This window comes from Puccinia triticina, chromosome 8A (assembly GCF_026914185.1).
Source record: "Puccinia triticina chromosome 8A, complete sequence".
Taxonomy (NCBI): domain Eukaryota; kingdom Fungi; phylum Basidiomycota; class Pucciniomycetes; order Pucciniales; family Pucciniaceae; genus Puccinia; species Puccinia triticina.
In genome coordinates, this window is record NC_070565.1 from 1776638 (window position 1) to 1917585 (window position 140948).

The 140948-nt window shown below is 47.4% G+C and overlaps 21 protein-coding genes across 21 annotated transcripts; 12 read left to right on the forward strand and 9 right to left on the reverse strand.

Annotated features, from left to right (window-relative positions):
- Positions 1-9274: 9274 nt before the first annotated feature.
- Positions 9275-10111, forward strand: PtA15_8A171 (uncharacterized protein; the record flags this gene model as incomplete). The annotated part of the gene is made up of 3 exons (XM_053171572.1): positions 9275-9360; positions 9423-9820; positions 9885-10111. The coding sequence occupies 3 exons, from the start codon at positions 9275-9277 to the stop codon at positions 10109-10111; spliced, it is 711 nt and encodes a 236-aa protein (XP_053022822.1).
- A 6264-nt stretch (positions 10112-16375) lies between these two features.
- Positions 16376-19166, forward strand: PtA15_8A172 (uncharacterized protein; the record flags this gene model as incomplete). Its single annotated transcript, XM_053171573.1, has 17 exons — positions 16376-16552; positions 16611-16635; positions 16692-16778; positions 16837-16872; positions 16935-17008; positions 17075-17108; positions 17168-17291; positions 17348-17371; positions 17426-17484; positions 17547-17661; positions 17722-17988; positions 18050-18285; positions 18344-18465; positions 18525-18596; positions 18654-18791; positions 18856-18886; positions 19009-19166. The coding sequence occupies 17 exons, from the start codon at positions 16376-16378 to the stop codon at positions 19164-19166; spliced, it is 1779 nt and encodes a 592-aa protein (XP_053022823.1).
- Positions 19167-27035: 7869 nt separating this feature from the next.
- PtA15_8A173 (uncharacterized protein) lies at positions 27036-27383 on the forward strand (the record flags this gene model as incomplete). The annotated part of the gene is made up of 1 exon (XM_053171574.1): positions 27036-27383. The coding sequence occupies one exon, from the start codon at positions 27036-27038 to the stop codon at positions 27381-27383; it is 348 nt and encodes a 115-aa protein (XP_053022824.1).
- Positions 27384-29156: 1773 nt separating this feature from the next.
- Positions 29157-29816, reverse strand: PtA15_8A174 (uncharacterized protein; the record flags this gene model as incomplete). Its single annotated transcript, XM_053171575.1, has 1 exon — positions 29157-29816. The coding sequence occupies one exon, from the start codon at positions 29814-29816 to the stop codon at positions 29157-29159; it is 660 nt and encodes a 219-aa protein (XP_053022825.1).
- Positions 29817-37067: 7251 nt separating this feature from the next.
- PtA15_8A175 (uncharacterized protein) lies at positions 37068-38997 on the reverse strand (the record flags this gene model as incomplete). Its single annotated transcript, XM_053171576.1, has 4 exons — positions 37068-37184; positions 37826-37935; positions 38015-38743; positions 38919-38997. The coding sequence occupies 4 exons, from the start codon at positions 38995-38997 to the stop codon at positions 37068-37070; spliced, it is 1035 nt and encodes a 344-aa protein (XP_053022826.1).
- An 8441-nt stretch (positions 38998-47438) lies between these two features.
- On the forward strand, positions 47439-48044 carry PtA15_8A176 (uncharacterized protein; the record flags this gene model as incomplete). Its single annotated transcript, XM_053171577.1, has 3 exons — positions 47439-47446; positions 47599-47701; positions 47904-48044. 3 exons carry the CDS (start codon positions 47439-47441, stop codon positions 48042-48044), a joined length of 252 nt encoding a protein of 83 aa, XP_053022827.1.
- A 5256-nt stretch (positions 48045-53300) lies between these two features.
- On the forward strand, positions 53301-54606 carry PtA15_8A177 (uncharacterized protein; the record flags this gene model as incomplete). Its single annotated transcript, XM_053171578.1, has 3 exons — positions 53301-53571; positions 53644-53866; positions 53946-54606. 3 exons carry the CDS (start codon positions 53301-53303, stop codon positions 54604-54606), a joined length of 1155 nt encoding a protein of 384 aa, XP_053022828.1.
- Positions 54607-58622: 4016 nt separating this feature from the next.
- Positions 58623-59942, reverse strand: PtA15_8A178 (uncharacterized protein; the record flags this gene model as incomplete). Its single annotated transcript, XM_053171579.1, has 1 exon — positions 58623-59942. One exon carries the CDS (start codon positions 59940-59942, stop codon positions 58623-58625), a length of 1320 nt encoding a protein of 439 aa, XP_053022829.1.
- Positions 59943-60280: 338 nt separating this feature from the next.
- PtA15_8A179 (uncharacterized protein) lies at positions 60281-61812 on the forward strand (the record flags this gene model as incomplete). Its single annotated transcript, XM_053171580.1, has 2 exons — positions 60281-60383; positions 60449-61812. The coding sequence occupies 2 exons, from the start codon at positions 60281-60283 to the stop codon at positions 61810-61812; spliced, it is 1467 nt and encodes a 488-aa protein (XP_053022830.1).
- A 1068-nt stretch (positions 61813-62880) lies between these two features.
- On the reverse strand, positions 62881-63438 carry PtA15_8A180 (uncharacterized protein; the record flags this gene model as incomplete). The annotated part of the gene is made up of 1 exon (XM_053171582.1): positions 62881-63438. The coding sequence occupies one exon, from the start codon at positions 63436-63438 to the stop codon at positions 62881-62883; it is 558 nt and encodes a 185-aa protein (XP_053022831.1).
- Positions 63439-77409: 13971 nt separating this feature from the next.
- On the forward strand, positions 77410-79070 carry PtA15_8A181 (uncharacterized protein; the record flags this gene model as incomplete). The annotated part of the gene is made up of 8 exons (XM_053171583.1): positions 77410-77665; positions 77792-77803; positions 77918-77962; positions 78084-78104; positions 78189-78575; positions 78654-78689; positions 78778-78973; positions 79058-79070. The coding sequence occupies 8 exons, from the start codon at positions 77410-77412 to the stop codon at positions 79068-79070; spliced, it is 966 nt and encodes a 321-aa protein (XP_053022832.1).
- A 926-nt stretch (positions 79071-79996) lies between these two features.
- PtA15_8A182 (uncharacterized protein) lies at positions 79997-81979 on the reverse strand (the record flags this gene model as incomplete). Its single annotated transcript, XM_053171584.1, has 6 exons — positions 79997-80092; positions 80398-80531; positions 80610-81064; positions 81154-81475; positions 81557-81743; positions 81932-81979. 6 exons carry the CDS (start codon positions 81977-81979, stop codon positions 79997-79999), a joined length of 1242 nt encoding a protein of 413 aa, XP_053022833.1.
- Positions 81980-83284: 1305 nt separating this feature from the next.
- On the forward strand, positions 83285-85007 carry PtA15_8A183 (uncharacterized protein; the record flags this gene model as incomplete). The annotated part of the gene is made up of 5 exons (XM_053171585.1): positions 83285-83725; positions 83804-84001; positions 84156-84758; positions 84850-84917; positions 84989-85007. The coding sequence occupies 5 exons, from the start codon at positions 83285-83287 to the stop codon at positions 85005-85007; spliced, it is 1329 nt and encodes a 442-aa protein (XP_053022834.1).
- A 783-nt stretch (positions 85008-85790) lies between these two features.
- PtA15_8A184 (uncharacterized protein) lies at positions 85791-90268 on the reverse strand (the record flags this gene model as incomplete). Its single annotated transcript, XM_053171586.1, has 12 exons — positions 85791-85847; positions 85960-86018; positions 86100-86166; positions 86270-86303; positions 86401-86495; positions 86585-86675; positions 87046-87625; positions 87708-88118; positions 88205-88736; positions 88799-88904; positions 89027-89154; positions 89255-90268. The coding sequence occupies 12 exons, from the start codon at positions 90266-90268 to the stop codon at positions 85791-85793; spliced, it is 3174 nt and encodes a 1057-aa protein (XP_053022835.1).
- Positions 90269-90451: 183 nt separating this feature from the next.
- On the forward strand, positions 90452-91707 carry PtA15_8A185 (uncharacterized protein; the record flags this gene model as incomplete). Its single annotated transcript, XM_053171587.1, has 6 exons — positions 90452-90518; positions 90591-90638; positions 90730-90849; positions 90924-91329; positions 91409-91491; positions 91580-91707. 6 exons carry the CDS (start codon positions 90452-90454, stop codon positions 91705-91707), a joined length of 852 nt encoding a protein of 283 aa, XP_053022836.1.
- Positions 91708-97929: 6222 nt separating this feature from the next.
- PtA15_8A186 (uncharacterized protein) lies at positions 97930-98292 on the forward strand (the record flags this gene model as incomplete). Its single annotated transcript, XM_053171588.1, has 3 exons — positions 97930-97981; positions 98055-98126; positions 98201-98292. The coding sequence occupies 3 exons, from the start codon at positions 97930-97932 to the stop codon at positions 98290-98292; spliced, it is 216 nt and encodes a 71-aa protein (XP_053022837.1).
- Positions 98293-107414: 9122 nt separating this feature from the next.
- Positions 107415-108801, reverse strand: PtA15_8A187 (uncharacterized protein; the record flags this gene model as incomplete). Its single annotated transcript, XM_053171589.1, has 4 exons — positions 107415-107683; positions 107755-108262; positions 108338-108690; positions 108762-108801. 4 exons carry the CDS (start codon positions 108799-108801, stop codon positions 107415-107417), a joined length of 1170 nt encoding a protein of 389 aa, XP_053022838.1.
- A 1807-nt stretch (positions 108802-110608) lies between these two features.
- Positions 110609-111532, forward strand: PtA15_8A188 (uncharacterized protein; the record flags this gene model as incomplete). Its single annotated transcript, XM_053171590.1, has 2 exons — positions 110609-111155; positions 111432-111532. The coding sequence occupies 2 exons, from the start codon at positions 110609-110611 to the stop codon at positions 111530-111532; spliced, it is 648 nt and encodes a 215-aa protein (XP_053022839.1).
- A 4686-nt stretch (positions 111533-116218) lies between these two features.
- On the reverse strand, positions 116219-119004 carry PtA15_8A189 (uncharacterized protein; the record flags this gene model as incomplete). Its single annotated transcript, XM_053171591.1, has 5 exons — positions 116219-116844; positions 116918-117538; positions 117621-117703; positions 118481-118595; positions 118827-119004. 5 exons carry the CDS (start codon positions 119002-119004, stop codon positions 116219-116221), a joined length of 1623 nt encoding a protein of 540 aa, XP_053022840.1.
- An 8063-nt stretch (positions 119005-127067) lies between these two features.
- PtA15_8A190 (uncharacterized protein) lies at positions 127068-127616 on the reverse strand (the record flags this gene model as incomplete). Its single annotated transcript, XM_053171593.1, has 2 exons — positions 127068-127424; positions 127572-127616. 2 exons carry the CDS (start codon positions 127614-127616, stop codon positions 127068-127070), a joined length of 402 nt encoding a protein of 133 aa, XP_053022841.1.
- Positions 127617-130476: 2860 nt separating this feature from the next.
- PtA15_8A191 (uncharacterized protein) lies at positions 130477-132538 on the forward strand (the record flags this gene model as incomplete). Its single annotated transcript, XM_053171594.1, has 3 exons — positions 130477-130558; positions 130641-131000; positions 132525-132538. 3 exons carry the CDS (start codon positions 130477-130479, stop codon positions 132536-132538), a joined length of 456 nt encoding a protein of 151 aa, XP_053022842.1.
- Between the last annotated feature and the right edge of the window lie 8410 nt (positions 132539-140948).

Sequence of the window (140948 nt, forward strand, 5' to 3'; positions counted from 1 at the left end):
TGGGCGAAGCTCCAAAAATATCTGGTTGTCTTAGCTCAGGTAATTATACTTTTCCAACTCTATTCAATCAAGTCATCATCATCCATAAGCTCATTGGACACATTTTGTGTGAAATTCTAGAGAGATTCTATTTTTAAAAAACCTCAGGATCATGCACGCAAGTACCAGCTGTGAAGAAAATCCATCCAATGGGCCCTCTGCAGGTGCACAGACTGCAGCACCCACCACCAATTTGGTTAAAAAGCATATCTGTATTCACAAAGCTGCTCAACACCTCACTGGAATTTATGAGGTTGGTGTTTTCATCAATCCTAAAAACCCCAACAATTTCTTGCAAATGACTCCAAAAAAAGTGGCTATTTGGGCCAATGTTATTAGTAGTAGCATGGGCTCTGTAGTGTGGCCTCTCATGTACATAGCTAACATATACATGTAAGCAACCACACGTTCATGGTTCAAGAGGCTGGACTAGATCCAGTACTCTTCCTTATCCTGAGATCTACCATACTAGGATCCTGAACCACTGATCCCCTGACCCTTGAACATCTCTTCCTCTCCATTGACTAGTTCATAACATATTTCAGGATCTACATTATGGAGACAAAGATATTGAACTAAGAAGAGCACCAGAAACCAAATCACTCTGCCTCCAAAAGCCTGAAAATCCCAACTCCAAAACCTTGTGCATCCCCATTCCATACACATGTAATTCCCAGTTAAGGTGTTCAAAGTTGAAATCATAAAATTTTCATTACATAAATCATGAAATCATAAAACTTTCAAATGACGATTTTATATGTACCATTTTAGAAATGTTGCTCTAATTTGAGTGTTTGGGTGTACATATTTTTTTTACCTCAGAATCTCAAGATTTTATGGTGTTATGATTTTATGCAAGTCAACTTTGAACAGCCTAAGTGACTACAGATAAACCTACCCTCTTTGGACTTGTGGCGGATACATTCAGGGGCCAATGTTTTCAGAACACATCCTGGTTGAGGACATCATCCTCTGACAAAATGGTTCTGTGCTGCCACTGGTAAGAATGCAAACACAGGATGATCCACCACATGTGAATTGTTGGTGCCTTACACACCCCTTCTTTAGTATTGAAACAGTCTCTATTGCATGATGCTAAAGGATACATATTATAGATGAGCTGAGCTGATGAGAATGAAGTAGTAAAGAGAAAACATGTGATCTAAAAGTCAAGTGTAGAGACGACTAAAAGTAAAAATGTGACTTGAAAAACCTCTAGTCGAAAAGATAATGAAGGGATGATTAGGAAGCGGCGTCAATGTGTCTACAGCATCTATTGGCGCCACATTATACCATTGATACGGGTTGATCGTGGGCTCTTCATTCACCAAGTTGAAAACAGTTCAATATTACGCAATTTATCCTGCTAGAGATGGCCGTTTTACATCCGGATACCCGAACGTGTGCGGGTATCCGAGGCACTTTTCCCCCAATTCTTCATGACATCCGCATCCGCTGGCGGATACATAATTGTGTACGCGGATACCCGCGCGGGTATTTGCGGATACCCGCCCACTGCTAAGCACATAACAGGTCTTGTATAATATTTGTAACTATTTAAATCATACCTGTGGTGACAGAAGATCACTCAACTTTCACCACACTATCTACAGCAGACGTCTTTTGCTTGGTCTTGGTCTTGGTCTTATCTTTGCGGTTTTCAAGGTATCCGTGGAGAGCAAGAGGTTTGATCTTGTCGTTCTTTGAATAGAACGACAAGGCCATACCACGACTTCCCGATTTCAGATCAAGTTTGTGTCTCCTGGTGGAGACATAGTCCCGGCCAAAGCTAAAAGTACGCTCAACATCAACGGTGGTGGCTATGTGTAAACAGGGGTCAGCAATGAAGAAAGAAAAAGCATGGATAATTCACTTAATCTCACCTGGGCAGCACATCACGTCGAGGGCCATCTGTAAGAGCCCATGGTGATTATTTCCGTTCCTCTTCTGCTCAGTCCACCACACAAGTCCATTTATCAGCGCGCCTTCATCCAAAAACAGGCCGCCGGAGAGCCATGCATCCAACGGGTCCGATAAAGTTTTGGCTGATCTGGCTACAGCTGCCGCGCCGAGCCCTGCTAAAACACCAGTTGGCTGGAGGGAAGTAAATCAGCCAACTTGGTCAGTGATTATAACAACAGGCTTCATCTTACTTTTGCTGGCGCTTTTTTTGCTGGTTTTACGGCTGAGGTTGCTTCTCTAGGCTTATACCAAGTGTTGTACATCTCGCGGGTGAGATCAATTGCCTCAGTGATCCACTCCTGTGGCCGTTTGGCCAGCTTAAAATACTCATCTTTAAAAGATGGATGGAGCACTAGAAGTTGAAGGAAATTTTTTGATTAGTTTAAATTCTAATGCTAAGTTTTCAAGTTGCTAAAGAAACTCACCCATCGTGATTCTATAAATTGGAGAACAGTCAGTCAATGAGTAGTACTTGTTTGTGATCCCAAGCCCCGCACATCACGCGTTCCGTAAAGCAGGTGGGTAATCTCCATCTTCATTTGCAATCACATTTGAAAGAACGGCCGTGATTTGGTTGATCATGACAACGACTTCGGCAACGCAAGCCGAGGCACCTGTCAATACTTGAAGGGTGAGATTTTGAAAGGGCTTCAGGACCTGCACAAGGTCAGCCGCCAAGTCGAAGTCCTCGTGCTTTAGATGAGTGTTGCGATGGGTTCCGAATTGCTTGTCACACTGCCACAAGAGACTGGGGGGGAATTTTAGTCAAAGTGGTCTTCCCCCAAAAAAGGGAGAACAATATGAAACTTACACTGCCTCCTGGCATCTGACAATGCTCTTGATTTGAATGTATGTGGAGTTCCAGCGAGTTGGGATGTCACGTTCAATGTTGTACGGCTTCCTGCAATTAGTTTCTTGGCAAATCTCGATGAACTTGGCCTTAGAGTTTGGCGACTTCTTCAGTTTAGTCGCAATTGCACGGAACTGAGAAAAAAAATCAGTTTTTCATTTCTTGAAACAAGATCAAGGGATAGTGGTCTCACACCGACCTTTGCAAGGGTTTGACGGCACATATCAGAAGTATATTTATTGTGCTCATCTTCGTCCTCGATGTCTTTGAGTTCAGACAACGTAAGCACATCTTCATCTGCAAGTTCGCCATTGATATTGCCGACGATTTCCTCCTCCTCCTCCTCGTCTGATACCGCTAATGAACACTCATTATCTTCAAAGCTTTCAACAGGATCACCTGGTTCATACTCTTCGTCTGATTTGTCTGAATCGGAAGCCTTGGGGGTGGCCTTGTGGGCGGGCGCAAAAGGCCGGAGTATAGCCTTGACAATAAGATTAAGGATATGTGCGAAGCACCGTATCCACTGTCCCTCACCTTTAAATCGCTTCCACTTGAGTTTTTCTAACTCGTCAATCATTTTACCGTTATTGGCCGCGTTGTCGGAGACAATACCGCAGATCTAAGTACAGCAGCGGTCGTTTTTTAGTTGAATTAAAGAATTCATACCCGGTTTGTCAAGTCAAAATTCTCCACAATTAAGTGCACAATTCTAGCCAAGTATGTACCGGTATGTCGTTTGTGAAGTACAACATTTGCAATTGGTCCGACATTACCGGCTTCATCGTCTGAGAGTCAATATATCACGGCCCCCATGACGTCAAATCCATTAGGAGTCTGCCACGCGTCAACCCCCAAGTACAGCACCCCCTCGTGAGTCTGAAATGAGATGAGGCAAGGCTTCAGTATTTTATTGAAACAGAATTCAAATGAATAAGGATGAAAAAAGGCACACCTTTAATTCTCGGCAGATCTGTTCCTGAATGGACACATATAACATGTGAATTGCGTTTGATACCATCTTGCAATTAGGGAGATGTTTGAGGATGGTTGGATGGAGGAGTTTCTTGAAGCTGAGGGATTCCAAGGCTGAAAATGGCTTGGCTTCCTCGACACACCAAATCACACACCTTTGCAAAACCTAAGGAGAGACAACCGAGAGACAACCGATCAGATGAGTGAGAAAAAATATTAAGAAAAGGGAAAAACACCTGCCTCCCGCGGGTCAATATCTCCTGTGCCAGATACACCCACCTCTGCGAGTGACTTGTTAGCCAAGTTGTTTTGTTGCTTCCTCATACATCGGCCGGCATGAGCAAGCAGATTACTGCATGATGACTCATAAGCAGGTCGCTTGACTGTCTTGCCACATCTGATTTCTTCGCTTGAATAGCTATGACTTCCGTTTGGTGATTGAAAAAAGAAACACTTACGTCTTACATCTCCAGGCGATCATCCGGCGCCTGAATTTATCAAGCTGTGCGGAAATCTCTGGTGGATCATACAAAGAGTATGCTGAACTGACTTGATTCCAAGAAAGTCTCTTCACATGTTCTAGTACAAGTGGAGATCAAAATAATCAATATGATGATCAATTAATCGCTGTAAAGAATACATAAAAAACTTACCGAGATGTTGCTCATCGGTCAGTTCAGATCCCCCGGTGTGGCGCTTTGGGTTGTTGAGTTTCCATCATCCCGGTGGTTGTTCAAATCCTCATTTGGCTTATTGTTTTCGTCTTCTGAGCGGTGTTTTCGGAGGCTCTTTTGGTGGTTCATGATTCTGGATATTGGTTGGTTGGCTGTTGGGGATATGCTGTTGTTGCGGATATGTGGCTCAAGGATACAAGTGCCTGTCGTGGGAGCCCGTTGGGGGATATGGGGTGGGTGGAGATTGCGTGCTGCGCAGCCGCGGGTCACAGGAACCTACATACATGGGCGGATGTCGGTGAGGAATATCCAAATACCTGCTGGATTCTCCCAGAAATCCAGACATCCGCATCCGCATCCGCTAACTGCCGGCAGATACCCGCAGGTATGGGGCGGATAGCGGATGCAAAATGGCCATCCTGCCATATGTTATCCGGGTGTCAAGGTATAGATTGTCTTTGAAATCTTGTACCAACAAATATGGCCATTGGTCTTGGGCCATCGGAATTTGACAATAATCTTTTCCAAGTCAAACAGGGCAAGCAAGCATGGTGTTGTTCTTCCCCTGAAATTTTTTTTAACTTGGTTAAAATTGTCCCAAGTTGTGGGAACGTTGCCTGCGTCAACAAAGTAGTACACGGATGGTACAATCGTTTTGTTCGGTGGAAATAAGAGATTGTTATAAATTGGTCTTAGGGACCCATCCCCGTTGATGATTACCCCTAGAGGGTTGGACTGAAAGAATGAGAAATGCTTGTGGACTTCCTTGTGAGTGAATGGTCCATACATTCTGTTTGCCGCTACCTCTTTGCGGATTGATTCTTTTATGTATCTTGTCTCTGGCTAAAAGCGCGGATGCGTGATTTGGGGGGGGGGGGGGGGGAGGTGAAGTGTTTCATCCCTTTTATTGTATGATGGGGGATTTGTCAGCCTTAGATTCAACACAGTTGACCTAAAACTGCCTTTTATCTCCATTTTATACCTAAATGTGTTCATATCTTTTTAACCTTAATACATAATGTTGTTTTGACTTCATATTCTGATTTCTCATACAATTTTGACCCTGGTGTTCACTGATCACTTTCCAATATCTCTACTCCTTCATAGAGTTTGTGGTTTGTGACACACATGCGCAGCGGCGCCGTGTAGTCACACCTGAGCGCTCCAAACCACATGTGCATGTGTGATTATGTCATCCAACTTTGAAAATTTTTGAAGTCAGAATTCCCCATGCAGCTGGAGGATCTACAGACTTCAGCACACCAGAACCACAGCCCAGATAACCCCAGGATCACCACCAAAGAGATTACCACGTTCCCATTATACCTACCACCACAGGCGCCTAGGAAATTGACAGTAAGTAAACTCTTTCACTGAACCTTGTTTATCTCAGAGGTACAACTCTGTGTCTGCTTGATTGCTCTTCTTTTGCTTGTGTTGGAATTCTGTCAGATTCCTTTTACTTTCACCTTTGAAACTTGTTTTATATCATTCTCAAGCATTGTCAGAATCACTGTTAGTACAGAAGTTATCACACCATGCAGTCTAAGAACCGTGAGTAGTAGATAAAATTTTGTCATACGTGTATCAAACATAGTCTCTGAGATAGAATACTTGGAACTTGTCTCATAGTCACCTTCCTTTTGTTTTTTCTTCTAACCACATTTTGGCCACTTGTTGTTAGTCTATTTAAACCTAGCATACAACAAGCAATTTAAAAATCATTGGTTCTCCTCATTCTTTCCCCACGCCCCGCTGAGCCTCATCCGGTGAGAGAGTCATACTCACTGCCCCAATTCTTGAGTTTTTATCAATACTCATTTTAGCCCTCTTATTTCTTGTGCCTGAAAGCTATAAATTCTCTCAGCTTGCTTTTGCCCAATCTTTGATCACAGGTCTGCACCTGAATTGATACCATCAACCAAAGGATTCTGCTGCTTAATATCCTTCTTTTTCTGTGGTTTTTCTAAGAAACAAACCACATAGGTTTCCCTTTAAAGAATCTTGACTATCCAGAAGGAAGCTAAAAAATTGTGGCTGGATTAAACTTGTCTAATCCAGGATCCCACCACGTTTCTTTGGTGAGAGGAGGATGTTGCACTCTCTAGCACAGCTGGGCAGCACTCCCTTAAGGAGGTAGCATTGCCAGTGGAAGTTAGTACCCACCAGAATATCATTGAAACTCTGAATATATTGAATCTGCTTCTCTTCTCTCTCTCTCTTTCTATCTCTCTCTCTTATATTTGTATTTTCTTTATCCAAAGAAATCCAAATATTGCCCCCATTTTCTTGTTTCCTGTTGTCACTATAGAGACTCAGGCTCACAGGATTCCTTGTGGAAACCCATGCTCAAAACCGTTGAGCACATCCTGGAATTCAGGTAGTAGTCCGGCGTTGGAAAGCGCTGTCTCCCATTCTTGGATGTTCATCTCACATGTGACTGTCTCTGGCCCTGGCTATTAGATAAGACTTTACTTGTTGCCCGATAGGGTTGGGAGGTTGTATTGTTGGCACAGATGAGAGAGGAATGGAGTGGTGTGCTGTCTTGGCCCTTTGTGGGGTTACCTCCTCCTCCATTACTGGCGGCCGCTTTTTGCTCTTTGTACTTGGGGTTGAAGTTCTTCCCCTTGTAGCAGCCTGTGATTTGGTTTTTTGTTCCAGATTGGCTCAGTTGATCACCGCTGTTGGATTGTTGAGTGAATCCTTGTTTCTGGATGTTGGCCTTTTGCGGTTTTTGGGCCCCCGTCAAAGGATCCCAGCCCGCTCTGGTTCCGTTTTTGGCGTAGGGGTTATTGGTCATTTGCCAAAATTTCTTGCGTCCAAATAGTTTTCTTCCGCAATGTCTTGTCTGTAGACCAATATGTCTGCTACAGATATGGTCGGCCATTTGCCATTAATCGGTGCAAGAACACCATTTATCTGATGTTGACGCCGTATTGTAACACCGCCATGAAGCCATGGCGAGATATTGCAGTGGCTTTTGTGAATCAAGACCCAGCCTGTGAACGTGCGGAAATGGTATATGTCTCTCAAGGTGATATAAAAACCTTGGTGATTGGTAGTACACTTGCTAAAGGTCTGGGTCCACTCGAAAGGGTATGGAAGGCCCGTACAACATCACAGTCACACACACAAAACTGATCATAGAACCACAGATCGGACAATCACAACCGCTACACGGGCCTTCCATACCCTTCAGAGTGGACCCAGACCTTCAGCAAGTGGACTACCAATCACCAAGGTTTTTACATCACCTTGAGAGACGTATACCGTTTCCGCACGTTCACAGGCTGGGTCTTGATTCACAAAAGCCACTGCAATAAGATTTTAGCTTGGCATGGCTTCATGGTGGCGTTACAATATGACATCAACGTCAGATCAACAGTGTTTGTGCACCGAGTAATGGTAAATGGCCGACCATCTGCAGCAGACATATCGGTCTACAGACAGGGCATTGCGGAGAAACCTATTTGGATGCATGAAACTTCGGCGAAATCGGTATGACCGTAAACGGACCCAGAGCGGGCTGGGATCCTTTGACGGGGGCCATAACATGGTGGCCTTCTCAAAGAAAAAGGAGTAGGAAACGTGCAGTGATTGGGAGAGACAAAGCTGAGAGCTGGTGCGCCAGAAAAGGCAAGGAGAAGCTCTGGCCCTTTTATTTCCATCAGCTCCTTTCTCCTTGGGGCCCATCCTTGCTCCCCTATCCACGTGTCTCAGAGGCGTAAACGCCCCCCACTGCTACCGTGTCAACGGCTGTTTAGGTGGTGAGAAGAAGCTTGGGGCGCTTCTCCTTGCCAACTGAGGCTTCCTTCCTAGGGGCAACTAGGAAGGCATTGGAGGCGCGTCTCAAGGATTGTTGCAATGCAAGGCTTGCCTTGTGAGCTTCCTGAAGGCTTGAGGGACATGGTTAAGTTCCTAACTTAACTAAGTCCCTCCTCGGGGGAGCAAAGCAAACTCCAAAGGAGGGACTTATGACTTATGTCACACTTCTTGCCTGAGAGATTGGGACTTTTGTGGCTTTTTATGCCATTTTTTCCTTTCTCCCTTCACACCAAAAAAACTAGGCAGCCTCTGCTGGAGCCCTGAAGGGTCAAGATAGCTGAACATCTTGGCTTTGTGTCCCTGTCCTCATGATGAGGATTGGATGCAGGGGCTGCAGTGGCCAAGGCCTCTTAACCAGACCATGGAGAGCTTGGTTCCTGTGTAATTGAATTGAGAAACCATACTGTTTTCCGTGGTCAGTTCAATCTGCACAGCATACAGCTCAAGGAACCTTGAAAATACATAACTTTGAAGGGTCATGGAGCAACAATGGTTGGACTTCCAAGAACATGTGTAGCGGCAAAAGACAGGGAAGAGGGAGACGAGTTTGATGATCCAAAGCGCATGCCTGGGGCCCTTTGGGAACAGGGTCAAAAATTGAAAGGCACAAAATTGCCTGCAAAAACATTTGGAAGATCGGAATCTCTCAGGCCAAAATGTGGACATTAGTCCCAAGTCCCTCCTTCGGAGGTCGCGCTTCGCGCCAGCCCCGGCTGTACCAGGGCCCTCCGAAGTGGGGGACTTGTGTTAAGTTAGGTTAAGTTCGGGTGGGCACTATCGCACGGGGGTGGAGGCTGGCATCCCCGGTCCCCGACCCTACCGGGGGCCTGTGGGGCAGAAAGAGAATCGTCTCATGACACTTGTCCGCAAGACACCCCCATTCCCACTCACCCTCTCCGACCGCATCTCCGAGTGCAGCTGGGAGCACCGAAACACGGCCGAAAGAACGATGCAACTGCTGGTGTACTCGGGCAGTTTACTAGTGACGATCCTGAGCCTGATCCTGTCGCTGTACTCGCTGCAAGCGCCGACATGGTCAGCCCCCGCCTCCCCTTCGTCCCCCTGTGACTGGAGCTGATGTTTCTGGGCGGGTGCAGGATCCGGTTCGACACGCCGGCGGGCTCGCCGCTCGCGTTCTCGTCGACATACGGGCTGACGCAGAAATGCGACCGGTCGAACCTGCACCCGGCGTTCGAGTGTCGGCGGTTCCCGGACCTCGGCCGCGACTGTTCGCCACCGCCGGCGCAGCTGCATCCGTCGAACGGAACGAGCCACGGACACATGGCGCCGCTGGGCGGAGGCACGGTGCGGGTCGATGAGGACGGCCGGGCCGGGTTCGGGTTCTGCGAGCAATGGAACACCGCAGCGTATACCGCCCAGCTCAGCGTCGTGGTCGGCGTCCTCAACATCTTCTCGACCTTCGTGATCCTGCTCGGGAACAGCTATCGGCACGCGCACGGCTGGAAGATCTGTGCCGGCCTGCTCGCCATCCACGGTACATCTCTCTCTCTCCCCCTTCCACCCCACTCCCGATCCTGATCCCTGTGTGTGTGTGCCAGCGTTTTTCCAGTCCGTGGCCTGGATCTTGATTGTCAATGTCTTCAACCAAGACGGCCGGTTCTACTTCGGCTCCCGGCTGTCCACCGCCACCTACGTCTCCATCGCCACCACGATCGTCGACCTGCTGCTCCTCACCGCCCTCGTCGCCGCCGGGTTCACCGGCATCTTCGCTTCCTCCTCCTCCACTGCCGCCCAGGACCGCAGCGACTACGAACGCATCCAGTAAACCCTGCTTCTCAACCGTTTTTTTTATTCTGTTGTGTCTCTTTTTTCTCTTCCTCTCGCGAGAAGATGTACAGTGTATGAGCGTGTAATAGTATCGTCCCAGTACTCCTGATCGGTCTGTGAGGTAACTAGCCCTCATCGATGCCAAGCACGTGCGCCCCCCAGTGCGACGCAGGCAGGCCTGCAAGCCCGCTGCTCTGCTCGGCCCAGTCTCAAGATGATAATTTGGCGGCGGCCGGGCGCGGACACCAGTTTTGTGAAACTTCCAGACTTCAGCCCGCCCCGTCACAGGTGCCAAACGGCGCGGGCTGGCGCGGGCTGTCCAGCGGGCGCCCGTGGGCTTTTACTATCCGATCCGAAGGGTCGGATAGTTCCGGATTGGCGTATAGTACCTCTGCCCTGGGTGAGGGTTTTGCCGACGGCAAAAATGTTTGAATGGTGCTGGGTGGTACAAAATTCTGCCCAACTCCCAGGAACTCTGAGAATCACAAAGTTCACCCATTATCCATGTGCATTGTGAGAGATTGAGAGCTTAGAAAGTTAGATGTAGATTAATACCATGCTAGATTTTCATAATCACACTTCAACAGTGCTCGACAACAGAAGGCAAGCTGTATTGCGGAACAGGAGCTCATAAAAGAAGCCTGTCTTCCAGCTTTGAGCGTATCAAATCATCACCAAATTACCTATTCGCCCAAAATCATCAACATTGTTCACACTTAGGCCCCGTTTGGAGCCGATATAATTGCGCGATATAATCTGGAAACTTGTGACATCTGACCAAGTTTTGGCGGACCTGATCAGATGTCACATAGGATGTCATGCAAAAAAACTCATATATCGCCTGGATTATATCGGCTCCAAACGGGGCCTTAGCTTCTGCCCAAAAATCATCACCAAAAGCCAATTCCCATCATGTCTTCTTTGAGAATCAGTAGTGCCCTAACCACTACCAGTGCCAGTCCAAATCCCAACATCCTCTCAAAAGACAGCAGAACCAAAATCCAGGAGAAATTACTGCCACTCCGAGAGAATCCTCCAACACAAGTGTGACTGATTCACCCGGCTTTGAGACTGATGAAAGTCAATCAAAGAAACACAAGCTCACAAGTAAGGTCTGGGATCATTTCTCAAGAGTTGTTGAGGGTAAGCTTGGAATTTCACCTCATCCCTTAATCCAAGAAATTCCTGACTCAATGTTAACTCCATGCTGATTGTTTTTCTCCAAACCCCATGTCCACCAGATGGTAATAAAGTCAAGGCAATTTGTAATTATTGCATGTAATCAATCTTGTAGTGAAATATGGTCTAAAGAAAATCAGTGGAAAAGTTGAGCATCTTTGAGAAAGCATCAAATATATACATGGGTCCTCAGCCAGAATGGAGGCATTTGAGAGAGCAATGGTGGCATCCAACATCAATCCCAAGGAGAAAAATCCTTCAAAGGGTGTCCCAACTTGCTGGAATTCAACTTATCTGATGATCAAGTCGGTGGTGCCTTTGAAGTTAGCCTTCCAACAGCTTGAGATGGACAATGACAAGTTTGAAGTCAGCCCCTTGGCTGTTGACTGGGATGAGCTGGTGGTGATGATGGAGTTTTTGGAACCATTCTACAAAGATGAGCTTTCATTATTATTCTCTGGTTCTTCTGCTAGGCAAAACTGAAATCATATTCTTTTTCTTAAATTTAAGCCACAGTTGAATTGAGCGGCACTCAGTATCCAACGATGAATCGCACCTACTGGGCCATGAAGGTGATTGAGAATCAACTCGCACGGAGCTCCCATCTTAGCAACAGCCACCTCACCAGTATCAAAAATGGGCTTTTACTATACAGATATTGGTATAGTATAGTTATCATATTTCTTTTGGTCCAATAACAGCACTGTTATTTCCATTTTCCGTAATGAAATTTTAATACTATATCCAATTGCATGCGGATTTTTTTTATAAAAAAAACTATATCCAAATGAAGGAAGAAACAAAAAGAAATATCAATACTATACTGGCCAGATGTGGCCAGTACCACTACTCAGTAGGGATGAAAATCTATCTATTTCTTGGGCTTGGGGATCAGAGCACCCAAAGCCTTTCAGGCCCCAGCAAAGTCCCCTGAGAGGGAAAAATCCTAACAAAGCCACATAAGGTTGCTTAAGGATTTTGAAGTAGTTGAAGGGAAAAGACAGCCAAGTCTGGAGCCACAGAGAACAATCTCTCAACAGAACCAACAAAGGGTAGTTACGTTACTTTGCGTTATCCGCGCAATTTTGGTAACATAACAACCCCTGTTATCCGGGGTCCCCCGTTACTTTACTAGTAACGGGGTCATTTCAGGCCCCGCACGTAACGCAACGGGCCTCATATTTGAGGCCCGTGAGCGCGTTCTCCCCCGGATAACGCATTAACGGACCATTTAAGGCTTTTTTAGCCTCATTTTTTGCCCGTTCTCAAGGGCTCCGCGCGCCCGGATAACGCAACAAGCATAGGAAAAATGGCTTGCTGTGGTGTGATAACATAATTGCACCGCCGTTACGCGTAACGCATAGAAAACGACAAAAATTCCGTTACGCTACCGTTATCTACGCGTTATGCGTACCCTTTGTTGACAGAACAAGACCTACCCGGTGTTTGTAAATAAGCCTTTGCTATTGCCGCAAGGACCTGCAGGTAAGTGGCATAGTTCACCTGTACAATCATCTGGAGCGCACATGTCATTGCCTTATGTTTACACCTGGTTAAGTGTGTTGTTGTGGTAACCAGGGGCAAACAAAGTTACTATACCTGTTTTTTTTTTTCAGAGAAAAACCACAGAATACTATACGGGCAAATACTATTACAGCTATTAGTATAGGGTGGTACAACCACAATAACAGAAAGGCCTGGTTAGAGTAGAGTATAATATAGGCCCATTGTTGCCAGTAACATTCAGCCAATGAAAGAGAAGTTCACCAAATACTGGGACTCAATGAAAGAAATTGCCGCTGTAGGGCTTGTCCTCAATCCTTGTTACAAGATTTGATACCTACACTTCAGCCTTGAGGAAACCCACAATTCCAAACAAACCTCCGACTTCCTTGGTAATGTGTGGGGGGCAATCTTGAAATCTCTGGGCCTTGTGTGTTCCTTCCCGCACCCCTACAGACTCTCTGGCCCAGACTGCGCCTAGCCCACCGCAAAAGCTTGATGGAGATACCACCCAATTCCTGAAGTACATGAATGGATCAACCAATGGCTTCCAGTCCGACGCACCAGGCGCCAAACTGGACTTATACCTCAAGGAAAAAAAACATCACCATTACAGGTGATGCTCATTTCAACATACTTGGCTGGTGTAAGATGAATGAATCACGTTTTCCTGCTTGTTCAAAGCTTGCAAAGATTTTTCAAATGGCCCCAGAAACCTCTGTGGCATCAAAATCAGCTTTCTCCACCGGGGGCCGTGTCCTAAACAACTACGGCTTCTGCCTCAATGAAGAGACAGTTGAGGCACTCTTGTGCTCTCAAGACTGGATGAAGGATCACTAGCATTTTATTTCTTTGCTCTTCTGCTTATCCCGTTCCTTTCTCCATTATCTTTGCATCATACATGTTGCTCCAGTTTTCTTTCTCTTTTTTACCATGTCATGATTTTATGCCTGTCTAGAATGTCAATGGATTACTCAAGTTGTGTATTTCAAGCCAAAAAAACCTCCTTGAAAAATGATCACCACCAAGTGCCTTTCAAATCATGCCTGTGCCTGTGAGCTGACCTAGCCCATGGGCTGCCCGCCTGGCCCGCTGCGCTGAAAGCCCGCCCGCGCCGCCTGTGTCTGCCTCCTTGCAGACACGGGTTTGGGCAAGACACAAGAATGGAGTGTTTTGACCCGGCCCAGCCTGTCCGGAATTGACGCGGGTTGAGCCAGGCTGGCCCACGGGCAGCCCAAACCCTATCATCCTTAGCCCAGTCGCCATCCTGACTTACAAACTCAACAAAGCCCCTCCTCTGCGGGGCTGAGTCAAACTTAACACAAGCGTACCCTCCACAGGAGAGCATAGTGATCTCCATGAAAGGAGGGACTTGCTTCTAAAGTTGCATGGCTGGCCCTACAGGATTGAGACAAATGGCAGGGAGGATGCCAAACTCCCCCATTTTCCTTGCCTTTGGTACCATCACAGTCACCAGCTTCTTAGCTTATTTTCCCCCACTTCAAACTCCCCCGTATCCATCCCCCTGGTAAGAAACATCCTGTATATGTTGTGACATGGTGGATTTCTGTACCCAATCCCCCCCTTTGAGCCCGCCCGGGCTCAGGGAATTTCAAACTTTGAGCCCAACAACCGCTGGATCACCTCTCCAGAACCACTTCACAGTACACCACGGGCGCAACAAAATATTTTGAAAACCAGTTCAATTGGTTTTCAGAATATTTTTTTTCAATTGGGTCCGGATGTCCTGAAGAACGAGTTGGACTAACCATTTTCAGATATTTTTAAAATATTTCTGGAACCAGCTGAGGTGGTTTTGAAAAATATTTTGGGAAAAAATTTGGTTTGAAAGATATTTCCAGAACAATTTGAAATGGTTTTGGAAACCATGTGGATGCTCCTTCTCTCAGGGCACGGTTTGTGGGACCTTTTTGGCAACAGAATTTGTCGACAACCCAGATCCAGACCAATTTGGTTCTGACAACCACTATCCGATCAATCTGGTTTTGACACCCATCCCAAAAACGTTTGGTGCACCCGTGGTGTGGGTGGAGTGGGATAGTCATTATGTGTGTCAGCTGGGTAAAAAACTGTGAAATGGAGGCTGAGATTGCAGGCTACAAGTCTGTCTACTCAGATTATTTTTAACCTAAAACCCACGTTTTGGAGACGCTTTGCGCCTCCTCGGCGGGGCTTTGTCACGCTCGGGGCTGAGTAGTGGGGAGCAGAGTCGGGCGAAAGCCTTACAGTCCAACCCCGGGAACCTGCAGCACGCCCGTTCTGCGAGCTATGTGCGTGCATGGATGGAGGCGCTCACACCGCCGCCATCCTTCTGCCGGCTGAAGCACACAGCGTCTGCGAAGAGGGCATGGCCTTGACAGTCCGGGTGCCAAACCCTATCCAAGAAAAGGCTGAAGCTCTGTGGTTGATGGAGGGATGAGCTTATCCAGCGCGTCTGGGGCCTGTGAGTGCTGATGAGATGTCCCAGCGCTGGAGCGGCCGAGCGTGCACGTCCCTCCTCGGGAAGCTTTGGTGCTATGTACCGCGCTGACGCTCTCCTTGGGAGACGCAGGCTATAATAGCTTAGTTGAGCGTGGGTGGTCCAGCCAGGACCACTTGGAGCTTCCCCTGCCCCAGCGCTCCCCGGCCCCGCCGTGCGCCCGCGCAGGCAGGCCTCTGGTGCTCGTGGCTGGGATCTCCCGTGGGCGATGGGCGGCACCCAGCAGCTGGCACTGCAGCGGGCGCACAGCTGCACATCCATGCGGATCGTGTGTCAGCGGGGGGGGCCATGAATATAGGCGGATGGGTGCCACGTCGGGCCTCTCGGCGCCCAGCGTGTGGCCACGTGGGGCTGTCCAGATGGCGCATGCATCCACGCACGCAGTATGTGGCCCGATAAGGATATACGAAGCGCGCTGCCGATGCAGCGACGGTCGGACGCCGGCGCCCGGGCCAGCGTGTGTGTGTGGGGGCACTGAATGGGTTGCCCAGGCTGGCCATATAACCCAGCCCCCGTCGCTCTCTCCAGCGCTGCAGCCATCCATTAATCCCTGCCTGCCCGACGCCCACGCGCGCTCCTCGCGACTTGTTTAATTTGCTGGTGTGCGGTTGCCAGTCTGTGTTTCGGCCCTCTTCGGCCTCCGTCGCACTCGGCCCCGGTGTCTGCCCAGCCCGGCTCCATTATACCCTAAACACATACCCGCTGCTGCAAGTCCAAGTGTGCTCCTTATCTCACCCAGCCCAGCCTACATAGCACATACATAACATTCACGCCTAATCCTCGCCGTGCGACTCCTCCAACACTGTTCATCCGAGCCCACGTAATAACCCACCATTGCAAATGTATGTATGTATGCCCTCTCTCTGCTCTTAAAACCCCCCAGCCCACCGGCTCCAGGAAGCCCTGCCCCGTCTTCCTGCGACTCGTCGGAGACAAGACCCCCCTGAGCCGCATCCGGCCATCCGAAACAGCCGCTCGCTAGCCAGGCTTTAGCCGAGCATCGCTCACTATACCCCCCCCCTCCCTTACCCTGCTCGAACACACACACTCACACCACATTCTCCGCTCTAGACACACAAAATGGCCGCACCCAATGCCGACTACGCCGAGAAGGCCTTCCCGCTCGACCACGAGCACAAGCAGGCCGCCGTCGAGGCCCAGACCTACGACCTCGAGGACCCGCGCCGCACCGAGGGCCCCGACGAAGCCGCCGGCGCCGCCGCCCTCCACCGCACCATGAAGTCCCGCCACATCCAGGTCTGTCCCCTTACCCCCCTCTATTCGTCCCCGCTGACTGCGTGTGTGTGGCCCGCAGATGATCTCGATCGGCGGCGTCATCGGTGAGTCGTTCCCTCCTTCCTCATCCCTCTCGGGCACTCACGCCGTCGTCGTAAAGGCACCGGGCTGTTCCTCGGCACCGCCGGCTCGCTGGCCAAGGGCGGCCCGCTGGGTCTCATGATGGGCTTCCTGGTCATGGGCACCGGTGAGTCTCTCTCCCCGTCGCTCGCCTGGCGCCGCTCGCTGACCGCTCGTCTGTGCAGTGGTCTGGAACGTGATGGCCTCGCTTGGAGAAATGGGTCCGTCCTCCCTCCCCCCCTCCCCCCCCCCGCCATACCTTGCTAACCCGTGCCCCCGCCAGTCTCGCATCTGCCGATCGCCGGCGGCCACGTCACGCTCGCGAAGCGCTTCGTGGACTCCAGCCTGTCCCTCACCGTACGTCCCCTCGTGCCCCCCCTCCCCCGCCGGCCCCCTGTCTAACCTCATGACCATCTTCCGCAGATGGGGTACAACTACTTCTACAACTGGGCCATCGGTGCGCGTTTCGTTCCCCTGAACAGCACCCCGTCCGTGTCCGCTGACCCTGCGCAACAGTCCTGCCCACGGAGATCTCCGCCTCTGCCATCCTCGTCAACTACTGGACCAAGGCCGTCAACAACGCCGTCTGGATCACCCTGTTCCTCGTCATCGTCGGGCTCATCAACCTCGGCGGCGCCAGGTGCGTCCCCTCTCCCTCTTCCCCGCTGCAGCTCGCCACTGACGCTCCCCTTGCAGGTTCTACGCCGAGTTCGAGTTCTGGTGCGTTGTTTCTTAGCCGCGCGACGGGCCCCGTGCTGACGGCTGCTGTCCCAGGTTCGCATCCATTAAGGTGGTCACCATCGTCGGGCTCATCATCCTCGGCATCATCCTCGGTCAGTCCACCGCACACACCCGCGCCTCCGAGCCGCGCAGCGCTGACCAGTGTTCCACGTAGATGCCGGCGGGGGGCCCGACCGGGACGTGATCGGGTTCCGCAACTGGCGCGAGCCGGGCCCGTTTGTCCAGCACCTGGGCATCGAGGGTCCTCTGGGCCGCTTCCTGGGCTTCTGGTCCGTCCTTCCCCCTCCCTTCCCCACATAGCAGCGAGATTGACGGTTAGACGGGCATAGGTCGGTGCTCATCCAAGCCGGGTTCTCGTACATCGGCACCGAGATCACGGCGATCACCGCCGGCGAGGCCAAGAATCCCAAGAAGTCCCTCCCCAGCGCCATTAAGGGCGTCGCCGTCCGCATCTGCATCTTCTACATCCTCGGCACCTTCATCATCGGCCTCCTCGTCCCCAGCAACGACCCCCGCCTCAACCTCGACTCCCACGACGCCGCCTCCTCGCCCTTCGTCATCGCCATCGAGAAGTCCGGCATCCACACCCTGCCCTCGTAAGCGTCCCCCCCCCCCCCCCCCCCTCTTTCGCGGGACACCAGCTGACACTGCCCTCAGGATCATCAATGCGGCGTTGCTCTCGTCCGCCTGGTCCGCCGCCTCGAGCGACATGTACACCTCCTCGCGCGCCCTCTACGGACTCGCGCTGTCCGGGAACGCGCCCGCCGTGTTCCGGAGGACGACGTCGTGGGGCCTGCCGTGGGTGTGTCTGCTGGTGTCGTTCGCGATCGGCTTCCTGGCGTTCATGTCCGTCGGCGCCGGCGGCGCGGGCAAGGTCTTCGAGTGGCTCTCCAGTCCGTCCCCCTCCCCCCTTCCTGTCGCTACTCCAGACTGACTACGTTTCCGCCGCAGCCATGTCGAGCGTCACCGGCCTGCTCACCTGGGTCGGCATCCTCATCACCTACCTCCGCTTCGACGCCGGCGTCAAGGCCCAGAACATCAACCGCGACCAGTTCCCCTACAAGTCCTACCTCGTCCGTCCCCCCCCCTCCCCCCCTTTGTCTGCCGGGCTGACGCGTGTGTGCTTCTGTAGCGGACCGGCGGCGCGATCTATAGTCTGGCCATGTGCTGTCTGATCCTGCTCTTCAACTCCTACTCCGTCTTCGTAAGTCCCCCCTCCCCCCCTGTGGCGAGAGAAGAGCGCTGACGGGAGGGACTACAGATCAAGGGCCACTGGAACACCGCCACCTTCATCACCGGATACCTGCCCATCCTCGTCGCCGTCGCCATGTACTTCGGCAGCAGACTCTACCGCCATCGGACCGGCGCCCGCACGGCCATCGTCGGCCTCCACGAGATGGTCCGTCTCTTCCCCCTCTTCCCCCTGTTGCCCTCCTGCTGACGCGCTGTGGATGTGTGTGCAGGACTTCTACACCGACTCGCGCGACGAGGCCCGTGATGGCCCCGACGACGACGACGACGACGCCGTCAAGAAGACGTTCGCCGAGAAGTTCAGGGCCGTTAGTCCCCTTCCCTCTCTCCCTCCCCCGCCGCTTGCTGACTCGTCCTTTCTGCAGTGGCTGTGAGCCGCGTCTGCAGGACCCCGACGCCCCTCCTCCTTCGTTTCTTTCGCTTCTTCGCACGCAGCACGCTCTTGCCTACTTATCCTCCCGCACAACTTGCCGCACAGATCTCCTCGTCCTCGCCTTTGTGTCTATTCGCTTGTAGTCAATGATGTACCACCACCCGCGGAGCAGTCTCTTTCCCTCCATCCGTCCAGCCCGGCTGTATATATACATACACTCTTCCTCTTGCCTTGTCTCCCTCATACGCTATCTCCCTCATACTTCATCTCCCTCATACGCCATCTTCGTCATACGCCATCTCCCTCATACTTCATCTTACTCATACTTCATCTTACTCATACATTATTTCCCTCATACATTATCTCCTTCTGCCCTTCTTATTTCCCTTCTTACTTCCCTTCTTATTTCCTCTTCCCTTCTTCTCCTTAATTCTCTCTCCCCCTTGGTAGCCCGGCGCCCAGGAACGGCGCCCGGACGCACGCTTCCCCGCTTGTTTGCTTGTCTCTCCCCCCGGCCCGTGCTCGTAATGCATCCGTGACGTGACGTACTGTTTTGGGCCCGGTTCGTGTGCACTGGGCCGCTGTGGGATGGCTCGGCGGGCTTTGTGGCCGGTCTCATGGAGGCCGCAGCGTCTGTGTGTCCAGGTGAGGCGGCGTCAATGAGCGCGGCCTATCTTGCCCAGCCTCGTCCCAGTATCTCTCGGCTGTGAGTCCCCCGAACTTCGCACAAGTCCCTCGCCTGCCGGGGGGCGCGGCGCGAAGCGCCTCGCACGAAGTGCGACCTCCGGTCAGGGAGGGACTTGCATGGAATCCCTGATTCCTGGCGTGAGAGCCCCGCGTACAGCTCTTGGTTTTTGCAGGTTCAACTTTGTGCCCCCAAAAACACCACTTCCCAAAAGAACTGAATCCCGCCCCGACTATCAAAGAAAGGCCTGCTTCTCCTCTTTAATTTGGCAGCAGTCACAGGCTGATAGCACTTGGTTCATGGCCTGGAGAGCAGTTTGAAAAGGGCCTCTTTTTGAGACGCATTCCTGCTGATGTAAGCAAGATTGCAGTATTCAACTGCCTTTCAATAGATTGAAACAGATTTTGATACAAAGCCACATGTATTTACAAAAAAAAGTCCTCTCAATATGGTCCGCTTTTCTCGGTGTTTGAAAACTTCAAACGCAAGGATCAGGCCTTATATTGGCAGCTACGAGGCCTAAATTGCATCAGAAGAAGCGCACTCCCGAGCTCTTCTTAAGTCCTGAGGGGCAGCCTCAGCGGGCTGACGGTTGAGTTACAAAAAAGGAAAAAGTGAAAAAAAGCCTGATACAGGCTGATATTCCTGGGGCTCTCAGGCCAGATACAGGTTTTTGCAGCTAAGCCTCTCTGTGAGACAGAGACCCTACGGGGCTGCCTCACTGGGAGGCTTTGTTAAGCTCGTGAGTCCCCAGGCCTCAGAGCTGAAGCACCCCGAAACACCTGGCTGGCGGCGCAGATCTGGAGCGGCGCGCTCACGTCTCCAACGCGGCTGTGCACGCCGCTTCTCTCCTGAAGCCATGCGGGAGCTGCGCTGGGCGCACAGAGAGACATCTGCTTGTCCTTCTCGACACTTCGCCACGCTGCGCGGGGGTCCATCGGCTGGAACCGCGGGAAGGTCGACCACAGACTTAGCTAAGTCCCTCGATCGGCCTCCGAAGGAGGGACTCACGCCCTACCTCGCAAAAGAGTAGCCCATTTGGCTGGGGAAAACTTCCAAAATTTCCAACTCTTGACTCAGCTACAGACTGTCGAGATTCTGGGTAGACAGGCTTGTCTGCCTGCATCAGCACTTGGACCTGCCGCCTCCCCGAGCGTGGGCCCCTCCACCGCCCCTCTTGGATCCCGAATGAAACAAGGAGGCCATGGGTTCTGGGAGGGCCCAGACAGGCCCGGGCCGAAGCCACACTTCCGACGCCTGTCATAAGCTCGCAGCTCTCCATTTTTTTTGTGAAAAAATCAAGTCCAACTGTTACGGATAAAAGGAAAAGACCAGCACAGAGCGACGCTTCTGGGCTATCTCTTGAGGCAGCTGGCTTGGCCCCAGCTGTCCGTGCGTGGCTTCAACGGAGGGCCAAGCAAAAAAGGCTGAAAACAGACGTCTGCTGCCTATTGTCTTGCAAGGTGGGGCCCTTCAGAGGGTTGCTTCGCAACAGCGCTCCCGCGCCTCCAATCAAGGGACTGAGGGGCCAATTACAAACAGTTATCCACTTTGGCTGTTGCTTTCCACCTGGTACTTGCTGAGGGATGCTGCGGCGCGGCTTCCCGCAGCAAGTGTGGGAGGAGAGGTAGTAAAGGGTGAATCCCTTTACCAACCTCGACCAGGGAAGAGAAAAAGGGACGCTAGCTTGTTTCTATTCCCGGCAAACACCAGAAAGTGGGGGTTCAGGCGCAAGCCTGTCAACCCTTTCTGCCGGGTGGGTGGGAGGAGTTTGAAAAAGGATGGAACTGTTTGCAACTCTGAAGTGAGAGGCTTTGGTGATCATCTGGGGAGAAGTCTGCGGCGGTATGCTTGCAGCTCCTCCTCTGCCATGGGGGGTCATATATGAACCCCGCTGTGGTATGCTTTATGGTATCCCATATGCCAAAATCAAAATTTTCTGCTTTTCTTTCTTATTTCTATTAGTTTTACTCTTAATCTCCCTTTTCCTCTTATCAATCACTTAATATTCCTCAAGATTCAGTTTCTAGGGAAAAATTCACCCCTAGTCCTGCCTTACAGAACACTCATAAGGGCACTCACTCAGAAGTTACATACTCTTACACACTCACAATACCCCTTACAACCTCAAACAGTTACACAATCCACATTTACAACACTTAGTTACACACCAGTTACATACATAGCTACATACATATTTACACATAGCTGCATCATCACTTACATACATACAGTGTACACATGCAGGCACTCATGCAGGTGCTAGCTGCATGTGATAGCTGCATGCACTAAGCTGCATGCGCTAGTGGATCTTTGTTGCATAACAACAGCAGGTGACCGGGTTACAGCATGACTACACTAACATACAGTCCTGAACAATCACACCTCCTGATTCAGCCTGCATGTCATAACCCATAATCACCTGTACAGTCCTGACCAATCACATTCACCCATTCAACATATGTACTAGCCAAAAACCCTCATGTACCTAGCTAAAATTTCTCATGTGGAGCTCCTCTGGAGCTAAAATTCCTCACTGCTGTCTATAAAAAGAGGCTCTCCTCCCCTGTTGTAACTTTCCCCCAGCAGACTACTAGCAGACTACCTGCACTCAGTTTCCCCTATAACAAAGTACACAACTGCTCACTCCTCAATATATTAGTCACCCTCACCAGGAAAATAAAATAGTCAGTTGATGACAAGTGACATTACACCAGCTCCAGCCAGCTACCCACCATCTATCCAATATCTATCCAATATCTACCCCAATCTCCCAACCATCTCCTCAACTTCCAAAATTTACCAAGGAGGTCCTGTTAACAGTTTTTGATGAGCCCAACTGATCATCAGTTCTGTTCAGCTGATACTCAGCTTTGGCACCCAGTTCATACTCAGCTTTTCTGCCCAGCTCATACTCAGCTTTTTCACGCAGCTTACTCTCAGAATTGGAATAAAGCCTTTTGACCAGTCATTGCCCAGGTGATGCTCAGCTTTGTACTAGTCCTGGCGCAGCTGATGCTCAGCTTTGTACCAGTCCTTGCTGAGCCTTCTCCTAGTCCTGTCCCAGCTGATGCTCAGCTTTGGCCCAGTCCTGGGCTTGCTGGCCAGCTGATGCTGAGCGTGCTGAGTATCAGCTGAGCCAGGCCAGGGAAAAATATGGGAATCAGCTTGGACAGGTCCAGAGCTGAAAATCAGCTAGGCTAGGGCCAAAGCTGAGCATCAGCTGAGCCATGGACAAGGCTGAGCATCAGCTGTGCCAGGGCCAAAGATGATCATCAGGTGGCCAGTTCCAAAGCTGAGCATCAGCTGGGCCAGGGGAAAAACTGAGCATCAGCTGAGCCAGGGTAAAAGCTGAGCATCAGCTGGGCCAGGGCAAAAGCTGAGCATCATCTGGTTTTTTCACATTGAGTGCTTTGATCCTGACACCTATCATGTGAGCCCTAGATGTGCTGGTGGAGACGAGCAACATTGGAGCAGTGTTGGAGCTGAAAACAAAGCTGTGTCATGTCACTTGCCATCAAGTGACTACTTTTTTTTCCTGGTGCCTATATTTTGGTTTTACACACATTACAAAACACTTACACACAAAATAACAACTCTACACAACACTCACATTACATAACACAAACCTCTGAGGGGTCCTCTTTGACCAACTATCATCTGGTTGAAGTCCAGACTCCTCACTCATAACACATTTTAGAAACTTCATCGCACCCACTTTATAACAACAGTTATCTTTTGATAACACTCCACTATCACTACATTAAACCTGCCAATCTGAGATTGGTGGCTTGTTTTAGTGTCTAGTGAACCAGGAAAGGCAGAGGTTTCCTCATACATCCCTTTCCGCACTCAGCAAAAGGTTCTCAGGAACACTTTTGAGCTTGACACCGCTGTGAGGCTGACGAAGTCTGCGCATGACGCGGAGCTTCGTCCCGATCATCCAGGCGCTGTGGTGGCCCCTCTCGTGGCCAGCTATTCAGGAGCATCACCGCCGCCAGCAGGATCATCAAGACTCAAGTTTATTTTCACTTCCCAAGACTCAATTTCCACGCTGGGGTGGACAGAAATCCGTCATTGGGTCCCGCGACTCAATGAAAGTTGATTAGGTAATCCAACATTGGGTCCCGCGACTCAATGAAAGTTGATTAGGTAATCCAACATTGGGTCTTGCGACTCAATGAAAGTTATGGTGCAGTCCCGACTCCCCAGGCCTCAAGATCTCTTCTCATCACATTTCCACCTTCAACTGGCTCCCCTATCTCTCCTTTTCCTTCTGTCCATTTTCCCATCTCCCTTCCTTCTCAGTTACCCATGCCTCTTCAGCTTTCTTGGTCCTAACACAGCGCCTGATGTGGGTTTATTTCCTTGTTTGTTTCTGATTTCTTTCTCTTCTGTTTGTTCTGCCTGTCTTGAGTGTTTTCTGTTTTCTCTTTCCTCTTTTTATTTTCCTCCCTCTGGTTCTTTTCTTCCTGACTCATCACGCTGTGTTTTCCTTAATTTTCCCTTGTGTTGTTTCCTTTCTTCTTTTTTATCTTGTTTGTTGTGAGTGTGTGCGCGTGTAGCGCGCGGAGGATGTGATGAAATGTATGTGACATGTCGCCCGGAGTCCAAGTTCAGCTTGAACTTGGATGATGGGTGGCCATGGCATTCTGATCCCCGGAATACGGACCATCACTGAGCTTATAGATCCTATCTTCAGAGTTTCAACTTACGGGCTCCGCCCGCCGATCATCCTTCATCAGAGTTTTCCGGATCTTTTTCCTTCCTCTTCCTTAAGATCACATCTCCCTCCCCCTCAAACAAAACAACCGCCGCCGAGGATCCAAACCCCCGGCGAACTTCTCAAAACCACCCAAAACCCAATAGCTATCCCTGATCCCCCCCATTTTCAGCGCTCATCACCACGGACCACCCAGCCACGAGGGCAGCCTAAACAGCACCCATCCCCTCACACGACTGCCTCCGCTTGTACGGACAGGAGTCCCTCAGCGCCTCTTGCTTAGTCGCCTCCATGGACAGGGGCGTTCCTTCCTTGATCCCCTGCAATCAAAGTTTTATTGTAATATATTCCAAACTTGATTCAAATCAAAATCTCTTAACTTTTTGTGGCAAATACAGGCCCAAATATGTTTCAAAAAAGCCTTGATAATTATGTACAATTATAAACCTGCAGGCCGCACAACAGGAATTCCAAATTCCTGGCCAACACCACCCTACACCACCTGTTCCGCCCGCCCCAGCCAGCCTGTGCGATAACCACGACCGCACGGCCTCACTGGGCCACACACATGCCGCCAGCTGCGACTCTAGCTAGTCCAGTGAGTGTGTCCGAAGCCAATACCCCCACTTCTGATATACCCCCAAGCCAGTCTGCCTCGCAAGGTTGGGTCAAAGCACCTAGAATCCTAAGCCTAGTAGTGCACCAGATCATGGCTAGCACAGACTATGTTGGGCCTAAGATCCAGGTCGGGAACACTCCGTTGACAGGGGCGGAGAGCGCTAGGCCTCATCCCTTGGCTGTAAGTGTCATAGAAAAAGGGACCAGGGGGGGCGGCGAGGTATGGGCCGGAGGGCTGCTTGGGGGTTGGGGGAACGTATCCGCAAGCCAGCTGGTATTGATAGTCAGCTAGGGTTGTTCCGGGGGGTGGGCCGTTTGAAACGTTCATTGCCGTCGGCCCGTCGCGTGAGTTTTGGGAGAGCTGAGATTGGATCGGGTTGGTTGGATTCTGGTTGGGAACGCTTCCGGCGGCTGGGCTGTTGCCAAATCTCAACTGCCTGCGGCCGTGTATTGCTGACCAAGGGTACAACTAAGTTCTACCGTTGGATTAGTGCAGTACAGTCTTGCATACATGTACTGTATGCCTGTAATTTGTTTTGATAACAAAAATTTGAAAATTTTTGATCCCTAATGACCTCCTCGAGGTCATAATGGTCATTTGGGCTATTTTTGAATCTGTACATAGAAAAAATCCAGACAAAAAAAGTTTTGGATGAATTTGGATTTTTTTTGAATGAAATTCCAATAACTGTTTATAATTGGGCCCTTAGGGCCCAATTGTAAACCAGTTTTGGGATAATATTGGGATTGTTTTCAAATAAGTTTGAAATCAAAAAAAGTTATCTTGGTGGTGCAGATACAGGGGCCAAAACTGTTTCAAACCAAGTGTAAATCACAAACCCACCACCATGCTGGATGAGTTTCTGGCGCAACTGAATATGAGCCTCCAATACCAAAGGTTGCTCTATTGACAGTTGTCCGTCTTGCATGCACCAAGACAATGGCAGCGACGGCAGAAGCCTTCTCAGGGACAACCTGGGTGGGGACAACTGGCCGCCAATGTCTGCCAACTCTCCCAAGCCAATAGATACCCGTGGATCAGCCTTGAAGGCTGATTCTTGCGCGCAACATCCTGGTTCAACGGCAAGAGCCTGTAGCTTGCTCATTCTGCAAGCTACATATGAGGTCCCAGGCATTGATAGATGCGCTTGCATCCTGGCTATCCATTCATGGTGTCCGTTTTGCAATTACCCACAAATCAGCCTTGATGGCTGTATCTTGCGCGAGTACATATGCTGTGGCCTTTGGGGGGGGGGGGGGGGAGTACTTGTCAGGTGTATGGCGGGCATCTGCATGCAGAGCTGTAATCACATTCAAAACAGTATTGGTAATCCAGTTTTCCCCAAACTACCTCCCCAAGGTGGTTTGGGTTGTTTTGAGACTTTCAATTCCGAAAAAGTTCACAAAAAGATCTTTCAAACTTATTTGAAAACAATCCCAATATCATCCCAAAACTTGTTTTTAATTGGGCCCTTAGCTAAGGGCCCAATTATAAACAGTTATTGGAATTTTATTCAACAAAAATCCAAATTCATTCAAAACTTTTTTTATCTGGATTTTTTTTATGTACAGATTCAAAAATAGCCCAAATGACCTCAAGGAGGTCATTTGAGATCAAAAAATTTCAAATTTTTGTTATCAAAACAAATTACAGGCATACAGGACTGTACCGCACTAATCCAACAGTAGAACTCAGTTCTACCATTGGTCAGCAATACACAGCCGCAGGCAGTTGAGATTTGGCAACAGCCCAGCCGCCGGAAGCGTTTCCAACCAGTATCCAACCAACCCGATCCAATCTCAGCTCTCCCAAAAATAACTCGACTGCGATGAACGCTTCAAACGGCCCACCTCCTGGAACAACCCTAGCTGACTATCAATACCAGCTGGCTTGCGGATATGTTCCCCCAACCCCCAAGCAGCCCTCCGGCCCATACCTCGCGGCTCCACCACCAGCCTCAATCATGTCGGGCCCGGCCCCGGGACAAACTACATGGCGAGTCATCCTCAACCGTCCGGCACCCCGCAAGCCCCGGTATGTCTGGAAGTGTTGAGCACCGCTAAACTCAATCAGGAGGCGGCCATTGCAATTGCAGAGAGCAAAGAACGGGCTCGCGAGGCAGATTGCAAGGCGGATCAAGAGGTCGCCCTGGCAATTGCCAAGGGAAACGAGCGTCAACGCAAGGCCGACCGGAAGGCGGAGCGTGAAGAGGCCAGGCTTGAGTGTGCAGAGGACGCCCGTCGGCACGCGGCGGATCAGGCCTACCAGGAGCAATCCCGCCAGGTCTTTCAAACGGCCATGCTTGCGTTTATGGCGAACTTGGGGGCAAGACCCACTTAGGAGAAATTCTATCGCGCGCGCATACTTTTGTATCTATTTCTCTATGTTTGATTGCAAAGATATTTTAGCAAGCAGGTCTCATCCGAGTCGCTGAAATTACCCATAGTATAGCAGCCGGCGGGATCACTCCACTTCCGGACTTGTGAGGAACAACTGAGTCATGATTATCACCTGAGCTCCTGAGCTCTGATTCACACCCGCTGACCCAGGGGGACTTTTGTCTGATCGGGTCAGACTCAATGAATGATTAGGGTCATGAAGTACCAACGGCCATCCCGGCGACCATCCATTCCCTGACACAAGGAAAAAACCCGGGCAAAACGTGCGGCTAATATAGACTGGAACTGTATGACCGCACCCACATTTTGGCCGGGTGTCCAAATAAGCCTTAAAGCGCACTTGTCCAGCGGCGGGCCCTCCGCAACCACTCATCTTCACATGACGAACACCACGAAGATGGCCAACCCAGGACCCACCCCGCGAAGCACAAGCAGGGCCAATAGAACAGCCAATGATCCCACTGTTCTGGGATTTGCTGGAGTTGCTGCCATTGCTACATGGCATACATATGAATAGGTGTGGGGTCAAGGGGAGGGGGGATCATTTGCAGCAATTGATTGTGTATGGTTGGGTGAGGCCGTGCGGTCGTGGTTATCACACAGATTGGGCGGGGCGGGCGGAACAGGTGGTGTTGGCCAGGAATTTGGAATTCCTGTTGTGTGGCCCGCAGGTTTATAATTGTACATAATTATCAAGGCTTTTTTGAAACATATTTGGGCCTGTATTTGTCACAAAAAGTTAGGAGATTTTGTTTTGAATCAAGTTTGGAATATATTACAATAAAACTTCGATAACTGTTTATAATTGGGCCCTAAGTTTGGGTTGACCAGAGCCTCTGAGGCGACAAATATTATCGGGCTCTGCAACCAATCCCTGGTCGGCGGCGCCCACCCATCCATTCTACCTTCAAGGCGCCAGTGAGTACCCTAGCCCTTTGTTTGTCACTGTCACTCATCACTCAGGAAAAATTAGACGAAAAAAATACTCCAAAAAAACACATCTATGGAGTATTGTTTTCGTCTAATTTTTCCTATCATTGTTGATTCGTTTCTTCCTCAGTTGATCTCATCCTCTTGCAGCGGCAAAGGGCGCATTTTCGCCTTTCAATTTTCTCATATTACCACGCTTATCCTGGTTTGGTGGAGTGCGCATGGCTCGCTACAGACAAAAGAACACCAACAAAAAAAGAGCACCGGCCGTTGAAGAGATAACCATAAATTTATATGTATCTGAGCCCCAAATTAGGAAAGATAACTAGAAGAAAGCCGATGCAAGAGTTGGATACTAAAGCAAAGTATGAGCCTGGCTACGGTTCGCAAGGAGAGCTTGAGTAATTGACGAGTTTTTTTTCATATGCTTGTGTGTGTTGTTTTCTCTTCAGTTGAAAGTTCTGTGTTTGGCACATTGTAATCCACGAAAATACCGGGAGGCGTCCTCCTCAGAACACGGGGTTTGCAGGGGATTTCATTCAACATAAGGAAGAAGAGCTTTCCAGACCTTTGCGAGAGCCCTGCGAAGGTGCCAGGTGTACAGCAGGTGATCGATGGAGCCGGGTTTGTTCGCCCAATCCACCCAGGCTTCAACAGGCTCTTTTAGCGCAAGTGCGTCGGCGCGCTCTTGCTCGCTCGCAACACCTCCATGTGCATCTATCTGATTCATAATCTCGACCATTTTTTCAAGAATATTTGCCCCGTCCATGGAGCTGAAACCGGCTTACATCCCCTTGAGGTCCGCAAGAATCTCGCGTGGCGCGGTGTCGGGGAGGCCTGTTGATGGACGTAGGATCGTGCGCAGACTTCGAGCCAACATGCCACGCGCACTATCAACGTACATAATGTAATGCGTGCGCTCCGGTGAGTACTCTCGGTTAGGTCTTGCACGTTTCCAGGTCGAGCGGATATGCCAATGGTGGTACAAGATTAAGTTGAGGATGTCTTTCGTCCTGGCAACGCCGTTCTGCTTCTCGATTTTATGGTGAGCTCCGATTATCGATCTTAGGAGTTTTAAACTTTTCTTGTAGCTGAACTGATCAAATTGCTGTTTGAGTGTCGCAAGAGTCTTGTTTGGGATACTTTCGGGATCTGGCTTTAACTGTGAGGTGCTTTTGCTAACCGCTTGATACGGTCGTAGAACTTTACGCAGATTGAAATCCAGTTCGTTAATTAGGGCCCAGGTGTCGTCTTCAGACGCCCGTCGGATCGCCCACTTGGTAAGTCCCTCGTAGTGATTTATCAACATGACAATGTCTTCTGGTTCGGCGACACCTTCCTGGTTGTATATTTTACCGAGCAGGCTGATAATTTCTTCCATCGAAACTAGACCTTCCTGGTCGATTTTCGTTTCATATTTGCTCTTGAAGTACTCAAGCAGCATGGGGTGGAATCTATGGTCCTCTGGTCTTTGGAGGCCCTGTGATTCTAGGATGTTGCTGATAGCTGCTTAATACATGAATGGCTAATCAGTAGGATGTTTGAGTTCTCTCAAGGGAAAACAACATATGCTAATATTTACCTTGGCCCGTCGAGCGACTATCTTCGGTACCCTGCCTCTCACCTACGGCAGACGGAATGCGCCCTGCACCGTTGAAAAAGTTCCCGGCTGAGTGCCTACCACTTGGCGCTCCTATCTGTACTTCTGTGATGAGCAAGTCAGTCGAAGTGAAAATATAGCGAGAGATGTACGCAGATATCTCACTCAATTCCTCCATAGGAGCACATAGTAACAGCCGAGTGGCCCCTAGCGCATGGAGAGCAATGTAAAATAAAAATTTGGTGTCCATGATCATGATCTTGTCTCGGTTGGGATTGAGAGGAATTATGGATTGGACGAGGGGCCTTGACTGAACCTCAAGTTTTACTTGAGCTAGTACGAGTGGGCAGGACGCGCTCTGGTGTTTTGAATGTCAAACTGAGCATACCATGTCCATTCATGTATGTACACCACGGCCCTCTTGCGACTGAAGTGAAAGGTTTTGGGTGGAGGGGAAATTGTAACGTTTTCAGTTTTGTACTGACTTAGTTACATTATTATGCGAGATTCTATAGCAGACCATCAATGAGTTTTTAATAATCTTTTGTGTTTTATTATTATTCGCTTGTTTTGTCGTGGAGGTCTGATCACATTGTTAACTACCTCTGGGTCTTGTCGTTTCTCTTCCTCTTTCCTTTTCTCTCATCGCGATATTCTTGTTCATTATCATCATCATCCTGAAGCCCTTATAAATAAAATCCTATTCCTATAAATCCCTTTCAAGAGTTTATCTTCGTTGAAGATAAACTACCTTTACTACATCTGAACATTGGTGATATTCTCTCTTGAGTTTATTCAAAACCGTTTAAGAAGTAAGAGTAGTAGGGGGTCCCTCACAATTATATCGCGATCTTTTTCAAATATTTGGCGAATTCGGATCTTCAAATCAAATCAATCATCATCCTTAGAATTTAGAAAAAAATTTTACCCTCGGAACAATTATCGTTCATCAATCACTTCGTTTATTAAATATACTTTATCGTCGTTCTCATAAAGTTGTTCTCATCAAATCCCATATTCTTTCCGGAATCATTGTCATCAAACTATCAATCTTCATACTCATCATCCCTCATCATCCAACCTTCAATTTTTCGTTCTCAACTTCGTCATCAAATTTTCAACTTTTGACCTCAAACTTCTCGTCATCAACCTTTCATTTTCATCCTTAATTTCGTCGTCAAACTTTCAAACTCCATCCTCAGTTTTACACGTTTTCGGCGGTTTTCACTTCTCCATCTTCTTCCTCAAACCTTCACAAAATGTCCGATAACTCCTCTCCAGTTCTTCCGTTGCGCATGTCGTTTCCTCCTTCTCCTAATCCACAATCTTCACGACCGGATTCTTCTTCTCCCAACCCACATACTTTTTTTCACCAGAGTACTCAACAATTTATTACTCCCTTTCAAAGCCCGTTACCGAACGTCATGATCTCAGATACAGCTCAACGATCTCTCCCCCCTCTTGGTCCAGTTCCAGCGGATTTCGAACCTCGACCAATTGAATCTCTTCCGCTTTCCAACTCGCCCACTCCTCTTCACACGGGCGATCACACTTTCACAGGTAGTCGTTCTTTGCCTAGAGGACAAGAGGATACGGTCTCGGGACTCATTGCGGGACTCGATGTCAACAGTTTGCCGGATCGTGATCAAACTATTTTGGCGAATTCTCAAGCCATCGCTTCTCTTCAGCTTCAGGCAAGACGAAATGAAGAAACCATTCGACGGAACGATGCAACCATCAAGGATTTGTCTCAATTATTGGTTTTCGCTAATGATTTCACCCAAATGAAGTCTCATTATGCGCAGGAATTTCTTCAAGTTCGAAATACTATCAATACAGCTTCAAATTCAACTAATTCACGACTTACAAATTTGGAAGAAGCGACATCTCGACAGACGTCAGGTTTTCATCCCCAACCTCCTCATTTTGCGCATATCTATTTTTCAGGAAATATAAAAGAGACTTACCGGTTTTGTTCTAAGATGAGAGACACTTTTGCGCAGTTCCATGATCATTTTTCTTCGGAACGACAAAAGATTCTCTGGATCACTTCTTATTTTCGCGCTCCGTCGGGGAATTTGGGGGACGACTGTCCTTCTTACAACTAGTGGCGTGGATTATTGAAGAAGAATGCAGAGGCGTTGGGGTTGCCGACGATTCGTGCTTCTTCCTTGGCCGAATTTGTTGTCAAGGATCTTGACTCTGCGGAATCTTTTCTTCAATGTTTGGAATCCGTTTTTTCGAATCATCGAGAAAAAGAAGAAGCACAAGAAAAGCTGGCCGCCCTCCGTCAAGGATCTAAGTCGATCACTGACTTCAACATTGAGTTTAATTCGTATTTGCATCTGGTAGATTATTCTGACTCAACCTTGGTAGCTCTTTATCAATCTGCGGTTAATCCCAAGATTCATGAGTGTGGTGTTATTCGTGGCGGCTGGTCGACCATCAAGACTTTGGAAGACAAGCAAGAACGTGCTGTGGAATTGGCCCCGGATGCGGGAGAAGTGGCATCATTGAATCACCGACGATCGGCTCCTGCACCACCAATTGAATACCAAGTCGCAGTCCCGCCGGCGTCGTCTGCTGCCGTGGCTCCTCCACCGAAGAGTAATCAACAGGTTCCGATGGACATCGATGTCATGTCGGCGGAAGCGGGATTCACTTATCCCCTTTGGAGGGAAGAGGCTCGCAGGCGTGGGATTTGCATTCGTTGCGCGAATACTTTTGATGAAGAACATTACAGAAAACGGGGTTGCCCTATTCAGGAGGACGATTGGTTAAAGAAGGACGCTATTTTGGCTGTTTGGAAGAGTTGGGGAGGCTCTTTGCGTGAAGACAGAAATTGTTTGGACTCGAGCCGACCCCGTTATTCCGACAGAGGGAAGAAACGCGAATCTAATCTAGAAGTCATTGATGAACCGGTTTTGAAGAAGCGAAATCAATCGGTTCCTAACGAGTCCATTTCTGCGCCTTCGATTTCGTTGAGTCAATCTCCGGGGGCGGAGTATGGGGGCGTTTGATATGTGGATGCAATCTCAAATGAAACTCTCACAGTGGCTGAATTGTTATTCAACCGCGAATTAAGTAAGGAGGAACATGACGAATGTAAGCCATTTCATCATGTTAAGGTTTCTCCATTAAGTAATCGCCCTACTTATGATGGGAAAATGATAGTCGAGAATAATTCTACAGTTGATGTTTCAGTTTTGGTAGATTCTGGAGCGTCTAATTCTTTTATTGATCAATCTTTCGCGCTTTCACAGAGTTTAGAAGTTCATCGACTGCATCAGCCATTATCAATACGATCGTTCGATGGTTCGACTGCAGTTTCAGGCGATGTAACTTCATACGTGGAGGTTTTTCTTTTGGTACCGATTGTGGACGGAAAGTTTTTAGAATCGCGGGTTTGATTGAATATAACTTGTTTATCTTCTTTGCGTGTTATCTTGGGGAGCACTTGGCTCAGAGATACAAATACATTTATCGGGGGGAAGGATAATGACATTGTGATAAATGGTTGTCTTTCTTTTAATTCTACGATTGATGAAGCGCCTGGTAGTTGCTTATTGAAAGATTTCTCTGATGTGTTTGTTACGGATAGTTTAGCTTCCCTACCTCCTCATCGTTTAGTTTTTGATTGCGAAGTGAATCTTAAAGACAATGCTATTCCACCATTCGGCAAGATGTACAACCTGAGCAAGAGTGAGAGAGACGCTTTAAAGGATTACATTGATGATAATTTGAAGAAAGGATTCATTAAGGTTTCCTCATCTCCGGCTGCAGCGCCTATTTTCTATGTGAAGGTGGAGGGTAAGGCTGACCGTCCTTGCGTGGATTATAGGTTACTGAATAGTATGACGGTTAGGGATTCATATCCTCTTCCGGTGATTTCGCATTTGCTGAACAATTTGCACGGGTGTAAGTTTTTATCAAAGATAGATCTGAAAGCGGCCTTTAATCTTCTGAGGGTGGCGCCGGGACATGAGTGGAAAACAGTGTTTCGGACTCCTTGGGGCCTATATGAGTATCAGGTCATGCCTTTTGGTTTGGCAAACGCGCCTGCCACCTTTCAGAGATTCATACAACATGTGTTGCGTGAGTACTTAGAGGTGTGTTGTTTTGTTTATATTGATGATATTTTAATTTTTTCTCGAGATGCAGTTTCACATTTAGCCGATCTCAGGAATATTTTGTCGAAGCTAAGAGAATATTCTTTGAAGGCGTCGTTACATAAGTGTGAGTTTTTTTGTGACAAGGTCACTTTTCTAGGTTTTGATATTACTCAAGAAGGATTGAAGATGAATTCTAAGAAGTTGGATACGATAAATCAGTGGCCCTACCCGTCAAATCTGAAAGAACTTCGAAAGTTTCTAGGATTTACGAACTTTTATAGGAAATTCATTCCGGGTTTTTCGGATGTTGCGGGCCCGTTGACGTCTTTGACAAAGGGTGATGTAGGTAATACGGTGGGTTGGAAAACTGAATTGTCTGTGAAAGCTTTTGTGAAATTGAAGTCTTTGTTTGTTAACGAGCCGTTGCTAGTTCATTTCGATTTTGATAAACCTCGTTATGTACATGTGGATAGCTCAGGATTTGCGATTGCAGCGGTCTTAAGCCAACCAGATGGTCAAGGCAGGCTTTTACCGGTAAGTTATTTTTCGAGGAAGTTGACAGACAGAGAGCGTTCTTGGATGATTTTCGATTTAGAATTGTTGGCGATTGTTGAGGCTTGCGAAGAATGGCGAGCATGGCTAATGGGGACGGTGGAACCAGTTAAGGTTTTTTCGGATCATTCTAATCTATTGTATTTTAAAACCGCTAAATATTTGTCTCCTAAACAAGCTCGTTGGGCTTTGACGTTAGATAATTTTAATATGTTAATCTATCATATTGCAGGAAAGTTAAATCCCGCGGACGGCCCTAGTAGGCGGGAGGATTTTGTGGGTTTGCGGTTGGATATTCCAGAAGCTAAGTCCATTGTTGATAAGATGGTACCGATGGAGCAGTTAGAGGAGATAGTTCCCTCGGAGTCGGTAGGGTTTCATGGTATTCATGATTTAGCTTTTCAAAGACCAAATCAATTATTATTGAATTATTTTGCGCAGCATTATACTGATAAAGATTTGACAGGGAAAGACGTAAAATGTATTGACGGTTTAAATTTTCACAGAGACAGACTTTTAGTGCCTAGTACGTTGAGGATTAAATTGATTAGAATGTATCATGATGCCCCAACGGTGGAGCACCCCGGCGTTGCTCATACTCTTTCGACTCTAATGCGCACCTTTTCTTGGCCGGGGGTTGGACGAATGGTGTCGGATTACGTAAAGTCTTGTGATTCTTGTCAGCGAGTAAAGGCGCGCAGGCAAGCTAAATCAGGCGAATTGGTTTCTTTGGTTCCGGGACCCAAGCCGTGGAGCTTGATTGGGATGGATATGATTACGAAGTTACCTAGTTCAGCTGGGTTTGATTCCATTTTGGTAGTTATTGATTTGTTGAGCAAATTAACGCACTTTATCCCTTGTAAAGAAGCTTCTTCTTTGTTGGTTTTGGCAGGTTTGTTTAGGAAGCATATATTCAAACTGCATGGGTTACCCAATAAGATCATTTCGGATCGGGGCACTACTTTTGTAAGTGAATTTTGGAAAGCTTTGATGAATTCTTTGAATATACAGTCGGGTTTGTCAACCGCTTATCATCCGCAGACAGACGGTCAAACAGAACGGATGAATCAAGTATTGGAAGATTACTTGCGACATTTTTGTTCTTATTACCAAGATAATTGGGATAAATGTTTGGACATGGCTGAATTTTCAATAAATAATTTAGATTCGGGAAGTCTTGGGGTTTCTCCTTTTTTCTTTTCTTACGGGCATCATCCAAAATTCAACATTATGACTGAATCTGTGGGTTGTAAGGATTTAGATGAATTCATTTTAGATTTGCAATTGACCCAGGAAAAGGCGATGGAATGTTTGGCGCTGGCGCGGAAGAAACAATCCTTGTATTACAATGTAGGTAAAAAGCCGGCGCCGGTGTTTGTAGAAGGTGAGTATGTTTTACTTTTGCGTAAATTTATACAATCAAGGAGATTAAATTCGAAATTAGATTATCGCTACATCGGTCCGTTTCGTGTGAAGAAGATGGTAGCTGGTTTGAATGCGGTGGAATTAGATTTAGGAAGGGAATATCCGAAATTACACCCTGTGTTTAATGTTTTGTTGATTGTTAGATATGTTTCACCCAACAGTATTCTGGATCGTGGGGTATTGGATGGGATAAAAGAAAAGTATTACAGCGATGCAGAGGTAGTCGATTGGTTGGTACTGAGGGCTATTTTGGACGTTCGTTCTCCTAAGAAGGGTAAGTTTGAGTATTTAATTTCTTGGAAGGGTTCCACGGTAGCAAACGACACGTGGGTGGCGGAGGAGCACATTCCGGAATCGGTGAGAGGTTCGTTAAGTTCTTTTAAAGAGATTCATGAGAAGATATTTGGTACAAAGAAAAGGAAGAAAGGTAAGGCGGCGAGTAAGTCTACCGGAGTGTTGCAGGTACATGGTTAGGCTAATTTGTAACGTTTTCAGTTTTGTACTGACTTAGTTACATTATTATGCGAGATTCTATAGCAGACCATCAATGAGTTTTTAATAATCTTTTGTGTTTTATTATTATTCGCTTGTTTTGTCGTGGAGGTCTGATCAAATTGTTAACTACCTCTGGGTCTTGTCGTTTCTCTTCCTCTTTCCTTTTCTCTCATCGCGATATTCTTGTTCATTATCATCATCATCCTGAAGCCCTTATAAATAAAATCCTATTCCTATAAATCCCTTTCAAGAGTTTATCTTCGTTGAAGATAAACTACCTTTACTACATCTGAACATTGGTGATATTCTCTCTTGAGTTTATTCAAAACCGTTTAAGAAGTAAGAGTAGTAGGGGGTCCCTCACAGAAATGCTTCCAGCCATCGTGGCACAGCAAAACACTTATTTACAGTTTAGGAATGCTGGAAAAAAATGTTTCCAGTCATGAAACAGTTTTTGAAAAATGTACGGAAGCCCAGGTATGACCGTACATGAACAGCATCCTGCCACTTCCTAAACATCGAATTCCCTAGTGGGGGCGGCGAGCGTGGAGATCGGGGGGAGGAGCTGGTGCTGGGTGTCGTTGATGGTGTGTCCGAGAGAGGCGTCGATGTGGGTCTCGTGGGCGGTCTTGCGGTGGAGAGACGCAGGCCGTGCACCGAACGGTCGACTGGATCATGCGTAAAATCCGGTCCGATCCCGGCTGAACTTGTCCGAGTTCGTCGGCGGAATGTGGATTACATAAATATGTATGTGAACATGTGCGACCATTTGGACCGGAGTCCTTGGGAAATCCGGGCCATGGTGATAGAAGCCCAAGTTGCCGATAGGCGCATATGTACATACATATTTGCTTTAATCATGTGCAAAAATATTTATCTATAATGTATTTACATTTTTTTGGGTGTTTTGTTTGGGTATATATTTATATAAGATGCCTTTCAATTGGGAGGTCGGTATTTGATACGGATGCCAGGTTTGGAAGACCAACTGGCACCTTTGGATACAAAATGCAAAACCCAATGTCCAAAACAAAAATAGAAATCAAAAACCGGTGGGGCAATTCGCGTCCGCCCAGGGCTTCCGTAGATGAGCTTTTGGGGTGAGGGGAAGCGTATAAATAGAGCACGTCGGAGAGAAGAGGGGATTCAAGGCGCCCGAGTTTCGGTGGAGGAAATGCTGGATTTTTTTTTCAAGAAGTGGGGAATCTCTGTAGGAGATGAGGAAGGTGATTCGAACTTTCTTTGTCGCACTTGTTCGGCGCGACGCACACTTTCTTCAACCGAAACATCCTTCGAGCCAGAACACGCTTTAACAATCAGATGGCGTTTGAGAGCGTCCTTCCTAGAGAAACCTTTCTCGCACCATCCGCAGGGGAATGCTATAGACAAAAAAAAAGAAACTGATCAACCATCGGTTCTCGAGAGACTTAACGAAGGATAGGCTTAGGATTTACGAACGTTTCACTTCCAAATGGATCCGGGTATGTCGCTTGAGGTCGTGATTTCTGTTGAACCTGGCTCCACATTTTTCACAAATGAAAGGTTTTTCGGGCGGTAGGGTCGAATGAGGCACTAGACAGCCGTAAGGAGATGTGGCAGCCCCGGGGTAAACGGCTTGAGGGTACAAGGTTCGGTGTGCATTTGAGCGGCATTCGTTGTAGCTGAACTCATCGAGTGGGTGATAATCTGACACTGCCGCATAGCAATACTCTGGATGGTAAGTGGCGTACGGTCCAGGAAGACGATAAGGGTGCGAGGCTGATCGGTGGTTGAGACGGAGGCAGTGGGAGAGATCACCACGCTCACGCCCATACATGACTTCCGTAGTAGGGCTACGACTTTGGTCGTACTCGTAGGTGGGCTGAGACAGCCAGGTCGATTGCGGATGCTCATGCCGTGAATTCAAAAGAGGAGGTAATTGCACTTGTGAAGGTACTGGGCAGGGAAATGATTCGGAAGATGGAGTGACAAGGGTCTCATGTGGTAGATGAGGAGGTGCACATTGAACGGGTGGGGAGCTTGGTGCAGCTGTTATGCTTGAGGTGGCGAAAGCTAGGAAGGGATAGTTATCATAGTGCTCATATTTAACTGGAGATTCGTATTTGACTATGGAATCTTCGTGCTTAGGTTGGACGGCTTCGTACTCGGCCGGCGAGGGTTCGGGTTCACATTGAGCCGGAGACACAGCTGGGTACGAATGGTACAAAAAGCTTTCGGGGTTGGAATCTGTCCCTGAAAGATGTTTACAAGTCAGGTTACAATTTATCTCGCGTCACAGCCATGAAACCACGCCTCCCCAGGGCTGAAACTCCAAGCCACAGTTTGCCCCAAGCCATGGCCATATAGATAGGAGGTCACTTACGTTGCAGTGTTGGTTTGATGTCATCTGCATACTGGAGGTTTTCCCCAGCAAAACTGGCTTGACGTGCAGCGGATGTCATGGAATCTGGTGCAAGGGATGATACACAGAGGCGTCCAAGGCGTTGAAAAGTTTGTTCTTGGATCGGGGATAGCAAGGTATAATATATACGGTGATGTCAGGAAACTTGTTAGGGTGTTTTGCGCTGGTAACGCGAAAGGACCGAAGAGGTAGGTGTGAATGAGTATCTTAGTAAGGCGCCAGGGCACGTAGCAGCGTGTTACCAGGAGATTTGAAAGGGAAATTGAGAGATGCTTTGTAGACAACTCAAAGGAGTCTTGACTTTAAATTTTGATCAGGTCTGATTGACACGAGTTCGGACTCGTTAAGCGTGACCAAACAATTCTTTTGAATGCCTCCTGTTTAGTTGACTTGTCTGCTTCTTACAGTATGCAGACACCTAGATGAGGTCTGGGGATGGAAAAAGGGTGCACTATGACGCTCGCCCGTGGTGGACGGATCTTCTCATTCTTCTGGCTTGTTGCATGTATGACAAAAATTTGAACAACTTGTTCAAGTTAACTTTTTTCCGAACCAAAATGTACGTATACACACATGCACTTTTGCACTGCCATTGGATGGAAGTGCTTTCCAATTAATACCGATAGAGAAGGAATCGGGAAGAAATTGAATGACGCTACAGTCGAATGATGAATCGGACAGTATGTAGAATCTGTTGCCCATTGGAATTTGAATCGTACCGAAAGTTCCGCAGATACTGATACATACAGCAGAAGCGAGAATGCTTGCGGGCTCGTGTGGCTGAAAATGATTTCTCAGGCCTTCACTGTACAGGCAGTCATGAAAACACCTTTGGACGGTTGGGTTGGGTGCCGGGCCGGCCATGGAGGGGCAGCAGGGTGGGCGTGAGCGGGCCGGAGAGTGAAGAAGTCACTCTAAGATTCCAATGGTGCAACCCTGGAGACCTCAAAGTTAAAAACAAAGAAACTGGGGTTTTTCTAGTGATTGCATTCCTGACATACAGGAGACATACAGGCTTTGAGGCTGAAATCAGCAGCCAAAAATTTGGGCCTACACGCAATGGTAACCATGAAGCACATAAATATTTATTCAAAAGCGTGAGCCTAGCGTGAGCTGTAATGTGATGAGTATACCTTCAACAGTCTCTCCTCATTAACCATCACATTGATATGTACATAGGAGGTGGCCATGAACCATTCTTCCAATCCTCCCGGGCCGATGCAATCGGTTGGCCCCAAAGGGAGGAGGAAACCCGCAACATCACATGATTCCGTCTGGGACCAATTTAGCGATGCGAATCGAGCAAAACTGAGCTGACAGCCTGCTGTTTGAGTTGTGTGAGTGGGTTGCCTTTGAATGCTGTTTTGAACCAGGAGACCGGGACGCGCTCGCGCGCTATAGCTGATCGACATGCTGCATATGACTCGGCGCGTACTGGGAGGTCCTGAGCTCGGAGTTGCTGGAGCGCCACCCGTACCGATGGCAGCTTTTCAACGCCAATGGGCCCTTGTAGATCCAACAAACGGCAACATTTTTCAGCGCCGCCTCAAGACCCAAAAATGAACGGTAGCAGCCCCGCAGCCATCGTGATGGAGGAATATCCCTTGGGAGTTGAAAAATCGACTCCCAAGAATTAATAAATCAACTCCCAAAAGTCGTTTACGTCGCGCGGACCGCCTCTGGACGTCCGTCCCCGGTCCGTGGGACCAAAGTTTGACCCGCACGCATTTTGGGAGTCGGAAAATTAATTCTACTCTCCAGAATGGGAGTCGGAATTTTAATTTCACAAAAAATGACAGAAAATAAAGAAAAATTTATACCTCTGCACTGGGGCATCTAAAGCCCCCCAAAATTTTACAGCGGCCACAAAGCACTCTGAATAACACCTGATGAGCCTCATGGCATTGGCGCACCCCAGGAAAGGGGTGTGCTACTGTGTCTAATTTGGCGGATTTCTTTAGTAGGAAATCCGCCAAAGCCTTAGCTCCAGTGCCCCAAAGCCCCCCAAAATTTTACAGTGGGCATAATAGCCTCTGAATGGCACATGGTGAAATTCTTGGCAGTCTTAAACCCCAGGAAAGGGGTGTGCTACTGTGGGTCTAATTTGGCGGATTTCCTACTAAGGAAATCCGCCAAAGCCTTTGCCACAGTGCCCCAAAGTGCACCAAACTTTTGGATCATGAAATAAAATACTCTGTAACCAAATGGTTAGCTGCAAGAAAGTAACAAACCAGCATAAAATAATTTTGAGGCAGCAGGGGCTTTTGGTTATATCTGTTACTAATTGCCTCCGCAACAGATAATAGTGCCTCTGCAACAGTTGATAGCGCCTCCGCAAGAGTTAATAGTGCCCCCGCCACAGCTAATAGTGCCTCCGCCACAGTTAATAGTGCCTCCACCACAGTTAATAGTGCCTCCGCCACAGTTAATAGTGCCTCTGCCACTGTTAATAGTGCCTCCACCACAGTTATGTTGCGGAAGGATTATTAACTGTGGCGGATGGGGCACAAACTTTGAAAGAGGCACTATTAACTGTAGCGGATGCACTATTAACTATGGAGGAGGAACTATTAACTGTGGCGGAGGCACTATTAACTGTGGCGGAGGCACTATTAACTGTGTTGGAGGCACTATTAACTGTGGCGGAGGCACTATTAACTGTGGCGGAGGCACTATTAACTGTGGCGGAGGCACTATTAACTGTGGCGGAGGCACTATTAACTGTGGCAGAGGCACTATTAAATGTGTCCGGGCACTATTAACTCTTGCAGAGGCGCTATCAACTGTTGCGGAGGCACTATTATCTGTTGTGGAGGCAATTAGTAGCAGATATAACCAAAAGCCCCTGCTGCCTCAAAATTATTTTATGCTGGTGTGTTACTGTCTTGCAGCTAGCCATTTGGTTACAGAGTATTTTATTTCATGATCCAAAAGTTTGGTGCACTTTGGGGCACTGTGGCAAAGGCTTTGGCGGATTTCCTTAGTAGGAAATCCGCCAAATTAGACCCACAGTAGCACACCCCTTTCCTGGGGTTTAAGACTGCCAAGAATTTCACCATGTGCCATTCAGAGGCTATTATGCCCACTGTAAAATTTTGGGGGGCTTTGGGGCACTGGAGCTAAGGCTTTGTCGGATTTCCTACTAAAGAAATCCGCCAAATTAGAGACAGTAGCACTGCAAAAATAACTTGGTCAACTGCTTGCAGTTGACATGCAGGATACTCAAGCCAAGCTGCCATTGTAACTCCACATGAATGCAGAAGTGCCTTTGTTGGCACAGTCACTGTGCAAGGTGCACAGTGACTGTGCATTGAAGCTTGGGTCGAGTCAAACCTTGAGTAAGGCTGGTGTAACACCACCAGCTTCCTCAGAGTTGCCGCATGTCAACTGCTCACATTTGACGCAGTTATTTTTGAAGTGTAGCACACCCCTTTCCTGGGGTGCGCCAATGCCGTGAGGCTCATCAGGTGTTATTCAGAGTGCTTTGTGGCCGCTGTAAAATTTTGGGGGGCTTTAGATGCCCCAGTGCAGAGGTATAAATTTTTCTTTATTTTCTGTCATTTTTTGTGAAATTAAAATTCCGACTCCCATTCTGGAGAGTAGAATTAATTTTCCGACTCCCAAAATGCGCGCGGGTCGAACTTTGGTCCCGCGGACCGGGGACAGACGTCCAGAGGCTGTCCGCGCGACGTAAACAACTTTTGGGAGTCAATTAATTACTTCATGGGAGTCAATTTTTCAACTCCCTATCCCTTATATCAACGGATTATGCTTCAGTGGCATTATTTTTACTAGAGTCCTGTTCCAATGTCCATTAGAATATACTTGTTACAAAAATATCTATTCTTTACTACTGCCTAAATACAAACTTTTTTACAACATTTACTTCTTCTTCATCATTTTTTTCTGCTAATTGTACTACTAATAGATTTGATACATCCTGCACACGGGAAAGCCTCACATACAATTGACCATGACTAAAAACCTGATTCCTGACAACAATGGGCCTTTACTATACAGATATTGGTATAGTATAGTTATTGCATTTTTTTTTGTCCAATAACGGTACTGTTATTTCCATTTTCTGTAATGAATTTTCAATGCTAGGGGTGTTCAAAGTTGACTGCACAAAATCATAACACCATAAATTCATAAAATTTTAATCTGAAAAAAATGTGTAACTCCCAATCACTCAAAAAAGAGCAACAATTCTAAAATGGTACATAAAAAATGATCACTCAAAAGTGTTATGATTTTATGATCTTATGATTTGAAAAAAATATGATTTCAACTTTGAACACCCTTACTATATCTATGGTATTCAAAATTGCATAAGATTTTTTTACATAAAATCATAAACTGCAATTTTGGCTGGGAGATGTCATTTTAAGTTTTATGCACGCTGACATCTCCCAGCCAAAAATGGCTTTATGATTTTATATAAACAGTGACATATGCAATTTTGAATACCATAATCCAATTACATGTTTTTTTTTTTTTTGGAAAATAATATATCCAAATGAAGGAAGAAAAAAAATCTCAATACTATACTGGCCAGATGTGGCCAGTGCCAATAATTAGTAGGGATGAAAATCTATCTATTTCTTGGGCTTGGGGATCAGAGCACCCAAAGCCTTTCCAGCCTCAGAAAAGTCCCCTGAGAGGGGAAAATCCTCACAAAGCCACATAAGGCTGCTGACATATTGTGAAATAGTTGAAGGGAAAACCATGTCTGGAGCTACACACTTCTGCAACCGCAGAGAACTATCTCTCAATGGAACAAGCGCTACCCGGTGTTCCTAAGTACCAGGTAGGTGGCATGGTTTGCCTGTACAATCATCAGGAGCCCACATTTCATTGCCCTATGTTTACACCTGGTTAAGTGCGTTATCATGGTAACCAGGGGCCAAAAAATTCACTATACCTGTATTTTTGGTTTCAGAAGAAAAAAAATAGAATACTATACGGGCCACTTGCGGCAAGGTCCAATACTAGTACAGTTATTAGTATAGGGTGGTACAGCCAGACCTATACTATACCAGAAAGGCCCGGTTATTGTAGAGTATAGTATAGGCCCCTTGTTGTTCCTGAGGACCAACACCACCCGTCTCACACTTTGACCCTGACATTTATTTATTGTCATAGCAAAGGCCAGCGCAACAGAAAATTTGTCTATAAAATGATACTTTCACATAAGAATCATCTTCATGCAAAAGGGTTATTTTTGTAATTGCTACCTCTTTACCTTTATGAGGTCATGTGACAATCCGCGCGCATATAGTATTTTTTGTCACCTTCAGCAGCACCAACCTTGTGCCATTGCAAAGGCCATCATCAATGCTTAAACTCCTCAAAAACACCACTGGGATTCCTGCCTTGAGCTTTAATATGTGAACCGGGAACCCAGGGAAGTTGATTTTGCTCAACACCTCTGGTTGCAATGTTGTCTCCATTGCTTCATTGTTTGGTTTTTCAATCGAGATTGATTCCAACTCTTCCACAGGGATTGCCTTCAGGATTTGAGCATTGAGAAAATTTAAGTACAAATTTAATGGGGTTAGAATACAGCGTTTGGATAAGTAATTTGCATATGTGGCAATATCACTCTTGCGTTTTGAGTTGATCTCCTGAAAAACCCATTCCATCGCCCTCTGTTCACATGCCGCGGAAGAAATAAAGTTTTCTAACTTGATGCCAGTTAAACGTATTCAAGCAGAATCAGAATTTTGCAATAATCCTTCCCCTATGCGCAGGAGTTCATTGGCAAATCTTTTATTCTCTTCTGAATCCTTTCCAGACCCAAGCCCTAACCTGACATTTTCTTTCAATGAAAAGATTTCAATCATATTCCATAAAATTGAGCTCTTGAGTGTTGCAAATTCAGACCTAGGAAAAACTCCCTCCTTGACCACGGGCAAAGTCTGCCTAAAATTGGCAGCAAAGACCATGAATTTTCTACCAAATGGCCGTTGGATTCCAGTAAGGTCTTGAATTGAGTGATCTACAGTCTTGATTGCTTATATTGTTGGCGCATTGCAACGGCCTTGTCCCAAACAATCACTTTTGCTCCCAGCAACCTCTTGCCAATGCTATCCTTTGACGTAAAGTTACACATACTGACCTCCATGAATTTGAGAGGGATCTTAAAACTGGAATGTGCAGTTTGACCCTCAGTTAATAACAATGCTGCGACCACAACTGGTTCCAAGCCCTGCATCAAAAAATAGTTGATGAGAGCAACACTGGGTCGCTACGCTATTTCAGCTCTACGCGTTAGCGTAGCGGCAAAAAGCACCCATCTATCTTGCATAGCGTTAGCGCGCTGTTAGCGCCGCTACGCTGCGCTAATTTTCAGCGGCGCTAACAGCGCGCCAATTCTTTGTTAGCGTTAGCGCGCCGCTACAGTCGCTACGCTACGCTGCGCTGCGCTACAGCGCTTTTAGCGGAAAAAAAGCCCTTTTTTCCCGCTAAAGGCGCTGTAGCGCAGCGTAGCGCGCGCTCTTTTGCGCCCTACATGTTTAGCGTTAGCGCAATTGCGCGCATCTGCGCTAACGCTACGCTATCAGCTAAAATAGCTGCGCACCGCGTGCGCGTAGCGTTAGCGCATATGCGTGCAATTGCGCTAACGCTACGCTAAAAAATAGCGCATTTGCGCTGCGCTACGCTACGCTAACCGCTATGGTTAGCGTAGCGACCCAGTGTTGATGAGAGTATTTAACACAAACATTTTGCCAGTACCCCCAGGACCGTCAAGATAGAACAATTTGCCTTCATTGCCGGCTTCAATAAAACTTGTGACACTATTATAAAAAAACGTCCGAGCTGGATTTAGAAGTTCAACATTGAGCAGCCAACAATCTACAATGTTGATGCTTGTTACAATATTGACACCCCTGGATTGTAGCTGAGACAAAAATTGATGCTGATTCAAATCCACTCTCAGTCCCATGGCCACAAGCAATGATACCATTGATGTAAGCGTCCGTTCTAAGGGGTAAAGAGTAAAGGCCTTAAGTTCCTCTTCAGTTGGATTGTCCACTCCGTAGTCGTTGTTCAGCTTGTATTTTAAGTCATTGCTGAGAGCTATAAGATGCCTGTTACAGAGAGAAATCGGTCCTGCGGGCGGACTGTGGATTAAAATGATACAAAACATCAACCACAGTTGATATCCAGTCTTGAACAAAGCTGCTTGAACCATAGCATTGTTGTATTGCTTATCATTGAGCAAGAGTCCCATCATATCCGCAGCTTCACAAAATGTGTCACAGAAAACCCCATGAACAGTTGGGAGGTGTTCAAAGGAGTGAATATTCTTCTTATGCAATAGTAATAGTCAGATATAATACCTCTCTCCTTGATGAACCGAAGCAAAGTAGATCCAACTGATTGTTTCCATTGCTTTCTTTTGTGGTTTCCAATCATTGATTGTACGGTCCCACCAGAAGTGATTTGGGATTTCGTGATGAAAGCAATCTCTAGCATTTTTCATTAACCCTTGGACTTCCTTGCAATTCAGCTTGAAAAATTGTGTCATCATTGTCTGTGCCGCTCTTCCTGAATCTATGTGATTACGGGCCTCTTCAGATGACCTGAACACTACGGCTTGAGCATCTTCTTCATGGAGAGAAAGACATTGAACTGCAGGATGAAAATCAGACAGTTCAAACTGGAATAACCGCCAAGCCGCTGAATTAAACATACATTATTAGTAAGAATTTCCTATATCATGATCTCAACAAAACTCACCCTCCACAGGACCAATATACCGCGCATCCAAGTAAGCAGCTGTTTCATCATTATCTTCAAAGGCCATGTAGGATCTATTGTGGCCTTTACAGATGTATCCAAGTTTCTTAAATCCACACAAACGTGGAAACCTAGATCTAAGTTTTGGCGTATTTCTAATTTAAAAAGAACACAACAGAAGAGCACCAATTTCTACAATACAGGCAGCCGTTGAAAATATCCCCAAAGACCTAAAAGGCCCTATGGATGACCCTCCAACTGTGCCAAAGCAACAAGCAAAAAAGGGCCGGTTGTGAAAGACTCTGTGAAAGAGCTGTCAAGGAGGGGCCTAATCAAGCAATGTAGGGGGCCTCCAGGGAGGGGGTGGGACAAAACCAGAACCCCTGGGAAGACAAATTGACACCCTCCCCTCCTCCTTAAATACCCAAACTTGGCTCATCCATAGCGGGAAAGTCATGACTCTCGACTCTATGCGCATCCGGCGCCACGACCACCGTATCCTTGTCAATGCCACGCCACCCAATGTAAACCCTCCGCTGGACAGGGCCCTATCACCTTCATTACTGTGAAAGCCGTATCGCTGGACCTATCATCATCGGCCGTGGGGCAGGCCAAAGACGTCGTCGCAAGGATCTTTGACCTTCAGCTTAGCTGGACCCGTCGGGTGCACATACGCGTTGAAGCAGCTGCTCAAACAAGCCTTGTTGTTTGATGCAAAGCAACCTTTGATACACAATGGCCTTGTACAGTCACAATCCCAAGCACGCCAACTAGACCGCGAACAGCCAAAGTGAGCTGTTGCCCGTTGCCCATCCTTCCATCCTCATCCCGTTGCTGTCCACCGAGTTTGCCGCAGCTCTCTCGCGCTGATTGCAATTGATCATTCACACCAAAGACCACCAAAGATCCTCCCACAAGCATCAGTCAGCGTCACCCTTGCTCTGAGCAGTCCCTGTGTTCTTCAGCTCCTAGGCGGCCAAGCTCCTCAAATGGCAGCTGTATGTTGACTTTGGCTCTTCCAACCCAACACATTGCACTCGTCCAGCTTCTCCACTTTCAAGGTTCCAAGACTCTGAGAGTTTGGCTCGCTTTCTTCCTTTGGGTCAACTACTGAAAACAACTGCTTCTTCCAACTTGGCGGGTTCTTTATGGAGGTGAGATTGACACAGTATGGGCTCTTGATCCCAAAGCACCTCGCAGCAAACAATCTCCAAGGCCACCGGCGGACGTGTGATCTCATCTCAATCAACATCGCTGTGTTTCTGTTCTCCCAGAGCTTCCACCTCCCCTTCTTCGACCATCTCAGCCTCATCACCCCCACTGAGTACTGGTCCCACTTAGCAGTCTCGTCGACCACAAGTAGTAATACTCTCCAAACAGGAGCCGAAGCAGGACCAAGCTCGGAACTCGACCACGCAGTCAAGAATGCTCGAGAAAGCACGCGAAGCATGCCCAGGCGGGCATCAGCCCCAACGGGGTCTTCTGCTTGATTTTCCAGTGCCAGAAACCGCCGGCCCCCAGGCCAACGCAGCCGAAGCCAGCCGCGGCGGGCTTCACGACCAACTGCTGCTCAAGACAGTGATCTCGATCTCGTTGGGCCCACGCCCGACGACACCAATGATCATTTTGGCGCCATCGACCAGCTCCCAGCGAAGTTTGTTCCTCAACGAGTGCTGCTATTGGCCAGGGGCACCGCCTTCTCTCCCAACATCCCTCTTTCAAGCTCTAGCGCAGGCTGGCCAGCGAGCACGCCGGGGGGATCAATAGAATCTAGAATAAGCTTCTCAGTGCTCATGGAACGCGACCGGGATATCTTGCCCACCCTCTTTGGTGTTCTGTGCCCACCCCTCTCTTTGACCATCTCTCACAACTCCTTGACTTTTTTGCCCACCTTCTGAGACGTTCCCAATCCCCGCCCTCTCCATCCCCCAATCTGTCCCCTCCATCCTATCATTTCCGTAAATTGGCCGCCAGACTGGGCCCTTAGTGTTCATCTTAATTAGCCTGAGCAATGAAGGATCTTATATGATGTCATGTGCTAATTTGGATGGAATTTGTGGCTGTCAGACCCTGACTAGGCTATGAGATCCCCAGCTGGTATCAAGTGTGAGTGGCAGGAGTACATTTGATCACCCGGTAGTAATGAAAGTCAGCAAAATCCATTTTCAGGGTTATATATATATGAATGATTGCCATATAATCAGTTGAGTGGTGAAAGTAGGGAAATCTTATTCTTTGTGATTTCTGGTTGACACCAAATTTTGTTGGTTGTACCTGTTGGCTGGTTGGGCTCCTGTTTCTTTCTCATTAATTCAATTCTTATTGGAAATGTTGGGGAAAATTAGACTGAAATACAACAAAATGTAATGCCATGGAAAAGGCCATCAAATGTGTGAAATTATATATCTTTTCTGGGTCAGCCTTTATGCATACCAAAGAAAGACCATAGGCACACCATTTTTGGTGTGAATTAGTGTGCACTCCAAAAAGTGGTGTGCATTAGTGTGCACTCCAAAATTTGGAGTGCACACCCATGTACTCCACAAAATTGAAGTACACACTCATGCACACAAAATTTGGAGTGTACACCCATGTACTCCACAACATTGGAGTGCACACCCATGTAATCCACAACATTGGAGACTTGGAGTGCACACTCATGCACCCAAAAGTTGGAGTGCACACTCATGCACAAAAATTGGAGTGCAGACCCATGCACTCCAAATAAAATTGGAGTGCACACCCATGCACTCCAAAGAAAATTGGAGTGTGCACCTATGCACCACAAAAAATTGGAGTACACACTCATGCACTCCATAAACAACCTGAATTTGGATTCCATGTGTTTGCACTCTAACAAGAGTGCCCACCCCAAAACTACCATTATTTTTCAGCCCGGTGTGGATGTTTGTTGACTACTTGATTGTTTAAAGACAGAGAAATGCACTACCCAATCAGGTAGTGCATGAGTGTGCACACTATGGTTTTTGGAATGCACACCCATGTACTCCAAAGCCAGGTTGGTTTTGGAGAGGATGAGTGTGCACTAAGTTTTGGAGTGCACCCCAATGCACACCACTTTTTGGAGTGAACAATAATACACACCAAAAATGGTGTGCATGTGGTATTTCTTTGGTGTGCATAAAGGTTGACCCGCATCAGTGCGCCTTTTGGCACTGCATTCACACTGATCCCCGGTGAGATTCAGAGGTAGTACACTGATTCAGCTTAAGTGCAAAGGTCAAAGTGCTGCACTGACGCTGATTGGGCTGGAGTATCAGCAGTCTACAGCTGTGCGGCACTGAAAATGCCTCTGATATCAGCACAGTGAAGATGTTTCACTGTTGGTTCCTACTGATCAGTTCATTGTGATATGGGTAAGAACTTATCTTAGAGAGATTCTTTTTCATTTTAGACACCTGGCATTGCAGCTCCCCCCCTTCAGCGGCGAAGCCGCCTTGGCCTCTAGTGAAAAATAAACGGATGGATAAATGGCGCTGGGCACTTGAAAGTGCGGCGGCGTAGCCGCCTTAAACTCTAGTTTATATAAGTATTTCACAGCTTAAATTCCAACTGCAACCTCCACGTTAACGTGAGAATCTAACCGCAGAGAAAGGAATTTATTAGGGGTTTTCAAAGTTGACCAGATGCAACTTGCATGCACTTTTGCAAGTCGGCCTTCAAGTTCATTCTTGAACACCAAGTTGCAAAAGTGCATGCAAGCCACACTGTACTACACCCCCTAAGCCTGCTTGAATGTTTTTTTGGATTTTGGTGTTCAATAAAAGCCTTGAACACCAACTTGCAAAAGTGCATGCAAGTTGTGATTATATGGGACAACAGCAGTATTATCAAACAAATTTGACCCCTTCTTGATGGTACGATCATCATCACGACGCCTGTAAGTGGGATATGCGCCTTTGACTAACGTTGTTTCCTGGGCAAAAGGCTTTGGAAAATGAAAGCGGCACCTGCCCTTCCAGATGCATGTTTGACCTTCACATGGACCGTGCAGCATGCATCTTGCAACAATTCAATGTAAGTTGGTGTAAGAGCCCGCTACAGAGGGGCGGGGCTCTTCACCGGGACAGGACTCAGGGACACAGAGGCAGGACCTCGGGCGGTTTCTAGAACTGTGGCGGGATGAATTGCTGACTCGGGAGAGATGTCAAGACGATCTCTGCGTTAGTCTAGATACATGATATAAGGGGAGGGGGAAGAAGAGGTAGAAGGGATTGAGCTTACCTGACTTGGGAGAGATGTCAAGACAATCTCTGCCAAGTCAGGAGGGGCGGGGGAAGAGCAAGACTATAAGCGGGATCAATATTTGGGATCTTGTGATCCTGCTTGTGACACCTCCAAAGGGGGGGGTTACAGTTGGGCTCTTCCTTTTCATCTGGAATTTCGGCAGTAACAACACTAATGATTTTTGCTGGTGTTGTAGGCTTGTCCGCATTGTTGACTATAACCATGAGGTGCATATTTTTGGAAAGCAGCACAGAATTTCAGAGCAATGTGGTACAAAATTTTTTATTGATATGAATGCAAGTGCAGACAACCTTTTTTGTGGGAGCAACACAACATTTCAGAGCTTTACAAACATAAAAGGAAAATAATTTTTGGTTGTTGTATGATGATGGCAGGTGGGGATCACCTCTTTTGTGAGAGCAACACTGCATTTTGGAGCTTTGCGGTACAAATCTAGCAAGGGAATTTCCAGCCGGTATGCCCGCTCCTTGGCAAATGCCTAGCTTAACTAAGCCTCTCAAATGGAGGGTCCGGGGGACCCCGCCTGGAGGGCTCTCCACAGGAGAGGCTTACACCTAATGTCAGAAGTCTGGCAGGGAAAGGAAGGATATTCAACCCCAAAATCACTAAATAATTATTTAATAATCAGCAAAATATGTACAAAAAAAACTGAATAGACAGTTTCATTGGGAGTGCTGATGCGCACCCTCACCCAGAATCTTGAGCAAAAATCTGTAAAACTGATTGAAGGAATCCTTTTTGAAGGTCAAAGGAATCCTGGAGGATATTACATTGCTCTGAAGATCCATTTTTGGATTTTCTGATAATATGCACAATTGAATTTCCTATCTGCAACAAAGTGCAACACTACACCACGGGCGAAGCTCAACAAAATGATTTCAATTGCCAGCCAATATCATTTCGGTTGGTCTGCCTGCAAGGGGGGACCGTCGCCAGATGGTCGGCGTTTTCACTGGAAAATTCCAGGAACCCTACTGGAAGGCAATCCAAAATTATTTTGGATCCCCAACGCACTTCCGAAGTGCTTTCGTGTGCAATTCGGAATGGTTACGGGCCGTCGCAGGTTTTGGAGGGCTCAAAACAAGGTTTTGGCAAGGTGGGTGGACAAAAGGGAGGCTTGAACATGCAACATGCTTCTGATCCACCCCAACCAAGCTCCTTGCCAACTGCCCCAGACACACTGTGGTATGGCGGCGCTGTTTTATATATAGGAACATGCTTCTGTGAGGTGTGGTCAGCCATATTTGGAAACATTCCGGGGAAAATCCAGGAAAAAAACCAGAATGGTCTGTTTCCTGGAATGAAGTCGAATCAATTTTGACTTCATTCCATTTTGGACGCTACCCAAATTGCGATCGGAATGGTTCCGGTACTTTGACCATACCGGAAGCATTCCGATCGGTTTTTGGTCCTTCAACCATACCGGAACGATTCCGATTGGTTTTTGGGTTTTCCTACCATCCAGTAAATTTTCTGGATGGAAACTTTGAATCTTCACCCGTGGTGTACATGTGTAGGATCTGCAGATATCTGCGGGTTTGCGGATCCAGGATCCACCAGGCATGATGGTTGTGCATCTTTAGTTTACATTTCCTCATGTTTTTTTTTATTTTTAAAACATTAGTACAGTGCAAATGGTTTGGATTGAGGAGATGAGACCAGTGCCAAATGAAAGCTGAGGTCCAGAAGTATCTTTTGGCTCGGGGGCAGGTCCACAGGACCTGAGGGGGAGGCTGGCTGAGGCTTAATATTTTCCCTCCAGCCATTTGTGATTTCTTTCCCAGCCAAAATTTTGACATTACGCGCAAGTCCCTCCCTGCGGGAGGGGCCGAGCCTCCCACCAGGGGGGACTTGTGTTAAGTTAGGGCAAATGCGGACGGTACAGTTCGGGCTAAAGGCATAAACAGGACGCTAGGTTTGCATCCGGGGGTGGTGTAGATTGCTGGCAGATCCAGTGAGGACCAATGGGCCTCACGTAGTGGTCTTGCTTTTCCGGTGCGGCAGATTTTGTCGTTTAATATTGAGAGGAGAATGAACACCGGTAAAAGTCGCCCAGCCCTTTTTCCATTCGACATCAAAAAGCAGTAACTTTCCATATATCTCTCTCCACCCGCTCATCTCATCTAGAAAGCACTCTTGCCTGAGCATATCAGCAGCTCATCCAAAATGGTTCAAAAGGCGCCCTCCATCCTTCCTTCGCCCACCCTCTCTGCAGCAGACAATCTTTCCATCTCTTCAAAGTCTCAATCTGGACGAAACCTCCAGAACTTTCTAACCCCCATAGATTGAACCTTAGTTTTTATCAACAGTTTCAAAACAAAATTCAAGATGGTTAAACCGCTCTCAGTTTTCCCCGTCTTTTCCGTATTTCTTCCACAGGTCTTTTCGCATTCGTTCATTATCGCCCTTGATGGAGCGAACGGTGTGCAATCTTCCGGCTTCGGGACCCGGCTCACTACAAGGGGTCAGGTCCATCAATACACCGGTATCATCACTGACAAGGAAATTAAGGCGGGCACCGTGGGCCCCTGTGGAAGGATTTTCGGTGGTGACAACTTTCCGCCGTTTGTAATTGATCCTCATGCTGAGTTGGCCCGAGGTAAGTCTGAAAGTGTGGAAGGTCTCCTCTTTTTTCTATTCAGCAATCAGCTGACAGTCTGCATTCCAACAGCCGAAGCCAGCGGTGTATCCGCAGTACATAAAGACGGTTCCATTGTCATGGGCGTGTTTGTCCACAACCCGGACGGCTCTGGTCCATTCAATTGTGACTACTCCCGAGACGGCTCGCTGTCCACTTTCAAGCCTATGAACATTACTGTTCAAGTTGAAGGCGTTGATGGTGTTAACCCAGCGGCACACAACTACGTCTATCCCTTAACCGCGGCCTTTTACCCGTAAGCGCTACATTGAGTCTCAGCGGTAAATCATAACTGACTACAAATTAACCTGCCCTCCGAAATCTTCACACAACAGGAACGCAACCTGCACTGGTGGTAAGGGTAAGGATACCTGCATCGTCAGATGCCGGAATCAACTTGGCTTTGGTTCGTGTGCCGCACTCAAGTTAGGTGACGCCGCCAAGCGAGCCAAGCCCTCGCCGCCGTCCAACGCAACCAGCACCAACCACACCATCGCCGTTCAGCGAGCTAGTGCCAATGACACAGCCCCCCAGAACTCGACAACTTTTCCTCTGCACGCGCACGATCCAGTCAACCGAACTAATGTTACGGCTCCTGCTGTTGCTCCCGCAGCCAACAACACAGTGTCAGTGCCAGTTTCACCTCCGCCCGCTGCTTCCTCTCCTAAGAACGCAGCGGTAGTCCCGAGCAGCCCCCCTGCCCCTCAGCCGGCTGTGAACCAGGAAGCAGGCCCAAAATCGAGCCAGACGACAGTCGGGCCCAATCCGGATGCATTCAGAATCTACAACTCTGGGGCGCAAGTGGAACCGCCAGCTGTCTTACCAGCAAACCAAGGCAGCAACCCCAACGTAAAGTCAAGTGTTCCACCGCCCCATGATCCCAACTACAACCCGTTGACTGCTGATATCTCTCCGTCTCCCGCCGGTGTCGAACGAAGATCATTACCCAAGACTAAGCGCGTTTTCTTGCACAAAAGACCAAGAAGGCATTTCTAAAGTGTTGTATCCAAACATCTCTGAGGAGGATGCCTCGAATCTTAGCGCGTTCGTGTCTGCACTTTAACGCTGTTCACCCACTTTAGAGTTATGATCAGCTCTATTTGCTTTGTTTCGAGGTTTCCTGGCATACACTGTTAAATTTCATTTTTTTTCCTGCAAACTCTTTAAATGCTGTGCATTAAACTCTTCCACTTCCCAAATTCTATGTCCTAATTGTTTACCTTGCCCAGCTATTTCTATCATCCTTCTAATTTTTGTTTCGCTCAAACTTGAAATTGCTCCCGCGCGGCTTTCGGTCTAACTTGACACAAGTCCCGTCGTTTCAGAGGGCAAGCGGCTAGGCCTAAAGCGCCCGGGCAGCGCGGGCGCCCTCTGAAACAGGGGTGAGCGTCCCGCGGGGACGTGGGGTCCCTTCGGGACCCTCCGCTCGAGAGGTAGTTAAGCTAGGCTTTCGGTGGCGTGCCTGATGCTCATTTCCTGTTGCTCTGCTAGTTCTGTTCAGGCGTGCCTACCCCCGCGCAATTCCCTTTCAATGAAAGATGTTAAACCCCCAACACCATTTCCCCAGACGAAGCCAGTAATTGTGTTGCCCAAAATTGCTTCTTGGACTCGGAGTCCACTCCCCAATGATGGCACAAACTGACGACGTAAGATTTCGGCTGGGAGTCGCAACTTTCCTTTAAGTTTTATGTAGGGGCACGCATTCCCGCCAAGATTTTGTTTGTTTGCATAGTTGATGTTTAGAATGGAATTAGGATGTTAAAAGACAGATAGAAGGCAGAAGCAGGAGCAAGGACGACACTTTTTGCCTTGATAATTATATCCGGATCAAGACTTGAAGTCGATGGAAACTTTTGAGATGATCTATATACAACATCACGACTGGGGGACCAAATCACAGGTTCTCGACTTAGACAAAAGATTTCAGACAAAGACACGACTCGAGATTCTCCACCTACACCCGAAGCTGAGGCAATGTAAATCGAGGTCATAACTTCAGTCCGCAAGAGGAAGGAATGGCTCGGCTGGAAGATTGGTATGCCACCGCCAGGAGACATTCATTCCGCCGGGGTAGGGAACTGTGGGACAATCAACGCCGCGTTCTAAGCGACAGAGGATTCCACAAAAGAGAACTCTTTGCGTGTGGGGAGCATTCGCCTTTGTAAAACTTATGCCACATTGCGCAGCTTTTGGATGGAAGAAAAGGACAGGCCTCAAACTTAAGTCTTCATTGTTTGTTGTATCCTCAACGCAAGAGCGACTTAAGTCTTTATTGTTTTTTGTATCCTCAACGCAAGAGCGGTGCACCTTTTTTCGGAAAGCAGCACAGCATTTCGGAGCAATGCGGTACAAAAGTTTTTATATCATGAATGCAAGTGCAGACAACCTCTTTTGTGGGAGCAACACAGCATTTCAGAGCTTTACAAACATAAAAGTAAAATAATTTTTGATTGTTGTATGATGATGGCAGATGGGGATCACCTCCTTTGTGAGAGCAACACTGCATTTTGGAGCTTTGCGGTACAAATCTAGCGAGGGAATGTCCAGCCGGTATGCCCGCTCCTTGGCAAATGCGGACGGTATAGTTCGGGCTAAAGGATGTGAAGTCTCGCAGGTTTCTGGATAGCGGAGAATGCGAGAGAACTAAGTTGGGGAATACATTGCACGGCTCGGAGCCTCCTTTTATAGGCGAGGGGTTGGTAGCGAAGCATAGCAAAGAGTAGGGAGGACTCGAGAGGAAAGGGATATGTCCCATGGGATGGGATGATACAAGATATTGGGTAAAGGACGGATAAAGGTAAAGGGGATGGCCGGACTTGGAGAAGTCCGGTCGCGGCTTAGGTCACTAATATACATGCTTCGGCGAAATAAGCTATAACAAGGCGAGAGCGCCGTTTATAGAGATATAAGATGTATAGGAATATAGAGCCGAGGACGGCTGAAGATACAGTATGAGTCAGAGAATCCGGTCTTGGATAAGACCGATAAGAAGACCAAGAAGAGAGCAGCCGAGAGCGGCTGAGAACAAGAGGAGAGCCCGAGAGCGGGCAGAAGAGATGCCTATAATAGGCATAAGGTAGCATACCGGGAAAGGGAAGACCGGTGAGTCTTCACAAGGACGCCAGGTTTGCATCCGAGGGTGGTGTAGATTGCTGGCAGATCCAGTGAGGACCAATGAGCCTCACGTGGTGGTCTTGCTTTTCCGGGGCGGCAGATTTTGTCGTCTAATGTTGAGAGGAGAATGTGCTATCCCCAGGCTTTCGAGTAGCTTGGTCAAGGTGTGAAGCACTAAGCCTCTCTCTCCTGAAGACCGCAGGGAGAAGGACAGATCGCCCTTGGTGTAGAGCATCAGGCTTAGCTAAACTTCAGCTAAGCTTAATGCCCACCTGGCGCATGGTTAGCGCAACACAAGCCCCTCGATTTAGTCTGCATAGTATTATTGCCTGGCTGGTGCAAAGCACCCGTTAAAATGTAAGTCGCCAATGAGGGACTTGCTAGTTGTCACCACATTTTGGGTTGAGCATCCGGGATGCTTTGGTGAGGAGTCTTTACCTTCACATTTTTCACTACTTTGCTGACGGGCAATCTGGATACAAGCTAACCAAACCTCTCCGCAGGAGCCTTAAAGCATCTTCCGCTTTTCCAACGTGTTTCTCCTGAAGCACAAAAAAAAAAAACTCAATACTTTGGAAGCCTTGAAAAATAAATGAGAGAATGGTGAGTCTCTGAACGGTTTCTTAGCTCTACTACTATCTTCAGGCGCTTGATTTGCGGACCTTTAGGAATAGAGATTTGGAAATTGGAGCGGAGTTATTGGGGAAGGTTGTGAGTTGTCGGACATAACAGGGGTTTTTTTTCTATTGTTGTTGACATCCGAAAACCAATTTTGATAAAGTTACATAAATTCGAAAAAAGAAGGATTAAAAGAACCTCGAAATGATGACCGCGTCCCTGGCTACCATTCAGTTTGCTGGTAGCTATGAAGCTTCGCCTATGCTTGAAAGTCGCAGGATTTAGAGCTCCATGCAAGCCGCAATGGGAGTCTAACGAGAAGGGAAAAGTCCAAACAAGAATGAATTTCTCGGATTAGATTTATATTGAACCGAAGCTTCCACACGCTGTTGGCTTAAGTTGAGTTCTTTGAAACTTGGGCTCCTGCCAATGCATAATTGGACTCCTATGTACGCGCGCGATGGTACCGACTACCGCCGTCCGGTCGGGTGTCTGGATCAAGTGATCAAGTTATAGACCATTGGAAAAGACGGATCAAGGCATGGTTCTCATTGATCAGACATGAGGAGACCACTGAGAGCAGAGGACCCAGCTGCAGAGTGGTGATTCATCCTGGCATTACATAGGCTGGAACGGGCTGGAACAGACAAACAGCTCAGTTAGATCACGCTGTGATGCCCCCCAATGAAATACCTCTTTGCACTACAGATCGCCTACAATGGTGTCCGTGGTTTCTTGTTTGACGGGCATCAAGTTTGTTTTTCTTGGGGTGAACGCTGTTTGACCGACACAAGTAAAAGTGCATAACTAGAGCTCACCAGAGGTACTCACTCCCTTGAAAGGTAAAGGATGAAATCTCGGAAGATTTGCCGTTCAAACTAGCCGTGTACTTGGAATCATGAGGGCACGGCTGTATTTATTCGAACCGACTGGAAGAGTATACAAAAATTTTGCGATAAAAAAAACACGGGGGCACAGCTACGTAGGTAACCAGAGACGCTTTCTACGATGGGCCAGAGTTGGCATTAATTTGCAAGATATTTGAATTCGTCATACTGATATTGTAAACAGGAAATATTCGAGCATGGAGCATAAGACAAGCGAAAAGAATTGTTCGGAGGGCTTGATCGACAAAAAAGAAATCATGATAGTAGTAGAAACAAAGATGGCCGCGAGTGAATCATAGAATCAAAAAGAAAATCAGTAGTTAAGATATGAAAAACTACAGATCTACTCGTGCTTGATGCATGCTTTTCAAAAGTCTCTCTTTTTCTGTTGTTCTAGATTATATTTGTTTGAGCTCGACAAGTCTCCCACTGGCGCCTAATCTCCAGCAGTTCTTGTTGTACGCTAGCTCTTTGGGCCTGCAACTGGCGATCGAGCTCCTCCCTATCCGCCTGCATCCGGCGGTCGAGCTCCCTCCTCCTGCGTTCAGACTCCTCCCTGTCGGCCTTCAATTTGCGCTCGAACTTCTCGCTCTCCCAGTCGCTGCGACGGTCGAGAAGAGCCTGCTGGCGCCGGAACTTCTCGGCCTCCCATGCCGAATGGCGGCTGTAGAACTCGCCCTTTTGGTCGACGTAGGACTGGAACGCTTCTGCAAATGTCCATGGCCCCTCCTCCTCCTCGTCGTCCCGATCCATTCGAGAGCGGGTCTGCGTGCCACTGTGGATGGCCAGACGTCGTCCGTCGGCGAAGGTCGGCCCGGCCGGCTCAGGAGGGTCATCGAGAAGGACTGCCGATACCACATTCCTACGCTTGCGCCTTGAGACCCGACCCCAGCTTTCTTTGGATCGCAGGAGCGGAGCGATATCGGGGGTGAACGTCGATCTTGACATGAGGCGCCGGAATCCCCAACACATAAGTTGGAAGCTCGCTGGAAGACGCTGCTCGGCAGCCAACACCCGATCCAACCGCCATCGTCTGTCCTGCTCATACGTCTCCCGGTCTCTCTCATAGCGCTCTTTCCTCCGCTCAAATCGGCGCTGGTCGGCATTCAACCGTCGTTCGAGGGCCTCTTTCTCTCTTTCGTACTGGGGGTTGCCGAGATGCAACTGGCGGTCATACATCTGCTTCTCCCATTCAAGCCGTCGGCTGTCGATCTCGAACTGGCGGTTGAACGTCTCCCGATCCCATTCCAGATGACGGTGGAGGAACTGGATTTTTTGATCGATGTGAGCTCGGAATTCCGCCACGAGGGCAGCGTCCCAATTCTTAGCCTGCTCCTCTGGAGTACACCTGGCCATCATGTCGGGTTGGGGCTCCAAAACGTCACGGCGAGCGTTCGCAACATCTAACTGAGGCCTGTCAACAGGAACGGGGGCTGGAGCATTCACGGCTACTTGAGCCTGCTTTGTCGACGGCCCCTGGATCGACCTTCTTTTGGATACCAGGGGCGAGCCAGGCATCAATTGCGCGCTCGATTTACGCTTGGCCCCGTGTGTTCTGGTGGCTATTGAAGTAGATTGCTGCATCTGACTCTGTGTGGCTGCCCTCGCTGGGGTTCCACGAGCGGGACGGATGGTATCGACCTGCTGGCCAGCGTCCCGACCACGAGTGGCACAAGTGCGTTGGTTTGCTAGCCTCGGATCCAAGTGCTTCATAGTTTAGATCAGCCCTGGTGCAGAGGAGAGTGAGAGCGAGTGTGAGCGAGCACTTTTCTTCCTGGCAATAGTACATATCCCAACATAAGCCCTGCTAGTGGAAGACTCACGTGTGCCCTCGTTGAACATCGGTTGGGCCAGCCGAATCTCGACGAGGATCGCTGTGGGGCTTTTCGGAAGATTCGAGAAGATGTCGACACGCAGGTGCCCACACGTGACATCTGGTGCCGGCGACGGCGACTGTCACAGGGTGTGACAGGGGATGGTGATATGTGCCTGTGAACCTCATCCGCTGGAAAGTCACCTCGGCCATCGATGAGGTGCTTCCTGGACTGGTGATGCCCCTCTCCGAGGAACCTATCCACTCCCTCCACGTCGCCTCGCCTGTCATATCCCAGCTCGCCGATTTCCCGGCCAGGTACTCAGAGAGACTCCAGCGAGGTCAGTGGCCTGGACAATTGGGCTTCTTGCAACCGTACGACTGACTCAGCTTGTTTCGTTTGAAGCCGGCTTCACAGCAGCATCAGAAATCATCCTCATCAGCCCAGAGAGTCTCAAGAGCCAGACCGGCCTAAGCAGCGAAGAGGTCCAAGATGTGTATCGCAGGTTATCCGCAATATGTTCGCCCCAGGTCACCACGGTTTCCGCGCGACTATCAGCTGGGGAGGATGGGTTCATCACGCTCGGATCGGCCGATCTCGACCGGGTATTCGGCACTATTCAGCGCGGGATCCCGGCCGGACTGCTGACAGAAATCGCCGGGGAGTCCGCCTGCGGAAAGACCTGTCTGTCGCTCCAGCTTTCCTTGAACGTCCAACTCCCCCACGCCCTCGGGGGCCTCCTTGGCGGATGCATCTATCTGTGCACTGAAAGCGCTTTCCCCACTGTGAGATTGCATCAAATGGCCTCCGGATTACGCGCCCGATTGGACGCGATCATCTTGGCTTCCTTGCCCCCCGAAACGCAGGAGACCATCCAGCAATTGACGGTCGAAAGCATGATGGAAAACGTGCATCTGACGCGTGTTCATAACCCGCAAACGTTAATCCACACGATCCACTACTGTCTGCCCATATTCCTGGGCAGACATAGCATGCCGAAGGAAGGATCTCCGGCGCGGCCGATCAGATTGATAGTATTGGACTCGATCGGGGCGATCTTCCGGGCGGATCTGGAGCAGTCGAAGCAGAGCAGTGCGAAGTTCAGGATGACGGAGCGAGCGGCGGAGATGAACCAAGTGGCGGATGGGCTGAAGGTGCTTGCGGACCGATACCGGCTGGCCGTCGTGGTCGTCAACCAAGTCTCAGACGTCATGGCCCCTCCCTCTTCCTCCTCTGAGCTCGCCCTTCCCCGTCCACACAATACGATTGTCGGTCGTCCTAGCCAGCCGGGCAGCTCGGGAAGCGCTGCAACAGCCGAGAACGACCGCAAAGGCTCGCCCAACAACTCGCCCGCCTCGCTCCCCCTGCCTGTCTCCACGCCCCTCTCGACCCCCGGCTCCACTCCCCTCCCCTCCCTCGCCCCGATCCCGCTGCTCTATCACCAACAGGCGCGCCATTTCACCGGCCAGAAAGTGACCCAGAACCGCAAAGAAGCCGCCCTGGGAATCCACTGGACAAACGCCATCAACCTGCGCATCATGCTCAACAAACTCCACTCCTCCCTCGACCCCACCACCCTCCTCCCTCAACCCCTCACCCATCCTCAGCACGACCCCCAATCTCATCGCGTTAAGCTCTCTAACCTGGGCCTCAGGGAGGCCGTGCTCGTCTTCTCCCCCCTTGGCAAAACTGCCCTTAATCCGAATCAAAGAGGCGTCCAGTTCGTCATTCACTCGCGTGGAATCGTGTCTGTGAACGAGTTCTTGTGAACCTCTCTTCCTCACTTATCCTCTTAGGCTGCTTTCTTGTTGGGATTTTTTCATGTTTCAAATCCAACAGAAAGCATGTCACTCACATGCCAGCGAATTCCATTCATTTGTTGTTGTAATATTCCTCAACCTTCATCAAGCACCACGAACCTTTTTTTTTTGGAACATATGTAATCTGATGTGTGTGCGTCATATACAATCCTGGAAACATGATTGATAAGACAAATCCCCCAGCAAAACAGTCACGATCGATTGCATATTCCAGCTCGCATGTGCGGCGTGGACGACTGAGGGAAGGCCAAAAGTGAGAATAAGGTCAAAAAAAAGGTAGGATCATGGTGTGGTTTTCGCCCACACAGCCGGCCTGGGACTTTTGGCAGGATTAAGAAGACGAAGGTTTTGATGAGAGTGGCCAGCGCTGTTACTCTCGGAGGGTATCCACTTGAAAGTCCTAAGTGCGGGTTCAATTTGACACCTCTCTGTCTTTTGGATCAATCTCTTCAGTTGGCGTTGTTGGTTGATGGACTACCAGGGTGACTCCTCTCCGCCGAGCCTTCCCTCACAGAGGAGTCCGATCCGAGCGCATGGACTATATCTGGGTCGCAAAGGTTTCGACATCCGTCACTCTTCAATATCGCTCCTAATCAAAAGCTTCTGGTTTTGTCTCGAGCCGGCAAAGGCAAACAATGGCTATGGAGAAGTCCTTGATGCTCCGCGGACATCGGCGACCTTCGCACAAGCTTCTCCGCTTGCCTGCCATTCACTTTCTTCAGGATACATGCATATCAGAGAGTGTCTTGAACGTTGAGGGACACTCAGAAGTAATCAAACGCAAATGCTAGGAGAGAGTGAGTTACTTGTATGTCTCAGTACTTTATCTTCAGCTTACAAAATTCACTTGTTTTGATTTTATCTGAGTGGGTAGAATCACCAGTTTTCCGTTTATCATGTATGTTGGCGCTTGAAAAAATAGAAAAGAAAAGATAGATGAAAACTATTTAGGAGATCCACTCCAGGCTTGACGCATATTTTTCCAAGAATTCTGAAAGCCTTTCGTCCTCTCTTGCTTTAACTTGAATTTTTTGGTTCTCGTCGAGCCCGCCTGGTCTCCTCCAGTCTAAGTTGAAAGTCGGCTCGGCGGGCCTCCATCTGGCGATTCCTCTCCCGTTCACGCTCCACCCTCTGTCGTTCACGCTCCTCCCTCTGTCGTTCACGCTCCTCCCTCTGTCGTTCACGCTCCACCCTCTGCCGTTCGCGCTCCTCCCTGCTCGCCTTGATCCGATTGTCCAGCTCCTCCCTGCTCGCCTTGATCCGATTGTCCAGCTCCTCCCTGTTTGCCTTTTTCCAGAGGTCAAGCTCCTCCCTCCTGCGTGCACCCTCCTCTCTGATGGCCTTCCTTCTTTGCTCGGAGTCCTCCTGGTTCCAATTGCTGAGGTGGTCGCGAAAGCCCCGCTCGCACTCGAGCTTCCACTCTTCCCCCGCCGAATGCCGACTGTAGAAATTGCCCTCTGCATCGACGTAAGACTGATACACTTCGCCAAACATCCAGTCATTGGCTGGATCCGTAAAAAACCGATCGGCAGCGGTTGGCTCGTCCGGTTGAGGTGAGTCATCGGGATGGACCATCGAAAACACGCTTCTAAGCTTGCGCCGTGAGATTCGTTCCCAGCTATCTTTCGATCGGACAAGTGGAGTAGTATCTGGGGTGAACCAAAGAAATAAGAATATGTGAGCGGGCGTTTTGCCTGGACCATTCATATCAGAATATTCATACAAGCCCTGCTGGAAAACTCACTTGTGCCCTGCTTATAACATCAGTTGCACCAGTTTGGAGACTTCGAAGAAAGGCTGTAGGTGTTGTAAGATTCCAGAGGGGGTGGTTTCCACATGTGACATCTGGCCCACACATATGATATGTATGAGCGACTTCGACTGTCAGTCAGAGGGTGTGTGACAGGGCGATACGATATGACCCACCGCTGCGACCGGCGGCGACATGCACAGGGCCGGCTGGAGTCGCGGACCGATTACCCTTATCCAACTAAGCATGGGTCCACCGCCCGACTGCGCCCGGCCCCACGACGGGGCACATTGTCTGGGCAGATGTGCCCGACGGTTGCTCCAACCGAGGCATGAGCTGGCATTAGGTTCCACTCCAGGCCGGACAAAACCGAACTTGGTCAGTCCTCCCTTCGGAGGTGGCAGGCAGGCGCCCCTCGCGCGAAGCGCGATCCCTGTGAGACAGAGACCCTGCGGGGCTCTCCTGCAGAGAGGCTGTCTTAAGCTCGGGGCAAACCCCGCCTGAAGCGGTCACCAGATATGTGTCCGGTCCTTTTTTGCTGTTTATTGACATTGCGCAATCGCATGATCCATTTGGACAGTAGCTCTTTCACAAAACCTTTCAGATTATCATTATTAGTATTTTTACAGTAAGAAAAAAACAGCAAGCAATTGTGGAAATCAGTTACACTTCTTTCTTTTCTTGAATTTGCCATCCTATCGGGAAAAGTGGAGGACTCCCCGTCAATCTGGGAACCAAGATTTTTCCAGATTTTGCGGAGAAATGGGTGACTTCCCTTCGAGATCTGAGGGCCTCCCAGAAGTGATCTGAAGCTCAAAAAGCTAGATTTCTCTGCAAAAATCTAAACTTTTTGGGTCTATATCATCAACTGGAAGGGTCTCAGAAATGACGGGAAGTCATCCAATCTGGGATTGATCTTCCCAAATCCTAGATCTTCCCAGATTTCCCTGCGAAATCTGGGAAAATCTGGGTTTCCAGATCGGCGGGAAGTCCTCCAGTGGAGGACTTCCCGTCGCAATCTGGGAGCAATCTGAGAGCCTCCCAGAGTCTCAAAGCCTAAATTTCCCTGCGAAATTTGGCTCAGATCTGGGTCTGGAAGGGGTTCCCAGATTGACGGGAAGTCCTCCAGTAGATGGAATGACAGGTAGTTGATGGACCAAATGTGTGTTGGATAATGAGGAAATTGAATGATGAAAAGCCACAATATTGTTCAGATTGATGAAGTCCCTAAAAATGAGCATCACTGCCAGAAAAAAAAAATGCAGCAAACTTAATCACAGTGTGTAATGGAGTAGGGACCTGGTCTAGGTAGGCCTCGAGATTATTTGACACCTCCAGTACTCTAATCCAGACACATCATGGGTTGTCAGGAACACTACTGATTCTCATGTTTTCGCGCGCGATGTCTCTCTGTCTATGTAGAATTAGAAACCAAAAAAGAACCAGAGAATGCAGATCTGGAGACGCGTGAGTACTGATCCATTCCTTCAAATCTGCACATGCATTAAGTGAGATTAGGCAACAATTGCTGAGATCTTTCCGCCGCTCTGTTCTCCCCAAATTTCCTTGTTGGCCCATTTGGCTCTTGTTCCCCGGCAGTCATTGATTACTACGGCAGAGGTACATAAGTGAACTCCACCATACATGTTGGGGCTATCATAGTCTATCATAGTCCCCATCATGTCTGAAGCTAATAATATACTATTGGTTCAGTCGACATCAAGTGGGAAGCTTTGGACAACAACAACCCACACCGTCTTTTCATCCAACATATGCGGGATGAGAAATTTGACCCGGAATATGCAGCTTACTTAATACAAATTGGTTTCAAGGGTGTTCTGCACAATCGTCTGGCCACGGATAAAGAAGTCAAGGAATGGCTTAAAATACTTGCTTACACTTTACGCCAAGCTAAACACGCGCGCTCAACTAAGGTATCACCCCTGGCCATATCTGCCTTGTATGGCCTCCTCAGCCTTGAGTTGAGGTATAGAAATCTTGAAAGGAATCTCCCTGATATTTTTGCAATGCGTTGTTTGGTTCGCCATATTCAACAAGTTATAACTATCTTTGGAGCAAAATCTTTAAGATGGGAACGTGGTTTGTTTCACCAATATTTCTTCTTGGTATATCATAACACTGATACTTTCTCCCTTACCTATTCTTTCCAAATTAGAATACATTTCTGCGGGCTTTTTTGGAAAAGAGATAAGTTCGTATATTGAGTCATCTATCACACTATCTCGCACCTGACACCATTAATACTGACTCTCCAGCATCATTAAAATCTTACTGCACAGTTGATCTAGACAAGTTTATGCAAATCATCAAGCTTGATGAACACCTCAAAAATGCAATGTTCTTGCCCACGCCAGAGAAAGGTTGGAAAGACCTCCAGACTCTCTGTGAAGAATTTGGCTCTTCATCGGCTCATAGGAGACTGGTGACCATGGCTATCTTCTATCATAAATTCAAGGACCATGGGGATAACCAAGTGAAGAGTTCAGGGGGCTGTTTCAAAGCATTTCTAGATCTGGTCTTTTCCATCATGAACAAGCTCTTGTCCAATTTGTTACAAATTCAAGTAAAAACGGTCAAACCACTCGTCTCCTCCCTTCCAAGTAATGAGAACAATCTCATTGGGCACACATCAAGATTGTGAATTGAATAACCCCCTGTTCAGCCCGTGTACAGACTCTGCTATATGCCTATGCTTGATCGGACTTGGTATTTCAGTGTGTAGAAAACTTTCATGGTGCCATGGACTCTTCCCCTTTTGCCTTTCACAACGTGTGATTTGTACACCTATGGTGTTCAAAATTGCATATGTCACAGTTTACATAAAATCATAAAGCCAATTTTTGCTGGGAGATGTCAGCGTGCATAAAACTTAAAGTGACATCTCCCAGCCAAAATCGCAGTTTATGATCTTATGTAAAAAAATCTTATGCAATTTTGAACACCATAACCCTTTTGAATTTCACACCCCCTGGGGCTGAAGCACCTATGGCCACTACTCCGCACTATAGTATACATAGCATGGCGGGGGCGGACTATGGTACGCAGAGGGGTTACTCTCTGCCCAAAACTAAGAAATTTCCCGCGTCTCCAGCAACAGCTCAATGTCCAGGTTTTTGGCCTCCGAATTCTTGCCCAAGTCCCACATCCTCCCCTTCCCCCTGCTTAGCTCATCACCCGCACCCAACACCTACATAACAGACCATCACAGGTCTTACAACATACATACATAACCAAAACCTGCACATCACTCCACCAAGTACATAACACTCAGCCACCACCCAAACTCACCCCGCCCAAAACCACACCTCCGGTGCCAAAACCATACCTCCCCGCCCGGACACTCAACACACCCAGCCGTACTCACTCATATTGTAAATAAATACTGTGAACAATCATACTAACTCGTCCCGGTAGCTGAAGCACCCACCTGCATGCAACAAATCATAAGCAACCCGGTGCAGCCCACCAGGGACCATATTGTTTGTTTACTCAGATTGCTCGCTTTTAGCAAGCAATCTTGTAATAAAAATTACCCGCTTGATGTAGTGTAATTTTTCTCTGAAACTAGAAAGTGATCGATCTGCAAGATCCCTTTCTTTTAAGTTGTCTGACCCCTTTTGTCAGGTGTTTCTTGTAATACATGCGCATGTATATTTCAAGCACAATAAGATAAAAACATTCAGAAAAAAATTGGGACTTGTCATGTGAGAGCAGAGAGGGCAACCAGGCAGCAAGACTATCATATCAGGATAAGTGAAATGAACTACAACAAAAAAATTGAGAGCAAACAGAGCTGTGTATTGTACAATGTATCATCCATCCCTCCCCCTCTGAATTTCCACCATTGCCTGTGATATTCATCATCATCTTTCTCACATTGTCAGTTGTTGTCGTTGTCCTCATCCTGATCACCATCATTGTCGTCATCATTGTCATCATCATCATCATCATCCTCCTCCTTGTTGTTGTCGTCGTTGTTGTCTTTGTCGTCATCATTGTCTTCGTCTTTGTCTTTGTCATCCTCTTCATCCTCTTCCGCTTTGTCTTCATCCTCATCCAAATTGTTGATAATTTGCTTTTGTTTCTTCTTGGTTGCATTGTTTGATTTCTCTCCCTTCTTTGCCTTTGCCTTTGTTGCCCGGCCTTTGTTTGAGTTGGTTTGATTGGATTCAGCAGCTTCCTTATGGGTGGTGGGATCATCGGGATCTGTGCCCAAAGTCTTAGGGGCATCAGCAGCAGGTGGCCCCGTGAGCAAGACTAAGTCCTTGTGAAAAGCGCGTAGGATCAGTTGCAGCTGCTCATTTTTCATCGCCCCGGGTTTGCCGCAAAAGTGGTTCACACCAATCTTGTGGTTGTTTTCCTTGATACGCAGTGTAACCCCAAGCTTTTTCAATGTTGGCGCTGTGGATTTGCCTGGCCATTGCTTATGCAAGCCATGGGTGACTTTGGCTGAATCAAAGCCCCACTCAGTAAGAAACATACATGCTTTTTAGCAAGGGTATGAGAGAAAACTTACATATAGCAAAGCTTAACTTCTCCTTAGCGGCTTCGTAGTTTCCACTTTTACTGCCTGCAATATCAAAGAGAATGAAAGATATCAGTGCAATAATAAAGGCAGATAGACAGGTGGATAGACGACTTACCAAGATCCCAGGGAGTTTTGGTGGCGACAATTTTGCGTTTGCAGATCTTCCGGGGTTTGGTAACAGGAGCAAGCTTGCCAGTAGCTCTTCTAATCACCTGCTGACCTTCCGCAAATGATAGGAAGTTGGCCTCGAGGTCGGTCTTTTTATTGTGTGAAAACATATTGACAAACTGCTCCCCCATGAAGCTACCACCACTGATGACTCTTGGGCTTGTACATAATCAGAAATCCCTCCACCTTGTGTGAGGCTCCAAGGTTCTTCAACTAAATCATTGATGTCAGTGTGATTTGGATGAAATTTAAGGAAATTGGAATTACATCAAGTATGGTCTTTTGGCTCCAGAGTTTGGTCTCGGCATGCCGGAAAAAACGGTTCTTCTTGTTTTTTTCACGGGATGCTTCCAAAGTCCCGCCGTCCGGTCCATTACAATCACCACACCCAAACGGATTTCGTAATGTTGCCAAGAAATCAATATCTTTAAAAAAATTTTGCGTAGCCTGATCAAGCTTTGCCCAGAGGCGACCACATTCAGCCTTTTGTTCTTTATCACTCAGATTGTCTGGAATTTGGATGGATAAATGTAAGATGAGTAATCAGATGTGACTGTAATTGGAGATAACCAAAAGAGTGAGTTAAGTGGGAACTTACAGTTGTAAAAAGATTTTCAAGCTTCAATGTTGTATTCACAGAAGTTGTTGTACATCGTTGGCCCTCTGAAACGACTTCGGTTACCCAGATGCTTCAATACTGGATTAAGTCTGAGCAGTCTTTCCGTAGCGATTACGTGGACTTTGTGTTGGTATCTCTGGTAAGCGTCGGTGAGAACACGGCAATCATCAGCGGTGAGACGTTTGTATCGCGCGTGGGTGTGGACCTTTTGGCGCAACTGATTGAGTTCAAGATCCTTCAATGTCTCTACAATGCTTTGGTCCAGACGCATTCTACTGTTCTTGACAGAACTTGGCCCTTCAACGACTCTGATTGCAGTCTTTTCGCGAGGAGGATTGGAAGACTGAGTTTCCGGAGAAGAGTCATGTCCAGTATTGTCGAAGGCTACATTGGCAGTCTCTTGGCGAGCAGAATTGTCAAAGCCTCTGTTGGCAGTCTCTTTGCAAGGGAGATTTGTGTTGGAAAAGGAGTTATTTTGAGCATTGGAAGGGGAGCGCTGTCCAGGAGTTCTCGGAGTATTGGTAGACTGAGTAGTGCTAGGCTGCGATAATGGCTGGGTGTCGTTAGCCTGAGTATTTTGGCGCTTTGGGGGACAAGCACCCGAGAGCTGGCATTTTGTAGGGGCTTGTTTTTGGGTGGTGCTGCCAGTTGAGGGAACCCGTAGCTGACCAAGGGGTGTGTAAGGACCTCTGTTAGGTCCTTCACTACAGTCCAATGAAGTATGATCCGGGAGGATCCAGTGAGGGTTTTGGGGCTAGACAAGACCTTGTGTCTTGGAGAGAATTTCTAGAACCCAGCAGTATAAATTGCACAAATCTAGCTCAGTAGAGGTGAATCAGCTATTCTCTCTATCTACAAGGATGAATAAGGGAAAGAAGAGATGAGAGAGGAAAATAAGAAAGAAAGGGAAATGGGAAAACATACCTAGCTCAGTAGAGGTGAATCAGCTATTCTCTACTGAGCTAGGAAGGCGCAGAGGTGTCAAGTCTAAATGGTCGCGGTGGTGGTTGCTGATGTAATCGTTCTGGGACTGTTGTGTGAACCTTGCGTCACTGCAGTTGGCGCGGGCGTCACAGTATCCCCCCCTATAAAAGAAGGAGGAGTCGATGAGTCCGGTGGGAGTGGTTCTGGTGGAAAGATATATTTCTTCAGTTTTGAGATGTGAAAGATCGGGTGTTGTTTGTCTCCGGCAGGGAAGGCAAGTTCAGCGTTGAGGCCGTGGTTGAAGATTTTCATGACTCGGTACGGTCCCTCAAATAGTTCCTTCAGTTTATCGACGCCGGTTGTGTGTTTTCCACGCCAGTCAGCTGAGTTCAATAGGGCCCAGTCATCCGGGAGCAGATTTGGCTCGTTACCATGTTGTTTGTTGTGTTGTCTGGCTTGCTTTACTCTGCTGGTCCACAGCGCATCACGCGCGTCCGCCCACACTCCCTCTTGGAGTTTTAACCACGTCGCAAGGCTGGTAGGCTGGTTGTTGGTCGGAGGCATTGAGGGGAAGAGGCCTGGAGGTTGGCCAAAAAGAAGATCAAACGGGCTGTATCCGGTGGAGACATTGACGGCAGAGTTGATTGCCAGCTCAACGGCGGGAAGCACTTTGAGCCATTTCGATTGTTTCTTTGCGGTGAAGGAACGTAGTATTTGTCCAACGGTCTTATTCGTCCGTTCACTGCGCCCATCGGCCTGAGGGTGAAATGATGTTGACATATGGAAATTAATCTTTAGGCGGGACATCAATGCTTTCCAAAAGCGTGAGGTCCACGTCTTGCCTCTATCACTGATAATGGATTTCAGAGCTCCAAATGTGGCCATCCAGCCGCCAAACAGCCTGGCTGCTGTTTTCTCCGCTGTTTCGGATGGTAGTACTGGGATGATACGTGTGAAACCCAAAAGGCGGCAGGTGCAGGTTAAAATCATGTCATAATGTGCCGACGATTTGAGTGGGCCGACAAAGTCAATTGCCAGATCTGACAGCGGAATTCTTGGGAAGTTAGGTGTCGCCATCTTACCCGCCGGCGCTGTAGTTTGTGCTTTCGTGCGTTGACAGGTTGGGCATGATTGTACAAATTTCAGAATTTCGATGGTCATTTTGGGCCAAAAAAAATCGCGTCAAAGTTCCGTCAAAGTCTTGACATGACCAAGGTGCCCGAGGCGTTGGTGGGATTTGTCAATCAAGGCGCGTCGAAGGTCTTTGTCAGCTGGAATCACGAGTCGTCCATCCACAAAAAGGAAGCCGTCGATGTCCGTGTAGTTTTTGTGTAAGGGCATAGTGTTCCTCATTGCTTGGCAGAACAGGTCGTTTTCATACCCCGCTACCACTGCCTTCTTGATGTTGTCCGAAAGAGTAGCGGAGAGTTCAGTTAAAGAGGCCACACAGGCCACGTCTGCCAATGAGACTTCTTCGTCGTCTGCCGGGAGATCCTTCCTTGACAGGGCGTCCACAACGGTGTTGCCTTCACCTTTGATGTAATTAAAGTGCAAATCGAAATCTGCCATCAGTTCAGTCCATCTCGCTTGCCGTTTGCTGAGGTTCTGTTGTTTGGGAATATGGATCAAGGAGTGGTGGTTGGACATAACATTCACCTTCATCCCCAAGAGCAACATCTTCCATTTCTGCAGCGCGTGGATGACAGCAAGCAGTTCCTGTTCGTGGACTGGGTAATTCCGTTTGGCCGCCGTCATTTGGTGGGATTCATACGCAATGGGAGAAGCGCCTTTCCAGTCTTCACCCTGGAACAGTGCAGCGCCTAGGCCTGAGCCGCTGGCGTTCGTGAAGAGCCACAGGGCTTCCTGCAAATCATAGTCAACGTTCTTCAAGCAAGGGAGGGAGGTCATGATCTTTTTGATGTTGTTGAAGGCCTTCTCCTTGAGTTCCCCCCATTTAAAGTCTTTCGGGTTCAGTTTGGTGCTGGTGAGGGGGGTCAGGTTACCAACATATTTTTGAAGTCCCCAGACAAATTTCTTCATCCACTGGACTGTCCCCAGAAATCGCTTCACACCCTTCGGAGATTTTGGAGAGGGCCAGTTCTGTACTGACTCAATCTTCTCTTCATCTGCTCGGATACCGTTGGCTGAGATCCAATGCCCAAGGAATTTCACCTTGTCGCGAAACAAGAATGGCTTCTTGGGGGAACAGTATAGATGGGCGGCTCTAATTTGATCCAACACCGCACGAACATGTGTTGCGTGTTCTTCCGGGGATTGTGAGTAGACCACAATGTCGTCTAGGTATACAACACAGAACTTGTTGATGAGGTCTCCGAGCGCCTCTTCCAATTGTGCTTGGTGTGTATCCGGTGCGTTAGTCAGTCCCATAGGCATGACACACCATTCCATCAGTCCCCACGGGGTTTTCAAAGCTGTAAGCGGTATGTCTGCTTCTCGCATCGTGGTCTGAAAAAATGCATTTGTTTGGTCGATGATGGAAAAGATTTTCCCAGTCGCCACTATCCGAATAAGCTCATCTACATTTGGCAGTGGTGCCCGGTCCTTCACTGTCAGGCTGTTCAATCGGCAGTAATCACAAAGCCACCGGGGTAAGGCTTCCGGATCCTTTTTCGGGATTATCAGGCTAGGGGAAGCGTATTGGCTCGTCGATCTCCGGATCCTGCCCGCCTCGAGGTGTTGGTCCAGTAGTTTTCGCCACGCAGCCAGGTATTTGTGCGGATACGGGTACTGTTTTTCATTTATGATCACATTTGGGTCCGTCAAAATGATTCGATGCCGGACCCGCGAGCTCTTGTTCTGAAGCTTCAAGGGAAAGGATCCATCCGTGAAAAGGCCTGCTTCCTTGGCTTCTTCGGAAACAGCTGGGATGTCTTGAGGGAAGAGATCGGCGAAATCTTTCAGGATACATCTTTCCGGTGATGGGTCTAGAGAAGGCGATGGGGCTGTTGCTGCCAAGGCGGCCTCCTCCTGATTAACCCTAAAGTATAAAATTTGTATGCCCGTCCGTAGGCATTGAAGCGCTCGTTGCCTACTGAATACGGCTAGGTCAAATCAATTGATGAACGGTATTCCAAGTATTAAATCGTACACGCCGTCGTTGTGGCCCACCTTCAAAGGGAAGTCCTCGAATGAGATCCCCGAGGTAACATCATCAAGGGTGGCCAGTACAAAATGTCGGATGACCACTTGCTCCGGCAAATTTCCGTGTAGGGCCATTCGAATACCGATTGGTTTTGCCAGTTCTCGTCGTTCAAGTTTCGCGAGTGGAATCAGCCCTGGCTTTATTAGGTCCAATTCCGAGCCTGTATCAATCATGGCTTGCACAAGTATTCCATTAAGTCGTAGTTGAATAATGATTCGGGCCGGCGAAGCTGGTGAAGAAAGGGGGGCCATTGTCGGAGACGAGGGTCGATGGGTTCGAGAAAAAAAAAGTGTAAGGACCTCTGTTAGGTCCTTCACTACAGTCCAGTGAAGTATGATCCGGGAGGATCCAGTGAGGGTTTTGGGGCTAGACAAGAACTTGTGTCTTGGAGAGAATTTCTAGAACCCAGCAGTATAAATTGCACAAATCTAGCTCAGTAGAGGTGAATCAGCTATTCTCTCTATTTACAAGGATGAATAAGGGAAAGAAGAGATGAGAGAGGAAAATGAGAAAGAAAGGGAAATGGGAAAACATACCTAGCTCAGTAGAGGTGAATCAGCTATTCTCTACTGAGCTAGGAAGGCGCGGAGGTGTTGAGTCTAAATGGTCGCGGTGGTTGTTGCTGATGTAATTGTTCTGGGACTGTTGTGTGAACCTCGCGTCACTGCAGTTGGCGCGGGCGTCACAGGGTGCCAAGTGATTGCTTGCCGTCTGGCTCCCAAACGTTAGTGGAATCATTCTTGCAGGTGGCGATTTGGGAACTAAAAAATACGGATGTACTTCGCGCACTGCAAAAAACTTGTCACGCACTGTGGGGGTCGTCCACTCGACGTCTCGGCCACAGTGCGCGGTAGCTCAAAACTCTTCGCGCACTGCACAAACCCCCAAAAGAAGGAATAGCTTTTTTCAACTTTTTTCTTTACCAACCAAGAGTCTGGGTTCTCAGAGGCCCCTTGAAAAATTCTTGATGAAATCTAAGGGCCCCTTCACCCCCCAAAAAATCATGCAAAATTAAGTCCAAAAAACCGCTGCACCCGCCCAAGAAGCATGTTCCCAAGGCCTGAGGGCTTCAATGTTTTGAATGAAAGCATAAAGCAGCATGTTCAAAAAGCACTATTAGGTGTTTTCCTGAGTTGTATTCACCCAGGAGGCTATGTATTTGTCCAATTTCATTATGCTTAGTAGGTTTCATACAACCAAATGAAATTGGGTGTTTACTTTCTGTTAGGGCCCTTAAAACACCTTGACAATTTGATTGATGTTATTTCATGCCATCTTTGGCAGCTGCAATGTGTTTAGAATGTAAGAAATGGCCACACCGGGGCATTTTTGCATCAAAAACAAGAAATCATCACATAAAGGCATTTTTGCGTCTCAAGTAAGCAAAAGAAGATGACCAAATGAAAGAAAAACTATGATTAACAAATTCTTATTAATAAATTTACTAATGCAAATGCCTGAGTCTAATCTATATCCAACACAACAGGGGTTACATTAGGATCTCGTGGAAATCTTCGGTCCCATTCATCTCGATTCAATTGAATAAAGTTCTCTCATGCCAAGGCAGCTGCGCTTCTCCATTTAAACCAGTGATGAGATATACTAGGTGCGGGAAAGATACTGCCTTCAAATCAAATCGTGTTGTAGTGATACTGACCTTCCAAATAAACAACAAAGATTGGGGGGTTGGTCGTTGGCCCATGCATTAAAGGAAGGTAAGTCTCAGTGATCAAATTGGAGATGTGAATAACCGGTCGTTGAAACGCGTTTGCCAGAAGATCGCTGTGTCGAGGAAAGTTAATCCAATGGGTTTGCTTCGCAAACGGCCTGAAGTAATTTAGGTTTGATCGCAATCAATCAAAAGGAATTGAATTGGACACAGTCGATAAGTAATTCTTGTCTTTGTATACCTCGATCGTGTCCATCGCTTCAACCATTTCCTTTCGTACATCTTTCCAGGAAGTGTCATCGGTTAGGCCCATACTCACAGAAGCCGAGCTGAAACCGCAATGTCCATTGCCTGCAACGTCGTGGATCATCGAGATCACATGTCTTAATCTGGTTGGCACCGAGTTGTACTGACAATGAGCCTAGATTGAATGACAAACACATAAGATCAGGTGTACTACATACATATAAAAAGAGTTTAAAACCATACCTGGTCAAATCTGACCCAGTCATAAGCTTGTTCATGTTCGGATTTGGTATCAGATTCAGTTGAATCTGAATTATTTTCAGCTTTATCAACATCCATGTGATTTGCTTGATCTACAGCCATGTGATTTGCTTCATCTACATCCATGCGGTCGGATTGACTTTGGTTTGAATTTTTGAAGCTAAATTCTCCATTTGCCTCCACCACTCGACCATTTGTCCTTTGAACAACACGCCCAGACCTCTGTGATATCATGTGATTGAGTGATTAGTTTTGTTAAATTAGTCACATGGGCAACAATATACATTGACACTTACGGTCACTATTGGCATAGGATCACAAGGAAGAGAGGTCTCTGATTCATCCGAAACATCGACCGATTCATCTGAAAGATTGCCTTCGGTGTCAGAGGATACCTTCGCTTTCTTTTTGTGACATGGAAGATTAGATTTAGCTGTCTTGCAAGGTTGTCCCCGCTTTTGTTTAGGGGCCGCTTCTTTGCTCTCTGCAACCTTTTTAGGCCGACCAACTTTCTTCTTGGGTTGTTGATACTCCCAGCTAGAAGGATCTCTCTTGGTTGAGCGTTCCGAGGTTGGTTTGGATTTGTTTAGCGCCCCCTTCGGACACATTCCCCCCTTGCCGGCAGACCAACTGAAATGATATTGGTTGGCAATCGAAATCATTTTGTTGAGTTTTGCCCGTGGTGTAAGCCTCTCTGTGAGACAGAGACCCTGCGGGGCTGCCCCTTTGGGGCTCTTGTAGTGAGGCTTTTTTAAGCTTGTCCAAAGGAGGGACTTATGCGCTATGTCAACCCCGTGGCAGTAGAGAATTAGAAAAATGATGTTTTTCAATCCTCTCTGGACGCACCATTTGTCACCAGGTAATAAAATTTTGGGGGAGCAAAATGTGCACAACATCATGGAGTTTCTTTGTAAATTTTTTGGGGCCTTGGGTGCCCCATGAAGTCCTTATTTTTGACTGACAAGTGTCCACTTCATCATACATTCCACATTTTGCACTGTACAGAATCTGAAATTGATAATGTTACAACTATGATTGCACATCAACCAGAGGCGTTGAGGATGAGAAAAAATAGTAGAAAGAAGGGGACAGCTTAAGCCATCTCAGAAATGTAAATTAGAGAAAAAAAGGTTCAGAAACAAAGACAGCAGATTGATTTTAAAAAAGTCTCTGCCAAAAGTGCTAATTATCTACTGCCGCGGGGTCGACATAGCCCGTAAGAGCATCTCCACCCGGGGTGGTAAACCAGGTTGCTATCCCGCGTTTACCAACCCAAACCCAAAAAACACCACCCACCCGGGGTGCCAAACGAGTTTCTATTTTGGCTCGGGAGCTAAAATTCTCGATCGGGTTGCTATGTATGGCAACCCACTAGCAACTCGATAGCAACTGCCCCAAGCTCATCCCCCCCTCTCTACCCACATCAGAAGTGCCTACACCTACCCTAGAATAACTACAAATATGTACCCTCCACCAAACTGGTCATCGAGAGCACTGCAAGCTATCGATGACTGGCTGTCCTGCTAACTGTCTGCCCGGTCATTGAGAGGCTATACCAATTGAGAGCCTTGAAAGCTCAAGCTTTGGAAGCTATCAATGACTGGTGATGTATTCCGGTCATTGAGAGCTTTGCAGCAAGCCATCGACAACCGGCTATACCAGTCATCAAGAGCTTGGCAAGCCATCGATGACCGGCTATACCGGTCCTAGGGACCTTCGCAAGCTATCGCCGATCGGTGACTGGCTGTATTGTTCATTAGGTTCGTTGTAACTCCATTTGATGACTTGGTCATCTTGGAGTGCTTCTGGATTATAGCAACCACGGGTGTGTGCCAGAGCCGCGCGGGTTGCTATATGCAAAAATTGAGTTGCCATCCCGGGGTTTTAGCAACCCACTTTTACCTCCCCGGGTGGAGATGCTCTAAGTCCCTCCTTCGGAGGTTGCTTCGCTCCCCCGAGGAGGGAATTAGCTACAATGTAAGTTAGAGGAGTTTGGGAGTTTCAGACTTCCAAAAACATGGGAAGTGGCAGGATGCTGTGGGCTCCCGTCATGCTTGATGGTCGAAACCAATGTGTCAATGTTTTTATGCAGCTTCAAACAAGTGCCGGCAGCTCCGAAGGAGATGAGCATAAAAGCCCCTCCCACCGTCAGCCATTCGAGCTAACCATCACACTGCTCAACACTCCTTCACCACAGATGCAATTCCCCACATTAATCGTCCTGTGCTTCTCATTTTTCATCTTGCAACTGGCACATGCCACGCAAGGAATGGATATGATCACAAGAGGAATGGATATGTTCAGGATAAACCCCGCTCTCGATTCGGCTGGCAGCTCTTCGTTCTCCACATTCGAGGCACCGTTTAACCTTAAATATTGGATCTCCCCAGTAGAATCTTTAAAGGTCAGGGGTCAACTTTTAGATTTCCTACAGCTTTGTGTAGAATTTGAAGGTGTGTAAAGAAGCCCTAGTCTCATGCCACAACTACTTCCACATATTTTCCTCTCTCGCTCCTCTTCGCATTGACACGTTCTGCTAAAACAAAACTGACACAATTTTTTATGATGCGGATCTCCAGGACCTCGTCTAGGTAGGCCTCGAGATTATTTGACACCTCCAGTACTCTAATCCAGACACATCATGGGGTGTCAGGAACACTACTGATTCTCATGTTTTCGCGCGCGATGCCTCTCTGTCTATATAGAATTAAAAACCAAAAACGAACCCGAGAATGCAGATCTGAAGACGCGTGAGTACTGATCCATTCCTTCAAATGTGCTTGAGATTAGGCAATAATTGCTGAGATCTTTCCGCCGCTCTGTTCTCCCCAATTTTCCTCTTTGACCCATTTCACTCTTGTTCCCCGGCAGTCATTACATTCTACAGAGAAGGTACACAATGAACTCCACCACACATATCGGGGCTATCATAGTCCCCATCATGTCTGAAGCTAATAACTTACACTGTTGGTTCAGTCGTCATCGAGTGGAGAGCTTTGGACGAAAACGACCCGCGCAGTCTTTTCATCCGACACATGCGGGATGAGAGATTTGACCCTGAATATGCAGCTTACTTAATACAATTTGGTTTCAAGGGTGTTCTGCACAATCATCTGGCCACGGATGAACAAGTCAAGGAATGGCTTAAAATACTTGCTTACACTTTACGCCAAGCTAGACACGCTCGCTCAGGTGTGGTATCACACCTGGCCGTATCTGCCTCGTATGGCCTCCTCAGCCTTAAGTTGAGGTATAGAAATCTTCAAAGGCGTCTGCCTGATATCAATGCAATGCTTGAATTTGTCAACGATATTCACGGAGTCATAACTGTTGACGGAGCAAAATGTTTAAGATGGGAACGCGGTTTGTTTCACCAATAATTTACCCTGGTATATCATAACACTGACACTTTCTCCCTTACCTCTATCTTTTCCAAATTAGAATTCATTTTTCCGGGCCGATTTGGAGAAGAGATAAGTTCGTATATTGAGTCATCTATCACACTATCTCGCACCTGACACCATTGATACTGACTCTCCGGCATCATTAAAATCTTACCGCACAGTTGATCTAGAAAAGTTTATGCAAATCATCAAGCTTGATGAACACCTCGAAAATGCAATGTTCTCGCCCACGCCGGAGAAAGGTTGGAATGATCTCAAGACTCTCTGTGAAGAATTTGGCTCTTCATCGACTCATAGGAGACTGGTGACCATGGCTATCTTCTATCATAAATTCAAGGACCATGGGGATAACCAAGAGTTCAGGGGGCTGTTTCGAAGCATTTCTAGATCTGGTCTTCTACTTCATGAACAATTTCTTGTCGTATTTGTTAAAAATTCAAGTAAAAATAGTTGAACCACTCGTCTCCTCCCTTCCAAGTAATGAGAACAATCTCATCGGGCATCAAGATTGCAAATTGAATAACCCCCTGTTCAGCCCGTGTACAGACTCTGCTCTGCTTGATCGGACTTGGTATTTCAGTGTGTAGAAAAATTATATGGTGCCATGGACTCTTCCCCTTTTGCCTTTCACAACGCGTGATTTGTACAACCTTTTGAATTTCACACCCCCTGGGGCTGGAGCCCCGAAATTGGGGACTATGCCCTTGCATTGCAAAATGTAACCCCCCGCGCCCCGCCCGACCGAGTCGGATAGTCGGGTATGCCCGACGGGACAAAACCCGCCCGAAGCGGTGGCCTGATATGTGGCCAGTCATTTTTTGCTATCTATTGACATTGCGCATACACTGGAAAGTGACTCTTTCACAAAACCTTTCAGATTCCCCAATCATTATTAGTATTTTTACAGTTAGAGAAAAACAGCAAGCAATTGTGGAAATCAGTTACACTTCTTTCTTTTTTTGAATTTGTGCATCCTTTTGGGAAAAGTACATGGAATGACCAGTAGTTGATGGACTAAGCGTGTGTTGGATAATGAGGAAATTGAATGATGAAAAGCTATAATATTGTTCAGATTGATGAAGTCCCTAAAAATGAGCATCACTGCTAGAAAAAAATGCAGGAAACTCACTCACAGTGCATAATGGAGTAAACATGAGCGGTGAGGGATATTCTCGAATCATTGTCCAACCAGCACAGATGTCAATTTCGAGAACACCGCGGAAAACATCGATAAAACTTCATCCGGTAACAATGGACCCAGAGGCACCAGGAACTTGGCCATTGGCCATTGGTTTACCTCATAAGGACCGCGCATGCCTGCCAGTCCTACTCCTATGTCAAACCTGATTGTTCGCAGAGGAATCATGGGTTTTCGATGAGTCATAGAGTGTGCTTAGGGAACAAGAAGCAGCACCCACCAGGCATCCATAAACATTTGGCACCAAAAAGCAAACCACCCCCACAGCCAAAGCCAGCCTAGTACCCCCCCAACTCGCCGTCCAGTCAGCTGCTTGAAAACCATCTCAAACGCGATCCCCAACCCCGAAAGTACGAAAAATATTGTCGTCCGGAAAGACCAGTCAATCTGATAATTTGTACATGTAACCAATCCTGTAGGCACAAAGAAGTGTCAGGGCTACAATGGTCTACTTCTGAAGGATGAAAACAAGTTACCCCATTCGTGCTATGCCGGGAAACCGTTACCGGAAGGTTCAACGAAATAATCTAGTATCAAAGGACCGAATATTTGTACTTGATTGTGATTAACACGTAGTGCTCACCAAAAGGCCACTCATGAACATAGCGCCCATAAGTCCAGCTAGTCTGGAGGCCGTTACTCCATACGGGGCAAAGAGTTTCGCGAATGGCTCCGCGCCGCAAAAAATGAAGTCTCTTCTAAAGGTAGACTGCCAACCTGTATTGAGAGGAAGTGATTTCGCTTCAGAAACTCAGACAGACAGTAAGGAAGGTCTCTTCATAGCGGAATATTTGCCTTTCGACCAGAATTCAGTCAAACTGGTCCTGAACACCGGTTTTGAAAAGAGGTCGGGATACTGGGTCGTGTCAAATGGCTCCGGCCTCCATTTCGATGTACTTGGGAGGACCAAGCGGGCCCCGGTGATCCAGACCAGCTCCCAGATGATCAGGAGACATCCAACGAGATCGAAGGAATGTAGGCCCACGCTTCCCCAGGGTAGCATGAACGCCTTTTCACAGAAAAAGCGGACCAGCCAGGTGTCCGGAAGATCTACGTATTGGTTGAGCCAGCCGTATATTTTTTCCGGGTGGGCTGCGGTCGGCAAAGCGATCGAACAAAAGGCGATCAAAGCTAACTGGTTGACTACCAGCCGGCCGAATAACCTCAACAAGAACTTGCCCATTGGTCTCTTCGGTGCCGGCGAGAGCACGGATGCAGGTGGTCCCCAAACATAGCCTAAAGATCTGGGGCTGTGGAAACATGAAATAAATTAGACTGTGGCAGAAGGGCACTATTTCTATTCAATTATCAAAAGGATGATACGGTCATTTTATTTTACCTGCTTGTCATCCATATCGAAAAGCGTGCTAGTTCACCGATACTAGGAGGGGATTCTTTTGACTTTGTGGGAACTATTGTTTTACTCTTCTTCGGGGCCGTCTTAGAAACCCTCCTGGCTTGGACCACTATGGTAGGCGTGACTTGAGAGTCCGAATTGGTGATACTCGACGAATTATCCGAGTCAGTGTCTGAGGAGGAGGCCGGCTCGTCGTCGTCTTTCTTGTGCTTGGCCACATCGATCTGTCTGGCGGGACCCCTATGGCTGGCATATTGCAGCGCGACACAGATGATGTGGAACGTCGGGATGGCCGCAACGCAATCTGAGATGCATTCAAGTCAATAAAATGGAATGTGGGCAGAAATTGTAACAAGACATGGGTTTTGAAAAGTAAGTGACTCACAGTTGATATGCAGATAGTCTTCTAGGGGATGGAAGAGCCTTGTTTTCTGACTATAGATGGCGAGGAAGATAGTTACAGGCGCCAGCCACGCTCTTATCTTGCGGGCTTGTGGGTCAGGTTCGTAATACGGATGTAGGAGAGCTCCCTGGATCAAGAGCACAGGGACGGTGATATAATTGACGACCAACTGCCAAAGGTAAGGAGAAGACAGGGCGGGAGCTACAGAGATGGATGCCATTTAGGAAGAATTCTTTTACTTCTTCTTCTCTGTATTTTGCGTGATGGGAGCAGCTTCTAACTTCAAGGGAAGAAGAAGAAAAACTCGTTTCGATGATGAGTCGTTTAGTTTGGTATATTTTCTAATCAGCGGCTTACCTGGAGGAATACGACACCGATCCTCTCATCCCACAGGTCACCCTTCATTTATAATTGAAGAGAGCTGAGGACTCGTTGCTCTTGAAGATTTACGTTCCTCCTGTTGAAGGACTAGCAGCGTGGATTGCTCTCTATCTCTGTCTATAGGAAGATCGCAGCTTCCGGACCGTCCGGTACCTTACATGCCAGCCTTCTGCACTAAATACGAGAGAAACCAGATTAGAATCAGTAGAATAATCAAGCCCCGCTGAAAGCAGAGGATGATACGCTTGGGAAATTCGAAACACCCGAGACTGTTCTTTGCTTCCAAGGGCCTGCAATTCTCCAATCTGGTCAATCCTCTTTGCTGGCCCAGGCATAAAGGGGCTTAAGTAGATGAGCAGGAATTGGAATGGCTTGGATGGGCTCACGGTGTAGCAGTGGCACATGGCAGGTCATTTTTTTAGAATATCCGTACCTAGAAATCCATGAATCAGAACCTCAAAACCAGCTCTTGATTCCCAGGCTAGGAATTTTCACCAACATGCCTTTGAGGAGCTTGGTATTTTTCGAACAGTCAATAGCTGGCTTAGCTGGCCCCTATTGTTTCTGTTGCCAACTTTTGGGTCTGATTGGAAGCTTTGAGCTGCTCTGACGAAGCCTCGCCATGGGACCCCGACCGGTCCATCAACTGCTTGTCATTCCATCTACTTTCCAAAAGGATGGCACAAACCTATGTACTGCCTCGGTTGCGTCGGCCAAATCGACAGATGTACCCGAGCACTGTTAGCCAATGCCCTCCGAGCAGCTTGTCTACCTGGCGGGGCCAGGCACTTGACAGCTTGACAAGCCCGACCGGTCCGCCACTCCAGTCGCTCAGCCTTGGCTCTGTGCAGAGCTAGGTGGATGTTCAAGTTGTGGCAACCGATCGTTCTCGGGACAAACCATCCCGTCGGAGTAATTCATGCATGAAGAATAATTACAGTCGCTCTGACACTGATCCGCACATAGATCTGCTCAGTGAAGTGTTCGATGAAGGGTGTCCACATTTGAATGCCCTGCCGTGTTGCTCACACATAGCGACGTTGATCGGGATAAGTTGCAAAAGCCCAAACAGCCAGATCAGTGATCGGCACTTCTGGTCCAAGCCGAACCGACAAAGCTTGGGGACCTTCCGCTGCTCTTCCTCCGGAGGCAGCGGCGAGTCCTTCGAAGCTATAAAGAGGACCTCATCCCGGTCTCAGTAGCTGCTCAAGCCACCGCCTCTCACTCGACTGCCCATCATCCCCAGCACTCAAATCCTGTCCAGGAATCCAGAGTTACCTCGAGCATCAACGCTATAGCTTCACTGTTTTACGCCCAACTTTTCCCAACATGCCTTCAAGCCGAAGCCTAGGTGCCGCCTTGCTTTTGGGCGTGATGCCTCTCATCCAAGATTCCTACTCTGCCCCGGTGGGCGGCCTCTGGGAGTCGTCCCGTGATTTCGCACCCGGCATGTCCTCTTCAGCCCACCACGGCAGGAGTGATACTCCGACCACCCAAAGAATGAAAAAATCACACCTGGTGCAACCACGATCTAGCACGGCTGAAACAATTTCTCAGCACGTGGATCGAATCCTTGGTACCCCACCGCCTAGTGACATGGCCCCGGTCGATGTGCATCCCGAGCCAAAAGAGAAGTCCGACGGACCGGCGACGGGTGCAGGCGACCACGAGAAAGCTCCGCCGCCTACTGCCGATCACAATCCGCAAGAAAAACACGCTCCCGACTCCGATGCCTCGAAGGCAAGTCCCCCCAACCAGGCGCACGGACCGGTGAGTTGACCCTGCTCTGAGTCCCCGGCAAAATCTTCGCGGCCTTACTCAACATCCTTCTATTGTTTTTCCCTTCAGAACCCCCCCGCCCAAAAGGAGAATGGGTCGGGCCACGGGCCAAACAAGGAGATTCCGAACCCCGACGACGACCCTTCGGCTGCGGATGTCAAAGCTCAAGTGGATAAGACACCTCAGCCAGACAGCAAGGCTCAACCTCACGGGGATGATCACAGTGGCGGTGTGCCTCCAGCTCAGAAAGAGGGCGGGCCGGAAGCGGTAAGCGCACATGCAGTGTATCCTCCAGTCGTTGCGTCACAGGTCGCTGATCCTCTCGTGAACCACGCCTTCCCTTTCGCCTTCAACAAACAAATAGCATCCACCCCCACCCCCACCCCCACCCCCACCCCCTACAGCTGCTGACCCACACAAGCCAGCCGGCCGCCCGGAGGAGCATCCGCCTCCGCCCCCTGCAGCTGCCGACCCCCACAAGCCAGACGGCCACCCGGAGGCTACTCCAGCGGGCCCACCCCATCCAATCAAAGATGATGAGCACCCCCCGCCGGGAGCCCATGGCCCGGAAAAAGTCAAGACACAAACGACCGAGATTGCAGTCATCGCCGGGATCCGGATCGAACGCGTGGACTCCATCTTCCCACCCACCACGCCCGCTCATCCTCCCGCCCCAGCAGGCCCGAAACCCGAGCATGATCCAAAGGAACATCCTCTCGAGAAAGACCACCCCCCGCCTCCACCGGCTGCGAGCGGGCACGATGAGCCCAAAGACCACCCCGCGCCTCCACCCGCTCACGACGGACCCAAAGACCACCCCGCGCCTCCACCTGCCGCAAACGGTCATGACGAACCCAAAGACCATCCTGCCGAAAAAGACCACCCGACCCCTCCGGGAGCCGCGAATGCTCATGTCGAACCAAAGGACCACCCTCCCGCCCCGGAAGGTCATGAGCATCTGGCTGACAAGGACCACCCTGCACCCAAGCAGATCGAACTCCCCGGAGGAATCACGATTATGAATGTTAGTCTCCCACCCCGTCTTTCGCACTTACTTCTGCTATCTTTATGTACCCTGGATAACTGACCTTTCCCCAATCATATCGTTCCTCCAGGACTCCAAGCCCGGAAACCCCGCTGACGCTGGACCTCGTGCAATCAGGATCACCACCGACAAAATCAAGTCAGTCTCATTTCCCTCCATTGTCTTGACCGTAACATTCACCTCTGATCCCCTGATACCATCTCGCACAGAATCGAACTCTCACTTTAACCCGCACCCCCAGTAGCGTCTATCTATACATCAATTTGATAACTATTTCCCTCTTTGTGCCTAATCTAATTTTCTTTATTATTATTTATACCAAAAAAATTCTCTTGAGAAACGTTTCTTTTGTCTGATGATCCATGTAGAGTATGATCCGTGTAAAATATAGGGAAGTATGACATAAGGAAATACTTCTAGATGCTTACATAAATGATGTCTGTATGCTTTTTCAATCGCCCCTTAGTTGGGGATTAGTTTTTCTGTCTGTACAATAAGTGCAGCCTTCAATGAAATAAGGATTTTGCTTTATGTACCTCGCATCGTCCTGCCTTTGAGCTCTCCTACACGCGTTGTAAGGTCCTTGGAACCTAGCATCGTCTTGCCCTTTGAGCTCTCCTACATACACGCGTTGTAAGGTGAACTGTTGAATATTCATAAGCCCACCGAGCCTCGAATTTTTCCACCCGCATAGTTGTCTTGATTTGTCCGACGTTTCAAAATTTTAAAGGTTTTTTAAATCCTGTTTAGGCGGGAGTCGTGTCTTTAGCCCGTTAGACAATTGTGCGTATGTATGCAACACGGGCTAGGTCCAATTTGTCAGTTTTGTTAGGATGCCAACCACAGAACCGGAGAAAAAAAACTCCTGCATTGCTAGAAACAAAAATACATCAAACAATTCATTGCAAGAATCTGGCCAACCAATTGCAGATAGACGACATTCTAAGTACATATAACAAATCATTTGCAACCAAAGTAGAATGACAAGCTGAGTTGAGATGGGAAAAAGCATCATTTTGACATCAATTCATTGAACGTAATTCCTTTCTTGACAGCATTAGAAAATCCCTGCAAGATAGACAAGCAGTAGGTCAGCTTTGACAATATGGTTTGTCAGAAGAAAATAAAGACATTTCAAGAGTATTGGAGAGAGAAAGAAAGATGGGAACACGTTATTGACCTCATGATATCTATAGAGTATTTTCACCTTCTCTTTGGGCAGATCTTTCTGACCTGTGGCTATTGGTTGCGTTGAAGAAAGGCAAGTCACAACCGGTTAATTACCGCTCTGTAGGGGAGGAGAAGATCGGATGAACGTACTAGGACCTGTTTTATCTTGCTGGTTTGTTTCGATCCGTTTGCGCCCGAAGAAATCGAGCGCAGCTTTCTACAAATCAAAACATGGTCGAGTTAATCAGTAACGACTCATTTTCTGGAGAGCGGATCAAGAAAGGCAGGAGAAGACTGTATTTAGGGTTGGATGTATCTACCTCTGGAAGATCGGGTTTCAATGCATTAGGTTTCCTAAGTTTATTCGAAAAACATGGAAAGCGAGTAAGCCTTTTGGTCTAACGAAGGTCGATTTTTAAGCAAAGAGATAAAGAGAAACGAAAGAACGTGCTGTTTGTAAGCATTGATGATGGAAGCAGCCGTGCCGGGCGTCTTATCGGAGGCGGTTGGCCGATCTTGTTTGCGGGCACGGGCCAACAAATTCATCTATTCTCACGTCCAAGAGCGAGCTATTGTTCAGTAGCCTGCATACTTAATAACCGGATCATCAGTGAAAGAAGAAGGTCGATAGATACCTCATTGAGAATCATCTGCCGGACCGAATATCTCGGCGGCGGGATATCAACTGGCCTTTTCCCTTCGTAATAAACTGGGAAATCGACCGCTCTTAGACATCAATTTGGATGCGTAAGAGTCGAGAAAAGGGATCAAAAAGGCATTTTGTTGAGTCACAGGTTCGATCATAGGAAGGCAGAAATAGCAGGTTAAGCAAGATTGCCCCGTTTACGCTCAGTGGTCATCGACTCAAGCGTCAATGATACCGCTGCGTGCAATTCGGGTGCGATGGTGCTGTTTGGCTGAGTGGAACTTGTTCTTGAATGGTCAAGCAGACACAGACCGAAGCCTCTCAGCCAAAGAACGCCAACGTGGACATCGCAGTAGAAGTTTCATTAGCGGCTGACCCGAGGACCACCAAGCGCAAACGCAGCAAAATTGTTCAACCTGATAAGACCGAAAATCAGAAGTTAAAACTCACGGTTCCAAGGTATATGAGAGTTGGCCATCTTCACCCTTATCTTGAACGAACCTCAGGCCCAGTTCGATCATGATAGAAACCAGCCTGGACAGGACTTCTTTCTCCTCCTTTTTGATCAACTTGGAGTTAACAGGTCGAAGGTCAACTGACAAGATCCTGATCAAGAAGGGCAGGAGTTCGCAGACGACTTCTCGAGATTTGAAGCTAGCTTTGACGACTGGAGGTAAGTTGGCGTTGAAGGTGGAAAGAGTCTCCTCGTTGATGGACCGTTTGAGGAAGTGCTCATACTCGACTTTGGGGTAATCGGGGGCCTTATTGGTCACGTTTCCCATCAGTTCTCGCCAGATCGCGATCGAATAAGGCACATAACTCGACAGCTGGTACTCCTGGTCCTTCCAAATCTTCGTCTCCAGTCGGTCGTAAAACTCTAGCCAATCATGTAAGCGTTCATACGTCCGCCACAGATCCGTCGGTTGCTTCATCGTCAAGTATGACTCGAAGCAGCCCTGGACAACCCGGTCATTCTGGCCACAGGCACTGATGTCTCTAATCAATTCAGTGAGATACACATCCTTCGAGCCTACCAAAACAAGGAAGTTAAAACAGTCCAACAATGCACAAACCGGATAATATATTGAAAATTTTTACGAGGTACTACATACCAGATGGATCCTTCTTGCTTGCCGATTTTCTGACGGGAATTTTGAATAAGTGAGATAGAACAGTTTGGATAGATGAGCCGGAATCTTTGACGCTAGCTTCGACAGCGGACTTGATGATTTGATCGGTGAGCGTGGTACTCTGAGTGCTGATGAACTGCAAAGTGTTTAGACAGCTCCTCAGATCACCCGAGGCTAACTTGACCAAGTAATTCAGGTTGTTTAGGTCGGCTAACAGCTTCTCGGATTTGCAGATCGTCTGCAATCGTTTGACGATCGTCAATGGCGTTGGATTGTTAAATCTGATAATTCGCGAAATCGGTCGTAGTGGCCGAAGTACTGGCGCATACAAATCGTTGCATATACAAATTATTGGTCGCAGTAGTGGTCTCTGATCAAGACTTTTTCCTTTACCTTTGCATAGTCATATCGTGCAACAAGATTTTTCAAAGTTAGCAAGACGACGCGGATTGAAGAAGAACCACAGAAGTCCACTCAACTGTTAACTTTGGTCACATTCGTGCTGCCTTCGGTAACCAACTTAACCAGTGCTTTGACGAATCCAGCCTCGTTACCCCCGGCCCCACCACCACCACCACCACCGGCGGCGGCGCCATCAATTTCATCGATGATCACACATGTCGGGCGGTTAGACTTGAGTGAAAGGCCGCCTCCGAACTTGGCCCCAGCATCTAATGTTCGACTTTCCAGTGCGCTCTTGATCTGATCCGTCACCGTCCGCGAGCTTCGATCATCACTGGCGTTGATCTCGATAACTTGGTACCCAGCTTGTGTCGCCAAAACTTCGGCCATCGTCGTCTTTCCCAGACCAGGCTTGCCGGCCAATAGTAGGACTTTTTCCTGAGGACGTCCATATGGATCAGTCTCCGCTGCTTCGGCAAACAAATTCGATTGCGCACTCGAACCCCACTGTGGCTGTGATCTGTCCCGTTTTCGTTTCTTGGATTCTATCTTCTTGAACACACATCTATCCCATGTTTTTAACCAGCTCATTGCGCTCCTAAATGTTCGCTGCGGGAATCGGGAGGTCAGCAGTTGATCACTTATTCTCAAGTTGGGAATCACTAACATACCTCATCACCAATCAAGTCAATAAATTTGGCCGGTCGATAACGATCTGTCCAGAGAGAACGTGGACCAGGGTTTGGGTTTTCGACTTTAGGGGGTAGACTCGCCGACCTTTAATGATGTACAGATTTGCTTGAAATCAGCTTTCACTTGAATGTATTTTGTTTCTAACGCGTAGATGTATAACTTCGACTAGAGGGGGAGAGCATGGAGATAAAAAAAATGCCACAAACGCTGCGGCTAGGACGTCTTTGTGTAAAATTTCTTCGCGAACTGCTTGCAACATTCGGTGAATCGGTTCATCGAGCAATTCGAGGCACTGCTTTTGTAAAGCTTCAGTGGACTTCGAACCACCTCTCGTCTATATTTTCCCGCATAGCTCATCAGTCAGAAGTCGTAGAAAACCAATAAAAAAGAGAATGGAGGACTGGTGATGAGATAGGTGAGAGCGGCCCACTAACAACCTGAGTAGAGCCGATCTTCTTGCGCCGAGGAATACGGATCTTGGTCCCGTCAAGTTTGGTGGCCACGATGGAAGTAGTAGGGATCCAGCGAGGCTGGGATGGGTCGGCGAGATCTCTCTGCCGTTCTTCTGGGAGTGTGGGGATCGGGCGTTGGGCAGAGGTGGGTCGGTTTGGATGACTGTCGCCAAACTGAGAATCCATCTCTAGGAAATCTTCTCCCTGGTAGTTCTCCGCTTCGTCCATCATCTCATCAATGGACACTGGCGGGTCGAATGTCGGCGCTTCTCTTCTGATTCGTGGGCCAGTGACATCCGTGTACCGTTTTTCTGGGAGTGATGCACGAGTAGGCACCAGGCGTTCGAAAGGGGGTCGGTTTGGGCGAATGTCGCCAAACTGGGAATCCAGCTCTAGGAAATCTTCTTCCTGGTAGTTCTCCGCTTCGTCCATCATCTCATCAAAGGACACCGGTGGGTCGAATGTTGGCGCCTGTCTCCTGACTCGTTCAACCGGTGCCGGCTGAGATGGGTCGGTGAGATCCGTGTGCCGTTTTTCTGGGAGTGATGTACGAGTAGGGACCGGGCGTTCGGTAGAGGTTCGGTTCGGAATCGGATGACTGTCGCCAAACTGAGGATCCGGCTCTAGCAAATCTTCTTCCTGGTAGTTCTCCGCTTCGTCCATCATCTCATCAAAGGACACCGGCGGGTCGAATGTCGGCGCCTCTCTCTTTATTCGTTGAACTAGTGCCGGCTGAGATGGGTCGGTGAGATCCGTGTGCCGTTTTTCTGGGAGTGATGTACGAGTAGGGACCGGGCGTTCGGTAGAGGTTCGGTTCGGAATCGGATGACTGTCGCCAAACTGAGGATCCGGCTCTAGCAAATCTTCTTCCTGGTGGTTCTCTGCTTCGTCCATCATCTCATCACAGGAGATCGGATGATCGGAGGCTGCAGTGTTTTCTGGATGACCGTTGCGTGGTGGAGGCGTTCTGGTGACTGGGGACGCCAGAGTGGTCATAGGTGAAGACGCGGTGGCTTGGGGCGCGGCGGGTCACGGGGACTCTCGGGTAGTCCCGCGGTGAAGCTGGTCATGGGTTGGCACCATCAGCCAAGTTGTACCACCAACAACTTAACCCAAACGTCAGAGAAAGCGCAAGCAATAACGCAACCGCAAACACCAAAACAAAAGAACGAAAAACGAATGGAATCGATAAATGTTTTAACGATTGCGGGGAGCGACTCAAGCGGAGGCGCAGGGATCCAAGCAGGCAAAGTCCCAACCTTCAACCCCGTTATCAGCAAGCTAGCATTGACCTAATTGCTGTTGAGTGGATTGACAGACTTGAAGACCTTCACGAGCTTGGAAGCATACGGAATGTCGGTGATTAGTGAGTTGCTTGTCTGCCAGGCCCGATTTGACCCGTCTTGCTGACACTCCTTGTGTCCCTTGGAACTGCTGCTCTACTTCAATAACCATAGCCGCCGTGACTGCGCAGAATACCGTGGGTGTCTCAGGCGTGGTGGGGATATGCCCGTCAATGGTATCTCAACAACTCAACAGCGTCCTTAGTGATATTCCCGTCATGGCAATCAAGACAGGCGAGTAGATTTTCTTATGGTCAAACACGGAGTGGCAAAACATGGTCCCAGATCTCATTTTTTTGTCGTGATAGGAATGTTGCACAGTCCTGAAATTATTGATGCAATAGCAGCTAGTCTGTCAAGATTTTATCCTGATCCAACCAACCAACCACATCTGGTGATTGATCCGGTGATGGTCTCAACATCTGGCCACGATTTGCTTCAAGGAGGCGGCTTGGAGATGTTAATTGGCAATCTGTTTTGCCGGGCAAGCCTGGTGACTCCAAATCTGCCTGAGGCACTGCTCCTATCAGGTCGGAAATCCAGAAACCAAACAATTGAAAGCATCCAGGATATGCAAGACTGCTGCCGTGAGATTGCTCAGCTTGGTGCCAGAAACGTCCTCCTTAAAGGTGGACACATCCTCATGTCAAACGAGATGGTGACTGATTTGCTATACCAAGCAGACTCCAACAGTTTCCAAAGATTCACTCATCAGTAAGCTCTCCTACTATTATTATTCAATGATAAGATATGCAGTTTGGTTAAACAGATACTCCACAAAATGGTCTTTCAGGAGGCTTGAAACACCCAACACTCATGGAACAGGATGCACCTTATCAGCTGCCCTTGCTGTTTACCTGGCCAAGGGATTCTCTTGTGAGTAGGACTTGCACTAAAGGAACCACATTTCAGTAATTAGGGTTCCTGATCACTTTTCCTGCTCTGCTTTTAAAATTTGAGGTAGTGATTGATGCAGTTGAATCTGCCATAAAATATGTTGAGGGGGGTATGAAGCATAGCTTTGCACTTGGAAACGGGTCTGGGCCACTCAACCACTTCCACAACATCCAACAACGCATACTTCCTATGTAAATATTGCTTGTTGTCATCACTCTCTTGATATCATAGCTTGTCATGGATACTATCTCTTTGCTAATTCACCAGTGGGGGGAGGGGGGGATCTGTGAGAGTGCCCAAACATGTCTTTCTGAAACCCTGATAGATGTGTAGCATGTGTGTCAGCTGCCTACATATCAAAACTCATCATGAAATGTAATAAGAAAGTCAAATACTACAGATAAAATAGAAATATTATTACACTGCAGGGTGCAAACATTACCTTCTGCGCCCACAGCACTCAGATTAAATATATAGAGACATTCATTGGCGGGCCTGCCCAATTTTCATCCCTATAGGAGTGTTCCTAAGCACACTCCAAAATAGGAATGTGGGATCTAGAAATATCTGTGGATATCCAGATATCCACCCATGGACCCTTAGATCACAAATATCTGGCATGATCTGCAGGGCTTTTCTGGATATTTTGGATTATTTATCACGTATGCTGCATGGGATATCTGGTAGCATCCACATTTTTTCAGCTGAATGCTGAGCTAAAGTACCACACACTAAGAGCAAATTCACCACAGGAGCTATCTGCACTGCTAGAAGTTTGTCACGTTTATCTCCCAAGCTGCTGCGGCATCAACCATAAGTGAGGTGCTCTGAGAGCTAAAATTGGCTTTCAAAAAGCCCCAAATCCGCCTACTTAGGGTAGTAGATGGGTGTTTGGGGGTTGGTGAGATGTCAAAAAAATGCAGGTGTCACAAGACTGTGGAGCACAGGATTTGCTATGTTTGACACCACCTGTGCGCCCAAGTGAACTTCTGAGGCTCATACAACCAACAATTTTATTTTACCAGGAGTGCAACAGGATGTGAGATTAGTCCACCGGGCCAATATCTCCTGTGAGCTGGCAGAACAGGGATCTGTCCCTATACCAAGGTTACAGATGAGTCTATTGAGAGACAGCAGGATATAGGGACCAAGATTTGTAAATATAGCATGAGGCCCCGCAATGGTGATCAATTCTGGCACACATGTCAAAATTGACCACAAAGAAATCATTGCGGAGTGCAGACAACACAGATCAATGACTACAGCTTGCGGATGATGAGGCACAGAGCGGAGCAGAGTGCACAACTGAAGGTGGTGTGCAGAGCTGGACTCAAATTGGCCAGCAGAGGCAGTGATTGGTGTAAGCTGGGGCAGCCAAAGTGGGCTACATCAGCGGGTGTAGCTGGGGCAGAGGTGGCATGTGGGATCCTGACATTGTAGGCTAAACAGTGGTGTGGAAGCTAGGGAGAGGATTTCAAAGGTGATTGGCAGAGACAACAGGAGTTAGCATGAGAGTGAAGCTTGGTGGATGACGTGCTTATGTTCAACAATGGGTAGTTATGTTACAGATAACGGTAATGTAACAGCTTTTTAGCTGTTAATGTTATTGTTACAGTTACTCATAACAGCATTGCGTTATGTTACCCTTGCACTGTAACAGACAAGTAGCTTGGCGCCCTTAGAGCACCAGGTAACTGATAAATTTTGGGCTGGAAAGAGCCTATTTTGGCCCGTTAGTGTGTTATCCAGTGGATAACGCACCATCAGAACCTCAAAAAGAGAGGCCTTTACATCACGCGCAAGGCCAGAAAAGATTCCGTTATAGATAACACAAGGCAATAGCCCCCAAATTGGGGGCTCCAGGGGGTGTTAAATAATAAATCCGTTGAGTTTGCTCAAAAGGACTTGGGGACACAGGCCATAGGTTGAAGGTTGTTCATGACCATGTGGAGTAAGATGTGATTAATACAAAAGCATAGCATTGACGGCGAGGTTACTTGCACACCAACACTGGCTTTACTTGCATGACAGATATTTGTACTGGTTTGTTTGGCCCCCAGAGGCCATTTATTTAGTTATATGTAGATAACGGGGTGCTGTGGGTAACAAGGGTAGTTACATTGCCTAAATTGTGCAGATAATACAACATAACATTGTGGAACTACTCTTTGGGGGAATAGACCTTAGAGAGGGATGAGTGCGTGAAGGGCTGCCTCTCAGGAAAGGAGAGTAATATGGAACAAGAATAAGAGTATGGACTCTTAAAGAAAAGTGTGAATGATGAAGCATTTAGAATAGTGCTTTCCAGACAAAATGATGGGAAAAGGAGTAGAGTCAGACTGGTTACTGGTATTCTACTATACAGGTAATTCTTTCAAGGTAAGTATATTTATAATGATATCTAACACCAGGTGAGGATTTGACGCACTCTCCAGAGAGTGCCTGACTGTAATTTTATGTTGTTCTGGGTCTGATGTCAATTAGATGTGTATTAGGAAATGAATGATAAATTATTCAGAAGTCAAGGGGAAGTCTGTCATAATTTATGAGGAAGTATCACAGGACCTCATGCAATGTTGTATAGAACTGTTTCATTCCTTAAGGATAACTCAATTGCCACCTATAATGAAATGATATTTACTCAATGCCCAATTATCAATCATTTATGGTGAATTTATGTTGATCAATTTCTCTATGTGCAAGGGGTTTCACACAACATAAATGTGACTAGCTGGGGCTTTAATGGCTTTCTGACCAGTTTTTAATTGTCATGGAGCTGTGAAAGGCCCCTCTGGTGATCTGTCACCACAATGTACGCGCGTACACAAAGGTGACATTGTAAGATGGAAAACAGCTCACATGCATGTGTGCATGGAGACATGAAAAACAAAAAACCATAAAAACAAATCACAATCTTATATGTGTTAAGAATCCAGGTTGTCTAGCTGAAATCTGGTACAACAAAACTCCAAGCTTGACTTGACACATACTTTCACCCTATTTTCATCCTTTTTTGGCTCAATTATAGATGATACCTGCTTTTATTTAGGGAAATATGACAATTCAGGTGGGCCTTTCACATCATTCTAACCGGTGTGTATGTGTTGTTGATCTGAAAGAGGCCCAGCCTACAATTTGTAACAACATTTTACGCGCGCACATGAGGGAAACATTAGCAAAGTGAAAACAATGAACACCTTCATGAGCATGTGAATAATATGAATTGAATCCCAAGAAATCATCACAATCAACAAACAGGTCAAATTGAGTTATGATTTAATTGTGGCCAGTGTGTCTTGGTTGTTTCAGCTGTGTTCTGATTGAGTTCCAGTTGAGTTCTGCATTAATTCTTGATGATTTATGGATGAATCCAGGATCAGTTTCAGAACGGTTGTGGATGAGTTCAAGCATTGTTCATTATTTCTTACACTAATTTCACCAAAAGCATCCAGCACAGTTCCGGAAAAAGGGTACGCTATGGCACTCTCTGGAGAGTGCGTCAAAATCACCCCTGGTGTAATGTTAAACTGTGACCAGAGACAATGAAGATCTGATGGGGGAAAAAAAGAATGGGCCAAAAGGCTTTACATTTTTAGTGAGGGGACAACAGGTGGTTCAGAGACAAGGACAAAGATGAGAAACAGGTTAAAAAGCCTCCAACCAGGGGACAAGGCAATAGGCCAACAAGGCATCTACTACATGGCTTGGGATGACATAAGAGGAAACAATAACCATGGTGTATCACCCGCCATGCATCTGATAAGGAGTTATGCCTTGATGGAATATAGAGGAGTAAAATCTAGTGAACACTCAGGGTCCTTCCTAATAGTCTGGCTCTGTTTGATGTTGGAGTTTCTCCCATTTTGAACCTGATTTTGTACATATTACATTACCCATTGTGGAGAGCCATCCATGAAAGTGAATACTGAAGAGCTTGAGGCGCCTTGTAGAGATGATGATAGAGTCTGATCCAATGTCTGTGGGTGGTTGGGTAGAGAATGTCAAAACAGACCCGGGTATAATTTACACCGCCGGTACCCGCGTGTTTTTTTCCAAAAACAGGCACCCAGCACCGCATCTGGCACCGCCTGGCGGGTACCAGCGGTCTTTTAGGCGGGTACCAGCGGTACCCGCCAGCTTTTTTCATCAAAAAGGTCACCAAGAGGTGTCCTTGATGACCGGAATGGACGCGTCATCAAGAGGTCCTCCCCTTGATGACCGCAACAGGTCGGTCATTGAGGGGAGGACCTCTCAATGACCAACCTGTTCCGGTCATCAAACAGGTTGGTCATGGTCATTGAGGGTGCTCCCCCAACGACCAGCACGCACTTCTCATTGAGGGGAGTGACAACTCCCCTCGATGGTTGCACGGTGAAACAAATACAATACATGTATCTGTATCTGCCTGTATTTGTATCTGTTTTGCACCCAATACTATTTATTTGTATTGTATTCAAAGACCAATACTATACAAATGTATTCAAACTTTGGTATCTTGTTGCAAATACAGCCCAATACAAGATACTGTATTTTTATGTTTTTTGATAGTTTTTCTGTATACAGTCCACAGTGTCAAAAAACAAGAAAATCAAGTTTTAATAATTTATTGATACAATACTATGGTATTGTATCTTCAGGCAGATACAATACATTTGTATTTACAATTTTGTATTTTTCAACAGATACAATACACAAGTATCTGAAGATACTGTATTGTATATTATCTGTTTCACCGTTGGTTGCACCAGGGACCGTCCTCGATGACCGGTCCTGGCCAATGACCTCTATTGTCAGTCATTGAGGGCAGCTCAGAGCGGGCCAAGGGCCGGGGGTCCGGGGTTTACCCAATTAACCTGGCGGGGGAAAGCGGTACTGGGGGGCGGTACCCGGGTACCGCACCGCTTTTTCCGAAAAAACGGGCACCCAGCACCGCATCCGGCACCGCCTGGCGGGTGCGCGGCGGGTGCGGGCGGTACCCGCCCGCGGGTGCCGGGTACCGCCAAACGGGTACCGGTTGACATTCTCTATGGTTGGGGGTATAACTGATAGACTGGAAGGTGATATTTACTTGGCTGGTGCAGATTTCTCCATGATAGCTGTGTCAGCCACAGAGTACATGTCACAGTACCTTACACGTACCAAGTACCTGCAATTGCTCACATTACATATAGTGCATTCCTTTTACACCTTTATTACATATGTATATCATTAGATACAAGCTTAAGAATTTACTCTTGTTATACATTACATTACAGATAACCATAGTTAAATATAGTTACCACAATGTAATTTTGTTATGAGAGTTAAGTTACATGCAAACAGTAAGATTAAAATACACTGTAACATTACTGTACACGTGAAATACCCACAAGACAGGTGTCACTCATTTATCCCCTGTGACACCTCATTCCCTACTTACATAATCTATTGATTATGACATAAATGCATAAACAGTACATGATGTAATCTAATTCAAAAAGCACTGAATGGAATCACTGATTCCAATGATCAGCTAGGGTACACAGCTACTGATCTAGGATCAGTACTGATCATTTACAATGTTGATCCTCATGAGGATCTGCTTCCTTTGAGCGCTTTCAGTTCCCCCCTGGTCCTGAAGTGCCTCCCAGCGCTTCAAATCCCCTCCTGCTCTTTCTCCTCTATATAATCACGCCCCCCAGGACTGTTTATCCCTCAGAATATTATTACAGCAAGGTTTAACCCATACCATATGTCAGCAGTCTGCTAGTCAAGACAGCGCAGACGGCGACAAATTACGGGCCGCTGCGAGTGAGAGCGGCCTGCAACCAAGCAACCCCTCCGACTAGAGAGCGCACTCAGGTGTCTCCCCCGAGTGGGCAGGCCAGCCCGAGTGAAGCATGACATTAGGCTCACCAACCTCGAGTGAGTGAGTGAGCAATACCTGGGCATCTTCTAATAAGATTCCCAGGTGGATAGATCGTAGAGTGCCAATGCACATCGAACCACAAGTTAACCCAGCATAGCTGGGGTATAAGTATCAGGGATTGTTCCTACCAGGAATAGCCCCCAGATCAGTTACCACACCCGACTTTATTGTTGTATTTGACCGCTTACGCCGAACAAAACGATTGGGGTTATTTCTTGATCCACCTTTTCCTTAGAGCAACTCCACCGCGGGCCCTAAATTGGGTCTCTAGTTGGAATTTACCGACTCAACCCGACCCACCGCGGGCGCTATTAGCGTCAAAATTTTACAGCTGTCCCCAAATTTCATGCCCGAGTCCGTACATGTAGGGACTCCTAGAGACTCTCTCCAAAGACCCAAAAGACACTGTCACATGACAACAACATTGTGAAACTCCATTGGTTGCACCCCCGATATCCACATCTCTATCCAGTCGCATATCAATATCGTCAAGACCCAGCCAAATCAAAATGGATTTTCTCGACCCTGCGCTCGAAGCACTGACACCAAGCATCAACAACGGTGAGATTCTCTTGAATCTGCTTGCTGCATATTTTTCTACACAGTTTCTGATCTCTTGCTGGCTTCTTATTAGATCCAACGGAAATCGAAATCTCTACCGCTCCCCAGAAAGCTTCTCAAAAAAGAACTATATCTGCACAAGACGGTCAGTAGTGGATCTTGACTCTTGCCGACGATTTGATTTGTTGATATTTTGCTTCAAGATTCAACTTCTACCAGTGTTCCCAAGCCAAAGACTAAAAAGAACGCGAATCCAAGACCGAGAAAAAAGGCTGCCAAGAAACCGATTCAGGAAGCTCCAAAAGCTTTAAAAGCTCCGAAAGGGACCGAGGACAAATCAGCTTCTGATGGAGATAATGAAGATGAAGACGGGGCAGACAGCGAATTGGAGGACGCAAAGAAAGTACGCGCAGCCAACTATCTCGAGCATGAGGACCTCCAGATCTGTACCTCTTGGCTTGAGATGACTGAGGACGGGCGCAAAGGTACGGATCAAACTGCGACCGCTTTCTGGGACACGGTCACAAACCACTATCAATTGAAGATCTCTGAGCCCTTTCGATCCATGAAAAGCATCAAGAATCATTGGGGCCTCATACAGCAGTCTCTCAACAAATTTAATGGCTGTGTCAGCCAAATCAACCACCGGAATCCGAGCAGTACGACGGCAACTAACCGGATCAGCATGGCCCTCACTTTGTACTCGAAGCTCCATGACAAAAGTTTTGGATTCATGTGTTGCTACGATCTTCTCTCCAAGGCTCCGAAGTGGCATAATTACATCGCTTCTCTGGCCAAGAAAAACGAAGCTAAAGTTGAACGTAACGGAGCCCCCAATCCATCTAGCCCATCATCGAGCTTGCTACCTAGCTCGACCAGAGACGGTACGACAAACTCGACTTCAGATACATCTGGCGACGAGACTGCTTGTGGCGGGCCGACTCGTCCAATCGGTCGCAAGAAGGCTAAGGTGGCTTATCAGGAGGAGAAACTCGACGTGTCCAACCACGAACACCTCAAGAAGATGACTACTGCTCATCTGGAAATTGCTGACGTTGTCAAAAAGCAACAAACGTCCTTTGAAAGTGCAATGGCTGCTCAACAAAAAGCCCTCGATCGCATTGCGGACGAAGCAGTCATGAATAAAGATCTTACCGGGGTCGATGAAGAAGTCAAGAGATACTATACTCTTGAAAGGAAAAGAATACTAGCCAAGCTTGAAACACGAATGGCGGCTTCAGCTTTGGCTTTGGCTTTGGCTTTGGCTTTGGCTTTGGCTTTGGCTTTGGCTTTGTCTTTATCTTTGGCTACTCCAGCTCCGGCTTTGGCTCCAACATCAACTCATTTGGCCCCTGCGCTAAACAACTCTCGCGCTAGTGGGCCTTAAAGACAAGAAGCTTCCCTTGTTCTTTTTTGGCCCTCCCAAAGTTTTTTTTTTTTTCTCTCCAAATTTTGTTTTGATTACTTTTTCTCGCACAAAAAATCAAATCAGAAGTTTAAGTTAAAATTCTATGTTGTCCAAATCCCCTTCTTTGCCTTTGCAAGCCCACAAGTGGGCAATCAGATCGTTCCGTAGAGCAAAGTGCAAATCCGAGTTTCGGACTCTCTGCATGTTTTGGACAAACGAGGAGAAATCGGCTTGTCGTTGTGAAACAGGCTCAATGTTATCGATGGGTTTGCGCTGTCCTCTGACTATGTTCGGGTCGTAGATGTGATCAATGTTTACATGCCTCTCATCCTCCACAATCATATTGTGGAGGATAATGCAGGTCTTCATAACTAGATGTAGCTTTTCGACGTTCCATGTCATTGCTGGTCGAGCTACTATCGCAAATCGCGCCTGAAGCACGCCAAACGCGCGTTCAACATCCTTTTGTGCTGCCTCCTGCATCTTCGCATAATGCTGAAGGTAATCAATCAGTCAATTTGATGTACACCTGATCATGAGTCTGATGACTTACCTTCCGTTCGAGACCTTGCGGATGTGAAATAGTCTTGATAAGAGTTGAGTAGTCCGGGTAGATACCATCAGCGAGGTAGTATCCTTGGTGATAAGTTGTGCCGTTAACTGTGTATTGGCACGGAGGGGCGACTCCGTTCATTAAATTTGAGAAAACCGGCGATGAATCCAAGATGTTGATGTCGTTGTGGGACCCTGGCATGCCGAAAAAGGCGTGCCAAATCCATAAATCATATGAGGCAACAGCCTCCAAGACAATTGTTGGAACCTTGATCATAAGAAGGAGGCAAAATCAGCAGATGTACGTAAGAAGGTGTGAGGAAGAGAAATAAAACAACCTTTTCCTTCCCTTGATACTGTCCATGCCACCCGGTGGGACAGTTCTTCCATTCCCAGTGCATACAATCAAGTGAGCCAAGCATGCCGGGAAATCCACACGCCTTCCCAACGGCCAACAAGCGTTTGATATCATTTTCGTTTGGGGATCGAAGATACTCAGTGCTGTACAAGTCAATAACAGCTTGGCAAAATCTATAGAGGCTTTTTGACGCGGTTGATTCTCCAATACGGATATACTCGTCGGTTGCGTCATGTGCCCCACCATACGCCAAGATTCGGAGAGATGCCGTGATTTTTTGAATGCCTCTCAAGCCAAGATTACCCAATGCGTCACGCCGGTGAGTGAAGTATATGTCGTGCTGCTCGACATCCTTAACTATCTTCAAAAAAAGTCCTTTTTGCATCCTGAATCGTCGACGAAATTCGTATTCGGTGTAGACAGGCGAATCCAAAAAGTAATCGTTAAACAACCGCTGGTAGCCTCCTTCAAAGTCTCGCCGGAGATTGGGTGCTCGTCCTTTTCTTGATCCGCCTCGTTTGGGTGGGACTCTTTTTCTTCTGTTTTCTTCATTTCGGAGGATCTCTTGAATTGCTGCAGCACCGCCTTGAAGAACCATGGATACTTGTTGAGTTGTCTGAATGGCGCCTGAAATGAGTGTACCTTGAGTGTTCACAAAATTTCGAATAATCGCCAGACGATCCATTGTTGCTGGCAAGATGTGGAGTCGACGGGAGGACCAGGTAAAACCAGGGGGCTTCGGGTCACGGGGAGCTGCCTTTCGCGGAATTTTACAGACTCCTTTGTCTCTCGCGGTGTATGCCGCAGCTGTTTGCGTCTCTAAATGCTGCTGCGCAGTTCCGCAGATCAGATTTTAGCGACCCGAAAATACGGCCCGCGGTGGAGTTGCTCTTAGTCTCATCATTTCCGCACTCGACCCGACTCCTCGTTTCACTAGGTAAGTCGGGCCTTTTCCCTGTCCTAGACAGGACCAGTTCTTCGAGTCCTTCGGATTCCGGTTGTATACGCTCAACCAGCCCCTCCAGACGGAGGCGCGGCTTTCCTCCTTGTGCTACGGCCAAGTCAAGTACCGACGGACGTCGTGACAGCTGAGACCAGCTGGGAACCTTAGAATATATCTAAGGTTAAGATTCAGGGCGCGGCCACGATAGAGACCCGCCCTGACATTTGGGGGCCTCATCGGGAAATTTTTCCCTGAAACCTTGGCTACTGTCCACTTACCCAAAGTGTGACTTCTTTTTTTCTCAGATACGTTTTGCGTGATCACGATATAGTTCGAACTTCTCAGCTTTCCATCTCGAAACTCTACCGGTATACCAGTAGTAAGTTTCTCGAGTCAAGGCCCGAGTTTCTACGTGTGTAGCTAAGTGCTTGCCTTCTAGTGTCGACCCGTCAAACTTCGCTACGCAGCTTTTCCCAGTCATCGCTCAAGGAGGACAAACGACGATCGACCCAATCGATCCTGCCTTGTCCGCCTCTTTGGCACGTCGGCCCCACCCAGCCATCACTGGGTTGATCGCGGACGTACGATCTCGGGAAACCTCGATAGCTAGAGGCTTGACCGCGGCTGTCGAACAACAGTTACTCGGGGAACCCATCCGCCTTAACAGCACTGTCCGGGGTGGATCTCCAGACAGTATCGCATCCATCATCGTCGTAACTGAACCGAGCGGTTAGTTTCTCTTTTTACTATGACTCCACCTAAGAAAGCCAAGAGTAACACCGGCTCCCACTCTTCCTCAACTAGGTCCGCCAAACCCAGTCTCGTCCCGCCTGGAGAGTTCAAACGTGGCGGCGGCCCGCCGCGGGTGGAATCCCACGACCGAGCTCCTTCTCCAGACCCCCCTGCGATTCAAGCAAGCTTTCCTAGAGGCACGAGCGGGGAACAACCAGGAGTCCATGATACTCCTCAGGGACCAGGCGATCACAACGCACAACAGTTTGGAACGACTGATCAGCCAGGACATACTGCTATTTCTGACCGAGGGCTGGAACCCTCATGTAACCCATCCAAACCATCCAGCAAACAACCCGGCGAACGCGCCAAGCAACCGCCTGAGGGGCCAAAACCTCCCAGCACCAAGCAACCGCTCGAGGGGCCAAAACCGCCCAGCAGCCTCTGCACGCCAAGGGGCGCCTCCGCCAGCACCTCCGGTAAACGGCCAAGCAGAACAGGCTCCAGAAGTAGTTCGACCCCGACCGGCCCAGAACGGTCGAATGAGGGGAAGAAGGAACTATTGAACGTCGATCTACAACAAACGGTTCCGAATGAGCCGGACTATTCAGGGGGGCTACCAGGCAATCGATCAATCGCGGGCCCGCAATCAAGGGAATCAGCACCACTAACGCTTTACAAAGCCAGCGGTATGCTGAAACACATGTTCTCTGAGATTGAGAAGGTGGTTGATGGAAATTCTAGGCAGGTTTTGTCCCATACCACCTCTGCTCTCACCTCCCTTGTTAAATCTGTCCATAAGGACGTCTCCACCCCCGTTTCTAATAATGTTCACCTCCTTAAAGATATCATCTCCGATAATTTTAAAGCTGTAAAGTTTTCTCTGGCTGGTATCTCTACTATAAGCAATTCTATATCTACCTCTATTTCTACTTCAGTCGCCCCTATTTCCGAGACTATCAGAACTATGGGTACAAGGTTAGACGACTTGGAGGAGGCTTTAGGGCGGGTCAAGATTGATTCCCCTGTCAAGAAGTTAGCCGAAACGGAGCGCAATCTTAAGGAGTTTGTACAGAATGCGTTGGATATCACGGTCTCCGACTTGGGTAGCCGCGAGCCCAGTGATCCAAAACTCATCCATGAGATGCAGGGCATCAGCGCGAGGTTGTTCGAGCTGGAGAGTCATATCCTGAAGCTCTCTGCCCCGGTAACGGCTAAGCCAAGTGCTGCCAGTTTCCCGGATGATCTGGCGAGGGATCTGATGGAGAGGTTGGAAGCAGGTTTCGAGCAGTTACAGGGTGCTCTTCTTCGGAAAACCCATGCCGCCAGCGAGTCTACCCTTGGGGAAGAGGTGGAGCAGAAGCTTGAGGAGCAAAGCAAGAGCCAGAGGATTGATTTTCTGAATTTAAATGGAAAAATTGATAGGATGATGAGTCAATATCGGGCTGAGGGCGCTAGGTTAAGGGAGGAGATCGCAGGGCTCACCAGTACTGTTCAGGCTTTGTCAACTGTGAACTCTGGCCGAGATCCTCCTCCTCATCTGCCCACGGGCCCCGCACGGCAAGCACGCCGCGAAGATAGCGGAGTAGACCCAGAACTCAAAAAGCGCCTCAATCTTGCCATCGCGAAGTCGGACTGGCCTAGCTTTTCAGGCGAGGGCGAGTACGATCACCTCCGTTTTGTGCAGTGGATCGACACCGCACATCGTGATAGCCACGTAGACAATGAGGTTATTATCCTTAAGCTACTGACTATGCTGACGGGCACTGCTCTCTCTTGGTATGAGACTATGCGGCTTACGCACCACAACAACTCCTGGTCTTTCTGGAGAGAGGAGATTTGTAAAAAGTTTGGACATTCCGTGTGGAAACGGAAAAAGCAGAATGCTTTCACGGCGGATCGATTTGTACCTGGCAAGTCCAAGCCAGCGCAATGGGTGACACGGCAGTATAACCGACTGAAGTGCTTTGAACCCAATATAGATCAGGAGTCCCTGAATTTTAAGCTCTTGAACCTTATGGATAACGAGGTGGAATACGCTGCCAAGAACGCGATGAAGCGGCCGGATGCCGACCTTAGTAGCTTCATTAATGTGCTGGAGGATATTTGTGACAAAACGCGGCTTGGCCGGCGGCGCTTTCCCCCGGAGGTGGTCCCTCCTCTCGTCTCCAAACCTACGGGTCAAGCTTTAGATAAAACTAAACCTCCACCCTCCGATATTAAATGCTTCACCTGCAAGGAAACAGGGCACACCGCTCGTAAGTGCCCTAAGAATGTCAATGCGGTTGATGACGGCGAAGGGGCAGAAGCAGCCGCGGAGCAGGGTAGCGACCCGGAAGATGGTGGGCCGATTATCGGTGCCATATCTTCTGGCGCGGATGTTGTCGGCACGACACGCGGCAGGAATAACCTTGTGCAGATGACCTGCTGCGAAAAGGAGTGTTTTGTTTTATTGGATAGCGGCGCTGTGCGCTTGGTGGTAGGGAAAACGTACCTTGCACAATTTTGCCCGGGCTGGGAGAAGTTCATTCTTCCAATACAGCCTGGAAAATTCCATAGTGCGTCTGGGGCGCTGATCCCTTTGGGAATTGTCAATATTCAACTTGTCCTGAAAGATGTCAGGATGGTTATGAAATTCGTAGTCATGGACAATATGACCTCACGCTACTTCATTGTTGGAAATGACTACTTAGTCCATTACAAAATATCCTTGTTAAATACGGAAAGACGTCAATTTACTATTGGCAGGAAGGTTTTTGATTTTGACGAATCAATTAACAACGCACGATTTAAGGGGTTATTGGCGGATCACAATAAGTGGTTGCCGCAGGAAGCTATCTCCAACTCAGAAGTACTGCTGCGCAAATTTCGCGCCGCAAACTGTTGCAACCCTGGCACAACCCCTATCAGAGCAGTGCTTTTTTGGGGGGGCAAATGTCAGCAGTCTGCTAGTCAAGACAGCGCAGACGGCGACAAATTACGGGCCGCTGCGAGTGAGAGCAGCCTGCAACCAAGCAACCCCTCTGACCAGAGAGCGCACTCAGGTGTCGCCCCCGAGTGGGCAGGCCAGCCTGAGTGAAGCATGACATTAGGCTCACCAACCTCGAGTGAGTGAGTGAGCAATACCTGGGCATCTTCTAATAAGATTCCCAGGTGGATAGATTGTAGAGTGCCGATGCACATCAAACCACAAGTTAACCCAGCATAGCTGGGGTATAAGTATCAGGGATTGTTCCTACCAGGAATAGCCCCCAGATCAGTTACCACACCCGGCTTTATTGTTGTATTTGACCGCTTACGCCAAACACAGCGATTGGGGTTATTTCTTGATCCACCTTTTCCTTAGTCTCATCATTTCCGCACTTGACCCAACTCCTTGTTTCACTAGGTAAGTCGGGCCTTTTCCCTGTCCTAGACAGGACCAGTTCTTCGAGTCCTTCGGATTCCGGTTGTATACGCTCAACCAGCCCCTCCAGACGGAGGCGCAGCTTTCCTCCTTGTGCTACGGCCAAGTTGAGTACCGACGGACGTCGTGACAGCTGAGACCAGCTGGGAACCTTAGAATATATCTAAGGTTAAGATTCAGGGCGCGGCCACGATAGAGACCCGCCCTGACACCATAGTTAAACAATACTTTCATTCTCACCCATCTTTCAATTCAGGAATAACATCAACTCTTGATTACCCTTACCTTTTGTAGGTAAAACCACAAACCCAAGTTGAGTTATTCCTTGGATGCCTATTAACACCTTGTGTTGATCTGGATGTGCCTTCATTGAGCAAGCCTCTCAGTCAAGATTACTGATAGAGTGAAACCTTTTACAGGTCTTACCACAAACCCATTGGCCCATCCTTGGCACTTTAAACTAACATCTTGCTAGTAACAACCCTCTCAGACACAGTTAGTTACCTACAGGCTGACAAGCTGTCTGTTTACTTGATGAGGTTTTGATTAGGCTCACCACAACATAACCGCCCATTGTTTGTGCGTGTGTATAGCGCTTGGCGGATGACAAGTGTGCATATGTGAACAGAGTTGGCAGATGGCGGGCGGAGGATATATTTTAGTTCTCCTTGTTTTCTCTATAAAACTACAGTAGGGGAGGGAGGATTCTGCCTCATAATTCCCACAGACTCTCTTTTACAGTTTTTACTTTAGTTTGCGGACTTTTGTCCTTCTCTTACTTTGTGTACATTGCAGAGTGGAGTTTACTTTGAGGACTTGCTTTACCTGTGTTGTGGTTGTCCTTTGCAGAAGTCTTGTGCTTGCTTTACAGGTGTTTTCTTGCCTTTTCACAGAGTTATCTTCTTTTATGCAGCGGAGTTTTATTTTACTGTTGACTTCTGTTGAGTTTTATTATTATACTTGATTTACTTCATTTACCCCGCTTTTAGTGCAGAGCGGAGTTCTCCAAATCACCCAACTTTCTCTGGGATAATCTTGCAGAGCCAAGTAGTGGTCCAGACACTTTCTTCCACTACACCATCCAAGAGAGTACAGGAAAAGAAGAGCTGGGTAATAATAGTCAGGCCCTCTCTTTGTGTCTGTTTCCCCCACGCAATGAACTCCACTCACGCTCCACTAGTCCTCAGTCCCCATCTCCATTTTTCCCAATCCCACTTGTCCAGCACTTTAGCCCTGTTCATCTTGGATCAGAATTTTTTAGCACCACCCAACTGCCCATAAATTAGGGCCAGAAGGCCATTTAATTAGGGCCAAGGCCATTTAATCACACAAGGAGGGTCTTACACCCTTGCCAACACCCAGCTTTGCTGGAGGGACTCATGACTTATCAGTTATCTTTGTATGAGAGAAAGTTGGTTTTTGGTGGTGTTTTTCTTTGAACCACCAGCACTCAACTCTGATAATATCAAAGCTTCTAAGTTTCTGGTGGATGGTCCCAAATTTCAGATTGCAACATCTGAAATCCCAGATTATTCCAGCTTGAAGGGAAGTGCTCCATTCACAGGCTTCAGACTATCAGTGATGCCATAAGATTTATAAACCAACAGCTAATATTCTCAAGGCTATACTTATGTGCACATTGATCTTAGCACTGAGAACTTAAGTGTATTAGAGAGCTTCTTAACAAGCTACTTGGAACCAAGAACTTGAAGTGTATCAGGGCTTGAACTGCCTATCAAGCTATCTGTTGGTCAGAAGATCCTATCCGCTTCATATTATTTGACGAAACAAGAGATGGTTGCTTATGGCCTGAATCTTAATCAATGACTTTTGTTGGGTCACCCAGACGCACTACAGCAGCTGGCTGGCTTCTGATATTGTTCAAGAAAATTGACCAAAGAAAGAAAAGGGCGCCAACATGAAGTGATAATAATTTGTTGAATAGAAGCAAGCTACAACATAATACTTCATTTGATAATATAGATGAATTATGATGTGGAAAGCTACAATAAAATACAGTTTTAGAAGTGTTTACTAATCTGAGTTTGTTGAAGGAAAGGTGGGATAAGATCCAGTCTTAACACCTTCTACGGGGACAAAATAGAAAATAGCAGCAGCAGATGGTGGTGTACCATCTCGTTTTGATAGAGGGGCAGATTCCGATTCGCAGTTTGGAACTCGGTAGAATTGGCGCTTGTTGATCTGATGGCCTGGAAGATTTTGATTGCTTTCAGCTAGGCTGGAACTGGGAGCATCATTGTAGACTGGCTGCAGCTCGCCGGAAGCAGTGTCGTAAGAAAAGGCTGGAGAAGTAGAGGAACACAAAAGGTCAACACTGCAGAAATGAACATTCATAAAAAAATGATTCTCTTACTTTGAGAGAAACCCGGCAAGCTACCACATTTTTTCAGAGATAGGGGACCTGCATGCGTTATGGGGAAGGTGGCGCAATGATCAACAGTCTGGAAAGTAGAGCTATCCATGACGGGAACCCTCAAGCGATAGAGTGAGGAGCCCGGGTGCGTCTTGATGGGAGACATGAAGAATTGAGTCGAGTGCGATGTTGAAGTGCCGAGTTCGAGTTCACCGGTACCCAGATCAGAGTTCATAGAGTACGCTAGCCCGGAGACAGTCCTGGCTACCCCGGCGTGTTGATCAGGGAGAGCGATGTCCACAAACCCTGGAATGTCACTTGGGAATGTCTCACTTGCAACAGAAAAACCTGCTTCACTTGCTGGTTTGGGGCTGGCAAGCTTAGCATGATCACGGTCTATGTCGGTGGACGCTGAGTGAAGGCTCCTATTAGGCCGAGAAGGAAAAGAGTTGATGTACTCTTCAAAAGTAGGTGGTGTGTTTTCGTTGATCCCCTGGGACGGCATTGTCTGTCACAATTGAAAAAGAGGGAAGAAAAGTTTAGCATTTGGCGTGCGCAACAAGGCCAAGATGAAAAGACTGACCTCTTCTTCTGTTGACTGATTCTTTGAGCCTTTGGTTCGTTTGTACATGCGATGGAGAGACAGCGGCGAGAGGGGCATGTGGGCCAACGGGGAGCCACCCATGGGCGCGGATTCATGATACATCTTCGGGGCTTTGTGCCCATTCTTTTTCGCGCCGTTGGGGGTTTTAGAGTGGTAGGCGGACGGGTCGACGTTCTCCTGGTTCGAGGACTCATCATCGGCCTCGGTGGCCGGGTTCCAGCCGCTCTCTTGGCGGGCTCTTTTTAGGTTGCGCGTCGGGGTCGCAAACTCGAGGTGCTCGGTCGTCCTTTTCACCGGGCTGGGAGCAATGGAACGGCCCTCCGAAACGGTGGCTATAACAGGAAGAAGTCGAGTCAGTTTCTGGGATATTTGGTGTAGCAAGGCTGGTGATGGGCTAACTTACCACCTAGGACTAGAGCTCCAGCAACTAAAGCGAAACGCATTTCGGTAACTTTCTTTTGATGGTGTGATGTAACAAGTATTTTGAACTGTAGGAAGTGCTTTCTGAATGTTGTGGTGGCAAGCTATAGCGAAGAAGAGGATGTATTATTAGGTAGGATAGTATTAGTATGAGATGGGATGAAAGAGACAATGACCCGCGACCGGCCCCTCTATTTAAAGGCTTTCTGAGGCAGCACAAAGCTCCTCCCATCTCCCCCTGCTCGAGTAAACGGGATGGCTGGACGGCCGATATTGCCTGTCGGAGGCAGCCTTCGACCAGCTTCCAGCCACACGCAAGAAATGGCTGTCCGGAACTAACGCGCGGACAGCCATTTCTTGCGTGTGGAAGCGGGATGGCTGGACGGCCCGTGTGTATTCGCTGGGCTAGACCGGGGAGTCGAGAGATACGGCTGGCCCTGAGACTCAGCACAGACAGCAGGCTAGCCTAACACAATCCCCTCGTTCCAGGGGCCGAAGGACCGGCGCGCCGGGGGCGCCTCGCGAAGCGAGCCTCTTCAGAGGCTCGCTCCGCGAGAGGCGCCCGGCGGTGTTTCACCCGCCTCCCTCTGAAACGAGGGGCTTGTGTTAAGCTAGGACAGCAGGCGCCTCCCACAGCGAACTGACCACCACCCCAAAAGACTGGGATACGGCTATTCCTAGCCTAACACAATCCCCTCGTTCCAGGGGCCGAAGGACCGGCGCGCCGGGGGCGCCTCGCGAAGCGAGCCTCTGGAAGAGGGGCTTGCAACTTAAGTGCCCGTCCTGGGGTGAGAGATTTCCCATTTTCGCTGTATTTTGGGTAATATTCACTTCAACCGTGGATGGCGTCTTCATCTGAGCTCCCCCTCGGATGAGATGCACATTTCCCAGCAGGCGGGCATCTTGCCTTCCTGCTGGTATTTTTTTTATTAAACATTCTTTAGAAAAATATCACTTTCCTGAGACTTGAAAGCTCTTGAAAGCTGGAGCTCAGCTCGGAGCAGGAAGGAATGGGAATCCACATGGAGCTGTACTCTAGAAGATACAGCCCATCAGTTTTTTTTTTCAGATCATTGACGGCCGCAATTCATGCAAGGATGGAATGCATCCGACTGGCGGGCTTCATACAGTGCAAGCCCTGAACAATCTGCCGGTCACTCGTCTCAAAAATGTAAAACTTCAAAGGGCCATGGCCACCGGATGGTTTGCTGGATTTTATCCATGCTTGGGCATGGGAAGGGCCGGATGTAGGCCTTTCAATTGGTGTAACAGGCCTCGGGAAATTCCCTCTGCAAGATAGGGAACAAGCGGAGGCAAATTCCTCCCACCTAAATTTGAAAACCGCTCACGCCAAAAGTCAGGGATACCCCACAAGCCCCTCTTTCAGAGGCTCGCTCCGCGAGAGGCGCCCGGCGGTGTTTCACCCGCCTCCCTCTGAAACGAGGGGCTTGTGTTAAGCTAGAGAGGCTCGCTCCGCGAGAGGCGCCCGGCGGTGTTTCACCCGCCTCCCTCTGAAACGAGGGGCTTGTGTTAAGCTAGCGGCTATTCAATAGTCCACCAAGACACCGCGCGGGGGCTACGGGATAGCCGTTTGGGCGATCTCGGTTCTTGTCGGTTCGCTTCGTTACAGTGCACTTGTTTACATGTGTGAACTTGTGCGCATGTAAACCAAGTTCGACCAACCCCAGTCAGCCAGGAGCGGATCGGAGCAATCCGGCTCATACACCGGCTCAAGCCCGGCGTCCAAGTCCTTTTCTCACCCCTCAACGGCGGCACCATAGGCAGACTCATCCCGGCAACGGTTCGATTCCTCAGGCCCCACGTTACGTCATGGCAAACCCCAACTCCCCCCCCCGGAACCGTAGCAGGCGACGCCGCCGCACAGATACCTCGTATCAGACGTTAAATACCGGGACCTCTAGACGCAGCCGGACTCTTAGGGACCGCTCGTATCAGCACGACGCCGAGCATCGACGTTATGGTCAATCTGTTCAGCTCGCCGGACGACTTCACCATCCAGTTTCTGGGCAAGCCTTGAGAGCTCAAGAAAGGGGACCACAAGAGTCACCTGCTCCCATTCAACCATTACTAGGCAGCTTCATTGATAATGACTTGCGTAGAGCTGACGAAGATGGGAATGAGATCATTTCTACTCATGCAGAATATTTCCGTCTTCGCCGCTACGCTGAAAAAAGAGATCGCATTAATCAACAATGGAGCCTTGTCGAAACCCAAGCCCTGGCCACCTATCTTTTGTGTCAGCAAAAAACAAAGAACTGGACTATTCCTGCTGTCGGATTCGAATCACCTATCGATATCTGTACATGCGAATTGACAAACATCCATCAACGACCGGTTGACTTGGTGGACATACTCGGTGAGTTATTTACCATGGAAACATCCCTTGGATCCCACAATTAATCCACAAAAACTTGTTGAAATATGTAGAGCGCCACCCAAGCCAGCTCATCTCATTTTGCAAGTGTACGCCGGACCCCATCCGACTCATGCACCATGGCTACTTTGCATGCTCAGTCGAAAAGCCCCGATCTGCCTTCTCAATCCGGCTGGTCCAATACCACCACTTACTATGGCAAGCCTCCGCAGTATCCGGATCCGCCTTTATCCAATCCCTTTCATCCTATCTCGATAGTCGAAGCAGCAGCCCATTGTTCAACCGTGGATCAGATCGCAAGCGACGAGACCTTCGAGTTCCATTCACCCACTGTACCGATCTCTATCGTCGCATCTTAGACGGCCAAAGAAAGCTATTCGAAGATGGCCTACAACTCACCAAACACGATAAGTGGGCCAGAAAATGTCCACGTTGCTTCGGTCCAAGTCAAAATGAAACTAAGGCAAACAAAGCTGAACCCGACGTGATGATTGCAATGGATGGCAACTTCCAGCAACGACACTATGCATATGCAAGTAAAGACAACCCTCGTGAAGATCAGTACCCGCATAGCTTCCTTCCCCACTCAAAGGTTCATTTGGATGTAGCAGCTATCGAAGAGACAGATGAATCAGCAGTCGGAATCAATGTGAGTTCCAATCATACCAATCACCCAACTGAAGTTTGCTATGTATCTTAAACACATAAGTTGTTGTTCCCACTAGCCACCTTGCTCTGATCAACACAAGGCAGCAGACGATACTCGAAATGATTCAACATGGGACAAATGTGATGACAATGGACTATTTGCGAGCACATGTCGACATGATGTCCCACTATTGCACATTAATGTCTATAAAACCGGTGAAAAGTGAGTACTCCATCTATCAAATTGCTGTTTTATGGCAATGTTTATACTTGTACTAATTTAGTTTCATCTTTCAAGGCTATTCTACCCGGTCTCTCTCCTTCGAAACATATTGCTTGACTTGCCAAATCATAAGCTTGGGGTGCTGTACAATATTGGATGTCACCTTGAAACTCACATTCAAAAGGTATCCATCCACATAACCTCAGCATCAGACTAGGCCATGAATTTCAACTCTGACTATTATGTTGTCTTTACTCTGTAGCGAGGCCTATTAAGTGACCGAATCACTGATCTCCGATTTGGAACGTCAATTTTCCATGCCTATGTGCATGAGTGGTCATGCCAGGTTAAGTACAACCCTCGCCTGAACGACTGGTGGGGCTTAACTGACGGTGAAGGTCTTGAGAGATATTGGTCTTTTATGTCACCCCTTATATCCACTCTGCGTGTATCAACCAGGCTACATCGATTTGACTCCCTTCAAACTCGATCAGATTACTTTATCAAACAGTTACTTGAAGCTACTGCTGATTGGCTTCTAAAAAAGTTACGAAATGCACAAGAAACACTTCAATCTGCTAGCGAAGCGCTTTCCCAAATCCATGCTTTGCCAAATCCATACTGCCCTGGTAACAACTACACCAACGAGTTCTTTGAGGCACAATGGGCCCTTGAACAAGAGTATCATTTAACGTTCAATCACGCCCGCGAGTCCCAACGACAGGAATTAGGCCGTCTTTTGTGCTTGCAGGAGGAGCACGATGCAGCTTGGTAAGGTAAAGATCTTACTGGAGGCCGGAATAATTTTCTTATTCCAACCAATGGGTTTCTTCTTCTAAAGGGCAAGTGTGGCCCCCACTGTGGAGCAGTCTTTGGCTTGGGCAAACACATGCAGAGATCTTGACATTAAAATTCGAAACCAGCGGGCTAGGATCCGTTCCGATATGCTGATGGATAACCTCACAAGTTGAGTTCCAGTGGTTTATTTCCCACCTTGATTAACATCTGTCACACCAATGGGGTATTACTTACATATGCATGGAGTTAGGTAACCAGTGTGATCTACTTTGGAAGGTTTGGCACTCAAAAATTGAGGTACAACAACGATTCCTGGCTTTAGTGGAGGAAAAGCAACCTCTGTTGCGAGCCTGTCGAGCCGGAGAAAGTACGACTTTGGGCAAGTTCATCCACGTTTAAATTCTGCCTTTGGGCAAGTAGACAATGTAGCTGATTGACCGGTATTTGTTGTAGGTACTCGTGGCAACCAAAGATTGGTCCTTGCGGTGCGCAAAAGGGCGGATCAGCTCAAGAATTCACTGGAAAGATACACCCAACGAGCTCGGGCCTTCATCAATGCCTGTCCAACTCACCATCCACCACCAATAATCGAGTATGCTGAGTTGCTTCGTCTTCAACCAAACGATGCTTTTTGGAACGACGGTTTTTTTACCAATGGAAACGAACCCTGGGCTATTGATGTCAACACTCAACACGGTATTCGTCATCTTTCAAGCTTCAAACGCGCTGTAGAGGAGAAGAGAAGGCTTGGTTGGGAAGTACGTCGAGCAATGCACTGGGCCATCAATCAACATGAACTTCTTTGGTCTACTCTTTCTGAGCTATTTCAGACACCTGATACTCCTGAAGCACTAACTCAGCGGTCGACCAACCTATTAGATCACGAATCCCTGCAATCACATCATTCTATGGAGAACCGGATTCTATCAGCAAAAGTTTTGATACATTCTCAGTTAATACGGATGTCTAGATTGCAGGTTGCATGGGACAAGAAAATTCTGGATGTCCTATCGAAAACAGCACACCAGACAGGCGACATTGAGCTTTTACGGAAGTGGCGAGGCCAAATCAACAAAATGACTTCTACCATGCGCGCTGGCTTTCTTTCCGGCATTCCTGGAGATTTCCGATTGTTTCAAGTGACAGTATTTGGTAGAGCTGAGGAGCTCCCTCCCACTCATCAGCCTGTGGATCACCCTGAAGAGGTGTCTGGTGTAGACCGTGAGACTGGTGGACGCAATAGGGAGGGCGAGGAGGGTTGTGAAGATGATGAGGATGATGATGGACCTGATGAAGATGAATATTTAGAGGATATGAACACTATGACTGCAAATCAACTTGCAGAAGATTTGCTTGTCACCCTGTCAAGAAACTGATAAGCCTCTCACAAAACTGATATGATGATTGTGACTATTGTATCTCTTTGCAAGGAGAATCAGCTCAAATTAATTGTGTGACATATATATATTTCACATTCTCTGGTTATATTTAGAAATAAATAAATCAAAGTTTACTCCTCCAGAATGATATTATTTGGATGTTATGGATTTCTAATTTTTGAGCTTGTCTAAAATGGGAATAGCTGTTATGGATTCTTATTGAAACAAACACAGCATGTTGAATGCTATAATCAAAGCTAAACTACACAAAATTGAATTATTATGGATGTATGTCGTTTGTGAAGTGAGATGTGAGTTTCACATTCTTGAAGTTGGTGACTTGTTCCATATTTATGTTTTCTATTCAGATTTATGTTACATCATGAAAATTATTCCAATGGCATCTTTATTAATTATTCCAATGTAATCTATATAATTACTCCAATGTCAACTTTCTAAATATTCCAATATGATCTTTTTAATTATTCCAATCTCATCATTACCAAGTTTGGTAAAATTCAATTGACATGTATATATATTTTAGTCAATAAAAACCAGCCAGAGTAAGGGGATGGTTGTTTAAGCTGTGCCTCATATGAGACATGAGTTAGACAAATCTCATACTTCAAATAAATCACTTGATAACCATTAGGGTGGTTCACATCTGGCCTTTTAGCCGCTCTGCTGATACACCATCTGCAGACTGATGTAAAAAATAAGGAAGATAAACAGATGTATACTCCTTTGAAATACCCACTTGTGTGAGAATACAAACTCCTTTTCTGCATTCCACTTTCCATGCCACATGTCCAAGACAAAAAATTCCCCTTGTGATAAACTTGTAATAAAGGTTCATGACCAAAAATACAAACTTGAAAGGGACACCAAAAAGAGAGAATCTCTGTGCAAACTCCTACATAGTGTATAAACTCTTATATAGTGTAAGCAGCACAGAGAAGGTACACAATACATTTGCAAACCATCCCATTGACAAGGCAAAGAGACAAAATCTGTGTACAAAATTTATTGCCATCAGCAGTTATAATAACAGTGGGCCACTACACTACAGGTGCCTCTTAATGTTAGCGTAGCAGCACTAACAGCAACTCTGTTTTCCTGTGTGCTAGCACCACCTTACCGCTGCCACCCTGCGCTACAGCACCTTAGTTGGATTAAACTCCTTGGCCCTGACAAAAAGTCCTGCATCCCGCACAATAATTTCTTCTGTTTTTTGTTTGTTTTGAAGTAACAATGTGGGTCAGAGAGAATCCGCATTGTATTGATACTGGCGAAAGACAATTAGATACGAAAGGAGAAAGGTGTTGTTAGCTCACATTACTTCTCTGAGCTCTTGTATCATCAGATGGGGAAACTCGGAATCTTCTGGGGGGAGATTTAAATAATTGGACAATTGTCCTATCAAATCCCTTTTTCTTTGATTCAATTTGTGATCTGGATCTTCGGAGATGTATTGACATTCTTCGCACGGTGATGGTGAAGAAGGTGGAGTAGGGGGAGACTCGAGGAACTTCTGCTCTTCTTGACAGTCCACTTCGCCGTAAACAACCGAGTCACCGCAAGAGTTTCCGTCTGATTCAGCATCGGTTTTTGAGAAATTTTTTAGTTGCTTCGAAAGTAGCCACCCAGTATCCTCCACTCCTATTGTCAACTGATGAAATTGCTTGATTAGTAAGGTTCATCGGCACTGAGGCAGTTACCGCCGGTACTTTTGCAGGGTACCTGCGGGTCCCCACTTTTGAACGCACAAAACAAGCTTGTAGGAACAATTAACCGCCCTGGTCAGAGCTGGGAATCCACCGACAACGCCGCCAGGGGACACCCAGCTCCACAACACCCCGGCCGGAAGACAACGACGCCTTGACCGACCGGGGCGAGGCACCAGGTACAATGCGGGAAGAAAAACTTGAGAGGTGACAAAAAACAAACACAATCATATTTATGCAAAAAGAAACACAACCATGTTCAAGCAATTAGCATTAATGTGAATCACTTTCAGATCCTTCCTGCCAGCCACCGGCAGAGCCATCATAGTTTGAATCTTGATCAGTTTGGCCTTTGGCATCTTCTTGAGAAGAGCTAAGGCTAGGAGGAGTTGGGTGATTTCTGGCCGCGTGGACGTGCTCTCTATGTCGGCGACGAAATGTAGCCAGAGATTCTTCACTGTTAGAAACTGAGTGAGATCGTTCATGTTGAACACAAGGTGTTGGCGATCGTTGAAGTGGAGGGCAAGGGGCGGTTTTTTTGGCTCGATGACTAGGGTTTGGTTGTTTTGCTTGATGAACAGCCTTCGGTCGTTTGACTTGATTACCAGCGGTTGATTGTTTGCCTTGAGGACCAGGCGTCAATTCGCTACTGCTTGCATCTGAGTCAGTGTTGTTGGATTTGGTTGAAGGATTTACTTTGACAATGTCAATAAATCGGTCATCCAAGTCAATATGAAGCCGGCGGATATCGGTCGGCGTGAGGCGACGGCTTGGTGAGGAGATCTTCTCATAAGGAGTTCGTATTTCAGGGTGGAGGACAAGGCAAAAGCCTGCCGCCGCAAGTTTCTTCTTGTTTCTCGACCAAGGCCGTTTGACCAGTATCTTCTCTGTTTTCTTGGCTATGTGAAGCCAATCGAGTTGAGCAATGTCAGCTGGGTGAAATGAGCATAAATAGATGGAATGACTACAAACCGATGAGGCGGGAAATCCGTGTTGTGACACTGATGGGTCTTGATGGGTCCTTCTCAAGTCCCTCGGCAAGCTCGGCAATCTGATCGGTGCTGTGTCCAGTCAAGTAGGACTGAAAGCGAGCTGCATAGGTGTTCAGGCCATTGATGTCGTCGGCGTACTTGCGGAATGGGGTCGCACCGTGTGTCGTTTTGACCAACTGGAAGGAATGTGGCCCTAGGTGTCTTGATACCGCAAATACAATCATATCACAGTTTGTACTACATGCAACAGTCTTAGCCTGTCGAAGCGGGTCAGCTGCGGTGTGCATCATGCAGATATTACTAAATTGGTGACCTACCTTTTTAAGCCATTCATCAAGGAAGTTCTCTACTCGGCCTGAATTTCGACTGGCTGAGACAGAGGCTCGCATGCCCGATAGAGTCACAGCCTTTTCTTGAGGACCCGGCGACGAATCCACCTCACCATCGAGTGCCAGTTCAGATGGAGTCAACTCTTGAGTTGAAGTTGATTCCTTGCTGGTGCGAACCTTATCAAGACGTGCCGCGAGCTCCTCGTCCGGCAATGCATCCCGGAGGGCTGACACCTGAGCCATCATGCAGTTGTGCGAGACCCCTTTTCCGGCTGTGTAGGGGAAAGGGGGGACAGTTTTTCAATTATTGGACATCTCGAATGCAATTTGGAAGAAAGTGATGTTTTTTCTAACCTCCTCGGAAGATTTCTCGAGCCTCGGGTGTTTTGAGGAACAAATTCCATTCATTCAGATCTCGAAAGGCAACTCGTGAGCCGCTGGGACTCATGGAAGGAAGTGGTTGATCAGCTTGCTGATAGCTGATGACATTACCTAAAACCAAGCTTACAGGAAGGTGTCGACCATTGAGACAGATACACCTCGCTCAATCGCTTGTATGGCAAGTTTCATTCGTTGCTCTTCATAAAATTTAGCAAAAAACTCCCGGTCATCGTCTGACATGGCCCCCTTGGACCCCTCCTGAGCATGGGAAATAAGCTGTCCAATGGTGAGCTTCATGAGCTCGTCGTGGGATTGAGGCGCGGGGAGGGGACGCGAACCGTCTTCTTCGCGGGTCTGAATTTTCTTGCGCCGCTTTCGCGGGGCTCGATCGTTGAGTCCTACAAGGGGCAGGTCGATCGCCAACGGGGTCAAAAGTTGAATCCATCAAGGGGCAGCTGAGTATTCGGAGGGCTGAGTATTCGGAGGGCTGAGTATTCGGAGGGTAGAGAAAACAGAATGGATCATGGAGGAGACGCAGAGGAAGGTTGGCAGTCAGAAAAGGTGATAAGCAATGTAGACCGGTGTCTAGGGCTTGAGAGAAGAGAAATGTGGTGAACGTACAATTAGGGTGTTGTTATCGGTTTTTCTGATGGTGATTGAAGACTTTGATGATACACCGGTGGAGTGACAATGGTCATGTTATCGGTTCGCCGGGCACTCGAGCTCAGGTTAGGCTAGGTTTACCCGCGGGACTGCGCGCAGCAGTTGACCCGGCTGGTCGAACTTGGGAAGTGTAGTACACATGTAAAGTGCTGCATTGTAACGAAGCGAACCGACAAGAACCGAGATCGCCCAAGCGGCTATCCCGTAGCCCCCGCGCGGTGTCTTGGTGGACTATTGAATAGCCGTATCCCAGTCTTTTGGGGTGGTCCAGCCGAGAGCGGGAAGCTTTGTTGAAGGAAGTCACCAGTCGATCGGATGAGTTTAATGAATGAATGAATGAATAGTAATATTGGTGTTGTCCATGTATGACAACAAGCTTGACTTGCACGAAGCCCTGCTATAATCAAGCCAGCCTCCACTCGAGAAGATCCATCTACAAGCTGCTCAAGATATTTACACTCTGAGGGAGGAAGCAAGTCTCGACTGTTGGTGTTTTTGTTGTTGTTGTTAACACACAGCAAAACGGGGCCCTGCGCTCCAGCCGACCGGCAGGCAGGAAGACCGGTACTGGGGCTGGTCCGAGCTGGTGAGTGTGGGAGGAGCTGGTGGGTTGGACTCGGCGAGCGGAGTCGATGGTCACAAGGAAGAAGGTGAGAGACAGAGAGAAACGAAAGCAGGGGAAGATGAAGGACATGGAACGAAAAAGACCTTGATACATCTTCAGAGTGCACCCGGCGTGAGAGGACTGGATGGGTGGAGGCAGCGACGTTGGTGAAACTCGGGTGCCAATCAGAATTCGCACATCTATTTATAGCTGCAAACTGTAATAGGGGGTCTCCACCGCGCCCGCAACAGAGGAGAAAGACGTTTAGTCCGGCTGCGTCTAGAGGTCCCGGTATTTAACGTCTGATACGAGGTATCTGTGCGGCGGCGTCGCCTGCTACGGTTCCGGGGGGGGAGTTGGGGTTTGCCATGACGTAACGTGGGGCCTGAGGAATCGAACCGTTGCCGGGATGAGTCTGCCTATGGTGCCGCCGTTGAGGGGTGAGAAAAGGACTTGGACGCCGGGCTTGAGCCGGTGTATGAGCCGGATTGCTCCGATCCGCTCCTGGCTGACTGGGGTTGGTCGAACTTGGTTTACATGCGCACAAGTTCACACATGTACATAAACAAGTGCACTGTAACGAAGCGAACCGACAAGAACCGAGATCGCCCAAACGGCTATCCCGTAGCCCCCGCGCGGTGTCTTGGTGGACTATTGAATAGCCGTATCCCAGTCTTTTGGGGTGCTGACCACAAGTCCCTCCCTGTGCCGAACTTGTGGAAGTCCCTCTTCTGCGGGGGGGCGGGCAGCCCAGGTCGCGGAGCGACCCCTCCGAAGGAGGGACTTGAGTCTAAAACCGACTTATGTACAACCGCGTCACGGTTGGCCAGTTTTGGTGTAGCCGACTTTTGGACGGCTGCACCTCCTGTACATCCATCTCCCCGGAGATATAAAGTTGGGTGGGAGATAGAGGAGGATTGTGCGGATCTGCTCATCCAATTTTCAAAATAATATTCTGAAAATTGGACCAGCAAGAATTTTTGCAAGATCACAAAAATCCAAAAATCTGCTCTTCAGGATTGAACTGAAGTTGATTCTTGGCTTCTCAACCAGGATCCCTCCTTCACAAAATTCCTCCAAAAAATTTCAATTTACTATCTTGGGATGGCTGTCTTGTCCTCTATTGATTACATAAGGAATGGTTTGGTTTGAAGAAAAAAAAAACAAAGTCATGCTGGACTAAAAGTGGCTTGTAAAAAATCCTACACATACAATTTTTGAAAAATTCAAGATCCTTCTTGATGGGGATGAAGACCCTCATCCTGGGCACACCCTGCCCAACTTCATTATCCACTGGGTGGTTGTGTTTAATTTATAGGATTTTTACAAAATAAAATGACCTCAAAAGCCCAACCGTGACACGCGAGCATGCGCGTTTTAGACACAAGCCTCTCCCGCACTTTGTGCGGTCGACAGAGAGGCTGTACACGCTCGTCCCTGTGCTCGCGGGGCGCGAGAACCCTCCCGCTTGCGGGAGGGACTTGTGCCTAATCCCGATATTTGGCCTGAGGCTGCCCAGCCAAACATCTAAAAATTCCTTCTAACCCCCATATCACCGTATACCCATCGGATTTCTTCACAGCCTCTGGCACCATTAGAATCAGTTTTTCTTTCTACATATTCTGATGTGTTTAACACAACACCTACCCCCATCCCTTGAAAAAAAAATTGTTGTAAAAGCATGGCTTGCGAGGCCTTGTAAGGCTGAAACCGTGAGAAAGTGGCTGAACTTGACCTGAAAATGGCCCGGCGGGTCTGTCACATTGCTCAGAAAATGCCCTTACAAGAATGGCTGCTGAGCGGCCAGTTCTTGATGAATTTACTTGAAAAAACATGTACAAGACAGCTGAGATCAAGGGCTAGACATGGCCAACTGGGATTTGGATTGTGAGGTGATACCAAGTTGTAGGAGAGTTGTAAACACAAAATCATACATTTTCATTGAAAAAACACGTCAGCCTCAGGCCAAATATGGGACATTAGTCCTAAGCCTCTCCTTCGGAGACGCTTCGCGCCTCCTTGGAGAGGCTTAGTTAAGCTCGCTCCCACAGCACGAGTTACATACATATTTACAAGCTCACTTCAACACTTGCCAGTATCCCGCGTAGGATATCCAGTACATAACCCGGGATATCTGTCGAGGGACCGCGGATCAAGCCAGATATCTGAGACCCAAGGTTCCAAAACCAGCGGATATGGGCGGATACTTCTGGATCAGAAGCGGGGCTTTGGATACTTCTGGATCAGAAGCGGGGCTTTGGATACTTCTGGATCAGAAGCGGGGCTTTGGATACTTCTGGATCAGAAGCGGGGCTTTTCCGGATGCAGTGGCTCAGGGGAATAGACACACGCACAAGATGAGAGGAAACTGGCAAATGGCCTGAATATGGAAAGGAGCTGGGGGAAAAAACCCCTACAAGAAAGAGGATGCCTTGTAAGGGTACCTCAAACAGAAACACAAGGACAAACAACCCCTGGTTGCAGACAAGCAACCAACAGTGAAAAGATACAATACAATACAATGTGTGGGCAATACCATTAAGGTGTTTGAAGTTGAAATCATAAAATTTTCAATACATAAAATCATAAAATCATAAACCTTTCAAGTGATGATTTCATATGTACCATTCTAGAAATGTTGCTGTAATTTGAGTGTTTGGGTGGTACATATTTTTTTCAGTTTAGAATTTTATGATTTTATGGTGTTATGATTTTATGCGAGTCAAATTTGAACACCCTACATGTGTAGTATTTTTTCTGAGATACATAACCAAATTTATGAATTTGGGTATAGTTATGGTGTTCAAAGTTGGTTTGCATAATTTTATGCATGCATAAATCATAAAATCATAAACTCATTTTTGCAGGGGATAATATGACCGTCTGATTATGTAATACAAAATTTCCTCACCACAACATTTTTATGATTTTATGATTTATGCATGCATAAAATTATGCAAACCAACTTTGAACACCAGTATTGGGATCCCATACAATACCTTGTATTGTATCGGTGCTAGGAGTGGATTGTATTGGCTGTTTTGGTATTGGATTTCAGTACCAATATCCATTGGCATCATTTTTTTACACTTCAAATTCAATACAAGGGCTTTGGAAGATAGTAGGGACAGGTGTAGGGTGAAATGAATGTGTGGTTTGAGGGGTTACACCACCGCTTGAATTTGAGCTTGGGTTGACGTGGGCCCAACGGCGCGGTTGGCAAAAGGTTGGCCCGGGTGGGTGCCAAGTTCCAACCTGCCTGCCCAGAGTTCAACCGCGGGATTGGATTGTGTCAAAGATTGGTTGGCCCCCCCTTGACCCAACCCATCCAGCACAGCGGGCGGGGCAACTGGGTCGGATGGGTTGGCCGTGGCTAACCCAGCCAACCCATCCCGGCTCTGATCAGTGTGCCCATGGGGGAAGCTGGTTGGGCTTGACAAGAGCCCAAACAGCTTCACAGCGGGTGGGCCAAGCCAATCATGGCTGGCGCTGAGTAGCGCGCCAACGTTGCACTCTGGTTGAGCCCGCGTTAGGCCAACCAAGAAATGATTTTTTTCGAAAAAAAAAAAAGATATTTTCTGAGCCTCTTTCCATGTTTGGAAAAAGGCTACATAAGTGAGAAACTACAAAAAAAAAAAAAAGGATGAGTCTTGGTCCAAATCCGCAGATTTTGTCTGACAAAATTCAGAGAAATGGTCTTTATGGTATGATAAACCGCAGGGCCAATATAGAAATGTGTGGTGCCTAATTAGTCGGCAAGGCTGGTAGCAACAATGGGTAGTTACATTACTTTACGTTATCCACGTAATTTGGGTAACATAACTTTCCTTGTGACGCGCTGCGGCGCGTTACGTTATTAGTAAAGTCGTTTTTTTGGGCCTCACGCGTAACGTAACAGGCCTCATATTTTGAGACCGTTATTGCGTTATCCAGAGGATAATGCGATAACGGGCAAAAGTTGGCTACTTTTAGACTGAAATTCATCTGTTCTCTAGTGCTCTGGGCGCTCCAATAACGTAACTACACCACGGGGCGCCTTTATGGAAAGGCGCTACATCCCGTGGATGTTCCTGATTGAGAAGCATCCAGAGGATGCCCAGGGAACATCCAGCGGATGTTGGTGCGCTGAGCATCACTTGGACGCTTGCGGAAGCGTCCAAGTGATACTTGGCACTCAGCAATGTCAACTGGACATCAAAAAACACCGTCCAGCGGACACTCCAGATCGAGAGTGTCCAATGGACATCTTAACAGTCCTGAAAGTTGAGCATCCATCGGACACTCCATCCAAAGTGTCCGATGGACACAAAACACTCTTGGTTGAGTATCCAATGGACACCAAACAACCCTGTAACGCGGGCATCTTAGCAGGAGTGTCCCAGTTTGGTCAAGTTGTGGGGGCGCGCCCCCCGCCGTAGGAGAAGAAGGCTGCACAGAAGCCGCTGTAAAAACCTTTATTCTCGTCAGAATTCTTTGAAACCTAGATCAATCGAAAGGGAAGATCCAGGCGAGTGTTTTGAGCTTCCCGAACCGGTATAGGATTCAGCGGAAGTTGTCTTTCGCAAGAAGAAAGGAAAACAACCAGTATAAAACCTGCGCTTCTCCACAAAAATTATCTGCAACCACAACCAATCGAAAGATGAGATCTAGGCGGTTAATTTGAGCTAATAATAATTGGATAATGTTGAGGGGAAGGTGTATTTTTCAGGGTTTGAAGTTTGGTCAAGTGACTATTGGAGGCGCGCGCGTTGCTGTTAGAACAAAAGGCTGGAAATAAAGCGCTGTAAAAACTGCGCTGCTCCACGGAAGCCTATAAAAATTGCATCATTCGAAAGAAGAGATTTGCGCGCTTCTTTTGAGAAACTAAAATATAGATAAAGTTCAGTGGAACTGGGCCTCCGTGAGGTATGAAATTGATAATGTGGGTGAGTTGAAAAAAAGCAACCATCAGCCCCCCCCCCACCCATTCAATAGTTTTTGTTATGTAATTATTCTTATTTAATGTTATGTTATGTTTTGGAGCAAAAAATCAGCACCTAGTCAAGCCTCTAATAAAACTGCACGCATCTTTGTCGACACAAATTATGAGCAGCATTATAACTAAAAGGAAAAATAGGAAGAACAATATCACATTGGTTAAAGCTAAATAGGATCATCAACATCATTTTCATCTTCTCCCCCCACATTATTTTTCTCAAATTCAAAGTGATGTAGACCCCAGTTTTCTAAGCCATCTAAAACACACTGAACCATGTCTTGATTGGAAATCTGGGGCAAATCAGTTTGAGAAATTTGATGATGCTGAAAAGGGTCATGAAATGATGCGGTGTTGATCACAAAGTGTCTGTTGTCGGTGTGTTCAACTTGAGCGGTTTTGATTTCCGTTTCTTGGCGCTCTATTTGTGCTGGTTGGGTATTCTTGATTGGGCAGTTTCCTCGTTTGCAATTATGCTGAACATTGATGCAAGCTTGCACATCCTGGGAAAAAAGTATAAAAGTGAGTTGTTTGATACAACCTCATTATTCAACATCCCAGTACTCACTCTGACATTGAAATACTGCTTAGTCTTTGTCCGGCATATTTCCCGCATCGAATAAAGCTCATTGATTCCCATCAGCTTGAAATGATTAAAATGGATGTAGAACTTTGACCTCGCAGTTGAATATTGTTCCCACAATGATTCAACTGATCCAAAAAGTAATTTTGAGCCATGTTGCGGAATCTGTAACAATCAGGTGGATCAATACATGATGGTAAATGGTTAAAATGCAAAATTAATTCCCAAAAATATAAAAGTGACTCACCACAATAAAACATCCTCTCTGCAACATTTCATGTTGTTTTATTTGAACTTGGTGAACCTGTCGGATTCTGTTGCTTGAGCAGTGTTTGATTAACTGTTGAGGTACTTCAAGCAGGTCTTCTTTAGGAACTTTGGTGTTTTTCGCAAAAGGATACTGCTGGGGCGGGAGCGGATTTGCAGTGGAGAAGCTGTAACCCAAAGACTTGCGGATGACATCATTGTTTTGGAAAATCTGGAGTACTTCTTGAGCGGCTGTTGAATAGGTCTGAGTTGAATGATCATACATATAAACGCCGGAGAGAAGAAACCACAGTACGTAATAATTATCAAAAGTGATGGCAATATCTCGTCCTGGGCTTTGTCTGTTTGAGTGGATTGATGCGTTTCGTAATACACCATTGAAAGATTCAAACTTTTCAGTGGAAAAAAGAGTTGCTGGTCCAAATCAAAGAATTGATTCGGGAAGATGAAGAAGGTGGTGGAATTTTGGTTTGTTGACCCATTGCGCAGTAGTTTTGATGGCATGATAAATGAAATTCCTGATGTAAGCCTTCAGATGCTTTTGGTATTTGTCCATGTTATTGATTTTTGTAACAAAAATAAATGGCACAAGTTGACAGAGTGCCGTCCAGATTTCTTTGCGCGCAGGAGTCAGAAAATCAAAAAAAATAAAAGGAGCGGCTTGAACAAGAATCTTAAATTCTTTTCCGACTAGACTTTTGATGTGAGTGACAAACAATTTTCCGTTGATGGGTGGAATGTTCAAGCCTAGAGTGTTGAATGATTGGAGCCGCGCCGCCAGTTCAGATTTTTGATTGGGTTTCATATTTTTTCCGGAAAGTACATCCCTCGCCAGGTACTTGACAAATCCAAGAAGAGCAACATGGAGTACTTCAACTGGAGTATCCTTAACACCATCAAAGCCTGAAAAATAAGTTCACAGAGGTAAGTGTTGAGGTGGACCAGGCTAAGAGAGGACTGAAAGTCACAGACGCTGGGTCTTGTGACAGTGACTGGACACAAAGATAAAGTGGTTCTGATTCAGTGAGGAGAGCGCCTTGGATCTGAGGCACCATAGACTAAATACAATGTGTAGTTTGGATAGAAGCATACACTAAGTATAAGGATCTCAACAGTAAGTGTGGGGTTTTTCAGTGAAAAGCACAAAGCCCAAATGGCAGTAGGAAGGGAGATCACTGCAGACAAACCTTCAAGCGCCAAAATGGAATTAAACAATCTCTCTGGTTGATTTTCTTCCAGATTTTCCATCAGTTCTCTAATTCGCACATTGTTCTTGGATTCTTCCACAAACCGGTTGTTGAGTGAGTCAGTGAGGCCCCATTCGCGCTTCTTTCGAATAAACTCGGCGTGACTTTTCTCAATTGCAGAACAGTACAATTCGTAGGTCCTTTCTTGCGTGAGACGCCAAGTCCGTTCATTTCCTGTGGCCTAAAATCGCCACAAAGACACATCAGAAAAATATTTTAGATACATAAATAAATCTCCGCAAAAAGGTAAACTTGCCTCAGATCCATCAGGATTAATCCGCAAGAATTGTTGAACATAATCCAATGTTTTCCGCTGATCCTTTCCTTCGGCGTGTAAGGTGCACATTCGACAAGGATTCAACAAGCTTCCAGGATTTGGTGTGTTGGTGATCTCGGCATGCATCGGAGAGTCGCCCAAAAAAGAAAAGACCAGTCCAGTCACCAAAACTTCCTGCATGATATGTGAATCGAATGCCACAAAACCGTCTTTTGTAATTTCACTATAAACTAGAGGCTAAGGCGGCTGCGCCGCTGCGGGGTAAAGTCCTGCTACCATCTATCTTGCTCATTTTCTCATAACCATTTGCACCCAAATCACACACAGGTTACGCCTTACAGAGAAGCATCCCAATCTCTGTTCATGACACATCATGAACTCCAAACCAAAACCATGTGAATTTAATCAAATTCTCATTTCATGCAACCTTCAATGCCGCCAAACCCCTCCAATATTCATAGTCTTCCCCGCAAACATGCTACACCTGGAGTATAATTTATTCAATTCTTTACTTGATTCTTTTAAAAATTGAGGCCTCTGACTGAAATCCTGAATTTTTTTAAAAAAAGCTCTAGGACTCTTGAAATCAACTTTTGTATTGTAATTAACTAATTGAAAAATGTCTTCAACCTGAAACCAGCTTACAAATTCATACATCATCATCTGAGAGGTCAGGATGATGATGATGTCTATCTGACAGAAATCATTGCAAACAATGTACTTCTTAACGCCAGCGTCAAACAAAAAGGTACATACACACAAAAATTGGGCGGATTTCTTCACCTAGCTCTAGACCTATGCACATCAAAACCTATATGCACGAATGGGCTCGACTGGGTCTGGCATTGTGTAGAAGGGTCGGATCACCAACAAAAACTTATTGATTATGTAATAATCTGATGTTTGGAAGAGATGATCAACATTATATTTCGGTAGCTGGTGGATATTTGGATTGACCGATCTGGAGTCAATCATGTTGTTGATGAGGATCTGGACTGCCTCAGTGTGGGACAAGCGGAGGGTGGTTGCGAGGAAGCAGAAGTCGTCTAGGTGGTGCTGGGACTTGATCGTCTGGATCTCGGGGCCCGACAAGGACCGAAGGCCCTTGAAGATGGACAGCCAGAGTTGGTCGAGCAGGTCAACGGCCTTGTGGTAGTATGGCTATCTCAAGGTCAAGGCCAATGAATTCGCCTACACACACATATTTATAAATTTAGACCAGTCTCGCAGAGTAAATATACCAGAAGGAAAGGGGAGGTGGTCTCAACTCATGTGGCAAGAGGTGCTTGAGTTCTCTGCCTGGAACACTGGTCCAATCTTGTAGACGCGCTCGAAGTCGGCAGCAATGGCCATCTGCTTGGCCAGCTTGGGCGCGCTCGCGCCAGAATCTGTTGCCACTCCAGTTCTCCTGTGATTAGCATTGGTCGCAGCGCCAAAGATAGAATTTGAATGATTCATCAACCACAAATTGGCCGCCTGTTTTCTCGGTGCGTTTTTATGGACCCATTTGATTAAAACTGGCTATGTATGAGGGAGAGGGGCAAGAGGCTGATGGTGCAATCGTTGAAGAAGCCTGCTTATTATGTCCCCGGGGATGCAGGCGATGCAGGCCAAGGCCGGGCAAGCCAACAGAGATTGAGATATAGAAGTGACGACGGCGCCCAGGGTTAGTGAGGATCTAGCCGTGTCTCCACTTCGAAATCCAAGGAGGATGGAAATCGTGTGCGGCCTGCGCCTATCGACAGTCACTTGGAGGACGGATTAAGAGGAAGCTTAGTTCAAGGCGTGCGCTTTTGGGCGACGGGGGTGGCAGTATTGCGGGACGTACAGATTTGGTTGTGGTGATCTCACCAAAGTCTTTGCGGTGTGGCTGAGATTGTTGGGAAGGGCAAGGTTGTCAGGGGTTGTAGCACAAAAAGTGTCCGAGGTGGTGTCGAGTATATAAGAAACTGACCACTGGTGATATTGATCCCCCAGCCAAGTGCTTCACTCGGCTCTCCCCCCTCCGCTGTCGCACTTGCTCAGTTTGAGGGGTTTATATACTTGGTGGCCCCCCTTTGCATAATGCCTTAACTGCGCGCGCTGGGGGTCATCCTTGTTTTGTCTTTTAAACCTGCTAGACAGGAAGGGACAATTCACATTTTATAGGGGGAACCCTTGATCCTGAATTCTATGTTTTGCTGTCTTTAATAAACTTGGATAAAAATAAAACTGGGATCAAAAGAGAACAGTAATTATGGTGTTCAAAGTTGGTTTGCATAATTTTATGCATGCATAAATCATAAAATCATAAAAATATTTTGGTGAGGAAATTTTGTATCACATAATCAGACAGTCATATCCCCTGCAAAAAAGATTTTATGATTTTATGATTTATGCATGCATAAAATTATGCAAACCAACTTTGAACACCATAAATACTCACTTCATTTCACCAACTATTGGCGCCAAGAGTTCCAATGCTGAAGCACGATTTGAGGTGGAGAGAAAGTGGCAGTTGTATTCTTGATTGGATAAGTTTGGCGGGAGACCGGCAAGTGTAAAATAAAAAGATATGTGTTTGTTGAATTTCTTGGACACATTCCCGGAAGTATCATCACAATATAGGGTGATTGGAACATGTCAGATAATTCTTCCGTCCGCCGTTTTGCGCCAAGGGTTGGGGAAATTGAGCTTTGTCTGATTGTTCTGACCGTCATCTTCTGTGTAATCATAGAAGAGATATTTTTCAGCCATGTATAAAAATATGATTGTGATTTAATATCTGGAGAAAAACAGGAGGGAAAAAACCACATACCATAAATTGAATTAGCACATGCTTGAGAGATTTTTATACCATTAATTTCAATGCTCTTGTAGCATTTATTGAATTCACTTGTTGGGACCACTAGAAGCTTGGGGTGGTTAAACTTAATATCTTGAGGGATTTTCATCTTCATTAAATTTTTCTTATTTTTAGTAAAGGGTTCAAATTCAGGTGTGATGCATTTGGAATAAAGTTGAGAATCTTGTGAATAAAAGTAAATGGGAATTACAATTAAGCCAGATGATAATTCTACAGGTTCGAATAGATAAAAATGATCTCCTTTGACTTCACACATGGGAGCCCGATGGGGTGGTGCCAACTCCTCGAGCCACTTCTTTGGACGGTTGCCCGGGCTGGCAGGCGGATGTCACAGATGGTCATTGCCGCTCGAATCTTGTTGTATATGGCTCGCAAGATCATCGAGTGCGTGTGACCGATTAATAGTGAACCAACGAGCTCCTGCGTATTGAATCAGAAAATAAGGTGAGCCATCTTTCACATTTTCATTTTCCTTTTATGCGGCAATTGTGTCTTCAGACACGCGTACTGACCATCTTATTATTGAAAGGGAACCACTTCGCCGCTTCTGCTGGATCGACCTCCTCTTCCTGGTGTCCTGGACCATCAAACATGGCGGCATCCTCCTGGCGAAGGATTTCCTCCAGCTCCGCATCAATCAGATCTTGAAGGCTGATTTCGTCATCGATATTCAACCGCGTGAAGAATGGCAATTCCTGAAGTCGTGCGGTTGCAGCCATAGCGTCCAGGTCATCTTGATGATTGTAAGTTTCTCGATTCTCGCTGAGGTCGCCATAAGTATCTTGCACCTCCGGCTGAGATGGGCTGTCTTCCAATCCTGCCTCGTATTTTTCACGCAATTTCCTTGCGGTTTCCTCGTCGTGCCCACAAAGATTTTCCCGATGAAGCTTCCCCAAGGCCTGATGACGAACGCTTAAAAATTCGCCCCCCTGACACAAATCACACCTCCAAACCGTCCGACCGTCTCTGTTCCGCAATCTGGAATGGAAAAAAGCAGGCACTTTTTCTGTAAAATGGATCATCATCAGCAAAGGTTTGGGTACAAAGAAAAAACAGAAATCTTTGGAGCTGACGAGATTTTGTATCCATCTTGATGCCGCCAAACTTTAGTGTCTTTGGATTCAAATCACGAGTGGTGTTAGTGGTGCAGGTGGTCTGGAGCTCGCTGTGGAAGGGGTTAGCATGAGTGAGTTGGGGGGCTGCCCGCCTGCAAAATCCATTCTCAGAGTGGTTTTTAAGTTCCGCCGAGCTCGCCCCCTCCCCTTGAGCGACTTCCTTCCTCTTGACCATTCCTGCTCTTGAACATCCACCTCGCTCTTGACAACTCCCCCGGTTCTTGACCACCAAGAAATATTCCCCCCAACTGAGATGGCCCCAATCCGAACCCCGCGTCTGAGGCTTCCGGCGAGATCCAACCGATCTCAGAAACTTCCGGACAAGGCTGTCAACGGTGAGAGTCGACCAATTTTCTTGGCTCTCGCTTTTATCATCAAATATACTGACCTTTCATGATCCCTTGTATCCATACCCAGCCCCAAAAGCTTCGCGTATTCAAAAGAAAAGTCGCCGTGAGCCCAGTCCGCCACCACCTCCGCCCCGATTGAGTTCACTTGGTGAAGACAGCGACAATGACAATGGAGGAGACCCAAAGAAGATTCGAGATTCTAGCCCTCTCGATTCCGACCAAGGTAGAGCTGCTAGCAATTGCATCAATCCTCATGAGCCAGCTGATCTCGCGCTAGACCCAGAGATTGAGAGGTTGGATGAGCAGTTCCACAAGGAAAACCCCGCGCGGCAGGCTGCTCAGCATCCACCTGCGAAGACCACGAATGAATCTGCCGCAACCACCGGGACCGAAATAGAATCGCTGGCCGACTTCGTGACCAAGTTTGGTGAGGTTACCGAACAGCTTGATCCAAAGCACTTTGAAGCTGCTGTGGCCATTCTCAAGGTATGTATTGATGCTTCTTTTTTGATCTGTGGCTGATCTTGGTGAGTTGGCCGTACAAACAGGCGCCAGGAGCTGCAGTGACCTACCTGGTCTATCGAGAAATGCTACGCCAACAGCATGGCGCGCAAACCACCGCCAACTCAGATATTGCTCCCAACAGAACGGAAAAAGACACTTTTCCCGTTGAAGCGCCGGCGGCCAAGCGATCCCAATACAGCCAAGTTTTGATGGTGAGCACGCATCCCCAGCCCCTATATTAAAATTTACAGGCTAATTTTTTCACTGTTTACTTCAGGATCGGATCCGCGAATTGACCAAGCAAGCTTTCTTGGAACCAAACATCCTGACCTATACGTGCGGACGTTCCAAACCCCGCGCAGGTGATCAGTCGTTATTATCAATCACATTGGTATGTTTTTTTTTCTATTTTAATATCCATTGGACGGAGTCAAGTGCGATTCTGAGCATGAATCTTCTTAACAGAAAAAGCTTCACGAACTCCCCCTTGATTTCCGCATGAGGGAGTTCCCCGCAGGTGTCATCAACGGCAAAGACACCGATGCCCAGAAGGATTTTGTGGCTCAGGTGCGCGAGGTTCAGGCCAAGGTTCGGTACTCTGTCCGCGACATGCTACTCACGAACATCATGACCGCAAACAAGGATGAATTCATTGAAGACATCGAGGTGCCCGATCGTCACACACTTGCGAACAACATCTACCACTACCTCCAGCCTGTCAGGGCCACCGATCCAACGGCTCCAATCATCTTTGTCACCCAAGTCTCCCACATGAGGTTACAGACGATCGATCTTGTCCTAAACCCAACCGTCAAAAAAACCTCGCAATGGAAGATCATTGGACAAAAAGCCCGAGAGGTGGCATCTTGTGGATCCGATTATTGTGCTGCATATGTTTTTTTTTCTGTTTGATTTTGTTATGATATGATACCTTGAATCTAATCAGATCGATTTCATACAATATTGCAGATGGGGGAAAGCAATCCTCGTCAAGGACCATGCCATCTTTGGCAAGAAAAAGACGTTTGGCAAAATTTTGGCCGAAAACTTGGTGGCTATGCCCACCAAAGATGATGTGCAACATCAACTTGAACAACACCTACGAGCCGGTAATACCTCCGTCTGACTTGGCCCATCCCACGCAAAATACTAGCAGCAACAACACAAACAGGAATCTTCGGCAAGCCTGATTATCGCCAGCTCATCTTGCCGTATTTTCTGGAACCAATTTTGGCGCACATGCAAACAACTGTTATTGAAATCTTTTTTTGGTAATTTGTTTTGTTTCTTTGACTCATTAAAATTGTGATTGGTTGTTTTTTGTTCTTTTGTTCTTGGGTATTTGATGATTCTTTGTTTTATTTTGACTGTTAAAAGCTTTATCCTAGCCAAAAAAAAGTTTACTGTAGATAATCACAATGTCATGTTAATTTACCACTAAATTTAGAATCAGCAATTTAGTTTACCCAATGTAAATTACAATTGAAATTAAAATTAGTTAGTGGACCAAGAATAACTGCCCGCAGCAGAGGTAGTGTAAGTGTGGATCAAAACAGATGAAAATCTGCTGGTGGACAAATATCCATCGGACGCAGGATCAGATGTTAAATGGACATCCAGCTTGGGATATGCCAGCAAATCTATATCTCTCTGTCCGGCGGACATGCACTTGGATGTTTACCATACATCCAGCAAACATCCACTGGATACTTAGCTGGGATACATCTGTATCCATCATGAAGAGTAACCTCCCGCGGATGTTTCCTGCCCTGCAAGAGCCGGATGTCCAGGGACATCTCCAAAAGGGTGTCCCATGGACATCCGGCACAACCCGTGGTGTAGCATTGAAACAATGCTCTTACATCAATGTGATAACGTAACACACCGCCATTACGCGTAACAGTAACTGTAACAGCAGGAAAATTGTTACGTTACCATTATCAGTAACGTAACTACACCACGGGTCGTGCCGGATGTCCATGGGACACCCTTTTGGAGATGTCCCTGGACATCCGGCTCTTGCAGGGCAGGAAACATCCGCAGGATGTTACTCTTCATGACGGATACAGATGTATCCCAAATGAGTATCCACCGGATGGTCTTGGAGCATCTGCTGGATGTAACCCAATCATCCGCCGGTGTAAGACTCAAAAGTGGTAATGAAACCGTTTTGCTGAATGGTGAAGGGTATGATGGAGTTGCAAGCTCTGCCCTTCTGTTATCAGTCAACAAGACCCACCAAGCTCAGCTTGGCAAGTTTTATTAAGTGATAGGTCTGGTCTGTTCCAGATGAAATCTGTTTGACTGGCAATGTGTAAGTGTTTTAATTACTTTGTTATAAGGGTTGAATTATTGTTATAAGGGTTGAGTTATTGTTATAAGGGTTTTAGGATTTGAGTGTGGATGAGTGTTGGGTGACTTGTGAGTTCTGGGTGAGGAACTGGGGAGCAGACCACTGGGGGTGGAGAGAGCTCCTTTTATAGAAAAAAGGGGAGCCCCGGAGGGGGCCTGTGGGTTAGGGTTTCAGCTAATCTAGACAACAGGGTGAGGGATTTTAGCTGGTGGGAGTAGATACAAATGATGGCATAACCCCTCAGGGGCGCATGAATGGTGTCAGAATATACAACAGAACATTCTAAACATGCCAGGGGTGCATACATGATGTCAGAATATACAACAGAACATTCTAACACATGCATAAGGTGACGGTAGAATGCATGAGCTGTCATACAGGGGTAATTAGTGTATACACAAAGTCTGAGGCTGCAGAAACAGTGTAAATGATGTCATACTATGTATATAAAGGAGTGTATTTAGCTAATATGTAATGAGTGTAGCCTGACAGGGAGATGTATGTTTGTATCCTGTGATATGTATAAGTGCACTACTTTGAAACTTGGATTGAGGCAGGTGACAGCTGGGTTACTGGGGCTGGCTGTGTGATAGGTGTCCATGAGGTGTAACTTCCACACTAGAGGGGGCCCAGGGGTGCTTCCAGTAGTAGCTAGGGGTGATATTGGCCATAGAATCCATTTTTGGGGTCCATTTGGTGGTATATTGAGGCCTAGTATGAGTAATTATGTGGCATAGAAAAAACTTTATATTTTTCCACTTTTCTGTCTACCACACCAGATATCACAAACCATCCTCAGATGGGAAAAATAATTGTCCAGGTGCGCTGGCCAGCGCACTCCTGCAGCAAGCAACAGGCCCTGTGACGCGTGCGCTAAGAAGCGGGGGGGCAGAGGCAGTGCGATTGGGTGCCAGGGGTGATCGGGCCCGGGTGCCGCAGTGGTCAATGAGACTGGGTGTTGAACACCCAACCTGCAGCATCAGAGTTCCCGGTGAAGGCAGCCCTTCCCCACTACGGCAGGGAGCATGTGTACTTGATGGAGCACACGCGGTTCATATCGAGTGCACACTGGGTTGACATCCATCGGACACTCCAGCCAGAGTGTCTGATGGATGTTGACTCTCAGGATGTCCAGCGGACACTCCAGCCAGAGTGTCCGATGGATTTTGACCCTCAGGATGTCCAGATGATGTCTTTGAGGGCTGAACATCACTTGGACGCATCCAAAAGCGTCCAAGTGATGCTCAGTGCACCTGGCATCTGCTGGATGCTCCCCGGAAATCATCTAGACACTTTTCAGCCCAAAGCATCCACGGGATGTCAGCCTTTTCCAAAAAGGCGCCCCATGGTGTACCCATTGTTGCTGGTAGTTCATCCTTCCTTGAGGTGATGGATGCACTGGGTTTGATCCCGGTGGCAAGTCAATTTTTGCCGGGCCATTCTTGAACCGCTCACCGGACCCTGACCGCGGCGCCCACGGCAGGCCAACGTGAGGAATTTGCCGACTGTGGGCCCCGCATGTGAGAGGTCGCGCCGACCGTGGGTGGCAAATTGCAATCACTCCTGTTTTGGGTGACACCAAAACTTCAGGGTGGGGTCGCGGGGGTTGTCTCCACATTGTGTCCCACGTCAAACCGCGGTTGGGGGCGCTCTGTGGTGTAGATGTGTGCAGGAAAGTGAATATAAGTGGAAGCAGATTACATGATTGCTAATGTTTCTCATGCATAGGTGCTCTTTCACTGGTACTATCCCAATGTAAAGGTGTCACCCGAAACCCGCACCTCGGGTGTTTTCACGGGTGGTACCACCCGGGTGTCGGTCCACGGGATCACTCTCTCAAACCACCCGAACACCCGGGTGGTTGTGCAACATGAATTGAGTGGGGGGCAGGAACAATCTCATAGTGATGTTCCGTGGTTCAGTGACTGATAACGTCTCTTTCTATTTATAAGTGGAAGCCTGGAGGGCTTAGAAAAATTAAAAAACAGGCCCTTTGGAAGACTGGTACCAGTCTTTGATACAAAGGAGCTCTTCTGCTGTATGAGGGGTGAGCAAGGAGCGCGACCAAGAACAGACCCGCCAATTACCTTTTGAAAATACCCTCTCCGACGACGCACTTGTTGCGGGGATAGCTAGATAAGATCTAGGCATTCTGGCCAAGATGGGCAACAATTGCTGTTGGTTGCGCCAGTAATCAAGGAGCTTTGTTCCTTTAGACTCGGGGTCTTCTTTGAGATATTGCTTGATCTCGACGGCATTGATTGTGTCAACCAGACCCGCGGTGGGTTCATAGAACTCAGAATCAGAGAGATCCATCTTTGTTTTTCCATCTCGAGATTTGCTATCAATGACCGTCCTTGGTGTTGGATCCGGTTTGGTTGGGCTATTGCAGCGGCTTTGAGTTTGATTTCGCTTTCTCTTCATGGTTGGTTAATTTTGGAGCAGGAAAATGGCACCAATAAGGCTGGCCGCTGCCAATGAATGAAAAAAACCTAAACACCCGGGTGGTTCGGTGTCCACCCGGGTAAACTCGGATACGGGCCTCGGGATGGGGAAGACCCCCCGTCCCGAACCCCGGGTTACACCTTTATCCCAATGGCTCTTACTAAAGATCTGAATTTGCTCCATTTTTGGCTTTTATGTATCAATGTGAATTTGCATTCTACAAAATTTTGACACTGGATTGTGAAAATTAGAAAAGCCGTGCATTTTTGTTGGTAGAGACATGCTCACCGATCTCCATCCATTTTTGTTTCAGCCCCAACTTGATCTGTCAACTTAGAAAGCAAGGCTGCAAGGCAGGGCCCGGAAGCTTTGACACATTTGGGGATCTATTAAGCAGTTGGCAACAATTTCAGTAACTGACAACAGGGGAGACTTTGACACACTCTCCAGAGAGTGCCAGAGTCTAATTTTATTTGTTCTGGGTTGGATGTGAGTCAGATGTGGATTAGTAAATGATTTATAAATTCTTCAAAAGTCAATGGGAAGTGTGTCAGAAGTGATGCGGAATTGTCACAGGACCTTGTGCAATGTTGTGTACAACCATTTAATTTTCTAAGGATAACTTAATCACAACCAGTTGTAATGAAATGATAGTTACTCATGATGCCCCAACTTAACACAAGACCCTCTTTGGAGGGCCTGGTGTAGCCTGGCTGGTGTGGAGCGCCCCTTGCAAAGCAAGCCTCCAAAGGAGGGACTTGCGCCGTATACCCCCCTAGTCCCGCCCTACTCTTTTTGGCATTTGGCAGGGCATTATTTTAGAAACACTATCAAATTTGATCCACTCAACCTTATTTTTCTTGTTCAGTGTCCCATGACTGCCTGCTTCTCCTCTACAAGCATGCCAAAAATCAAGTGTCCCACTCACTGTAACATTGGTCTTTTTCCTTGTTTTACATGGGCAATACATCCGCAGGCTGTTTGCATGATGTAAAGCCACCAGTCAGAGTACAGGGAGTGGTGCCATCAAACCTGAGCACTTTGAAAGTCTTATTATGACAGTAAAAAATGGTGAGAAGGTTGAAAAATAATGCTACATATTCTACCAGATGCAGGAGAAGGAAGTGTTCACTTGGCTCAGCAGAAACTTCATGCTATTCCTCACGACTGAGGAGGTACAAGAAATAGAATGGAAAACAGCAAAAAAACAAAAAAGAGTAGGGCAAACACTGGCACATAGTTTATAAGTCCCTCCTTTGTAGGGTCCCTGCGGGACAGCTTCCCCCCTCCACAAAGAGAGGGTCTTAGTTAAGTTAGGTCAATGCCCAACTATTAATCATTCATGGCAAATTTCTGTTGATCAATTTCTCTATTTGCAAGGGGTTTCACACAACGTAAATGTGACTCGCAGGTGCTTTAATGGCTTTCTGACCAGTTTGTACTTGTAATGGAGCTGTGAAAAGCCCCTCCAGTGATCTGTCACCCTAATTTACGCGCGTACACAAAGGTGACATTGGCGAAGTGGAAAACAGCTCACATGCATGTGCATAGAGACATTTGAAAATAAAAAAACAAAAAAACAACTCACAAGCTTATATCTGTTGAGAAGCCAGGATGTCTAGCTGAAATCTGGTATCACACACCTCCAAGCTTGACTTGACTCATATTTTCACCTTAATTTCAACCTTTTTTTGGCTCAATTCTAGATGATACAGGCCTTCTTTAGGGAAATATGCCAATTCAGATGGGCCTTTCACATCATTCTGACAGGGGTGTACATGTTTTTGATATGCGGGGGGGCCAAACTGTGATTTGTAACAAACTTGTATGTGCACACTGTTGAAATTACTCAGGTGAAAAGAATTGTGTGTTGTGGGATTTGAACCCACGGCCTTCTACATTCATGAGAGCTGCTCTTATGCCACTGAGCTAAACACACAGTTGGTCTTACTGGTGATGTTGGGACATTAGATCATATAGCTTGGCCACTCAAATGGGGCTTGAATAGGGCTGGGCCCCGGGTGATACCCAAGGCCTGGAGGCCATCCTGCGCTGGTGCCCTGCGGGTATACCCAAGGTCGGGTATCTGATTACCTACTCCTGAGCACTATCCGTTGGATATCGGGTACCTCCCGCGGGGACCAACTGTCCTACTGGTTCAGGCCGTAGTATCTTGTCAATGAAAAAAAGAGAAGGTATGATGCATGGCAATTTTGAAGAAAAACGGCCGTTCATGTAACACTTTGCTAACCCAGGACAAATGCACAATCAAGCACAGAGCCTATGTGTGAGCTTTTATCTGACAAAAATCAGAAGATGTCCAGTTAGGTAATTGAGCCGCTGTCATCTCGCTGTACATCCTCTCAATGACCCGTCTGCTTTGGTCATCAAAAGGTTTGAATCCCCTTGATGACCACTCAGACGGCCGGTCATCCAGCAGCTTGAGTCTAGTACTGGATGACGGGTTTGTACCAATCATCGGCAGAACTCACGCCCCTCCATGACCGGTAGAGTACGTACAAACCGGTCATGGAGAGGCTTGAGCCGCGTTGAGACCTCTCAATGACCAGTCAGACAGGTCATCAAGAGGGTTATTGCCACCGTTGCATATTTGATTCAAATTTCTATCTTTTTTTTTCTTTCAGCAACACTCTCTGTCTCTTGTAATGAAAAGTCGGTCTCCAACCTTCTCCAATACTTCTCCCGAGTCATTTACCCAAGATATCCGCTAGGGTAAAAATCCCAAAAAAAAATTCCGCCCTCCGACCGACCGGGTCGGAGAGTCGGGTATACCCAATAGGCCTCGGGTTGGGGCCCAGCCCTAGGCTTGAAGCACATATTCCAACACACCCCCTTGCTTCATGCACCATGAGCAAACTATGAATGTTGCATATGCAAATCATGTATGTTTGTCATCCATCAGAGATAATGATTAATGCATAACAATTATGAAATTGAATATTGCATATACATATGGAAGCATGAATATCAAGTATTCACAGGGTTTAGCCAACTTTAATTCAATTCACTGAGAGCATCTGTACTGATAATGTGTTGAAATTACTCAGGTGAAAAGAATTGTGTGTTGTGGGATTTGAACCCACGACCTTCTACATTCATGAGAGCTGCTCTTATACCACTGACACCGCATGCAAACAGCCTAGGTGAAGATTTGAAATAATTGTCATCATGGGGATTGTTGCGGCCCCAGGGGGTTGATTCCAAATTGGTGACACCCGTGCAACATGCCAAAATAAAATTGTCTTGTGGGAATATGAGTGGACAACTGGGCTGACGCTGCAGGTCTCATTTGCCCTATAAATCAACGGCATGCAACATGCCAGCTGTTGCTGTGCCTGGGCCAGCTGATGATCTGCTTGTGTCATGTTGATTGAGCTGTTGTGCGGGTGTCACCAACCCGCAATGGAGCCGGCGCGCAAATCCCCATGATGACGATTGCTTGAAATCGTTACCTGTTTGCATCCAGTGTGAGCTAAACACACAGTTGGTCTTCACTTCAAGGATAATTAAATTCCCCAAAAAAATTACTGAAAGTTTGAAGTTGGGAAAATCATTGAAAAAAAATCACTTCCTACTGAAAAAAAATGCTAACTGAGCGTGCTCAGCCAAAAAAATAAAAATGTGTCAGAATGAGTAAAAAACAATGGGGCACATTTTTGGGGTGATTTGTTAGATGGGCCTGCATCAGGCCCGCATGGGCCCATACCAGGCTCGTTGGGCCCATTGAAAAAGTAGTATTTGTTTGGAATTCCCATGCTCTGCTAAAATATGAAATGGGTCAAACCAAATAAATAATGAGGGGGCACATTGTTTGGGAGATTTTTTCACGGGCCTGAATGAGGCCCGCATGGCCCCCACAAAGCCCACTGGGCCCATTGAAAGAGTAGCCTTGGTTAAGAAAGCATATGCTTGGCTAAGAAATAAAAATGTGTCAGACTGAGTAAAAAATGGGGGGTGAAATTTTTGGGGAGGCTTTTTGGACGGGCCTGTATCAGGCCCGTACGGGCCAACAGGTTTCTTAGGGGAAGGGATGGGCCTGGACCTACATTCTGTGAGTGCAAAAATGTCATACAGATGTCAGAAGCCCTGCAATATCTTCTGTTGATTAGTGGCCAATTGGTGCTGTTCTGAAACATCATATGAGCATTCTTAACCAAAAATCCTTTTGGGTTGGCCCAACCAGCTTTGGGTGGGCCCGTATGGGCCTGATGCAAGTCTGTCAATAAGCCCTCCCCAAAAGTGTGGCCCCATATTTTTTACTCAGGTTGACACATTTTTGTTTCTGAGCTGAGCATATAAGGCATTCTTGACTAAGGCTACTCTTTCAATGGGCCCAGTGGGCTTTGTGGGGGCCATGTGGGCCTCATTCAGGCCCGTGAAAAAATCTCCCAAAAAATGTGCCCCCTCATTATTTATTTGGTTTGACCCATTTCATATTTTAGCAGAGCATGGGAATTCCAAACAAATACTACTTTTTCAATGGGCCCAACGGGCCTGGTATGGGCCCATGCGGGCCTGGTATGGGCCCATGCGGGCCTGATACAGGCCCATCTAACAAATCACCCCAAAAATGTGCCCCATTGTTTTTTACTCATTCTCACACATTTTTAATTTTTTGGCTGAGCACGCTCAGTTAGCATTTTTTTTCAGTAGGAAGTGATTTTTTTTCAATGATTTTCCCAACTTCAAAATTTCAGTAATTTTTTTGGGGAATTTAATTATCCTTGAAGTGCTTACTGGTGATGTTGGGACATTAGATCATATAGCTTGGCCACTCAAATGGGGCTTGAAGCATATATTCCAACACACACATGAGAGTTACTGTAGCAAAGTGAAAACAATGACCACCTTCATGTGCATATAAATTATGTGAATTAAACCCCAAGAATTCATCTCAATCAACAAACAGTTCAAATTGAAATATGATTTGATTGTGGCCATTGTGTCTTAGTGGTTTCAACTGTGTTCCACTTGCATTCCAGTTGAATTCTGCATGACTTCTGAATGATTTATGCATGAATCCAGGATCAGTTTCAGATCATTTGTGGATTA